Source organism: Plectropomus leopardus, chromosome 11, assembly GCF_026936395.1.
Source record: "Plectropomus leopardus strain MGB_pleo_1.0 chromosome 11, ASM2693639v1, whole genome shotgun sequence".
In the NCBI taxonomy this organism is placed as follows: domain Eukaryota; kingdom Metazoa; phylum Chordata; class Actinopteri; order Perciformes; family Serranidae; genus Plectropomus; species Plectropomus leopardus.
Genome location: NC_142186.1, coordinates 33,575,846 through 33,720,024, shown reverse-complemented (window position 1 = coordinate 33,720,024; position 144,179 = coordinate 33,575,846). Strand labels below are relative to the sequence as shown.

Sequence of the window (144,179 nt, the reverse complement as noted above, 5' to 3'; positions counted from 1 at the left end):
GTTTTCTGTTTGTTTGTCTAAATTTCTGTCTCCATCTACCACCATGTATGCGTTGCCTATCAATACTCCAATCACCAATCACGTACCGACAATGAGGCCTCCCACGAGGGCGATGCCAAGGGTGACGGCGAGGGAAATGGCCTGACGAACGCCCTGGTAAGATGCTTGAATGTCTCCGCTCGCCACATCAGGGAATACATCCACCATACTGAAACACACAAGAAGAAATGTATCATTCATGCATGTGTGGCTGCAGGGAGAAGTCTCTGTGACATTGATTTATGTCGGTTTTAATGAACTGAGCACTCGAGACAAAGAAAACAACACACTCTCATTAGATTTACTGTTTTTGTGCAGGTCTTTGCACGCTGACTTTACACTAAATGTGAAGAAATCTGTCGTCGTGGCAGCGATATCATCTGCAACTAAACACGCTCACACTGCACAGAGATTATCTCATTCAAACTGGAAAATGTGGAAATTCGGGACAAACCACTGCAGCTGCTCCAGGCCTGTCAGCTGAAATCAGTCCAGTTAAAACTTGTCAGTCACTTGACTGACTCACAAACTGGTATCATTTTAATCCCTATTAGCTAATAGATACAGAGTGTGGTGCACCGAGAAGAGTTTTAATGAACATGCCCTCTATAAACATATAGAGTTTAGCACTTTCATACAAAGACTGCAGCTCAAAGTGCTTCACAATACAAGAAATGCAAGAAAAAAACAAGATTTAGACAATCAAAAGACAATTACCATGATATATAAAAGCCAAAGTAAAAAGTACAGAGAGCAGTAAGAACAGCAAAAATAAGAGATTTGATGTAAAATAATAAACACAAGAATTGCATTAATTAAAAGCCGGACTGAATTTTCAGCTGTTGTTTAAAAACGTCCACACAGCTGCTTCTCGAAAGGCTTCTGGAGGGTATTTCATAATCATAGTTAACAAAAAATGCCTATTTTCTTGTGCCTATGATTGTGTGTATTTCAAAACCCACCTCATGTGAGCGTATAAACAGGAATTTTTTAAACAGGACGCGTTTCCATTCGGCGCATTTTATATACGCAATTTGATTTAAACACAGCAAAAAGCCTGTAAATATCCACTGTGCAACACTGATACCTGCAGAATGTGAATGTGTGTGTGTGTAATGTGTCTCTTGCCTCCTGTTTGAGGCTGCTAATTATTTATTTAATAGTTTTTTTAATTATTCATTTCATTGTTTTTTTTAAAAACTTTTTTGTAGTTTTTTTAGATATTCTTATGACATCTCTTTCTTTCACTGTCAGGGCTGCATTTAAATCTCATTGTACTTGTACAATGACAATAAAGACATATTATATTCTATATTCTGTTGAGGGTTAAAGGAACTACTGACGAAGTAGATCCGATTGTTGGCCTCAGATTAACAAAAACCAAAGAGAGATGCAGAAGGAAAGCCATCTGCATTGTGACTCTCTCGTGGACTGTTGGACCTCCTGCCGTCTTGCAGAGGCAAACATTATTATTTGACTCCTTTCAATCGTTTTTACCAGGCATTTTAACTTTTTAAATCAGGGACTTGATTGCATATTAAATGTATTGCTGTAAAAGTATTATCTGTTTGGCTTGTCTCTTTTTTGTGCAGTTTCTTTTAATTATCTCCGCTTTTATTTGTTTTTACTTATTTTATTTTGCACGCAGTTCCAGAGGTGTGTTATTTTGCACCGCTGTATGTGTTTTCGCAGATATGGACGAAATGACGATTAATAAACTTGAAACAAAAACTGGCTCCAGACATGGCCTCTCGTGTTTGTTACACTGATTTTTACTGTGAAACATCTTTATTAATTATTGTTCTTGTCGGTTTAAATCAGCTGATGTGTCTGTTTTGGAGAGGCAGAGACCTCTGTGGAGAATTAGCTCCTGGTAAAAAACCTCCTGAAAATAAACACTGAAAGAATTCTAACTGGTTTTAATCTGCAGCCCTCACTGCTAGATGCCGCTAAATCCCAAAAAATCTCACAAACTTCTCCACGAAGACTCCAGCCACTGGTGCTCTACTGATACAGGCAATTTTAACAACCGTGTTATAGACGAGAGATTTCTTTAACACTGTTTTTGGGACAATGCTGCAGTCGCTCGATGACAGCATAAATTAAATGTTTACCCTTTTCCGTAAACGTCTGTGGTTGCCACGGCAGCAGTCACAGCTCCCACGATGGCGCCCAGGACGCCGGGCATGCCGTGCAGGTTGTGGACGCCGCAGGTGTCCTGGATCTTCAGTTTGTCCTCCAGGATGGGCTGAGGGGAGGACGAGAAGAAGAGACAACGCTGATCATGTGGCTTCATTTTGTTGTGGATCAAAACTGCTGAAAATACATTTTGATTTATAACACTCTTTTTTTCCATTTTTCTTTTGGTTAACTGGAATCTGACACATTTTATTCGGGATGAACGATAATATCGGTTTACAATTAAATATAAGAATTGGCTAGCGTGCTGATTTCTGCCAATATCACGAAACAATTATTTTTAAAAAATGTTTTTTTTTACCAAAACATGAGCCCTAAGGTGAAGTGCTTTTCATTTTTTGCATGATCACAATTGCAGAATCATTGACTTCCAATAAATCAATGCTTAAAAATCTAAAAATTTTTATAGATGTGATGCCGTCTTTTTATTTCTTTTATTTCCTTTTGTTTATTTTTATTTATCTTACCTATTTTATTGAAGTTGCATTTATGTAAGCATTTTTTGTGTTACTTCCACTACAGAAGAGAATTGATCACAAAAATTAGGTAGGAAAAAAAAGAAAGAAATATATTAAAATCAGTTATTGGCCAAATGTGTTTTATGTCATATGTCAGCAGATTGGATATTTGCAAAAAACTCCAATATCATGCATCCCTAGTTTTCACTGTTTTGCTCCAACATCTCTGCCTCTGATTTCACGGTATCTTCGCTGACATCATCCTGAAATGCTGAGTCATGCTTACTGAGAGGAACTTGAAGCCCAGAACAGAGATGACGCCGGCCAAGAAACCGACGATCATGGATCCGTACGGCGTCAGCATCATTTCACCAGCTGTTCCCGCGGCGACTCCTCCGGCCAGCGCGGCGTTCTGGATGTGAACCTAAAGAAGAGGAAAAGGGTTAAACTTCAGTCTGTTACGCTCTTAATAAATTATTGTAAAACTTCTAATAAAAGAATAAAGTCCCAAATAAACACCCACTCTCTTTTACTAGCTGGGTGTGGTGACACATAAAATGACAAATAAAGGCCTGTCTCTATTAGAGGCTCACTCTGGTTACCATGGTTACCATGCGGATCATTTTTATACAAGTTCTTTGGATGTATATAAAACAGGTTTTTGGCGAACTGCTGGAGATAACGTTTGTTTGCCGCTTAGATCACACAGACATATATGTAGACATGTTTAAAAATTTGTCAGTATGGAAATGCTGCTAACATCGTTAGCTCGGTGAGATTCTCACAATTCAATCATTCAGTTAATTTTACTGAAACCATTAAAGCACCAAAAACAGCAGAATTATTGGCATATTGTGACACAAAAAAAGAGATTAATAAATGTAGAAGACTATTTAAAAAAAAATTATAAGTTTTAATGTTTTTTTTTAAAAGGCAATTCTCGCTTTGTATTTTTGCTTTGTTTTGTTTTACTTTGTTATTATTATGTTGTTGTTGTTCCTTGTTTTTGGAAAATTAAAATAAAGAAATAGATGAATCCAATTAGTTTGTTTCAAATTGTTCAATGAATTATTTGACTGTATTTCCATCTTTGCTTGAGCAACAGTTTTGTGTGACGTGTTGATGATTTAAACAACTAATAGCCTCTGTCAATAATGTAAGTTTTACGGTAAGAACATTAATTCAGGTAAATAAAATCAACAGAAGCCTGCAGGTGCGGCTTTAGGGAGGTGGGGGTGCAGCGTGCAGAAGAAACACACCATCTTTCAGAAACATTCACATTAGCTGTTCCACTATAAACTAATCAATAAACATTTTAAATTCAACCTCCTTGCTTTTGGTGTCTAGAAATTAAGCTCTCAAACTCAAAGAAAACAGCAAAGAATCCTGAATTAATCTGCACAGCTGCAGAGGAAGCAGCTCAGAAATGTGCGCCTGATGTGAGCAGCAGGAGCTTTCAGTGTGTAACATGTTGCAGACTCTTTCACACACTCGTGAAGCGGCAAACAAACTTGTCTTTACTATCAACAGGTTAAATCCGCTCCCTCGTCAGGTCACTGCGCTGAATACGAATCAGCTCTGATCTCTATCGGCGCAGGAATGTCCCGTCGTGATGTCGGGATGATTCACTGTCGACAGCTATGAGAAAGTGTTTGAGAGTCACATGAACCTCCGTGTGACGGAGTTGTGACACAACTCACATTGTTTGGTGTGTGTGTGTGTGTGTGTGTGTGTGTGTGTGTGTGTGTGTGTGTGTGAGTGAGTGAGTAGGCGACACACTCATCAGCTTTTATCTTCTGAGTAACTCTGTCATGAGTTTTAAACTCTGATAAGATCCTCCCTGCTGACAGGAATTAAACATGTTAAAGAAACTTTTCTGGTTCTTTCTGTCGTCTTTACTTCAGCGAGAGAATTTATCCCATCTGCTGTTTTTATTCCAACCACACCGATCGTGAACTAGAAGCCGTCATCCACCTCTTCAGCTAAGAATCACCTCCTGAGGAGCTAAATTTCACTCTAAGAAGTTGGCCATCCAATGTATTTCAGGTCTTCATTTGATTTCAGGAACCACGATTGAAATCAGTGATAATTAGGGAAGTCCTGATCTGATCAGATATAAGAGGAGTGACTGTTTGGTGCATTTTACCCATTTTCATTCTTCATTTTTTGATAATTAGCATTTTTTCTTATTATTTTTATTGTTTTTTTTTTAAATTATGTTTGCTGCTTGAATTTCTTCCAGGATCAAAAAAAAAATATTTAATAAAAAAGAAAAAAGTCTGTGTTCATGCATATGGCATAAATTCAGTCCAAACTGTGTATTTGAGTGTAATCAGTGAATTTCCAGCTCAGCTCCTACAATAAGTCTAAAATACACTGTGGAAATTAAACAGTTACAGTCAGACTGTTAAAGTCAATAAATGCACTGAAACCCATTCAAACTGACATTTTTGATCCCACAGACATCAAAACAGAAAAACACTTAGCACAAAAAGCACTTTGTGTGCAGAGCGGTACGATTGTGTGAAATATTAAAGCGTGCCCTAAAGGGTTAATGGTGATCAGATATTTCATCACATGCCCCGCCCCATCCTTTATTTAAATCCGCCCCCTCACAGGTGTGGTGAACGGAGAGCAGGATTTTAGGCAGATTTTCAGGTTTTATTGCTGCTCCAAAAAAGTGAAACAGATTTTATGTTCAATTTTCTGTTGTTCATTTTTATTGAACTAGTTTCACTATAATGTTGTGATAAGTGTGACTGATTTTTATTTGTTGTGTCTGGGACTGTTTCAGTTCAGCTATAGCATGACTTTGCTTTCTCATTTATAGTGTCCCGTACTTGTACTGAGTGGATTTGAGAGCAGTTTCTGAAGACACATTTTAGTTTTCTTGCTTTCTCACTTTTTATACAAATAAAAAATAAAATACTTTTTAAAATAAAAATATAAAAATAGAATTATGTCAAGAGCCATATGAAATATTCAAAATTTGTTGTTGCACTAAGTGTAATTATGTTAAGAACCATATAAAAATATTCTAAATTTGTTTACTTTGTTAAAAACTAAATGCTGCACTAAGTGGAACTGTGGTGAGAGTCTCATTTAAATTTTGTTTGTTTGTTATTTTGTATAAATAAGATTCATGGAACTGTTTGTATGCAATCTTTTTTTTCTTGTATCACATTGCAAATGTATTAAACTGTCATAAACACTGGATTCGTTTTCATAACTTGAAAGTAATTGAAGCATGCAGCTGGATTATCCAGGTAAATACAAGGATCGGATCGGGACTCAGTACCGGCAGATAGTAATAGTGATAGAAATATCACATCAGATCGGGATCAGGGCAAAAAAAAAAACAAAAAAAAAACTTGATCAGGACATCCCTAGTGACGATAATCTTGCGTCCTCACCATGTCCAGCTTCCCGTCGTGGGCTGTGAGAGCAGACATGCCGTAGGTGGCCACAGTGCAGGCTGCCAGGGAGTAGTAGGTGTTCATGGCGGTGCGGTGCTGGTCGTCTCCGTGAGCTGTGATGGCAGAGTTGAAGCTCGGCCAGAACATCCACAGGTAGATGGTACCTGAGCGGCACAGCAGTAAGAACAGTCGGTTTATTTACAGAAATAACGAAAGCTTTTTACTGACCAATGCACCTTTCCTTTCAGCTAACACAATATATTTGGCTGCTGACAAATTGATTTTAAGTATATTTGTTACCAAGAAAATGATGAGTTTGCGGCACACCCTTTAATAAGATAATTTTAACATTTGGGTTTGGTAAGGACGTTAAAACCTCAATACAAAATGCTAAAGTCCAAGCAAAGTCGTGAGATATCTTAAAGCCAAAGTCGAATTGCAGGTCTCTGTTTTTCTTTCATTTTTAGTCTAAAGTCAACAGATTTATGAGACAAGTTTGACTTGAGGCCAAATGATATTGCTTCGGTCCAAAGGGTACAAACAAGTACGGAAAATCTTCTCAAATTTGTAAAACAAAGAGAGAAGGTACGAGGAAGTAAGGAGTGACTTTACAAGACATAGCCCAAAAATGAAAAGAAAATACATTAGTTAAAATTACAGGAAAATATTTTTTTTTAAGTATCTGTGATGTGTAGCTGTACATTGTGAATTGCTGAAATGGTGGGAAAGAGCGTGAAGCAACTACAATTTTTTTGTCCTGGCGGTAGTTAAAAATAAAGTTTAAAATGAAAGTAATGGACTCTTCTGAGCAGTGAACACTGCAGCTCGAGTGTTGGGAATGTTTACCGATCATGGCAAACATGTCCGAGTGGTAGACTGAGCTGTTCCTGTGTTTGCTCTTATCCAGGTTGGGTCGGTACAGGATTCGGGTCACCATGAGGCCGAAGTAGGCTCCGAACGTGTGGATGGTCATGGAGCCGCCGGCGTCCTTGGCCTGAAACAAAATTAAACACAACCCTTCTTTCTTCCCTTGTTTGATTGTTTTTTTCTGTAATTTTCAGGTCATTTTCTAGTGTTTTTTTTTTTACCAATTTCTTGCAAATTTGGGGGCATTTCTTCTCATTACCATTGTCCCTTTGTAACTCACCCCTAAAAGCGACAGCAGGATGAACTCATTGACAGCAAACAGTGTGACCTCGAACATCGCCATAATCAGCAGCTGCACCGGGCTGGTTTTACCCAAAACGGCTCCAAATGAAATGAGCACAGAGCCGGTGCAGAAATCAGCATTGATCATACTGAAAGAAACAGAGTTTGAGAAACAACATTGATACAATAGATTCTCTAGGACATGGACAAACAATAACATTTAACCCTTTGAAACCTGGGCATATTGGCTTGATTCAGTTGGAAAACATGGCAAGAAGGGAATAAGCAACTTAAGAAATGATCCAGAAATTGGCAAGAAATTTATACAAAATACAAGAAAATTACCTGACAATTTGAAAAAAAGAGATAGACTAAAAATAGTCTAAATGCAGCACAAGAAAAGTGATGTCGATTCAGGTTTCAGAGTGTTAACACCTTTTGTCAGAGGTGTTGCTCCACACATTGAGCTGTTGTCATTGAGAGGCAAAAGCTAAAAGTAATTGGGACAGTGACTGAAGGGGATTTGTTGATATATGTGTGTCTTGCCTCAGGATGTGTGCTTTGAAATGTAGGAGCTCAAACAAAAAGGTTGTTTATGGATTTTGCACGTTCAACATATTGCGGTGTGTCAGAGCGTGCATGTGCGTCAACATACCTCTCCACCCCAATGTGGATCTTGCCTCCGTGCATACCGTGGAAGAAGCCCTGCATGAGCGTGGCCCACTGCAGGGCGAACGCTGCGATCAGGAAGTTGAAGCCCACGCTGCTGAAGCCGTAGCGCTGCAGGAAGGTCATGAGGAAGCCGAAGCCGATGAAGATCATCACGTGCACATCCTGGAAACCTGCACAATGTGGAAAACACCGGCTAAGATTAGAAAGAACAATGCTTTGAGCTAGTTGTCACCTTTTTTGGAGAGGCCAAATTGAACCAAGATGGCTGTAGGAGCTGCGACATTTTGACCAAAACAGGGGAGAAAAAAATAGACTCACAACAAACAAAAGAGGAGTTCCACAAGGCTCATATCTGGGTCCACTTCTTTTTACAACTGCTTCTGCTATAACTTTTTTGTTTTCCCACTAAGAAACATCTGTAATCTTAATACTCATTTTCTTTCCTTGTTTTTTTTTCACTTTCATTTTTCTTTCTTTTTTTGTTGTTCTTAATTTCAGGTAATCTCCTTGTACTTTATACCAATTTCTTTCCAAAGGGTTTAAGACAGAGAGCATTTATGTAAGAATTTTGAAACATGAAAATAAATGTTCATCGAGCTGTTAGACGACATTAAAATGTCCTTTTATGCTTGTGGTGACAAGAGCTCTTCAGTGAGATACCAGTCATTTAGATCAATCCCGTATCTGCTCCTCAAAAGCCTCCATCAACAAAAACACCAGATTACTGCCAACAACTGAGTCATTTAAGGGCTTTGTCATTGAAAACAGTCTCTCTGTGAACGGGCACAGTTACGTAAGCTTTGGCCAAAAGGGGCTTCAGGTTCATCTGTGACTCGGTGGTCTTCCATCATGATATTTATGTTTAAAAATCATTACTTTTAAAGTTTTCATATGACTCTATAATGCCAAAATACAGCTGGGCCACTGTGTAAAAGACCCTAAAAACGGGACGATGAACTCACTCAACTTAGTCTCCTTCCACCCTCATTGTCTCGGTTCAGTTTGTGAGCACCGCTTTCTAACTCTCCTTATTTGTCCCAAACTTCCACACACAATATTGCACTGTGCTGTGGCTGCTGTCGTCATGGTGACCGTTCATTGGCATGGTGAGGTGGAGGTGTTGCCAGTGTCCCCGTTGGCATTTTGGCCCAGATACACACACTGATATCCAGGAGGACCCTTTACAATCAGAGCAGTGACGGGCTCTGCTTCCTGTCATTTCAGCTCTGCTGAAGCTCAACTAACATTTTCTGCTGATGTTCTCATTAAAGTTGAGCATTTAGTGGCCAATCATTTCCACAAAAGGACAGACTGACATTTTCATGCATAAAGGATTAAAAAGGATTTGAAAAAAAAGTCTTCAGGCTCATTCTGACCACCTTGGGATAAACTAATGAAATCTGTGTTAAAGAGTTTCCTAATTGAGTCTCTTGAACCCTTTGAAACCTTAGCCACATGGGAAAAAGGTGATGAGCAACTTGATTAGAAATGACCCCCCCCCCCAAAAATAGGAAGAAAGTAAAAAATACAAGAAAATTACCATAAAATTCTAAAAAGAATAAAAAATAAATTAAATAATAAACAAATAAACAAGTAAATGACCTGAGAAAAGTACTTAATAATAGTAATAATAATAATAAGTAATGGTAATTCTTTCATATATTTTTAAATATATAACTATAAGAATGATAAATACAGTTTTGTGGACATTGCAAGTTGCTCAATGCCTTTTCCCACATATTATTGAAAGAAACAAAACAAATGCTCAGATTTCAAAGGTTTAAACAGCTTTTAAAAGGCATCTGAACACAGCACAAGAAAACTGATGTTGATCCAGTTCACCTAAATCACTCTCACACACAGAAAAATCCCCAGTCCGTTCTCTTTCCGAATTCATCAACAACCGCCTCTTGGTCAGTGATTTTGGTGTCAGACACTGCCACCAAAAGCCACCTCGTGAGTGGTCAAAACATGTTGGTTTTTTTTTAATAACTTAGCCTTCATAAGGAAGGATTTTGAACGTATTTCTTCCTCGTTTATCACTTTTTTTTCGAGTGTCTGGGTTTCCTTCCTGTTTAGCCTCTTTCATCAGTTGACTGTCTTCCGTTGCACACGTGGGAAGACTTATGAGGCGTATTTTCAGTTGACATACTGTCCTTATCTGACAGGGACGTATAGGACAGACAATTTACATACAAAGGTTTACATTGACTATAAGGCCACCAACACAGAGGATTTACACGCTGCCCTTCAGATAACCTGCAGATCGAGCTGTGGTGTTTATTGCAGTCGGGACGGAGGATGGAGGTTGTGTACACACAGCAGATGAAGTGTGAAACATGACGGTCAAACTCTGTCTCTGCTCTGGTTACAGTGAAGGTGTCGGGTTAAAGATTATCTGAAGCCATTAAATCCAACGGACCTTAACTCTCTTATTTTTCTAACCTCAGACAGTTTTTGTTTTACCTTCTGTGGTGTTTGTTAAACCAGCCTCCAGTATGTTTCTCATAGTTTGGCGGGACAAATAATAATGACTTAGCAGGAAAAGTGTGATAATTTTGGATAAAGAATCCATCGAATAGTTGAGATATTTCAGTCTGTCACAAATATTTCTGTTTGAACTGATGACCAAATATTTATATAAATATTTAGTTTTTTAAGAGGATAGTCTTGAAATTCACTGGGTGCATTCTTCTTTAATGCATGTCAGAGGTCATGTTCAGGCTCAAAACAAGGTCAAACGTCATGTTGTGAAACACTTCTGGGACAGTATTTGCTCACTTCAGCAGAATGCATACTGAACTAAATGACCTCTCCTGTTGACCTGGTTAACTCCTGTACTGCACAGAAACAGCTTCAATTAAAATGTATTTGTGTGAAAAAAGTGATTCTAAATTTATACACAAGCAAAAAAACTCATGGAGGTGTTATTAATTTTTAACTATTTATCGTAGCCATTCTAACCTAATTTTAGCTTATTTATTAGTGCACTTATTTATCAGCTTATATTTTACAGTTTTTGTGGTCTCGTTTTTGTGGTCTCACTTAGTAGTGGATGTGAAAAACACAATTTTGATTTATGCGAAGCATAAAAATGACGAATAATAGGAATCCTGAATTTGCACACTACAAGATATCCATCTTTTTCATTTAGGTGACTGTCTAGTATTCAAAAAATCAGGTAAAGTTTGGAGGTTTGTTGTGAACATGAATTTCATGTTTCAGTTCTCCTCCTGCTTTGATAGCATTAATCACTGGACAGGTTTCCATTGACCCACGAATTGCCCAAAATGAAATTGCGCATATAAAATACGTCTAATGGAAACACGTCAATTTCGAAAAAACTCCCATTTTCGCAAAAAAGTTCTTACAATCACATGGGGTGATATTTCAGCCGATTGGAATAAGCCATATTTGTCCAAACTGCAGTGGAAACCCTTTTTAGTCTTTTCTAGGTCACATGATGCCATGGCTATGTGCTTGTCTTAACACGCCTACGTGGACTTGGATTGGAATAATGATGACTAGTGCGGTGGCTGCAATAGAAATGAAGCTGCTAATGTTTTGAACATCCATCGCCATGGTTACTGGGATTGTTATCACCAGAGGAGAAGTCGCACAACATCACTCAGTGGTAGAGACAGTCATCTCTATGTTGTGTTTTAGCCACATTTCCAAAATATCGCTTAAGTTTTGAGCAAATCTTTAATTGAAACCCGCCTCATGTCAGATCGAGTGCTAACAAACACGTGTCTATTTACAGCCTGTGCAAAAGTCAGAAAACATTCTTATATGCTCTTGCTCTCAGTGATTACATTAAGATTACTTTCATATTTGACTAATGTCTTTGTTCTGTTGGATTTTTTTGTTGCATTGGACTAGATAAATGATGCACTTTCCCCATGGTGGGTTTTTATGAAAACCATCGCTTAAACAGTTGGTAAAATGATAATTTTGTGAATGATTTAAAAATGTATTTTATTACTACCCTGTGGTTTCCCAGTAGTGTCTATATTATTTTTTTCTTTTGCATTTGAATCATTTCAACCTGATAAGAAAACCACAGAGTGAAACAATACATTACAATGTTTGCACATCCATCTTCAGTTTTTGCACACTTATTTGCACACTTTTTTTTTTTCTTTTTTATTTCTCTTTTTAATCTTTTTGGCTTTGTTTTGTTTGTTTGTTTGTTCTCTGTACATAATGTCTTTATTATCATTATTATTATTATTATTATTATTATTATTATTTTATTCTATGTTCAGTGCCTTCCTTTGTATATAAATTTGCATTATTATGCCTTTTTAACAAACAATTTATTCAGTTGCTGCTCTCTTATTTGCTGCTGTAACTAAACATTTTCCCTAACGAGACTTATAAAGTATTTCTATTCTATTCTACATTCTGAAAATTGTCAAATTTAATTGAAATTTGGCACAAATATTAGCTCGAGTCTGTGCTGGTGTTTTTGTCAGCTTGCAAAGACCCTGCAGGTGAGTTCAGCCTCGGGTTCGATGCAGAGGCAAACAGTTCAGCGACTGAGAGAAAGTCAACATTTGAGTTTGCTGCCTGCAGGAGGAAGGTTGCATGTTGGTTATTTAAAGAGCATTAAGTACGAGATCTTTGCTCTCACTACATTCTCCTCATTTTCTGCTCTACCTCCGGCACACACCACGCATGCACGCACGCACGCAGGCACACACACACACACACACACACACACGCACACACACACACTGAGAGAAACACGCCCAGGTAAACCTCAGAGTGTCAGACTTGTTAAGACGCGTCAGCCCAGAGCCATCTTACTTAATGTTGATTCATTAAGGTGGAACTGTGTTTTGTGGTTTTTGGACTCATGTTTTGAGTATTAGCTTTTGATTTGTTACGATTATTAAGTGCTGAAAAAACAGCTTGAAGTTTGTATCAATGGATAGAAAATGTTGTTTTATGAAGACAGTAATGAGCAGCCTGTAATCAGCACCCTGTGTCTCCTCTCAATCCCGTGAAGCCAAAAAAGCTTTCTTTCTACACCATCAATCCATATAAATTAGGAAATTAACGATCAATGGATGTGCCTCCGCAGTGGGACAGCAGCGGACCGGAAGAATCTCTATAAAATGTTCACTGAGAGAGAATGGGACGTGTCCAATTAGGGAAACCAGAGAGCTCAGCAGCTTCCCATCCCTTCACAATAAAACATCTCCACTGATGGGCTCACAAAATCTTAAATATCCTGAATATGGAAATGAGTTGGAGCAGCACGCAAAATAGTATACTCACAGGTATAGAAACCACCGAGGGAGCATGTAAGAGGACAGGAACATGTTGGTGTTAGAGAGGTGCATGAAGCATTATTAGAAACAGTTTGTAAAATTACAATAAAATGTATTCTTTAACGTTCAAAAAGATGCACAAATAAAAATAGACAAAAATTACCACAATATATGGTTTTATGTTGTGGAAAAAAATCAAGTTTCAGATATAAAAGCTTCCCTTTATTTAACAACCCTTTCACGCTTTATTAATCATAGCTTACTCAGACATGCTGTATTTTTTTGAATTATGATTTTGCACTAGAGCTTTAAAGCAGTTTGACCTGCATTATCAGCAGAAACCATCTAAATACTGCAAATGTTGAGTCTCTTTCTGACTTTTTACGTTATATTCAAACCATTGACACCTGAGCACATTGGCTTGATTTCTGTCAAAAACATGCGAGAATAACTAGAAATAGCCCACAAAATAGCAAGAAATTAGTAAAAAGTTACAAGAAAATTACCTTAAAAAACAACAAAAAGACGAGAGAATTAATAATATCTTCTTTTTTTCTGTTACATAATTAAACAAATGACAAATATATTTTTAGAGCATAAAAAAAATCTTTAACAATCCATGCCACCTTTTTTTTCCCAGTTTGCAGGATATTTCTTGCAAAGTTTTTCTCTTTTTTAAAGAAATCAAACCAATTTTCTCAGGTTTTAGAGGTTTAAATGCTGGTGAAGAAAACTTAACCAGGTGTTAAAGGGTTAAACATTTGTTGGCTTGATTATGTTCCTCTACCTCTGTCCTAATGAAGCAGGTGGAGTAGAGGTTGAACGGCATCATGGGTACTGTAGTCAAATGTTTTCACTCCAATAAACGTGCAATTGATTGCAAAATAAAGCACAGTGTCAGGTTTTAGTTGTATTATGATTCATTAAATACGTTTTTAAAGAATTTAACAGGACAATGAAACATGGTCAACATGGCACGATAAAACCCACATCACTGATCTGCTAAATGCTTTCTACAAAATCTCCTTTTTCTGTTATATTAAAGCTCGTGGTCTCATCAAATTGGCAGCTGCAGGTATGAGTAATAAACACAGTGATAACGCTGGTTCCTGAGAAACACTTCACTGTGAGCTAAAGCATCTTGACCCTGAACTCACTGTGACCTCTGACCCTGACCCTCCGCACACCCACAGGACACTCACTTGGGTATCGGTAGTAGAAGTCGTTGTCGTAGTCAGAGTGGTTCATGTGGTGCCATTCCCGGGCGTCCGTCTCGTTGTCGTACTGCACCAGAGCGCCGAAGAGGATGATGAGGATGATCTCCAGGATGAAGCAGGTGATCGGCAGCTTCAGCCGCATGTTGGTCGCTGCGTCCGTCATGTTTTCTTCCCCTGTGTGATGAGGTTACAGGCGGACTGAGACTCACTCTTTGGGATGAAAAGGGGATTAAAGATCCAGCACAAACAGTTGGACACACTCTGTCTCTCTCACACACACCCCAGGGTGTCCTCAGTGCAGAGACAGGCTGCTGAGTGTGTGAGTGTGTGTGTGTGTGTGTGTGTGTGTGAGAGGTGGAAGAAGAAGAAGCTCACAGGCAGACACAAGAGTTGGTTTCATGTGTATTTTGCAGGGTCACACCTCCAGGATGTGCCTCCTCTATGAATAATTCAGTCACTTTTAGCCCCGCCCCCCAGATAGTGTACTTTTAAGGTGGACTGAAGTGCATCAAGCTCACCTTAAGAGCCACTCATAATTATCACTATATGAGAGGAACTCTCTTTTGGAAATATGAGTTTGGGTTTCACCACCTTGTTGAGTAGTTTGAGGTTATTTTGTGTAAAATAATTTCAGTGTCAGATTTATACCAAGAAAATTACAACAATTATCTGTCTGTAACTGCCTAAATGATCTCAAGGCGGGTTTCCATGAACCCTCAAATTGTGAAAATTTAAATTATGAATATATAATTCTCCTAATGGAAACATGCCAGTTTCGAAAGGCTGTGATTGAAACAAGGAAACATTTCAGTTGTGCATTAGTAAGTAGCAGATACACTGAAACATGACGTTTCAGCAGCACTGTGGCTAACCCTTTGAAACCTGTTCAAACTGACTTGGTTTCTTGTAAAAAAAAAAAAAAACATGTAAAGAGCAACGAAGGAAGAACTCACCCAAAAATTAGCAAGAAATTAATAAAAGGTACAAGAAAATTACCTTAAAATTGGAAAACATACATTTTTAAAAGCACACAGAGGCACACACACACACAGAACAAAAAAAATAAAAGAAAATTAAATTTTAAAAAAAGAAATTATTGGAAAAAAATAGGGAAAATCTCTACAGAAAAAAAAATCTAGAGAAAAACTATATTTCCACTTATCATAATTGAAATTATTGATTGTTATTATCTAAATTATGTTACAGAGTTATATTTTAAGCACTTCTTCCAGGTCATCATTTTTTGTTTATTTATTTATTTATTCTTTTACTAATTTGGAATGCACATTTTTCTTAACTAATTTTCAGGAATCTTTTTATTCAATTCTTGCTAATTTTTCTGTCATTCTTAATTTTTTGTTTCTCATTGCCTTCTTCCCATGTCATTTTTTAAAGCAATCAGGCCAGTTTGCTCAGACTTCAAACGGTTAATGAGCCTAATATTACAAATGGCAGTTTGCCTCGGGGGGCTGGACTCTGATAACAGTGGAGTTTTTAGACACACGAGGCTCCACAGACAGTTACCACCACTAATGAAAGATAAAATGAGGTCTGCAGCGTCCTGTGCGCATTATTGACTTCATGCATGTTTATTTCACCAGAACAGACCATTCGCTGCGTCTGTCAGTCACAAGAGAGGAAGGATGCAGGTGTGGTCACGTCTCTGAGGACTGGACAGTGATTAGATATAACAGGCTCACTACAGTACAGGAAAGGGGGTGGGGTCCTTCTGCTCCCCCTGCTCCTCCTCCTCCTCCTCCTCCTGCTGCTGTAAAGTTTGATAGAGGTGTCACTCACACCTGTATCTTCGTCCTCCATCAGCAGAAACAATCTTTTCTTCAGTTAGGTGAAAGAAGAGGCAGGAATGTTGTTATGATTTTGGGGAATTTGAACTATTAACACTTGAGACCACAGGCGTCAAAGAGAAGGCACGAACTCTGCAGTGACAGAGGAGGCCTGTCTGTCTGTCTGTCTCTCCCTCTGTCTGTCTCTTTAGGTGCATTTCCATTACAGATTTGCGCAAAACTTAAGCAATATTTTCAAAATTTCGATGAAACGTGATAAAACAAATGTGATAACATTCTAGTAACCATGGCGATAGCTGTTCAAAACATTAGCAGCTTTATTTCTTTTGCAGGAGCCCAGAACATCACGGTCTCTTGCTCTGTCCACACGTACCACGCCATGTTTTGTAGAATGTCATGTGACTTTGTTGTAATTCTTATTATTTGGGTTTAATGGCATTTGGTATCGATAAAATCACATTACCACCACCACGTGTTACACATCATATGATCTATAAAAGCGAAAAAAGTGTTTTCATTGCCGTTTCGCGAAATATGGCTTCTTTGAATCGCCTGAAATACCACCTCAGGGTTTTTCTAAGCTGACGTGTTTCCATTTGACGTATTCTGTATTCATATTCTGTATTTTAAGTTGCACAATTTGAGGGTTAATGGAAACTCGCCCTCTGTCTGTCTGTCTGTCTGTCTGTCAACAGGTCAGGTGGATTTGAAATGGTCTGCTGCTGCACCTCATCCTCATTGTGTGACAAACTCTGAACATTTCATTTTCTATTAGACATACAAGTTGATATCGGCACATTATCGCCATTTGCAGATGTTGGCTTTAAAATGAAAGATCGGAATATGCTGATATCGACCGGTATTTCTACAAACCAATGTCTTAGGTTTTTTATCGACAAAGTGAACAAAACATCAACCCCACGTGGAAGTATTTTTCTAGTTTTGCGCTGGAAAGCACTGTATGAAATATTTACCCTTTCTGGTAAATGTCTGTGGTTGCCATGGCAGCAGTCACCGCTCCCATGATGGCGCCGAGGATGTCGGGCATGGCGTGCAGGATGTGGACCACACAGGTGCCCTGGATCTTCAGTTTGTCCCCCAGGATGGGCTGAAGGGAGGAGAAGAAGAAGAGACGATGCTGATCATGTGGCTTTGTTTTGTTGTGGATCAAAACTGCAAAATCACAGCTGAAAATACACTTTAATTTATAACATTTACATGAACACACATTTTTCCACAGCAGCACTTTGTAGTTGTTATTAGCTGTAAATTAATAGTTTTCACCTGGGATTTCCAATAAGATTGACACATTATCGTTAACAACAGATATCGGCCAATAAGCTGTTTTCTGCAGATACCACCAACTGTTTTTTTTTTTTTTTTTACAAAAACATCAACCCTAAGTTGAAGTATTTTTCATATTTTTACACAATGAATGAATATTACACTGAAAAGCATTGTGTTTCATGTCTCTATCTGCTGATGGTCCATCATGATGATGAATAAAATTAGGTGTTCAAAAATGTGGGATATATCGATATCAGCGTCAGTTGTCTTCAAAATGAGTTGTTATTCATGGCATCAGATATCGGCAAAAAATCCAGTTCCATGCATCCCTAATTTTTATTAAAGGAGTCTACATGTTCTATATTTTCTTCTTGTCATTTACTCCCTTGAAAAGACCGAAACTGACAATGAAAGTATCTATTATCAGCCAAAAACCAGTAAAAAATACCTGCAGATATGATGACCCATCCACGGGCCCTGTGACATGATAGTTGAAGATTATGATGCTTTAAACTTCTGAAGTATCCACTGTTATTTAATTGGTATTTATAAATTGTCTCTAATGCTGGCAGCATGAGTGGTGTTTTTCTGTAGTCCAACCCAGAAGCTAACGTTGCCCTGGTTCCCTCATCAAGAAAAGCCCATGGGATTTTTCCATTTGATTCTGGATCATTGCAGAAAATAAGCTTTGTGATAAACAAGCATTTATGATGCAAACACGTTTTGTTCAGCTTTGTGTCATAGAACACAAAGCTTGTGTTAACCACACACAGACCTCATTTCAGACATCAAACCACAAACATATTTTCAAAGATCCACTTTAGAAGTGGGAAACAGAGGTGCTAAAATGCTAAAATTTCCAGGTTTAGGACTCATTACCAGGGTTCTCTTCACAGCATATCATAGGAAAGCTATGCTGACTATTTTAAAATAAAAACCACCACAGCAGACTCACTAAACCCTTCTGTCAGAAAAAAACAACAAACTGTTAAAACTCACCTATGAAGTGTTATTGTGATCCAAAAATCCACATTTGCCTTTCCCCCCCAAAAAACACTGCTCACAAACGTCCAGACGATCTAAATTTATCAAAACTCATTATTACATCCATAAATATCCACCAACTGCTGCTGCACCGTTTTAAAGATTCATATTTTCCTAATTTCTATTGTTTGTTTGGTCTACTGTTGTCCACGAATAACCTCACCACCATCTTGGAGGGCTAAAAGGCTTCAAAGGACTTGATTGAGCCAATAGGAGCTTAGACTGGGGTACCAGCTGACCGATAGCCAATCAGAACCCGAGCTGAAGAGCAGAAGTTCCTGTAGTTCTAAGGTAGATTTCTCTGAGAAAAAAACTACAGTGATTTCCTGAGGCATCTTGGGTCTTGTAGTAAGGAGCTCCACTGCTGATTTTAATATGCCTCACAAACTGTGATAAATGTACAGAAGTATTATTTAAATGGCTAGGTTAATTAAAAAAAAAAGAAATAAAATCATTATCAACTGAGGTTTTGTAGAAGGTTTTTTATTTATTTATTTATTATCTTTTTAATGAAATAAGCACCTAAATAGACACTTTGGCCTGTTGATTTTTTTTCTTTAGTGTTCACACATAGATAGTAGATTGTTTAACACTCCTTAAAAAAAGTGCCTGGAGAAAACACGTGACAAATGTTTATATTCGGTAATATTGTTATCTAATTTGAATTTGAATACCTCCCAGTTTTAGTCACCTGCAGCATCTTTTTTCAAGAAAATATTTCGGTGAACATGAAAAAATAAGCTGATATAATTCAATAATAGAAGCAATAACAGTTAGTCTGGTTGTTTTATCTTTCACATAAGCCCATGCATGTACATGTACTACAAAGGGAATAAGAACTGCAGTCAGTTTACTTTGGGTAAGCCTTGGATGAGTGAATTTAGTTGAAAAAAAAATTAAATCTTGTAAAGTCCTTTGTTTTTACTTATGCATTTTTGAGAGCATATATTTATTATATAAATCACAGGTTTACATGACCAAAAAGAAGTCAGTCTGTTGGTGTTTTACAATAGGCTGTGTGTGATGTGTCTGCACATCACACACAGCCTATTTCTAATATACAAAGAATTAAAAAACAGGTTTGACACTAATCATAATACTGAGAGAGAGTGATTCATGCAGGTTTAGTCTTCTTTTTGAAAGACAGTTTTTGGATCGATATCTTAAAGTAACCTAAAACTTAAACCCATTTGGACTTCTTTCCTTTTTTACACATGCAGGCAAGTCTAATCTTGTCGTTTCTCCTGAACTTCTCTTGGTTCTCATCTCTTCATCTCGGCAGTTAAAGTTACAGGTTTAAATCAACAGGCAGCCTGAGGTTCACAGGCCAAAGTCTGCTGCTCCTCAGGGTGTTAGACACACCTCAGGTGATGTACAGGTGTGGTCTCCCAGGAAAAGACAAGTTTCAAGGACATTTCTCAGATATTAGAAATGTTTCTCAGATTTCAGGACGTGTCTTGAATTTTAGGACATATCCACAGATTTAGGACATTTCTTGGATTTCGGGACATTTCTAGGATTTTAGGATGCCTAGGATTTGAGGGTGTTTCTAGGATTTGAGGACTTTCCTAAAAAAAACATTAGGACATTTCTAGGACTTGAGGACATTTCTAAAATTACAGGACATTTTAGGGATTTTAGGTTATTTCTCAGGTTTTAGTACATTTTTAAGATTTTAGAACATTTCAAAGATGTTTCTTAGATCTTTGAATGTTTCTAGGATTTCAGGAAGTTTCCATTATTTTAGGACATTTGTATGATTTTAAGACATTTCCAGGATTTTAGGACATTAGGGTCTTAGCCAGAACCTCTGTCTGGGGGTATGGGGGATCCTCCACTGGCACTTTTTTTGATCATCAAGCTCTATTTTGATGCTGTTGTATACATTTTGGCACCTTTTGTACACTAAAAGCACAAAAACTATTCACAGCGTGCCTTACAATTAAAAAATGGCTGGGGGGCCACCTGGGACCCTATCAGGGGCTGCATTTGGCCCGCTGGCCATACGTTGAGTATCGCTGCACTGTTGTGATTACAGAGATTAAAGTTTTGTTGTTGTTGCTGAATACAAGAGAGATGCCATGCGTCGCTGTCATGCCAGAGTTTACTTAGAGGAAAAAACTCGTGGCAGACGCCTCAAGTCTTGTGCGAGTCTCGTGCTACAAACACACAAAGCATTTCCGTCATTATGACATTTATGTCAGATTGTAGATAAAACATTCAATTCCACAAATACTTTCATTAGCACTGTAAATACTGCAAAGCATGTTTTCCCTGTAAGATGTGTTAGTGGTTCGTCAGCTCCGCCAAGCTGAAACCTTTAGATTCAAATCTCTTTTACTGAGAAAATGTTTTCAGTAACCCCACTGTTTTTATTTTTTGCAAAACATGTTTTGTAAAAGCTGCTTCAGATTGGATTTGATTTACTTTATGCAAAATCAAAAATTGAAGCAGGATGTTGGAGCGGATGGAGGGGTGTACGAAATATCAGACTAACGTGTGTGTATAAATAAGAGATTCCAGTAAACAGCTTAACATACTTTTATAGCCTATCCCGATAACACAGTTTTGCTCATAACGGGCATATTTAATCCAAAACTGAAATTCATCTGCATATCTCTGTCAAAAATCAAAACAAAAGTGTATTAAATTCAAGCTGCTCAGTTGGATTAAATTATCCGTGTCCAACATCGCTCACTGTTTATTTTCCACTGGATTAAGCGGCTGACTGACTCTGCCACTGAAACATCGAGCATCATCACAGCTGATGAAAAAAAAGCATGAAAAAGTGTTGAGGAACAGGAACAAATCTAACAACTGTGATCATCTATTGTTAAACCTGAAACTAACACAAAGTCTGTAGAAGTCTAAAGAAGACACTTTCCACCTCTGCAAATTTGACTGTTTCAGACATGTTGGTGCTATGAGGAGAAGCTACGCTCTGTTTGTGTGTTTCACTGGAGCGGGCATCAGACATGTCCACACTGGAGTGGGCTCTCCCACATTTCCCACTCTTTCAGGGATAAGTTGGAATTACAAATTTTGTGACTCTCGTCAGAGACTTCAGAAGTCTATGTGTGTGTGTGTGCCACAGATTTTTTCTTTGCAGTTATAGTGGATGCTTCTTGTCAGTCAATCTGTGCAGCCTGCAGCAGGCTGGCTCCTGGCTCCGGGGCCCCTCAGATAACACAATCTCCCAATCGGAGGCAGGAGGGCATCAGTAGTAACACCATGGAGGCTACAAGAGGCCTGGCACCAGATGAAACAGATAAACACAAGAGCAAACCTGCCCGTTATGCAACTAAGCGATAACATACATTAGGAAGTCACACAAGTATTTCACACTTAACTGGCTGATGCACAGTGGGGCCGTTATGGTGCAGCGAGGGGGCTCCAGAAGGGGCTCCAGGAGGGGCTTCACGCTCACTTCAGAGCGAGTATGTGTGCAATGCAAAAGCATTCAGCTACTCATTTCATCTGTGGAATCATCAGACGTTTTCTAAAATGAGAAGAAATATCTGACAACAGGGAGATTTAACGTCTCATATTTTACTGTCAGAACTGTCAGTTTCTTATTTTAACAAATTCTTTTTTTAACGTTATTATAATAATCTTCTAATGTGACAATTGTCATAATGCACTTTTACACAAAGCTGCTGAAATCTATGTCTTCACACGTCACTCCTTTTGCACACAACACACATGCATTCTGTCGGGGTCATAGGTCATAAATGGGAGCAGTTTGGCGTTTGGTGCCTTGCTAAAGTGCACTTTAAGTGTTGTTTATAAATGTTTAATTTTGTGTCTGTCTGATCCTTCTGTTTCTTCAATCTTTGTGCTGTTATGTGAATGTTGAAATTGCTGCTGCGATTCTCGGCTCCCTTGTGAAAAAGATGATCTGAATGGGACAAACCTGGTGAAATAAAGGCTAAATAATAAATAATAAGGATGAAAAGACGTGATATTCCTCTGGTAACCACGCTGGCAGAAATGCTTTGTATGTTGAAATTTAAGAGTCTGTTTTTTATTGGTGATGTTCTGCTGACGGATCAGTTTATCTGCTTGTTTAAGTGCAGAAGTTATACAATAACTTCTCAGAAGGATCAAGTATCGTTGTTGTTGGAGGAGGAGTTGTAGAAACTGTACACACACACACACACACATGCACACACACAGGTTGTGTGTGGTGGCCTTGGGTGCAGAGTGCCACCGGAGGAGCTCCAGGCTGAACAGAGTGAGACAGGTTTGGGAATGTTGACTTATCTGTCTCCTGTCTCCGCTCTCAGATTGGTATCTACCTGTGTGACTATCACGCGGGACGTCAGCGTGTTACAAAACTAACTCGACCGGTCGGTGATTGGTTGAAGAGCCCGTGGCACGTCAGTAAATCTCTCCATGTTAACGATTACAGGTCATAAGTTTACTGTACTGTTTTTGTCTGGGTGTATATTTGTGTAAAACAGTTTATTTACAATAATAATTACGGTTTTCACTCAACATCGGGGGCATGGCGTCTGGACTGGCAGACTGGGGTGGTGGTTCCCTTTATTACCTGACACTGTCCTTCAGTGTTTCATGCACATGTGACCAGTCCCATCCGCCTAAGTTTTCAAGTGACACTACCTGTGCGCATTGCATGTGGACACACCCATGCCCACATGCAATGACAATGCCACCGGTTCCGTGTCTAGCTGCATTCTGGTTGGACGCAAAGGGTTATATAGAAAAAAGGCTTAGCAGTGCGCACACCCAAAAGCAGTAAAGACTAGGTGCTGAACAGATTGAAAATAGATCCAAAAATACAAATAAAGTCTGCACACTAGATAAGGTCCCATGAATACCTTCAGTCAGGTCTGAAGAAGGGCTTGGGCCCGAAAAATTGCATGTGTGGAGGTAATAAATGTTCATGGGAGCATTATCCAGAGTGTGGACACTTGTTCGCCAAACGCACTGACAGATATTTGTCATTTTATGGGGTTAATGTGCTTAAGACATTAAATCCACTGATTTACAGATGTCTCTCTGACAATCTCTGTCAGGTGACGGACTCAGGAGTTGTAATTTGGCTGTTTGTCCACTCGGTGGTCTTCCTGGAGGTCTGGGCGAGGTGTGTCAAGGTTCACCGACACAGCTTTCAGTATGTGACAGGCCTCCTGAATGCATCCGCTGAAAGACTCACAAAGGAGACAACAGTGAGGTAACGAATGAGTTCTCCTGAAACACAAAGAACTGCACCATATCTTGGCTGACAATTTTCACTGCAGTCACATGATATCATCTCTTACACTATACGTATGTGCTCCACTGTTGGAGTAAAGTGAAACTACACGGAGGAGAGGAATGCAAAACATTGTTTGCTCCAAAACGAAGGGTCAAAGATGAAATCCAGCTCCATTTAGACTCCCCAACCATATGCAAAGATAACAAAGGTACCCGCATTTACCTGCACGAAAAGCAGGGGGACACAGGCGACCCCGGGTCAGACAGGGGAGCCTCTCTGCTTTCTGAGCGATGTGGAGGGTAAATCTGTCACTGCGCTCTCACCAGGGGCAGGAGCATCTGTGAGAATGTAAAAAATGTTAAGGGGGAGCGTGTCTTTACAGGGGGAACCTTTCAGAGTGCAGAAATGTTGTCAGAAAGTACATATTTTTACCCTTCAAGCTGCCTTCATGACCCCGCCGTCTGTCACGCCTTTCAGCAACAGAGTCACACTCGGGTGCACAAACTGATCCAGCATCAGGGCTGCAGGCGGAGCTGCTCTCATATCAGCCTCATCTGCTGTTCATGGACAGGAGGGACGCTCCGTCTTTCAGCACGTCAGTTAGAGACAAATGGTTGCATAAATTTGCTGTAAGTAAAGGCGGGATCGATTTCTTTTCTTTTTCATTTACTTGAAGGAATACTGTCAAACAGCTTTTTCTCAAAACAATGTGTAAATGAACTTTGGTAAACTTCTCACCATCTGAGCAGAGCCCAGACCAGACTACCAGGTAGCCGCCATTGTGTCAAACCGACAAGTTCGCATTCTGACACCAACCAGCAGGAGTGCTAGTCCGGTGCAATGCAGTGCATTCTGGTAGTTGTAGGTTTGCAATCTCTTGATCAAATGCAAATTATATAGTAATTTCAAAAGTATTTGCATCGTTCTGCTGCAGACACAAGTCCCTCTCTCCAGCACCGAAATACATTAAACAGAAGTAACCAGAATCAAGAGATTTGGCACGATTTCCAGCCCTGCTCACTGACTCTGAAGTCTAACCTCGAACCAAATACAAACCCATCAGTCAGATGTGTCACGGAGCGCCGCGGGGCCGAGAGTTCACCTGCAGGCTGAAGTGTGTTTCTGAGAGCCTTCGACAGCTGCAGAGCAGAGAGGAAATCAGTCAGAGAGAGCGAGTGACAAGAAGCTCCCGAATGATTGATCCGTATTTCTTTAAGGTAAACATAATCTATCAAAAGCTTTCAAACCTTTCAGTCAAGTTAGAACTTGAACCGACATGAGTTCATTTTAAAAGAATACAAACAACATTTTGCATTTCAGACTTTGCCCTCTCATGTTTTTGATCCCTCCAGAAAAGCTGATCATTGATACATTTCCACCCTGGTGTTTGGTCCTCATGTTTGACCTTTGACCTTACTTGTAAAGATGAGAGTCGGGATGAAATGCGATGCCACAGTGAGGATTCAAACAGTCCAAACAGCGAGTCCCCAGAGGATTCATACAGGCTTCATACAGCAGAGGGCAATGTTTGTACTGCTCATTCACCCAAAACTGATGGTGCTGATGACAGAGAGAGAAGACACTTGACAGTTATAATTACCAGTTGATTCCTCATAAAATTATATCATATTCATAAATTATATCACTTTTTTTACATTATTTTTAAGGAATTTTAAAGTGCTAAAGGCATTTACAGACACCAGCTCCTTCAATTTCAAGTCATTCTGCAACAAGTTCCAGACTGAGAGTGCAAAACACCCAGAAGCTCTATGAAGGTGCTACATTTTTAGTCTTTAACAAGACCAAAAGGCTGAAGGTCCATGAGCAGCTCTGCACAGTTTACCTCATAATGTGACCACAATCTGATGATTTTTATCACCTGTAATCTGCAGAGGATGCTGAATGGCAGACACTAACAGTGTCCAAAACTGACAACATCTCAACGTGTATGAGGGGACATCTCAGCCTGATGGCAGCACTGGAGAAAATGTCAAAGGGCTCACCAAAATGTACCATTTCAGCTGGAAGTTGTTATAATACAATGCCCTGGACCAAAGTGTTGGAGCAAAAAAACTGTCCAACTCTCATCAGTTACATACATATCATAACTTTAAGTGAGCCCACACTTAGGGATGGTGATTTCGACACGGAAGATGGAACTGTTTCGAACGTTTCGTCACTTTTGATCATGTCAGACCCAGACAAAAGGTTTTAAAGGACCACGGGAAATGCTGATAGATAGACAGATAAATAGACAGATAGATAGATAGATAGATAGATAGATAGATAGATAGATTGCCGTCTCCTCATGTTTTTGCAAGAAATCAAATGTTCAGGTTTCAGATGGTTAACTTTCCGTGCATGTAGACTCCTGACAATGCAAAAAGTGACTGCAGACATAGATGGATGGATAGATGGATGGACAGACGGAGCAGTGCAGAGACAGTTGGCAGTTTTCACCTCGAGGTGTTTGGGTGAATACTAATTGGAGAGCGATAAAGAGTCCCATTGATGACGGAGCACAATGGAGCAGCAACACAAGCAAAAACAGAGGAATCCCATTATTTCATCTTTTTTCCACATTGCACCGTGTTTGTGTGACCGCCGCCCGCTGTCACTGCGTGGAGACCGTGACCATCACAATGCGGCCCTTGTGCCCCGAGGGGCCACGGCGGCAGAGGAAACCAGAGCCGACACAGCTTCCTCTCCCGCCGACCCCAGAGCTCTGTGGGCACCAACAAAGATGGCTGAATGCACGCTATAGTCCTCTCTGGCAGCGGCCTTCTGGGAAAGGTTAGGAGACACAGGCAGGCTTGTTGTCCGCAGGGCTCAGTGATGGCTCATCACCGTACACACTGTATGCTGCAATATGCTGTGACAGCAGGGGCCAATATAGCACTCAGCATGGGAATGAGACATTATTGGTCAAATAGGGTCTGAAAATTACACATTAACGCCATATTTATTCTTCCCTGGTACATGTACTTTTTGGTCCTTGAATTTTCCTTCCAGAAGAAGAAATAAAAAGATTAAAAAAAAAAAAATCATTTGCGTTTGATTCAACACGTTTGTGACACACTTTGCAGGAAAAACCTCTGATTTCCCATATTAATGCCACAAACATGCAGATATTTCTGTGGACAATAGCCTGTGCTTTGATGAGTCTAAAATAATTTAAGAACATAAATGCATAAAAATGTAAGGTCAGTGGTAAGAAACTTTAAACTAAATGTGAATTTTGATCACATGTAAAGTGTAATATGATATATTAACTGTCCATGTAGTCACCTAGATTAAATATTAAAAGAATATATATAAATATAATATATAAAAAGCATTTTTTTAAAAAAAACTAAATAAAGATATAAATTAAGTGTAAACAGCTATCAACCTCTTGTTTAAATGCTCATCAGAATGCAGCCCATCTTGTTTGTAGCCTTTACCTTGTTTCCATTTTTCCACATCAAAGCTCATCAACACAACCAAGTCGAGATCTACGACCTTCAGATGTCAGATGGGCGCAACACTAAAGTAAAGTTGGGTGCAAACTGGATTCAGTCAGCTCGTAAAGATGTAGGTACCAAAAGTCTGACAAGCGTAAAACGTCCAAACCATTGCAAGCAGAACAGTTTCTGTTTCTGCAGATTTTAAATTTCAATATCAGGTTTGGAAACTGAGAAAAAGAGAGAAACAGAGACAAAGACGACATGCTGAAGCTTTCAACATCTGGAGCAGAGAGGACAACAATCCCGTTTACACACTGAGAGCACAGACGGGACCATATGACCAGAGAGAGGAGAGGAGGCGGGGGTGAGAGAGAGATGAACTGTCAGCTGAACATTCAGGGCTCTGACAGACGAGGGATGGACCGCAGCTTCTTCCCAAAGTTATGAACCATCCTGAGATTCAGACACTTTGAAAACACCGTCGTCATGTGGGACAACGCAGGAGGATGAGCCCACGTCTTCTCACAGGTTATTTTTCTTCCTTCACCTCTGCTGATTTCTCACTAAGGGTCAAAAGCTGTTTGTGACTAACATGCTGATGTGGAACAGGTGCATGAACTGTTGGATTTATTGCCAGATTCACAGTTTCTCCTCACGCTGTGTGAGCAGGTGTGTTTGGTTTTGTGCTCCAAAGACTGAATCTGGGTCTGTGCTTTTTTCTTCTGAGCTGCAGGAGCTGAAAAATCGACTCGCTTCATGATGAGCTGTGCCGCGATTCTTCTGTTTGCATGCAGCTGCTTCAGCTTGTCTGCAGCTCTGTACACCTCCAACACAGCAGGTACACTCATTCATGTCCATTACAGATACAGATACACTCCATTACAGATTTTGGCAAAACTGAAGTGATATTTTGTAAATGTGGATGAAACTCAATGTGTAGCTGACTGTGTTCCACTGATTGATGTTCTGTAACTTCTCCTCTGGTGATAACATCCCAGTAACCATGGCAATGGATGTTCAAAACATTAGCAGCTTTATTTTTATTCCAGCCACCACATTAGCTGTCATTATTTCCAATCCAGGGCCACATAGGCGTGTTATGGAGTGATGATGCAAAGGTGAGCCCCTTATACGTGGGAGCAACCACATATGAGAGATTTCTAGGAGATGATACTCCACGATTTCACAGAGGAATTGTGGATTCAAAACTTCCGGTTGATCCACTCAACTTTTGAAGAGTTATGTGATGCAATAAAACCTCTTTCAGCACCTGCTGCATCACGAGGGAGCCAGTTCCTACTGACAAGCACATAGCTATAGCATCATGTGACCTAGAAAAGACTAAAAAGGATTTCCACTGCAGTCTGGTTGCTCATCCCAACTCATCACATGTTGCCTCTTTGCAGTGGACTTCTGCGTCTACATATTCTTCTCTAGGTATCCTTCTGCTGTTGATGTTCTAGGGTGCCGCTACTGTGATGTCAACACAAGCACACGGTGGGATGACGCTGCATGTGGTTATGTTTAGACAAGCACATGGCAACTAATGCGGGGATGTCAACAAACGCACATGCTGGCACGGACGGTTAGGATTAGTGGAAGGAGGCACATGTTGAAGAAAAACATCACATTTTTTGGTTTGGTATTGCCATCAAACCAAAAGCCCTGACAAAGTGGTGCTATTTTACAAATTTTGGATGGACGGACTTGTGTAACAGGTTAACACAGAGCAAGTAAGGGAATCACTTACACTTTGTGTCACTGAAACCCTCTGGATCCTTGTTCTCTCGCAGCATCCAATAAGCTGAAGTACCTCCTCGAGCCGCCGGTGTACGCCGAGGTTGTGGCTCGAAGGGGAGAAAACGTCACCTTGCCGTGCATCTTGAGAACCAAACCCAACCATTACAAAGTGAAATGGACAAAGCTGGAGCCGGAGCAGGTGGGGCAGGAGAACATCATCATGATATCAAACGCAGTGGCCCACAAGCCATACGGCCTTCTTGGCCCGCGGGCTTCTCTCCGAAAGGCTCACACCATGGACGCCTCCCTGCAGCTCAGTCGTCTGGAGCTGGAGGACGGCGGCAGGTATCGCTGTGAGCTTGTCAACGGCATCGAGGACGAAAGTGTTGTCATTACCGTGAGGATTGAAGGTAACTGAAGCAATGCGGAGTGCAGTGTCATCTTAAAATGTTAAACTTAAGGAATGCACCACGTGTTCATGGTAATAATGATGTAAAATATGTAAGAAAATTAGTTACTAAATTAATGTCCCTACTGGTTACAGGAAAATGACAGAATAGGTTGTATATTACTGTTATCAGTTGTAGTTTTAACCTTTAGGGAGCACTTTATTATCATATACACTCCTATTGCTCTGCACACAAAATGCACAATTCAAAAATCAATCTTTAAAAAAATTATACATTAATGTGATTGTTGGTACACCCACACCGGTGCAGGATTTAATCAGGGCTTGGCGTTTATGGTTTGGAATAACATGTTTGATAAAAGACAGGATTATAGTTAACAGTATACGTGTAAGAACATAAACTCTGACAAACGGTTTCTGTCTCCAGGTGTGGTGTTCCCGTATCAGAGTAAAAGCGGCCGCTACAGATTCACTTTCCGTGAGGCTAAAGAGGCTTGCGCCGAGCAGGATGGCATGTTAGCGTCATACAGCCAGCTCTACAGAGGTAACACACTGTGCAACTGATTTAAAAACAAAAAAAAAAAAAACGTCTGCAGGTGAATCAGCTCTCTCATATCATCATGTTCTCCTCCTGCAGCGTGGACTGAGGGTCTGGACTGGTGTAACGCCGGCTGGCTCCATGATGGGAGCGTTCATTATCCCATCATTCACCCTCGACCTGCCTGTGGAGGAGAGATGCTCCCCGGCATCCGCAATTACGGAGCAAAAGACAAAAACTACGATCGTTTTGACGCTTTCTGCTTCACCTCTCAGCCGTCCGGTAAGCTTTGGGGGCTGAGGCTCCAATCAGCGTTTAGTTTAATGTACTGACAGAAAGCCTGAAAGCAAATTGGAGTTTTACTTTGTGCAAAGAAGAGTTGCTCTGGATCTTAACCTTTTGAATCCTGAACAACCTGGCCTGATTATCAAACAAAAAGACTAAATAAATAAATTAAAACAATTAAAAAACAATTAAATAGTGTTAAAAAGTATTATAATTCTGTAACATTATTTTAAATATGTAATTAAGATGATTATAAATTAGATTTTCCCTCACTTTTTAAAAATATTTTTTAAATGTACTTATTTCTTGCAGTTTGTAGAGCATTTCTTTCTGGGTTGCTCATTTCTTTTTCCATGTTTTTGAAGGAAACTGCACCAATGTGCTGAGAGGTCAAAGGTTAAAATATTTATAAACAATGTCTAAAAGCACCACAGCAGAAGAGATGTGGCTCCAGGTTTCAAAGGGTTAAAGGGTAAAAAAAGACGTTTCTAAACATCTATGAATGTCGTTAAAACTGAGTTTGAAGAGGTCAGTTGCCGGCTGGCCGTCGTCATGCAGCTGCTGCTCTGTGCTGTTTGGTTTCAGTGAGATTTCGACTTGTTTCTGCACTGAAATGGTTTTGTTTTGTTTTGTGGTGTTAATGAATGTCAACTTTGTGATGCAACAGTGCGACCTTTAGCCGCTGCAGTCTGACCTTTAGCCGCTGCAGTGTGAGCGTGGGACCGATCGTAGGCTGACAGAACAATCGGATCTGCTGGTGAGACGGGTGGGTGTGCAGCTGCAGGGACAGGACGTGAACGCAGACAGGGACTTAGAGTTCAGGGACTTTTTTCGTAGGATGAGGGTACATAAGCTAAAGGCCTCTACAGACTACATGAATTCAGCCTTATTTTGACCTGATTACATCGCTGCCAACCATGGCACAACGTTGGACCTGAATATGAACAACAAGAACGACAAACGCTCTTGTAGTGTGACATAAATCAACGTTGGGTCCAGGAGGCCCGACGACCTTAATTCGACAAGATCAGACTGTCCGAATTTTTTTTTGGCATTTTGCGTCTAGTTTAACAGCCTGACTGATGGTCAACGACACACGTCCTGATGCTAAAGAATAAGATACTGAACACTCCCTAGTGAAGAAGAAGCGACAGGGTTGGATCTAGCCATGCTGGTGCCCGAGGCATATTCTGGAAAATTAATAACACAAATTATGACAACATTGAAGTGTAACAGAGACACCGGGATTTGCACTATAAAATTGGTTGGATGTGGTGGTGGTGGTGGTGTCTGCTGCCTGACATGCAACGCCCCCCCGAAAAAAAAAAAAAAAAAGTATATATACATATATATATATATAAAAAAATAAAAGAATATATACACTATATCTACATATATAGCCTATATATCGCGTGGCACACAGCAATACTCACAGATTTGCAGCTGAGTGGGACAAAAAGGCTTTGTAGGGAAATGAGGAGCAGGTGAGCGTGGAGCAGGGAGAGCCAGGTGATGGGAACAGCAGGAAAGCGGTTTCTGGAGGGCTGATGAGCTGAGGTGGAAACAGGTTTGCAGGTGAATCAGGTTCAGGTGTCTAGGACCTGTGGTGAGGTCTGAGGGCATCTGGAGGACAGGTAGGGAATTGAAAGCCATTGAAGGGGCTGAAACGAGAGGCAGAACAACAATGTTTACATGCACAAAATATTTTGGTTTAATCTAGAAGAGACAATACTCCCACTTAGCTGTTTACACAGCCAATTAAACTGTTTCATTAATATTTCAGGTTGCATGCAGCTGTGCTGATGTCATTTTTCATGTCAAAATATGGAACGCCTGTCGCTTGTGCCTCACGTTGTTGTCATATTTGGAATTATTGGGAATATTAGTGTGCATGTAAATGTGTTCACTGACACGACCACGGCTGAGATTGTGACATGATGAAAAAGTTCATGGGAGTTTATGGGAAAACATTTGTCCACCTGCAAACTTCTGCTGTTGGAAAAATGTGCCAAATTTGTAAGAAACAGAACTTATGGGTCGTTAAGACGCTAGTGGTTCTTGCATGAAACTTCGAACTTTTGCTGTGGTTTGGCCTTTCGTTCAGACGATAACGGCGTTTTGGGGGCCTGAAGATGTAAACTTTTGAAACCGGTTTCCAGAGTGTAATTTTCTGAAAACGCCACCCCTTCTGTCGCCGTAGAAACTGGCGATGATCCCTTGAGAACGGTGACATCACAGCTGCACTTTGCACGTGTGTAGTCTTCTTCTATGGTGTGTTATTACAAAGTTACACTGCCAACATGCAGACTACAGTGTTTTCATTGTTTTTGTGGATACGCGAGGATCGTGCTAACAATGTTATCATATGAATGCAGATTTTTTTTAAAATGCAAAGGAAAGACTTTAAGGTTTTTAGCAGGGCTGCTGTCGTCTAAACGTGGCCTCAGACCACTTCTCGGTTTTTAGATGAACTGTGTGAGCTGATGAATGATGGGAAGCTTCTGATGATGTCTTTCCATAAATCTTTCCTCCTCTCACAGGCTCTGTCTACTACATTTCGGGGTCTTTCTCCTTCGAGCAGGCAGGACACGCGTGTCAGCGTCAGGGCGCCGAGCTGGCGTTGGTCGGCCAGCTTTACGCTGCCTGGCATTTCCAAAAGTACGACCAGTGTGATGGCGGCTGGCTGAGGGACGGCAGCGTACGGTTTCCCATTAACAATCCCAGGGAGCACTGCGGGGGCATCCCCGAGGCAGGGGTGCGCTCATTTGGGTTCCCCAACAAGATGACTCATCTGTACGGCGCTTATTGCTACAGGTAGCCAAAAAAAACAAAAACAAAAAAAAACCCAACCTCTATCAGTGCCTCAACAGAGCTGAAAGGCCACAATTTCACCTCACAACATTCACAGCCTGACCCACCGCGAGAAACCTCCATCTGAAACTGCAGACATTCACTGACAGCACAATTATAAGAGTTTACTTGAAATTTATCATATTTAAAACTGAATTAGTCACATTGCAGCTGTCCACAGAGGCCGTTAGATGCTGATATTTGGTTTGATTTAGGACGTGACATCAATGTTAAAGACAACATGTAATCCAAACACGAATTTAACAAACAATACTGACAACAGATGATGTTAACATTGATTGGTTTTAAATTGGATTGTTTAGTTACCAAAATCCAATGTCTCATGCCAACGTCATTTTGACGCAGATTATCAACACGTTCTCATCCCGAGTCCTCACATGTTGCCACTTTGTCAGTGGACTTCAATGTCTAAATATCACGCTCTGGGTATCCTTCTGTGTCTGCTGCTGACACTCCAGGATGCCGCAAAAATGAGAAAAAGTTAAAGCTCAGAACTTCTTCAGACCTGAAGTATTTGGACAAGGCTCGTTCCATTTGAAAACACGTTAGGTATATTTTAAACTGAGATATAAAGAGAATTTTTTTTTTCACTTTTTTCATCCCGCTTATTTTGGAGGCAGGTGACTAATGGAGAATGGAGAAGAATGGAAGTAAAACATGTTTTAAATACACAATCAGCTTAAACTAAACCTGTGATAACATACATGTTTCTTCATTGTCACTAGGAGGGTTTCCTTTACAGATTTGTGCAAAACTTAAGCGATATTTTGTAAATGTGGATAAAACACAATGTGGAGCTGACTGTGTTTCCACTGAGTGATGTTGTGTGACTTCTTCTCTGGTGATAACATCCCAGTTGCCATAGTGATGGATGTTCAAAACATTAGCAGCTTTATTTCTATTGCAGCCACCACACTAGCCGTCATTATTTCCAATCAAAGGCCACATAGGCGTGTTATGGAGCCATAATGGAGCCCTTTATATGTGGGAGCGGCTGCGTACGAGAGATTTCTGGGAGCTGATAGTCTACGATTTCACAGAGGAATTGTGGATTCAAAACTTCCACATGATCTGCTCAACTTTTGAAGAGTAGTGCGATGCAATAATAATAATAACAGCTCTTGTAGCTTCTGCTGCATCATGCCCGAGCTTTTATAAAAGCCAAAAAAGAGTTTACATAACAGTTTTGCCAGATATGGCTTTTTTTGAATCGCCTGAAATACCACCTCATGTGAGCATAAAAAAATTCATGCAATAAATGGGAGGTTGTTGTGTGTGTTTTTTTTTTAAATGACATGATGCAGTTTTAACTTGTGCAATTTGAGAGTTAATGGAAACCCGCCTGGTAATACTGCATCACCAGGATAATAAAGTGAAAAGCTCTTGCAGCTGCTTATGAAGGTCCAGCTGACAGATATTTGGTGTATTTTTTCAATATGCCGAATTTGAGGGTTAATAGAAACCCACCTAATGAAGGTAAAGGCAAGTTCAAATGTGAAATTTGGGGTCTAATACTTTGCCTGCCAGCGTGTCCATTCAACACCAGACTGCACGGCTTCGTGTGAGCTCACTCAAAGACGCTAAAACTCTGAACTGTAAATAACACCGTTGGTTACTGTAAGGATGAGCTTGATTATCTGTAAATTAATTACATGTAATATAATTTATTAAATAAACGTGTCCTCATGTCAGCGTATTGATTTGTTGTAAATAATTGTCCATCATTTTTAAACTGCTTAAATATGCTGCGAGGTGACAAAAACACCGACGCAAAGTCAAATCAGATAAAACATTATATGTTAATAAGGCCAGGAGCCGTGTGATTATGATATATATTACAAATAGATTTTTATGAATATTTTAATGTTAATTTTATACAGTCAAATCAACAAAAAAAAAACCAGTGAAAATTCAAACTACATTTTAAAAATGACACTGTATTTCTTCTTTCTCATTGGATCCACTATTACTAGATTAACTCTACATGTGCATTTATCTATTATGTGCTCGTTAGATTAACAATTAACATCACCTGCATTGTTACTGTTACAGTGTCTATTACAGCACTTCTAGAAAAGATACAGTCGATGAGACATTGTTTGTTCTGATCCCCGAAGAACAGCCGTCAGCTCAGAGCCAGTAAAAAGTCACCGATACATTTCAAATTAAACTCTGTGACCAGGAGGCTGAATGCCAAAAACACTTTTGGCCAAATACAGATACAGTTCATCTTAAAAAAACCAAAAAACCCAAAAGACAGACACACCTGAAGAAAAGCACAAGAGGACGAGCCTCGAGTGCAGTCGTATGCACAGATGATATCTTGTTTATTTCCTTGTCAAAACTTTCTCTCCTTACAATAAAAATGATTTTAAAAAGACCTGGAAAGGACGCAGCCTATTTTATCTCCTTAAATTAAACACTGGTTAAATTTTCAGCCCATCTGCGGTTTTGAGACAACAATAATTTTCTGCTCTACATTGACCCTTTGAAACAAAATTCGATTTCTTTCAAAAAAAAAAAGAGAATGATAAAATAAGTAAAAAAAAAAAAAAATTGGCAAGAAAATTACATATGTTATGTATTTGTTCTACATATTTTTTCTGACATAATTTCAAATACAAAAATATTATAATTAGAAATCTAATTCTCTGTGCATTTTCCCTACTTTTCTAGGGGGGATAATTTCCAAAGAATCCCCCCTCTTCTTTACAACTCATTTTTAAATGATTTTCTTCTCACCTTTTACTAATTTAACTAATTGCAATTTGCGGTTCATTCTTCTCATTCTCATGCTTTTTTTCTCCTACACAAGTGAAAAATGTATGTATTTCTTATGTATAAATGAAAGAAATACATACATTTTTTGTGACATAATTTCAAAAAATAAAAAATAATAAAATTATAAATACTATCTGTGCATTTTTCTATTTTTGACAAGAAAATCACTTAATTATTTGTAAAAAAAAAAAAGAGGCGGGATTCTTAGAAAATTATGGTCATTGCTGTTTTTTCCCCTTAACAAGTAAATGACCTAAAAATGTGCCGAAAATGTATGTATTCATTTTATATGTATTTTCTAACATAGTTTGAAAAAAAAAAAAAAAAAATATATATATATATATATATATATATAGCCTTTTTCCCCACTATATTTTAAAAAGAAATCAAACCAATTTTCTCGGGTTTCAGAAGGTCAAATAGCTTGTGAAAGGTGTCAGAAGGCAGAAGACGGATGTTAATTTAAGTTTCAAAGAGTTCGAACTGTAAAGACACACCTGATAAAACTCTTTTTACACACAGCGGCACTGCAGGCCGAGAAGAAAGCGTTCACTCACGTTCACTGAGAGCTTCACTCTGATTGCTCACGTTGACGTCAGGTGTGCTCACTGATCGGTGGCAGGACTCTCCTCCACACACAGGTGACTCATTCAGGGCCAAATGAAAGCTTTGCCCCTGCAGTATGAGATATTCACACCCCATTTCCACCTGGTGCTAAAATATGATCTGTGCATGGATGTATTTTCCAAATAAGGAAAAAAAAAGTTAATTTAAGTGTAAATCTTCCTTCATAATGTGCAAAATCCAGATAACTGCAACACACTTAACATATGGTGTGTTAACACTGGGCCTCATTCATCAACCGTTCTTAAGAATAAATTTGTTCTTAAAACCCACCGTCGCAGTTTTCACAAAGATTCTGACATTTAGCAATAATTTGAACATTTGGGAGAATCTACACGCACAAAAGAGCACTCTCACATACATTTTGAGCTGACATGTTGGTGAGTTACAAACGTTTCAATGTAACGTAACCATAAATTTCAGAAACATTCAATACCAACATTTTTTCTGGCGATTCTGTTATTTAAATTATACATAATCTATGAGGTGGAGGTTTTTTTTCTGCAGTGGATTGAATGCATCTGAGGCTTGACGCACATAAAAGAAACTGCAGGATTTTCCTAAAAAACAAGGACTCATGCTGCAGTAATCCCTCTCAGATATGCTGCACTCTCAGTGTGTGGTGGTGTATTTATCTGCACAGACTCTTTTCTTATTTTGTGTGTTTGGGACGTTCCTGCACACAGCGCAAAAGTGACGTCGGGATTTTACAAAAAAAGGCAAAGGCTCACTGACGAGCACTGAGCACGGAGAAGAGATGAAGTTAGCTTTCTGAAGTATCGGCTTGTCAGTAACGAAAAATCTGAATGTCTGAATGTCTGACGCTAAAAACAAAGAAATGAAGAAACAGGATGGATGCATGCTCAATCAAAGCACGTCTGGATTTAAAAATCATCTGTTTGGCGTTTTGAGCAGTGTGGAGGATCATCTGCTGTCTCTGAGGACGACTGTTTCATTCGGCGACACGTTTCTGTTGTTTAATGAGGCCAAAGTTTCCTAAAGTTTCCATCAGTGTTTGGATGACAAGTTTTCCAGATTTTCTGTGGCTGTAAGAGCTGCGGCCTCTTATATGACTTGAATTTGAACGATCAGATTCGTAGTTTAAGATAAACTGGACTGAGAGTCTCTGAAAACGGGAGGTGATAATGTTTTTTGTTGTTTTTTAAAAAAAGGCTGGATGGCTTCAGACGTTCCAGTTAATGTCCCAGAACAGCGGCGCTGCTTTCTCTGTGGCCGATCCCGTCACCTCCACGGCCTCCGCCGCCGCCGCACGCTGAGAGGGGAGTGATGTCACCACGTCCTCCTCTATCGAATGTGCTGGAGGTTTGGAGACAAACAGAAAAATAAAGTTAAAAAATAAAGCCTCAGAGTTTGATGGCTCAACAGTTGATGGTTCAAAGTCTGATTGATTGACTGACTGATTGATTGATTGATTGATTGATTGATTGATTAAATACCTCGAGCTGATGAAGCTCCACCAGTTGACTGACTTACTTGGGAGGCAGGTGATCAGCGGCTCTTCCCACTGGCCGCCGGGGAGACATCTGATGACAGGATTCAGTTTCTGCACTAAACCCTCCTCGCAGTAGTACCGCACCTTGCTGTTGGTCTCGTAGCGCAAATGTTTCTTCCCGAACACCTTAGCGTACGGGACTTTAGGCGGCTCGCCACAGGAGGCTGGTGGATGGGAAAATAAAAACAAAAACAGGCAAAACACTCAGATCGGTACGCCGCGGTGCGATTTCAAAATGAAAATGGGAGGAGCAGGGGAACTCACAGATGCCCTTCTTGCAGGTGTAGGACAGGTGGTAGTTACACGGCACGTCGCTCCAGCGGCCGCCGTCGTGCCACACCATCACTGCGCAGTCCTCGCCTGACAGGAAGTAGCTGTCAGGCTGACCTTTGAACCAGTTCTCGTACAGCTGAGCAGATTAAAACCAGGAAAATTAAATAGGAACATAGGTACATATCCCAGGCATTTTGAATAAAAATCAAGCACTGAGGATGGACTTGTGTTTTTAATTTTGGCTTAGATGAGGAACACGCACCTCTCCATGAGGACACGCTGGTCAAACACACAAAGTTACAAAGTTACGGACACTTGGTAAAACTCACCAGAGGGTTCCCATCCGACCAGCGGAAGTCTCCCTCGATGGTCCTGTCGTTCAGTCCGATCCACTGATATTCTCTGTATTTATCTGAAAATAAAAAAGATGTGAGTTGAGAGAACATGAGAGGGCTCACAGGACATTTAAGTCACTTCACCTTTCTACATCACACGCCACAAAATTCGACACAATAAAATACCCAAACGACTTCTGTTGACAGATGCTACGATGTTTAAGGGTAATTTTACACTTGGGAGGTCAAAACTTTTTTGGCGTAATGTGCAACACGAGTAATGATGTTTTCTATTCCATGAATGGTTTTCTTAAGCACCATGAGACCAACAGCATGTGTTTGTATTTCAGATATTCTCTTTACTCTGACTGAGCAGCAGACTAAGTGAGCCAAATTTAAGCCCCGTTCATGAAGCCACTTAAATGTTCTAGTTTAACTGGTCTGCATTAAGACCTTCTCCTGGCTTGAAACCAATCCAATATTGTTTAGTTTCAGGTGATTATAAATTAATGTTAACATAGTTAGGAATATTACCAGTCATACTTTTTTGTCAATAAATCTCTCAAATCCTTCACACTGCTCCTTTAGACTAAAGTCTTTGCCCCCCACAGGTTTTATGGAGAAGAAATGAAGCAAACGACAACTAAATCTGATCAGAGACCTGCAGGTGCTTTAACGCTGCAGCACATATCTACTGTCAGCAGGTGCACGACCATAAAAAAAAGAAATAAAAAAAAAATCACAGTAATCTTGAATTTACTCCTGAAGTTGAAGGAAAGTTTGTGTATAAAGAGATCAAGACTGAAATTATAGGCTAAGAGGGAATTCTAATTGTCCAGACAGGATGAAATAAAAGCATCAATAATCAGAATTATCTCAGTTTGAGAGGTGGATAACCACCTAAAGTCAAAACTGTAATATTTCTGCAAGATACTGGATAAAATATACTGTCTTTGAACAATTATTCTGGTGTTTTGTTGACGTTTTTTGTTTGAGGCCCAAAATGATCAGATAAAGACTTTGGTCATACAACAGTACTCTTAAAATTCCTCTGAAGTGAACTGCTTTTGTAAAGACGACTCTTTACACAGTGTGTGTATCAGTCTGATGTTTCCATGGTAACCACCAGCAGCATAAAAAACAATCTCTGGAGGAATGTGAGATAAATATCTCAGTTCCTCGTTGGCAGACGAAATACAGACACCAACTTCAAGGCTTCAACAAGAAGGGAGACGCTGACGGTGGATGTTTTGTCTCGTCTGAGAAACTTGCAATTAAAACAAACTCATGATTTTGGATTTTTAAAGAGTCTGACTCTGACGAATGAAAAGACGACAGATTAGTTTCATATCTGCTGCCAGAAATATATCCACCCCTGTGGGAGTGTCAATTAGCCTGAAAATCTGCACCCAATGATCTACTGATGTTTAAAGATGCCGTTCTCCACAGGCTGCAACAGTTTGCATGAGGGCAGAATTCAAAATGCTTCAAAATTCAGTTCAACATTTTGATTCACTTTAGACTAAGTTTTTGATAAATCAAACATCTTTGTCGATGGTTTGTGTCGGACCGTCTGAAGGTTCTCTGCAGCAAGTTTGGTGTCAATCAGGGTTGGAAATTAGCACCAGTCACCAGCCAAATGCTGGTAAAATATGTAAGTGGCTGCTAGATTTGCTTCACTCATTAGCCAAAAAGACAAAAAACACACAAAAAAACAATAACAATCTATTGAGTGGCTGGTAGATTTTGGAATGCACCAACCACAGTGGCAAGTGGACAAAAAAAGTTAATTTACAACTGTGCTGTTGTTAACTGAGCAAAAAATGTTTAGGTTCAATTAGTTTTATAGTTTTATAGTTTTGGATAAAAACAGAGTGATGGACTTCATAATTGTAACACAGTAAAGTGTACAAAGGTACTGTGATATTATCACATCGTATTGATTTCCAGCCCTCTTTGAACACACATCACATAAACACATTGACTTGCAAACCAGCAAAGAGTTTTGTTTGCCTCCAGATTTCTGCAGTTTTCTTTGGGTGTTTGATGTTTTACCGTTGATGTAGTCCTGCTCCTCGGGGGTCATGACGGACAGCAGGTGTCCTCCACACATGCGGCAGTGCTGCTCGGCCGCCTCCCAGCTCTGCCTCTTGGCAAAGTGACGATAACAGAAGCTCTGAAACTTCTCCCAGCCGGGCTCGCACACCTCCACGTCTGCACACACGACCAGAAACCAGAGTTTAGTCGAGTATAAAATCAGCACCAACTTCTTCTGGAAATAACAAAGAGAGATGATACTGAACCCGTCTGGCACAAGTCTCCTCCGTATCCGGGCAAGCAAAGACACCGTGCCGATTCGCCGTCCACACAAGTGCCGCCGTTCAGACACGGGTTCTCCAGGCAGGAGTCTGCAGCCGTGTGGAGAGAATGGTGATCATTTACAGAGCTTTTTATTCATTATTCCGCATCGCTGATATTCAAATTGATCTCTCAAAATAATATTATTTTAGAGGAAACCGAAGATAGCTGAAGATAGCTCATAAAACAAGTTCTATTTTTTATTTATTTATCATGAATCTTATACTTTGTGCCAGATTTAGCAGCTTTTCTATCTGAATTAAAGTTATATTCCACACTGAATTAACACTTATTTCAATTTGCTGCTGAACACACTCAGAGAGGAATTTTTTTTACTGTCTCACTTATATTCAATCTTTAACATTTTTAAAACTTTGAATTCTGCTGCTTTCCGGTGCCTTTCACAAGCATTTAACCCTTTAAACCTTGATTTCTTCAAAAAATATGAAAAAAAGGCAATGAGAAACTTGGTAAAACTGCAAGAAATAAGTAAACTTACAGAATTATTATTTTTTTAAAGCTAGGGGGAAAAGACAAAAGCTAGGTAAAAAATATATTTATTATGATATAATGATCATACATTACATGTTTAAAATTATGTTACACCATTATTATAATTATAACTTTTTCTGAGTCATTTTTGTCATTTTTTCAATAAAATATTTAAAATCATTTTACAGAATTATTATAATTATACCTTTTTTGTTTGTTGTTGTTTTTACTTTTAAAAAAAATAATTTTCAGAATTTTTCTTGTACTTTTTTGTTAATTTTTTTAAATATTTTTTGGGTTTAATTCTTCTTAAATTGCTCATTGCCCTGTTCCCCTGTTTTCGAAAGAAATCTCAGGGTTTCACAGGATTCATTTTAAATTAAATTTCCCTTCCTGGAGACACCAGCAGAGGGAGATGTTACATCAGGTTTGAGGTCGTTTCTTGTCTTTTTTGTTCTCATTTTGCTTTGTTCTCTTTGGGTCCAAACAGCTGTGTTTGTTGTCTCCATGTCCTACAGACTATTTTTTTTTTTTTACTGCTTTATGGTTGATCTTATTTTCTGTGCTTTTATTCTCAATGTTTTTTTTTTTTTACTATTGTCCCATGAAAAGCAGCCTTTCTGGCCAACTGTAGTACATTATAGAAATGTTATTTATATGCAAACAAAAAAAGAAAAGTAAGGAAAGAAAGCAAGAAAGCAAAAGTAAAGAGCAGAAGAGTAAAGTAAAGAAAAGTAAAGTTTGTTATATTGCAAATTCTAAATACAGATGGAGAGATCTTAATTTGTATTGTAAATACATATCGGGTACAAATATTGGTTATCAGTGTCTTTAACTACTAATCATTGGTAAGACCAATAATTTACCTAATTACCCTAATTTAAATCCCCCTCTTCTGTAACAGTGAGGATCTTCCTGCTGTGTTTTAGTCTGTGTGTGGTACCTGACGTGGCTCCTGGTCTCACAGCAGACACTTTGGCCGCCGGCAGCGAGGCCGCCAGCGCCGGATACTGTGGGAACACGGTGGGAGCCATGACGGTCACGTCGCTGCTGTCGGCGGTGACAGTCGGACCCCTGGCTCCCTCTTCGTCCGGACGCCATGTGCAAACTTTAACTTGAGGCTCGTCAGTGCTGCTCTCCCCCTCAGCTCGCTCCAAAACGTGCTCTGTTCAGACAGTTTATCATCAAAACGTTATGTTTTTATCCCCTTAGAGACTTTTTGGGGCATTTTTCATTCTTAATTTCTATGATCATTTTGTCTGTGTTCATGCACATGTCATGAATTTAGTCCAGATTGTGTATTTGAGTACAATCAGTGAATTTCCAGCTCAGCTCCTACAATAAGTCTAAAGTACACCGTGGAAACCAAATAGTTACATTCAGACTGTTAAGGTCAAAAAATGCTCCATTGAAACCCATTCAAACTGACATTTTTGATCCCACAGCCATCAAAGCAGAAAAACGTGACTTGTATTAATTCTGGGTGTCATTCTGGGCTTTTGACTTGGAATTTGTCATTTTGACTATTTTCCACCTGACGATGTAATTTTGATCATATTTGGCACATGGAGAAAATACATGCTGTTTCCACTCAGTGTACTGTCACAATCAATGTTTCTGATCATCACTGACATATCCCAGACTGTGGTAATAAACAAAATCTATTTTGTATGAAGCATATTGAAAATAATTAATTTGTGAATTATTTTTTCATCTAAAACATACTTGGCAACATGAAAAAAAAACAACCTTGCAATCGAAGGGAAAAAATTCTGAAATGTAATGAATATTTGTTATTTATGATTATGACTGATGTTCGTTTAAAAAATAAACTCAATGAAAGCAGAAAATCATATAAATGTACAATATTTTTTAAGGCTTGATTTTGTGCACGGAGCGATACGAGTGTGTGTGATATCAAAGCGGGCCCTAAAGGGTTAATCTCACCATTGATGTTGCTGGTGGTGATCTCGGTCTCGTGCTCACTGGAGGCGTCCTCAGTGTCCTCGGTGGCGGGCGGCTCGGCGCTGGACTCCCACTCAGAGCGAGACTCCTGCGGCGTGGAGGAGGACGGCTGCGGCTCCCAGCCCGCTGAGAGCGTCAGATGAGGGATCAGAGTGATTTTTATGTCTGACGGAGGAGGAGCGTCAGTGGCGTCTTCATCGCCGCTTCCCTCAGACGCGCGGTTGTCTGAGAGAGCTGGGTTTGTCAGCAGGAGATGTGACGTGACCTCTGAGCTTTCTCCTGACGCCTCACCTGATCCCTCTCTGACTTCTCGCTCCGGATCGCCGTCTGTGAGATTTTGGGTGGTGCTGAGAAACACCTCTGAGTTTTTTTCGCCTAAAACCTCCTGCTCTAGTTTGTCCTGGATGTCCTCTGCCACAGGTGACGTGTTGCTCTCAGGTATGAAGGTGATAATCTCCGGGGAGCTGGCCTCGACCTCCACCGAGGGCGGGGACAGGGTAACAGGTACGGGTGATGTCATCAGAGTGACGAGATCGCTGTCGAGGACCGGAGCGTTCACGCTGGAGTCTTCTGTGGCCGTGATGACGTCTACAGTGGGGGGTTCTGATGAGTGGACGTGTCCGCTCTGGTCAGTCGGATCATCTGAGGTGCCGTCGGCGTCCTCGTCATCGTCGTGGACTGAGATGGACGACTCCGCGGTCACACGTGGAGGCTCTGAGGTGTGATCATCAACTGTCAAGAAAAGGGGTCATCTGAAGTGATGTGTTAAAAATTTGATGGCAATTTTTTTTCTTTAAACATTTGTGGCAATATTTTTTCATCCTTTAAATTCTTTTGGTGATTTTGAAAAACTATTGACAATATAATTTCTTTAAAACTTTTTGGCATTTTTTAAAAAACAGTTTTGTTGATTTTTTTTCTTAAAATCTTGGGCATTTTTATTTTTTCTTCTGTAATGTTTTGGCTTTTTTGATCACTTTTGTTTTCTTTTAAAATAGTTGGTGATTTTTAAAGGGGGGTTGGTGGGTGCATTAACATTCAGGGCTGAAGCTTGGACACTAAAATAACTTTGATATAACCTCCTAAATTTGTTATTGTCTTTACTCTCACCTGAGTCAGGTGTGGGGACCTGCTCAGAGGTAGCAGAGGTGTCCACACCAACCGAACTGTGAGTCTCAGAGTTTGGCGTCTCCGCGCTCTCCTCTCCGGACTCCTCTCCTGTCAGGAGGCTCTCAGGTGTCCTGGGATCAAACGATGGCGGCAGCGTGTTGGAGTGAACGTCTGTGTCCTCGCTGTGGGGTGAAGAGGTCACCGCTAACGTCTCCTCTGCGGAGGCGGCGCTGGTCTCCTCTGGCAGCCCTGAAACATCAGAGGAGGTGCTGGCAGAGACGAGCTCGGCCTCAGACAAGACATCCAGGTGGACGTCTAGAGTGTGGTCCTCCTGAAGGACGGGAAGGTCGCCGTTCTGTGGGAGCACCGCGGAGCTGCTGAGGAGCTCATCGACGTCAGCTGCGGATGTTGCAGCTGGAACGTCGGAGCTCTCAGTCACAGAAATAAGAAGCTCTGAGGGCCCTGTGCTTTCTGAGGGCCCCGTGCTTTCCGAGGGTCCTGTGCTCTCTGAGGGTCCCGTGCTTTCTGAGGGTCCCGTGCTCTCTGAGGGTCCCATGCTCTCTGAGGGTCCCATGCTCTCCGAGGGTCCAGCGCTCTCCAAGGGCCCCGCGCTCTCTGAGGGAGCCGTCACACCAGCTGAGGGGACAGACGAGTCCTCAGCAGCCTGCAGAGAAACTGTTGGAAGCGTGTTGGACTCGTCATGATGTGCGTTGTCTTTGGGTGCTGGCTGATGGGACTCCGGGTGGCTCTCCTTCTCTATCACCTCCCACGTGTCCTCTGTGGACTCCTGGTGCTCAGGTGAAGGAGGGACAGACTGATGAATGTCCACCTGGTCATAACCAAACGTTGGAGCCCGCACCGGGCCCTGCTTCACAGGGTTGGCCGTCAGGGCATGTTGGATCTCTTCGCCCCCCTTCGTCGTCACCTCCTCCTCCTCCTCCTCCTCCTCCTTGTCCTCCTTGGCCGTCACCTCCTCCTCCTCCTCCTTGGCCGTCACCTCCTCCTCCTCCTCCTCCTCCTCTGCAGGATTAGTTAAGAAAACAATGTCCTGGCCAATGTCCTCCGGCTCTGTGGCCAGAAAATCCTGAGGAGATTCTGTGTAGGGGCCATTATCGCCTGGAATAAAGAGCAGAATTAGAAAAATGTTATTCATACAGTCCAGGATTTGATTGGACCGGTTCCTAATGCCACGACGGGAAAAACCTGGTGGAGAATTTAGCAAGAAAGCTCATTTGCATGTTAGAAAGAAGAAATGGCCTAAGTGATCTTCATCATAACAGTTAGAGGGTCATTTCAATATTTCATCAAATGCATTTCCTCATGTTTTTGTGTCAAAGTGACTAACTGGAAAAGGAACTTAAAAAAATGGTTCCAGTTCTGAGAGACAGAGAGAGCTGGAGCAGTGACACAGTTTATGCCATCAATTTACGCCCATTAAAAGTGCTTTTTTTTGTCAGTGATAGACTCCGATTGGTATGGCATCAGTAACTTTTCAACTTCATTCTCAATTTGTTGTTGTTGTTTTTTTTAATTTCCTAATTTTGTTTTGCCTCAGATTGGAAAAAATGTTTTCCTTGCAAAAAAATTCAATTTTTTTTTGCAATTTTTTTCTTTTCTCGCAAAACCCCAATTTTCTCCCTCCCAAAAAAAATTCTTGCAATTTTTTTTCTCACCAATTTTTTTTTTATTATTTCAAACATGAAACTTTTTTTTTTTTCATCTGTGAAAATGTTTTTTTCTCACTTGCCCTTCAGGGCTTCCATACAAACAGGCTGCAATATAACTACTTGGATCATGTTCACACTGTAAATAAATAAAACAATAATAAATAAACCTGGTCGCTGTTCTCTTACTTCTGAAGCAGTAGACGTCGTGTCTGGTGTGGGCCTCGGGGAAGCCCGTCTGGTTGCTGTAACGGTAAACCGTTCTGACGCCAGGCTCGCCGCCCCCGCAGCGCTCTCTGGGGGTGACGATGGGGTAGCGCACGCTCCCATCCGCCAGCCAGCCAGGACTGCAGAGGTTCAGTCCGTCGTTCCAGGCCGCGTACAGCTGAGCCGTGGTGACCAGCTCGGCGCCATGACTCAGACAGTATGCCTTGGCCTCCCAGAAGGTGAAACGCTGGGGGGCGGAGCCATGGAACACCTCACCTGTACACCAGGAGACAGGTGTGTCAGCTTCTGATGATCTTTTCTCAGTGACTTCGCTGTGGGTTTTTGAGTGGAGCGTCATCAAATGATTGAAATCAAGAGCAATAAATGATTATACGCTTTTTATAGATATATCTTTATTCTTATTTTGGTAGTTTGGGTCATTATTTCTCTTTTTTCCTTTATTTCACTCACTAGTTTTATTGTTGTGATCGAGAAACGAATCAGTGTCAGTGAGAAGGTTGTAAACAAATACATGGCCAAAAGTATGTAGACAACATTAAAACCATGTCTGTGTGTATTTGTGTTCCACTTTCCATTTGCTGCATGTAGATGCGGCGGACTGTAGGTCGTCAAATCCTCGCTGCTTTTTGCTATATTATTCTATTTTTTTGACTCCTTGGACCCTTCTGCTGAAGCACAACTTTTCAAATGATAATAGGATCAATAAGAAAGTTTTTCTTTGGAGTAAAGTGCAGAATTCTCCATGAGCTGCAGAGCTTCATGCTGTCTTTGAAGAAGATGAAGTACAGTACATTTATTAGAAATAATTTACCGTGCAGAGTGAGAACAATAAGAGAGAAGTTATTTGCTGCATTTGAAGAAAAATGGTTAAATGACATCTTGTCAAAACCCAAATTATGAACATAGATTCAAATCCTAATTATGTCACTGAATTTTATGTTAAAGCAAACTTAACAAGAAGTCAAAGATCTTTAGTTGCTCAGTTCAGAAAAGTAATGCAATGAATTAAGAGCACCTTTGATGAATGAAACAAATGCTCAAAACCCTGAAATGAACAAATAATGTAAATTATTAATAACAAAGAAATGTTCATGCTGGTAGGTGGCTGTCAGGGCAGTTACGGCACGGCAGTGTGAAAGCAGCTTAACTGAAGAGAATCTGCAAAATTACAAAAAAGTGGAAAAATAAGGTACATTTTAAGAATTCCTTTTGTTATCGTACCATTGATATTCTCCACGTAGCAGTAGACGTCATATAGCTCATCAGGCTCTAACAGGCCGTAGTTCCTCACCCCTGGCAGGCCGTCCATGTCCCCAAAACAGCCCTCTCTGGGCGTGTGGATGGGATATCTGCGGAGGGAAATGTTGCAGTCAAACTCCTCTTCTTTCATGATGGCTGCACTCCAAACATCACGCTCAGCTGCTCTCTGAGCGCTGAGGTATGAAGAAATGTTTAGTTTTAGATCAGACGAGAGCCTCTCAGCTGCTGGATGATCAAACGTGAGCTGACTGAGAGGTCCGCTATCAAACATGCGACCTGACAGACCTGTACGCTGGACGCTCCCTCAGACACACAGACAGCGGTGCGTCAATGTTATGTGTACTGGTTGTTCATTTATTTATTCTATTTTTAATTATTATTCTTTCTAAAATATTATTGGTACACATATATATAGTTTTCATGAGTTACATGTAAGTAAGGAAGAATATGTAGATTTATTAGTTAATGAATAATGGAGGGGGAGTCAAATAGGTTTATACTTCGTCTCACTCCTTTTCGAACATTAGATTTGACAGTTTTTTTGTTTGTTTGTTTGTTTGTTTTTTATGCACTATTCTTTTGTTGATTTGTGTGTTTATGGTCTTGGGGAAAAAAGGTACATATTTGAAATAAAAATTTAAATCAATCAGGTCTGTGTTGTTTTCGTCAGACTGCATGAAGGATTGAGGGCTGTTTACAAAAACACGCTCAACACCTGAGACACAAAATGCTGAAGAGGCCCGTTGATCTGGTGAGGCGTGTCCTGTGTGACATCAGAGCGCTCACCTGACTGAGTGGTCCGACAGCCAGCCGGCGTCACACTGCTCGTACCCGCTGTGGTAGGCGGCCAGCAGCTGCTCCGGAGTTGCGATTTCAGCCCCGATCTCCTCGCAGGCCTCTCTGGCCCGCTCAAAGGTGAAGGCATAGCGGCTGGATGCATCTCGGTAATGGAACACCACCCCTGTAATAATCAAAAAACAAAAAACAGCTTTGGGATGCTGTCATGTTTTATGTGTTCATGTTAGAGGCAGAGCAACCAGCAGGATGCAGGAAAAGTTCTGTTTAGAAATTATGCAAATTTCTGAAAATTTTGGAAAATATAATGTATTAATGAACCACTTTTATGTAAATATTTTTAAGAGGCCAAGATAATATATTAAAAGGTCTCAATATACAATTCTGGAGAAAGATGATTGTTGCATTTCATTCTGAGGTCGTCAGTTACCAACGGCCCTGATGTAAGCGTCGCCAAACCGCCAGCCTGAAAGGCTGATGACTTTCTTTCTTTCTCTCTCATATTGCAGCTTTCAGTGTATAACTGTAATATATATAAACATAATATTTCTATAATAATCGCATAATAATCGCATGATTGTCTATAGTGAACTCGAAATTAATCGCAAATTAATTGCACATTTTTTATCTGTTATAAATGTACCTTAAAGGGTTATTTTTCTTTTTTTAATACTCTTATCAATATGGGAGTGGACAAATATGCTATATATTATGTACATAAAATATACAAATACACATGACTACGAGCTGCTCATACATGAATGGGAGCTGCATTGCTGCTGATTACTGCTGCATCCCTTTCTGATTTCCCAAACTGGGCCTGAGACTGAGGACCAAAGAGACTTTCGAGTGCATGGTGGCAGACAGTAACACTGAAAGTTATTTCGGTGTTTCTGTCTCACCTTTGACCTTGACCTGAGCCACATCGTCGGCGTCCTCCAGGCCCTGCTGCACCTCGCAGCGGTAGAAGCCGGTGTCGTTCTGCCTCAGGCTCTCCAGCCGCAGCGTGAGGTCGGCGGGGGAGTAGGCGTAGTTGAGCAGCGAGGCTCGCTCTTTGTAGGCCTCGCTGACTCTCACCCTGTCGCCGCGGGCCACCAGGATCTCTGTCTCCCGGCCGTGAGTCAGCACGCTCCATTTGACCCGGGGGAGGGACAGCACAGCGTGGCGGCCGTTGGTGGACGGGGACGGCGGCGGGTGGGCCAGAGACACCAGGCAGGGTAACGTCAGAGAGCCGCCTAGCACGGCGACCACAGGCGGGGTGGCAGGGATGGTCACATGCAGCAGCTTCGAGTCATCTGAGGAGGACAGAACCTTAAAGTTAAAGGTAACTTTCTGAGAAGTCGAGGTAACACTGACGCCACTCTCATGTCTCCATATTCTCCATTCAGTCCAACTGAAGGACAGGACACTGAGCTGTATCAGTCTGATGTCCTGCTGGGACACTCAGACGCCCTTCAAAACAAATGGCCTCCAGGGAGCGCGTCAGCAGAAACAATGAATGACAGGAAATGATTAAACAGCACCCCGTCGCCCTCACAGTCAGAGGTCACGTATGATTTAATGGAGAGGTGGGTGTCTGTAGCGGGACAGAGAGGGGAGGGGTGCGTACCTGAGTCGTGGTGGTGGGTAGAGGACGTCGGCAGGACGAGGAGACAGATGGCACACAGCAGCACAGGAAGAGACACATCCGGTCTGCGGCTGAAAGACAAAGTTTGAACTTGAACATGACGAGAACCTCAGACTGCAGTTTGGTTTTAAAGCTCCAGCGTGGAGGATTTAGGGGGACATTTTGGCAGAAATAAATATAAAACAATAAGCATGTTTTCTTTAGTGTATCATCAGCTGCAAATAAGAATGCTTGTGTTTTTGTACCTCAGAATGAGCTGCTTATATCCACATGAGGAGTGGTACTTTGCAATGTTGCACAGTCATGTTTCTACAGCAGCCCAGAAAGGACAAACCAAACAGTGCTGACAGATTCAGCCGTCCTCATTTTCACGGCACCTACCGTAATAAAAAGTCCCACTGCAACGAGCAGCGCCGGATTTAAAATAGACGGGTTTCCATCACAGATTTGATATTTTAGAAATGTGGATAAAACTCAAAGTGGAGCTGACCGTGTTTCCACTGAGTGATGTTGTGCGACTTCTCCTCTGGTGATAACATCCCAGTAACCATGGCGATGGATGTTTAAAACATCAGCAGCTTTATTTCTATTGCGGCCACCGCACTAGCCGTCATTATTTCCAATCCAAGGCCGTGTAGGCGAGTTATGGAGCCATAATGGAAAGGTGAGCCCCTCACTAATTGATGAGAGAAAAGTGGTGACCATGTTGAGGGTGAGCAGCCCATCCCCAAATTGCCAAACTTCAGTGGAGATTCACTGATTTTTGACATAAAACTGCTTTATTCAGTGTTTCTAGCTGTTTCAATCGCCTGATTTGTTTGTTCTGGAGAGGAAGAGGCCTCTGTGGATAATTCAGTTCCTGAAAAATGTAAACAAAGGAATTCTACCTGGGAGAAGTTTTAGCTGGTTGCAATCTGTAATTCACAGCTGGACGCCACTAAATCCCCCTCAATTTTACACACTTCACCTTTAAAGTGAACATATTTACAAACAAGAATTACCATACAGCCAGCTCAAGCAGAAATCTTTGTAACAAAGTGAAATCTTGATATCAAATCTAGATTAGATCTTTCGCAGATATCTGTTTAATAAAACAGTCATTGTTACATTGTGACCAAAAATTCCCAGATCAGCTGACACAAAGTGAACAAATCAAAAACACCAAATATCTGAGACGCTGATCTATTAGTTGGTCTGACCCAAAGAAGTCAGTTCAGACGCTCACAACAGAAACACATATTGACTGAATAATCGCAGCCATTCATCAAATGCAGAGCAGAGAGGTGGCAGGAGGCCGATTTTCTTCAAACATTTAAACTGCAGCAACCAGTGAGCTGAGATCAGAATCTCTACAGGAAAACAGATGACTTTATCAATCACATTGAACACTGTGAATACAAATTATTCCTCCTGCATTCACAAACTTTATTAAGTGTTATTTGGTGTTAATTTTCATTGTTTTAGACAACTGTGTGGTTGTTTTAAGGTTGTGTCTAGGATTGAACAGGCCTACAGGAAAGAGCCGGGGGTGTCGAGGGGTCCCCTGGCCTTCAGTTGTAAGATGTTACTCAACTAACACACACCAACCAGGAAGAGACTCAAGACAACCACAAAGACACTAAAGACCACAGAGAGATGCAAGGAAACAGCAAAGAGACACAAAATAATAACAAAAACAGGCAGAACAACCACAACACGACATAAAAAAGACATGAATTACCAAAGTAAACACAGCATTTTCTTAAATTGAGCCAAATGGGTACAAAAGGCAAACAATGACCTCAATGAGACAGAAGATGACAATAAAGAGACACACAAAGAGACACAAAAGGTCAGAAAAGGAGACACCAATCAACTAAAAAAGACACAAAATGAACTCAGAGGACCCAAATGGCTACAAAAAGACAAAAACAGCCACAAAAAGACACTAAAGGACCACAAAGACGTGAAAATGAAATGCAAAGACACAAAATCACTAAAACATAACGAAAAATACCCCAAAGAGACACAAAAGGCTAAATGCATAAACAGGACCACAGAGAGTCACAAAAACAATCACAAAAGGACCACAATAATGCATGCAATACATGCAAAGGAACTTTAAGGAGACACAAAACTTCAAAACCACAAAATAACCACAAAGAGACAAAATAACCACAAAGTGTAAAAAAACAACCAAAAAATAACAAAAAAATGACCCGCAAATAAATAAAAAATTACCTCAATAAAACAAAATTACCTCAAAGAGACACAAAAAACATAAGGACTACAAGACACAAAACAACTAAAACAGAACCAAAACAAAATTACCTCAAAGAGGGCCAAATACCACCACAAAACACAAAGTGACCACAAAGAGACACAACACAACTGAAAAAGACACAAAATGACCCAAAGGGGACTCAAAAGACTATAAAAATACACAAAACCACAATGAGGAGACACAAAAGCAGCACTAAATCTGTGTGCCATGGCTCCTGTGTGGGTCCCTTTGCATATCTGTGCCCAGGGGGCCCCATCGTCTGCGTGTCCATAATCCACCCATGCCAGGATGAAATCTTTTATCTGTTTGTGTTGGCAATTGTATATTAATTGTAAAAAAGCCTAATTCTGATGTGTCTTTCGACACTTTTTGTTCTCTGTCTGCTGACGATCTTTAAAAAGAAATCTTTGCTCTCACTGAGACTCTCCTGGATCGATAAAGAAATCAAACTGTTGTGGTGTAGATTTGATGTATTGCTTTAAATTAATCAATAGTTTTTGCAGGTTAAAACTGATGTAGATTAACTAATAATTCAATCAGTAATCACATTGTAAGGATAATAATGAAAATAATAATCCCCGTTCTTTCGAATCTTTCAGATAAACATGCTGGGATTTTAAAAACAATATTGACTATTTGTGAATGTTTAATGGATTTTTAGTGTGTGTGTGTGTGTGTGTGTGTGTGTGTGTGTGTGTGTGTGTGTGTGTGTGTGTGTGTGTGAGACGGACGGACAGACTGGGACAGACAGAGGGACTGTGTGTGTCCTTGGAGCTCTGTAGCTGCTGTGAGTCAGACTTGAGGAGCTGCAGAGCGTGAGCTGAATTCTGATTCCCTAGAAACTCCCCGGAGGGTCGGACTGAAGCCTCAAACTTAACTTGATTTAACATTATTACCCTCCTTTTATCCTCCAGCATTTTAACTTTTTTCTCCCCTATGCTGTGTTTCTTTGTTGTTTTATAATCCTATTTGTTCCTTTATTAAGACTTTTTTCTTCTTCTTGGAAAAGTTTTCTTTTCTCATCAAACATGCTGACCAGCCACCTCAAACTGTGTTTAAATAGGCAGCGATCCAACAGGAGAAAGTCTTCAGATTACCAAAAAGCTGCAAACACTGAGGGGTCTTAACAGGAGTGAGAGTGATCAAATTCTCCAGAATCAAATCAATACTCTCACTCTGATGTGGAATAAAATCATTCACACACTCATTTTCCAAAGACCTGACTACTGTAACTGATTTTCACGGTTGTACAAATCATGCACGCTTCATGCTGTGCACTGATGTGATTGGCAGTTGGAATTTGGTAGAAAGAAAATAGTTCCTGCATGAATCAGCTCACAGCGAGGTCTGCAGATTATCTTGAGTAATCTGGATAGACACATAGATGTTGAGCTTCCTGTGTTTTAAAATTGATTTTAAGATTTTACTGATCACTTTTGAAGCACGTACGGGTCTAGCCCCAAAATATATTTCTGAAATGTTGACCCCTTATGAGCCAACATGCAGCCTTAGGTCTTTTATTGAACTAGGACAGTGCATAGTAATCAACATATGAGCACTAAGCATCAATGTAAATATGCAAAAATTAACGCAATTGCTAAATTTCATCCATAGTTCTAAGGCAGGCACCGTAAAAAACAGACCTCTCATAGACAATACATTACAAATGGACACATTAAAATAAAATAACATAATTACCTACAATAAACAGTAAAACAGTTGAGGCTCAATCTAAAGGAGACCATGCTTTTGCCATCAGGGCCCCTCAACTTTGGTAACGACCCGCCTGAAGAGATAACACCAGCCTCTCGTTCATGAAGAGATGCACCGAAAAAAAATGGAAAAAAGAAAATAAAAACGTGTATTGGAGATGGACTGTTGGTTCGCAGCCTGTGATTGAGATTCAAGACTGACCCCTAAAAGAGATTTCTATTAACTTGGAGTCCTGCTCGTCCCCGTGTCTCTGAACACATGTGCATCTCTGTGGTGGAGGCAGGAGGTGAATAAATGATGTGAGGCTCCAGCCGGACAAATGAAAGATAAATAAAGAAATAAATAGTTGAGCTGCAGGCTGGAAGAAGCAGCAGCAGTTTTTGAGTATTTTTTGTGTGTTTGACAAAACTTTCTCTGTCAGCTCATCCGGGCACAAACGAACCAAAACAAACAGGAAACAGCTGGTAACCTCTGACTCGGCACCGAATCCGCGCCGACAAGGGCGAGACCTGTCAGCGCTTCACCTGAATGAACGAGCAGCTCACCTGGAGGCGCTGAGCAGACTGTTTCATCTTTTATACAAACTCTGTTACAAGAAGAGGACAGCAGAGAGGAAGAGTTCGTCTCTTCTGAGGACAAAATAAACCACAGACAATCAACGACTGCTTCCGTCTGACTGAAAGGAGCTTTAAAATCCAGCTGACGAAGCAAATTCAAGTTTGTTTTTGGGTCTCAGCAGAGAAACATTTCTAATCAAAATAGGATTAATAAATAACCATTAAACCATTTTTAATGCCTAAATTTGGCTCTGTAGCTTCAAAATGAAAGCTTTGAGGGCAGAAATGCCACTCAGGGTAAAGCTGGTCGTTTAAATCATTTTACTGCAGACTGTAACATACCCAAATCCACAAGATTTACATGTGAAAAAGACAAACAAACAAAACCCGCTGCTGAGTTATTATGAAGCTGTCTTTGTGAGGCTAATACTGACATTAACCATTGGAAACCTGAGCAAATTGGCTCAATCTCAAATCAAACCCTACAAGGTAATGAACAACGTCACAAGATATTACCATAAATTAGCAAGGAATTAGTAAAGCCTTGCAGAAAAATTCCCTGAAAATAAGCACACATGAAGGAATAAACAAAAAATTAAATTTTTTTTTTTTTTTAAGGAAATGGCTTGAAAACATGTAAAAATGTGAATGTATGATCTTAAATATGTAATAATCAAATAATTATTGTCTAATATTTTCTCTTTCTGGCTTTTTTTTAAACTAATTTTCATTTCATTATGTTTCCTAATTTATTGCAATTGTCATCTCTTGCAGAGTTGCTCGCTGCCTTTTCAGCCAAGTTTCAAACTAAATCAAACTAGTTTGCTCAGGTTTGCAAAAGGTTTCCATACAAAACACAAGAAACTGATGACAATGCAGATTTCAAAGGGTACACACTTGTAAGTTTAAAAAGTCTAAAAACAAAATTAATACTCGAATGCATCCCCAATTATATAAATGGATCCCATAAGTTTATATGCAAGAATTAAGTCATAAAATTCCGACTTTATTCTTGTAAAATTCCGACTTTATGCTTGTAAAATTACGACTTAATTCTCATAAAATTAAAACTTTATTTCTTGTAAAATTAATACTTTTCTCATAAAAATTCCGACTTTATTCTCCTAATATTATGTCTTTATTCTCCAGTTATTAAGACTTTATTCTTCTAATATTACGACTTTATTCTCATAATACTATGACATTATTCTTGAAATATTATGGTTTTATTTTCAAAATCTTCTTTTCCAATCTTTTTTTCTTTAACATGACCCTATCCTCTCTTTAATACCACCTCATGCGAGCGTAAAAACTTTTTTGCCAAAGTGATGTGTTTCCATTAACTGTATTTTATATTTGCAATGTCTATTTTGGCAATTTGAAGGTTAATGTTAACCCACCTACTGATACAGATATACTATTTGCAGCAAGTTTAAAATCGATTATGTAATCAATGGCCAATTGTTTGGGGTTTTGGCGACATAAAACTTTGGCCAAAATTGATCTCCATAAAAATCTGACAGTGAGAGCAAAGCAGACAGTAAAGCTTCCGCTCCGTCAGCTTCCTGTCACGTCTCCGTCTCTCCACATCAAACTGACAAATTTGGCATAATTTCCTCTGACAAGCATCCAGCGTGTCTGACGATTCAAATCTAACAATGGCTCAAAGTTATCAGACATCAGCGTGACTCAGTTGTTCTCTGTCTAAGACACACACACACACACACACACACACACACACACACACACACACACACACACACACACACACACTCTGTGTTAGGCAGAGGGTTGTATCGGTGAGGGGGGTTTGTTGCATCCCAGGCAACATCACAAGTGCAAAGAGAGGCATCACAAGTGGCTGAATAGTCAATGACTTCACCTTGAGGGAAAAGGCGGCGGGGGCCAAGAGAGAGGATGTTTGACCGCTCCGACTGCCAGGAGAGGTCATTTGAGGCTGGAGGAGGAGGAGGAGGAGGAGGAGGAGGAGGAGGGGTGAACTACATTCTTAAAGGACCGCAGCAGCTTTGAGAGTTTTTGTCTCTTCACGCGGTGTGAGACGAGAGAGCTGCAGCTTCAGCAGAGAGTCTGGAGCAGCATACAGACATTAGTACATTTAGATGCCTGAATTTGCGGCTTAGTATTTGCATTTCCGCTTAACGTTTGCTCTTCTTCGCTGCCTGAGGAGATAAACCGTGAAGAATCAGTGACATCTTTTAAATCACTTCTCAAAACTCACTTTTACCTTTATTTACTTATTATTATTATTATCATAATTATGTTTTTTAATCTCTTTTTTTATTCATTTAGCTGCTCTTACTCTTTTTATTTGTACCTCATCTTTCTTATGTCCTGTTCTTACATCTTGTCACATTATAATTTATCTACTTGTTCATCTATCTCTTATCCATCTGTTTTTATCCTCTTATCTTTATTTTATCCCCACTGATGTGATGTCATCTTGTTAGATTTCCTCTTTTATTATTTTTATCCTTTTTTATTGCATTTAAAAAATATTTTCTAAAAACTTCTAAAACTTTGCTTTACTCTTGTTGACCTTTGTATATGCATTTTGTTGTGGCCTTTTTGCTTGACTGTCCTACACCTTTCTCGGTTTGACTTGATTGTTGATATTCTTATTTTTCTATTTTTATTATTCCCTGAATTCCTCACTTTGCTTTGTCTCTCAAAGCACTTTGTAAACAACTTTTTTTAATGGTGCTATATAAATAAAGTTATTATTATTATAATTATAATTATTAACCCTTTAAAACCTAGTTGGACATCAGTTTCCTTGTGCTGCCTTTAGATGCCTTTAACCCTGAGCAAATTTGTTTAATTTCTTGCTCATTTTTGGGCCATCTTTTGTTAAGTGGCTTGTTTCAAAGGGTTAAAGCTCTGCTCTGGTTGCTGTCCACCACTGTTATGGAAGTCACTCTTGTTTTGAGTATTTTTATGCAGGCACACTCTCTAGTTATTGTAAACTTCAGTATTGTAGCAATTAACTAAATACTATTGGTTTTATATTAAGGTCTCACACTTGCTAAAAAAATTAAAATTTCAAAGTGTTTCCTATATAGTTTTTCAGATGCTGTCTCAGAGAGGTCACACACACTCAAAAAGCTGAACACACACTCCTTTGCTTCTGCCTCTGAAGTTTAAGAAAGCAGAAACTCTTGCTGATCCATCGCCAGATCAACCCGACGCCACCACCACCGCCACCGCCCTGCGCCGTCCCCCTCTGCTTTCTCACAGTGAGGTACCACCGCCGTCACCCCTCTGTCCCTCTGCAGCCCCTCCATCACGCTGGCCCACAATGCACCACCTCGAATGAATCGCTCTGCCCGTCTCCAGGGGCAACCCCAACCCCCCTGACGGACGCACTTTGACAGGAAGCAGGGAGCAGCCGGGGAGGGCTGGAAGCAACCGAGAACTCTCGGAGAAAGGAGAGGAGGTCGAGAGGAAGAGAGAGCGCCCGTACAGAGCGCCGAGAGGGACGTGGAGTTCACGGGAATGCAGCAGCAGTGTGTGAGCTGCGGGGCAAAACTTTTCGAGAAGTGACAAAAGCCATAAGCTATAAAACTCTGCTCTGTGTGTGTGTGTGTGTGTGTGTGTGTGTGTGTGTGTGTGTGTGTGTGTGTGTGTGTGGTTGCGCGCATGCTGCGTGCCACAAGCTGATTAGGCAGCAGAATTTCAGTGAGCTTTAAAGGCTTGTATTTCTCAGACAGGGTGACAAAAAAATCCCCCAAAAACCCAGCAGCCGCGGTCTGAACTCATTCTTTAGTTTGAGTCGCATTTCTGAGGAAACTCGCTGATGCTGCACAGAAGCTTCACCTGCTGCTCGTTAAACAAACCGTGCAGCCGCCGCGCTAACCTGCATGACCCGTGGGCCCCTGCCGAGGGTCGACTGCACCGTCCCCTTACTGAGAGACTCAACCGATCAGGGTTTAAAGCAGGGACACTAAACCTGCTTTGATTAGGAGACACTTAAAAAATGACAGGAGGTCAGGGGCCAATCACAGCAGCCCCATGCATGGTTCTACATTTTTAGGACATTGCTAGGATTTTAAAGCATTTCTTGCATTTAAGGACTTTTTTTTAAGGATTTAAGGACTTTTTTAAGGATTTAAGGACAATTTTTCTCACATTTTTAGGATTTTAGGACATTTTTAGGATTTTAGGACATTTTTAGGATTTTAGGATGTTTCTCAGATTTAGAGATGTTAATGGGATTCTGGGATGTTTCTTGGATTGTAGTACATTTCTAGGATTTCATGAAATTTCTCTCATTTTAGGATGTTTCTAGGACTTTAGGACATTTCTCAGATTTGAAGACCTTTCTGGGATTTTAGGACATTTTTAGGATTTTAGGGCATTTTTCTGATTGAAGGACTTTTCTCTGATTTAAGGATGTTTCTCGGATTTTAGGACATTTTTAGGATTTTAGGACATTTCTAGGTTTTAAGGATGTTTCTCGGATTTTAGGACATTAGGGTCTTAGCTTGGACCTCTGTTGGGGGGTGTGGGGGATACTCCACTGGCCCTTTTTTGATCAACAAGCTCTATTTTGATGCTGTTTTATGCACTCTGGCACCTTATGGATACTAAAACCACAAGAAACAATACAGTATCAATCACTTTATTTTTTAATGTGAATTAGAAAATGTTTAGGGGGCCACCTGGCACCCTGTCAGGGGCCAGATTTAGTCCACGGTTCATAAGTTGAGTATCAGTGGTTTAAACACACCATGCACACAAGTGTCTAATATAAAACGTGTCTAAAATGAAATGTGTCTCTTTATCACCATTCCTACAAGACAGAAATCACTAATGAGGACAGACAGTGTTTCTGCTCAGTTTGACTCCAGGACTGAATATATTTAAAATATTGGTAGGATTTGGGGACATTTTTTGAATTTTAAGATGTTTCTTGGATTTAGAACTTTTCTGTGAGAAAAAAAAAGACTTTTTTCCCATTTTTAGTAGAGCTGTTCTCGTCTAAATGTGGCCTTCATCTCTAATGAAAAAACATTTGAAAACTTAAACAGTTGATAATAAAATCCACCATCAAAATCATTATTCCACCTCCTTGCCGGCTCTAAGATACATCTGCATTTAGTAACCACACACACACACACACACACACACACACACACACACACACACACACACACACACAAACACACAAACATTGACCCTGATCTGACCCCATAAAAAAACACACACAGCAAACTTCCTGATGTGAGTGAGCGAGAGTTAACGGTACAAACAGGAGCAGCCTGACTGTTAACTGTTCTTGCGTTGTTCTTTTCCATTAGAAGTTCATTTTAGACGTTAAACATGCTGCTAACATGTAAACAAAGTCATAAAACATGTCAGTCTCATGCTCCTTTTTAATACGGTTAAAAATGCTTGTAGTAACTATTCGAGGTAAAATGTTTGCAGGATGCTGTTGAGGTCACCGCTGCCTCATTATCTCATGACACTTAACCTTTTTAAACCTGGTTCAACATCAGGTTTTGTGCTGCTTTTTAACGCATTTAGATCTTAGAAACCTGAGCAATTTGGTCTGTTATTTTGAAAACATGGGAAAAAAGGCAATAATTACAGATTTGGTTAAAAGTGATAAGAGACAGAGAAAATTATTAGGAAAAATGTCCATATCATATTTTTATAATTGTATTTATTATACATTTAAAATGATGTCACAGAAGATAGCTTGATAGATAGATGACATTTTTCAGGTTTTTCATGATGTTCTTTTTTTTTGTATTTTTCTTGTTAATTTTCAATGAATTTTCTTGTAACTTTTTTTGTCTTTTCTCTTAATTTTTGGGCATTTTCAAGTAAAATTGCTCATTGCCCTTTTCCCATGTTATTGAAAGAAATCAAGCCAATTTGCTCAGGTTTCAACTGGTTAAAAAGGCTTCTCCACTGGCCACAATGTCAAAAGTCTAACAACTTTTTGCATTGACAATAACTATTTGTTAACTTGATGTATACAATAATAATAATAATTAAAGCTGCAAGCAGCGATGAACTAACAATAATTATTTCTTAACTTGATGTCTACAATAATAATAATAATAATAATAATAATAATAATAATAATAATAATAATAGTAATGACAATAATAATAATCGTAATGATAATAATAATAATAATAATAATAATAATAATAATAATAATAGTAATAATAATAAAACACCAACAGAAACTGTTTTGATGACTTTAAATACATTTTACTTTTATTGTTTCATGTATTTTTATATTCTGACACATTTACCTCAGTAATGTCAGTATTTGATGTGTGTGAAAACACACACACATGCTGATCACTGATTCTGTCACTGCTACTATCTGCACGCGCTGCCTGTACACACACGCCTGTACGTGTCGCGCGTTTCTTGATTGATTATTATTCAAATTGGTCCGTTAACAAGTTCAAACGTCGCGAAACGAGAGAAAACGCATCAAACATGTTATTACAGTTATTAACCCATGAAGCACACGCGTGCACTTTGAAAGAGAAAGGCAACCTGAGCGTGAAAAATTAAGATTATATCAGAGAGATTTTATGCTCTTACTTCATCTTGTTGGGGCTCAGCTGTTGATGCGCGCGTGCAGAAGTTGTCGGTGTCCTCGCGCAGCCTCCGGTCAGGTGCAGGTGGATGTTTGAGTCTGTTTTTCCGACACAAAGTCCTTCAGCAGCCTCTCAAAGACACACGGAGGCTGGACAGGAGTCTCGCGCACAGAGCTGAGGAGGTGAAGAGAGGAGAGAGTGAGCGGAGGGCAGCGTTTAAAGACCGACACCTCCTCCTTCACCTCCTCCTCCTCCTGCTGCTGCTGCTGCTGCTGGAAAATCATAATCCTGCTGAGGTACAAGGACAGGCTGAGAGGTGAACACATGAGGGCTGCTTGTCAATTCATTTTTGACTTTTTCTGGCAGTAAATGTGGAGCTTCAGTCTGTGCAAAAGCCCCCAAACCCTCCAAACCCTCGCGCTTTTTTAAGATGAGGTGTGACCTTGAACTGCCCTGTTTCCAACAATGAATCAAAATAAATGCTTTGAAACCGGACCAAACTGGCTTCACGTAATCTTTTTTTTTTTAAAAAAAAAACATGGGAAGGCGATGAGAAACTTAAAATGGCCTAAAAAAAAAAAAAGCTACAAAAAAATTACCTGAAAAAGAGAAAAAGGGGGAAAATTTTTTTAAAAATATAATTAAAAGAATTCTAAATTTTGTTTTTTGGATACTTTTTCTCATTATTTCATCATATCTAATAATCCCTCGCTAATTTTCAGATCATGTCCTGAGATCATGTGACCTTTCATGCTTTTTTCCCTTTTTTTCAGTTTGTGGGATATTTCTTGTCAAGTTGCGCAGTATGTTTTTCCCATGTTTTTGATTTTTGATTTTTAAAAAAATCGCAATTAACCCCTTGAAACCTGAACAAATGTGCATTATTTATTTTACTTAGTGATTTATTTTATTTTATCTAATTATTGCCTTTAATCGACAGGACAGTTTGAGCATGAAAGGGGAAGAGAGAGAGGAGATGACGTGCAGCAAAGGCTGGAATTGAACCTGCGGCCGCTGTGGCGAGGTGGCAGCCTCTGTGTATAGGGCGCCGCTTCAAAAACATAGAAAGGCAATGGGCAACTTTACAACAAATGGCCCAAGAATTTGCAAAAAATAAATAAATACAAACATGTTTCAAGAAAATCATTGAGAAAAAAATTAAAAAGAACTAAGAAAAGTAAAAGAACAAACAAAAAAAACAAAAACAAGAAAATAACCTTAAGATAGTGCTATATACACACACACACACACACACACACACACACACACACACACACTTAGGTATATACATAAAATATATATATATATATATATATATATATATATATATATATGTATTGCTCTGTAACAATTGTTTTAAATATAACTAAAAGAATTACAAATATAGATTTCCAGACGTTTCCCTCGTTTTTTGATCGTATCATATAATCCCCGAGCCAATCTGCAGATGTTCAATTCATGTTTAACTCTTTTTTTAATTTTTTTTTTTTTTGTGGCTTGTCGGACATTTCTTGTCAAGTTTTTAAAGCAATAAAGTGCTGAAAGCAGAACAACAGAACTGGCATCAGCCAGGTGTTAAAGGGTTAAAGCTACAATATGTGACATTTTTAAGGTCTCCAGGCGGCAGAGGAGCAAACAAGCAGCTGTCAGTTTACAGCTCCAGCAGCAACATTAGCAGACAGTCTGTTTATGTCCTCTGAAAACCTAAACAACAGTAAGGAAGCACACTGGATCCGCCAAAGAAAAAATAAAATGTTTCTTATAATTATGTGTCAGTGTTTCATTTTATAATGCTGTCTTATCATTAAAAGGAATCAAAACATAGATTTGTGTGGTGCCACATTCACCGCTTTAAATGCAGATGAAAAAAATGTTTTAGCACCACAGTCTCCACTAGAAATGCCATCATCTGCTGCAAAAAACGCCTAATGGAAACATGTCCATTGTGGAAAAACTAATTTATCTCTAAAACGTTTTTCCGATGGCCTGAGGTGGTATTTCAGGCGATTGTAAAAAGCCATATATATGGAAAACCTTTTTTTGTGTTTTTAATTCCTCCTCTGCAGCTTTCATACGTGACTCTTTATGTTTCCGTGCATGCTGATCCTGCCTGCAGTCCGCTCTGCGTATGTTCTGTATGTGCAAAATGAACAAATTCCTGATGGCTCAGCAGTGGGCAATAAAAGCCGAATTATGCACATGTGGCCACTGCCGGGCCATGACTAATATGATGTGTGCATGAAAAGGAAATCTGCAGAGTCAAGCTCCCAATAACTTGACCCAGGGGGGATCAAATCCATGAAATCCATAGTGTGTCCCCTAATGAGACCAAAGGCGCTCTTTCATGTGTTTCGAGGACTTATTAATACAGCAGGTGAACACTTAATCTTCTTTCATTTCAAATGTCAAAAGAACAATTCAAATCAATAATGTCAAAGTGCATTTAACAAAATCACCAAAAGGATCAGAGAGCTGAGAGATGTTTCTTATTTTCATTTCTCGTTTGGCCTCAAAACGGAGGAGAAAATCTTGTTTTTGACATATTAACACACCAGCAGCAGAAAATCCAAAGCCTCTTTTGGTTTTAAAGCTCTGGCTTTTACTTATGGAGCTAATAACGAGGCATCAAATCAAATTACTCACATTATTGCCCATGCACAAGGAGATTTAGGAGTGCTAAGCAGTATGGTTTAATCTCGACTTAAATCACATGTTGCTCTGCAGTATGTTTTTGCTCGGCCTCGTCTGAAACCTGAAGACTCAGCAGGTCCAAAACTCTGACAAACTGCTGTGAAAATGCAGAAAAATCCTCACACTAGTTTTTATTATTTTATATTATTTTATTACACTATATTTAAAATCATGTAACATTATCCTGACTTTTTAAGCATGTTTTCAAGATATTTTTCTTGTTTGTTATTGGTTTTTTTTATACTTTCCTTTTCTTGCTTTTGTTCAGGTGATTTTCTTGCACTTTTTTTGACTAACTAGTTTGGGTCAATTTCTGTTTGCCTTCTTCCCATTAAAAAAAAAAAAAAAAAAAAAAAAAAATCAATGAATTTTTTCAGAACTTTCAAAGATTTTTAACCCTTTGAAACCTGGATCTACATTGATATTTTTTGTTAAAAAAAGAGCAGCTTGGAAGGAAATGTCCTGCAAACTGTAGATTTAGATTATTATTTTTTTTTAAATAGCAAGGGAAAAATGTTGAGAAAACTATATTTATAATGAGCATAATTTTATTTTTTTTTTTTTTTGCTTTTGTTCAGGTCATTTTCTGGCAGGTTTTACTAATTTGTTGCAAGATTTTTGGTTGTGTCTCCTCGTGAGTTGCTCTTTGCCTTCTTCCCATTTTTGGGAGAAATAAATCCAGTTTACGCAGGTACCAAAGGATTCAAAATTCAACGACTTTCCAAAAATTTCAAATATTTTTACTTATTCCATGACTTTTCCAGTGTTTGGAAAACGTGTTGTGTGCCGTGTTTGTGTTGTGTGTGTGTCCTGACCTGAACCTGTGCGTCCCTCAGTGACGAGCTGGCACTCTGTCGTCTGAGCTCTGAGGCCTCCTGAAGATGCTGCAGAGCTTTTATTAACTCGGTCTTTTTATTGTTGAAAAAGGCTTTCAGTGCTCTCCAGTTTGTTCTGTGGTTCCAGATTTCCGCTGAGTGGTTTGTGTCATCTTCTGTTGAGCACCTGAAGCTCTGCAGAGCTCACAGCTCCAGATTTTCTGGTTGACGAGATTCGGCTTTGCCAGCGACTCAGACTGTGACCGTCAAACGTTTTGGCATCCTGCGCTGTCATCCTGCACACAAAGAACAAACACAGGACTCGTCTTTCTCTCGCTGCCTCCTGTCCACAAACTGTCCAAAAAATACATGAATTCAGCATCGTCTCCAGGTGTCAAAGGTCAAGCTTTCCAAAATGTATCCTCACACAGATCCTCTGTGTGACCGTTGTGCATCATTTGTTGAGCTTTTCACATTTCTGGGGTGTTTTGTATCACCTATTTTCAATCTGTCCTGTTTGATAATTGAAACATCAAACAGATGTAGAAAACAAAAAGATAAATTTAACAAAATCCCACCAGAGAGCTGCACAGATAATCTCACAAAGTGAGACTCTTTACAGTGTTTGACACTTTGGGTGGTTCCTGATTTAAAATGAGAGCGAATCCGACTCATGGAGGGTTTCTTCCTCTTTAATGAGCCTTTCAGACAAAAATTTTAAAGAATATAACTCTGCCAAAAGTTTTCAAAAATGAACAAAAATTTTGAAGAAAAACTTGCCAAAAAATTAAAAGAAAAAAATGTTGAGAAAAAAAATCCTTGCCAATAAGTTTAAAAGAAAAATATGCCAAAAATATTAAAACATTGCCAATTTTTTTTTAAAAACATCAAAAATATAAAGGGAAAAAAATAATCACCAAACATTTTAAAGTTAAAGAAAAAAAAATTGCATAATTGATTTTAAAGAAAAAAGACCATATGCTACCGCTACTAAGTTAAATGTGGTGTCAATAATTAACATGTAATGCAACCCTAATTATTTACCTTTCAGACAGCATATTTCATATTATGTCAATTTTTGTAGAGTTGTGTTTGTATGTATGAACTTCTCACATTTCTGAGGTATTTTATATCATCATTCACACGGTCCTATTTGATAATTAAAAAATCACTAAACAACTGTAAATTTAAATTTAACTAAATCCTGCCAGAGAGCTGCACAGGCGCTCACAGAGACTAACACTGCCTTGTTTGCTGAGTCATGGCTCGTGGAGACTTTCCTCTCGGTGGCCGCAGCCCACTCAGTGTGGCTTTTTCAGGATGGACGGCGTGCTGTATAATTAATGAGCAGGTGTTAAATTCACAGCAGGTCAGTGCTGATCGCTCACCTTTCAGGACAAACTCTTTGGCGGAGAATGCAGCGAGCGGAGGATGGAGAGGAGGAGACGCCGTGATGATCTGAGGACAGACAGGCTGGTCCTGGACAGGACAGGAGAGGACGCACAGTGGCGGGTAAAAACAGCAAGATCCCCACATGATTCTGTACCTGGTCCAAGGCAGTGGTTCCCAACTGATGGGTCACTGTCCAAAAGCGGGTAGTGGGTTCATTCTTGATGGGCCGCAAGTGACTCGTGACCATGTCAAGTTTGGACAAACACACTTTATTTTGGAGGAATGTGAATATGCAGCACAGATCTTTTGTTTTGAAGTTTTGTTTTGTTTTTGAGAGCAGTAACTATTTTACCGTCCTGTTGTTGGTTTTATGCAGCCTGTTTTTTTTTTGTTTTGTTTTGTTTTGTTTCAGAAATTGGAGTAAGCTTAAGGGACTGTTCTTTATTTTTTAGAGGAGGGGTGTGGCTGCTAAAATTATTTTCCTTTGATGGGGGAAAAAAGAGTTTGTCTCAGATGTTGAGCTCAAGAACCGTCAGAAATGTAAGAAAAAAACAAAAAACAATGATAATTTATGTTTTCAGTTTCTATCTGTGAAAAATTGCGTCATTTTGGCAAATTTTATTTTGGCGAGCCCCAGGATTGGAAAGCAAGTTTTCTTTAAAAATCACTGGAAAATTCAAAGAAAGAAACTAAATCAATTAAAAAATCAAATATAAAAATTGGCCAAAAAATCTGGAGGAAAAACACTCCAGTTTCTTTTAAGAAATTGCCACAATGTTTTTAAAGATAAAACCACTGCCAAAAAGCTAAAAAAAACACAAAAACAAACTTTTTAAAAATAACCAAAAATTTTAAAAGGAATAAAAAGCCCACAATTTTAAAATACAAATAAAATCATCGTCATGACAAGTTTATGAAAAGAAATTTATACAATTATTTAAAAAACCTGATTTTTCCAATTATTTTTGAGATTTTACAACACAACATCAGAAAAAATGATTCATAAAATCCTACCTCCCATGTCTGATTAATTTTAAAACCACTGAAAGATTAATTTAACTCATTAAAACACCAATTAAGCCCTTATTTTAAGATGAATGACGTCTCTTAAAGCTTTAATTTTGACTTAATTTCATCTGCTGGACTGCACATGTGATCAACACTTACCTGTTGGAAACCTGAAAGCATTTATTTTGGTGTTTGGGGTCATGGACACAGTTTGAATGATGTCATTGAGCTGCAGAATGACAACATGGCCGCCCCCTGCTGGCAGCAGCACCTTTAAACACAAACCCTGAGAGAGATCAGCTGAGGCCGCCGGCAGCAGCAAACCCAACAGTCATTTCGGCCTCCTGCCATCATGACGTCTCAGTTTTTTTAAACGGAGCTGATAAAAATCCATCAGCTCCGTCACGTGTCGACAGGACGGCAGGAGGAGTGCGTCCTGTCGGCGAGCAGCCACATACCTGCTACACCAAACGTCTCTTTAAACTCTGTTTATTTGTGTGTCGTCTCTCGAGACGCAGCCTGAGACCTGGAGGCCAGCGTCCTCTCCCACTCCTCCTCCACCACTCTGTAGAGCTCCATGGTCGCTCGGGCGTCCTCTACCGAAGAGTGTCCCCTCTTCCCGGTCTGAGGACACAAAAGACGACAACTTTACATTTTAAAACACTGCAACAAAAAAAAAACAACATTCACATTAAGTCACAGGTTTCCTTTGAACTGCAGTTTACGTCGAGGTTATTACAGCTAACTAACACTAGGATAAAAAATGTAGTTTACGGAATAAAAGTAAAAACTAGAATCTAAAAAAGAAAACTAACTGAAACAATATCATGTTTGAAAAAATAGAAACAGGAAATGTCTTTGTCTTTGTCAGTTTGGTCAATTTTATTAGCTCAAGCATGAGGAGGTATTTTTACAAAGAAAAAAAGAAAAAATTCCAATTTCTTTTCAAAACCCTCCCAAAAATTTTAAAGAAAAAAAAATTCCCAAACGTTTTGAAAAAATTACCCTAAATTTTAGAGTGAAAATAAATCCCAAAAATTGTAGAGTAAAAATATATGTATTCATTTTTCTTTAAAAAAAAAAAAAAAAAGATCATAAATTTCAGAAGACAAGCAGAAAAAAATGCGGCTTTGGGTGCCGTGTTTTAAAAAAATGTTGGCAGTGTTTTTCCTACAAAGGTTTGGTCTAACCCTGCATGTCCAAGAAATCCGAGAAACCTGGCTTTAACTGACCACACTTTATTTTTGCAATTTGTTTTATTTCATTCTGTTTAAACTGTTATTTACACTGTGTCAATTAAAATTGACTATGTGGTCATTTTTCGTATGTGTGAACCTTGAACTGATGACTGAGGAGAAATCTGGACCCAGCAGGAAACCGCTGAGTCCAGCTGCTCAGGTGCAGGTGTGACAGGTGAGATCCTGGTCTGTACCTGGATGTCTCGGTTGAAGATGGCCTTGGTGAGTCTCTTCAGCGAGGCGCACTCGTGTTCAGCGAAGCCGGCCTTCAGGTTGAGCAGAGGGATTCGCGACGTGTCTCTGGTCAGGGCGGCGGGGTGAGTGTAACCCAGGACCTTGAAGTCGTTGTGGATGGCGTGGCCGACCACCACCTTCCCCATGAGCAGCCTCAGGATCTGCCCGCAGAGAAAAACACTCACCGATTCATTTCAAGAACAGTTTGAAGAAGAGTTTGGTTGACTGGGCAAAACACAGAGTCACATTCCCTGTATGTGTAAATGTGCTTCTGAAATCTGATTCTGATTCTGGAGCTGCAATTTTAATTCTGTTTCACATAAATCACTCTGCTGATACATGTTGACCCATCTAATCCGGAGATCCGGAGAACAGCAGAAACAAAAGTTGGCGTGGCATTGTGGTATTTACATTTCAATATGTGTCGGCCGTGGAGTAGTGTTCAGAAGGTAAGAAATTATAGATATTATATAAGAAAAAATAAACATTAATAACAGATTATAAAAAAGCTAAACAAAACAAACAAAGTGAAATAAAATAAAATAAGCTGTCGACTGCAGCAGAGAAAACACTCGTGTATGTGAGCTGTTGCTGATTTGCTCACCTCCCTCCTGGCCTCAGAGTACTGCGTGGCATTGACGAGGTCACTGCGCCGGATGCCGCTCCACCGCGTGCGGTAGTCGGTGACAGGCACGGAGGGGTTGATGAATTTGTCGTAGACCACGTCTCCGTCGTAGTTCACCAGACTGCAGCGGGCCAGTTGGCTGATGCTCCCTTTGGGTCCCGTGCCCACCATCTCGCAGTCGATGGCGAGGAATTTGGTGGGGATTCCTGTTGGCGTGGCAGCAGATTTGTTGCTGCTGGACGCTGAAGGCAGGTGGGTGCTGGTTGTTGCGTTTGACTTCACGGTGTCCTTTGGCTTTTCGTGGCGGCCTGAGGTGTTCACAGTCGATGACGGCGTCTCAGAGCTACAGTGTGCAGCGCCGCCGGAGCTGCTTGGAAGAGGTAAACTTCTGTCGTGTGAGGAGGTGTGATGTGACGGCTGACCTGCCGGCGCTCCATTTAGGCGGGGAGGTGGGTTGTGTCTAGACTGTCCCGTCTGATGGTCGCCGCCGTGTCCACCTTCCAGGAGGCCCTTCTGCTTTAAAAGCCGCATCTTCTTCCGGATGCGTTTGTTTCTGTTCTTCTTGTTTTTGGTCACCGTTCTCCTCTGAGCAGCGTCATCAGAAAAGCAAAGGTTTATCGTGATGTCCGACATGTTTGGAGTCCAGCAGAGGTCAAAAGAAATGTTTCTGAAAGCAATTGCGCAGATGTGTTTCTGATAGCCGTCTCAATGCGTCCTCACGATGTTTGATCCCGTTTCTGTCAGCTGACGCCAGTTTAAACGAACCATTCTGAAACAGAAATACACGAAACAAAACAACAAACAGAAAGTCATGAGACCCAGTCTGAGCGTAAATTCAGCACCTCTTCATCAGTGGGTCCCAAAAAGTGGGTCACAGGTCCATTCTGACTCATGACCTTGTCAAGTTTGTGAAAAACACACTTTATTTTGAGGCACAGTGAATTTCCAGCACAGTTTTTTTTATTTTGAAGTGCAGTTTCCTGCTGTGGAGTGAGAACAATATTTTTTTTTCTTGGTTTCATGTGGCCCAATAAATAAGCAACGATAAGCACTTTTTCTATTACGCTCCCTGAGTGACTCTTTTTTGGTTTTATAGCTTCTTTTCTAGTTTCTGGCTGTGAAAAATGCCGTCATTTGTATTTTGGCTGGCCTGCAAGTTTGAAAGGCGTGGCTCCTTCAAAAATTCCCAACCCCCACCCAACACACACACACACACACACACACACACACACACACACACACACACACAGAGAGAAATCACCAATTTTTAAAAGAAAAAAAATGCCAAAAGTTTTAAAAATTACCAAAAAAACAGCAAGCATTTAAGGAAAAGAAAATCACCACACACAAAAAATCAAATGTTTTTAAGAAACAAATTGACCAAAAATATTTTACAAAAAAAATTGCCTAAAATTGTAAAGGAAACAAAATCACTAATATCCTTTATAGAAAAAAAAATCAAAACGTTTTCAAAAATTACCTAAAATTTTAACGAGAAAGAAAAACACAAAAAATTAAAGAAAAAAACCCTAATATACAAACGAAAACACTTTGTACTATATCTTACATTACATACAATGTACTTTATATTTATATACATGTCTGTTGTCGCACCACATTACATGCTTTAAGGCAACGGCCAATTAATCTAAATTAGAAATATGTGCACACCATTCTTAATTTTGCTTACTTTTCTGTTTAAATTTTGGTTATCATGAATCATTACATGTGACTGAATCATACATAAATACGCTCTAAAATGTCAAACACGTTCATGAATCTGAGTTTCTCTTTAACGGACGCCGGCGATGACCGTTAACGACCGTTAGCTCGCTAACGCTAACGGCTACCGCGAGCTAACCGTGTCCGCTGTCCGTTTACGGTCTGACACCGAAATAAAACCCCCCCGTTATGGAAATGTTTTAAAAATAACTTTATGAAAAATGAAACCAGACCTGCTGTGGCTCTCCCTCACCGCTCACGGATCTTCTTCCTGCTCAAACAGCGGAAACTGAATCACAACGAACTATCAACATCCGGGTCACGCTGCCTTCAAGGTGCACATACAAACTGGGAAAAATGAAAAATGAGACGAAAACTAATATTTGACGCATTCACTGTCTTACAAAAAACAAAACAACACGATTTCGAACATGTAGATTGGGGAGAAAAAAAAGGTGGTGTAAAAAAAAACTATGGAGAAAAAAATAATACCGGGGAAAAATGATGGTGGAAAAAGAGATGTCAGAAAAATTATAATAAAAAGGGATGATGGGGAATAAAATAGATGCTGGAAAAAAAATTCGATTGTGAAAAAAATATGATGGAAAAAATTGTTGGTGTGGAAAAAAATATATGGCTAAAAAATAAGAAATTGTAAAAATGATGGAAAAAAGTTAGATCTTGATAAAATAAAATTAAATGGCAGAGAAAAATAAATAGTGGAAAAACTGTATGGGGAAACAAAATATATGGTGTAACAAAATGATGGTGTAAAAAAAAAAATAGATGGTGAAAAGATTCTTAATTTTCGGTTTCAGCGTGATTATTTCTCATTCATTCACTGTAGCAAACTAACGAGCGGCGGATTTGAAATCCAGAATTTACATGAAGCACCTGAACTCGTCGTGCATGTGTGCTGAGAGCTAAGCTAGCGGCTAACCACAACAAGCGACATGTGACACAAAAAGTGCGAGATCTGCGTCCTAAAAACCGGTTTTAAGTACTGCGCGAGATAGTTGGTATATCTAGACAGTTTTGGACTCAATCTGGGAAATAACGCGGTGTTATAAAGCTGGTTTGTGTTAGCATTAGCTCGCCTGAAGTGCATCAGTCCCATCTGCAGCAGGTCTACAGGTCTGCAGGTCTACAGGTCTGCAGGTCTACAGGTGTGCGCGTGTCCAGGTGTGCAGGATGTTTACAGTTGATCAGCAGAGAGATTTGGCGCAGAGACTCACCTCCTTCCTGTCAGTCTACAGCCGGCTGTCTGACTCCTTTATAATCGTGCGTATTTAATCTCCAGCTTCAGTCAGTTTTTGTGTTTTTAATCAAACTTCCAACAAAAACCTCGCTGCTATGGCAACCAGAGCTCCCGTGACAACACTGTGTCATGAAACACTGGACGTCTACATGTGTGTGTGTCCACCAATCATCTGTGAGGTGCATGCAGTGGTACAATGTAACACAGTGCATGTACTCGAGTACTTCAGTGTAGTATTTCCATTTTTTGAAACTTTGTATTTCTCCATCACAACCCAGAGCAAAAAGGCGTGGCCCAAAAATGAATAAAAGAGTCTGTGAAGTTACAAGTAATAATTATAAATTAGTAATATTAATATTAATAATAATAGTAATACATTCACAGAACAGACAAACAAAATATTAAAGAAACTGATCTGGAAAAGTGCTGAAAATAATATATATATATATATACATATATATATATATATATATATATATATACATATATATATATACATACATCTGCATATGTGTCCACCAAATCATGTGTGAGGTCTGAGGTGCAGTGGTAGAATGTAATGAAGTGCATGCACTGGAGTACTTAGCAGTATTTTCCTTTTTTTGGAACTTAATAACGGACCACCACATTTCAGAGGGAAATATTTTACTTTTCACTGCACTACTTTTGTGTGTTAGTTTTAATTACTTTCCTACAACAGAGTTTTAGGGCCACATTGAAGATTTTCTTTTTTTTAGACTTTAAGAATAAAGTAATAATATTATGACATTATGACTTTGTCAGAAAATTACGAAAATGAAGTCATAATTTTATGAGAATAAAAATGTAAATGTATTTTTAATGTAAATGTAGTTTAACCCTTGCTGCCTGCTTTAGGATTACACACACTACACTATCGCTTTACACACAAAATATACTCTTCAAAATCAAACTTTGAAAAAATCATACTTTTTATTTTTTATTTTCTTCTTTCATTGAGTCAATAGTTTTAACAAACACCAGTCCTAATCATAAATATCAAATATTCGTTAATTTCCAGGATTTAAACACTTTAAATGCCAGGCTTTTGTCGTAATGTCACCATGTTTTTAGATGACAGAAAAATAAATGAATTTCAATATACTACATGCTAAATAGATTATTTTTGCTGCTAACAGTCTGGGATATGTCAAAGATTAGCAGCAGCAGTTTGAATGAGTTTCAGTGGAGCATTTTTTGACCTTAACAGTCTGAATGTAAAAATAAGCAACAAAATGAAGAAAGAAAAGCACCTAAAATGCAGCAAACAGTCCCTAAGGGGTTAAATAACGGTCCCTGTTATTTGTCCTGCAGGAGTTCTTCACTGAGGATCTGTGGCAGACTTTGCCCGTCAGCTGGCAGCCGGCGCTGCAGGACCTGACGTACCCTCAGATCGCAGACCTGTTACTGGATGCTGCACATGGAGAGCGCAAGTATTAATACTCAGTAATACTAAAACTTGACAGAAGTAGTTTGTTCACTGTAGTGAAGTTTGTGTTTTGAAGTCTGGCTGCAAATGAGGGACATTTTTTAGTTTGATCCAGGTGGTGGGCAAACCGTGGCTCTGCAGCTCTTTGGCTCCTCTGAAGCGGCTTCCTGTGGCTTTGTCAGAAAAATCTAATGGAAATGAATAATCATTATTTTTGTGATTGTGGCTTTCTACAGTCGCCCTGATGCCAAACATAAAGAATAGATAGAACAGATTTATACTCATATATATATATGACCTGAAAATTAGATTTAAAGAGATGGAGAGAGAATCATTACAAAATTATCAAATAACCAAGGAAAAATACAGAGAAAATTAAAAACTAAAATTAATGTTATTTTTATCATTATTGTTTTTTTCCTTTTATTTAAGGTAATTTTCTTGTAACTTTTTAAAAAATTAATTTGCTTATTTTGGCATATTTTTCATTGCTGATTTCTTTCCATGTTTTGGAAAGAAATCAAGCCAATTTTCTGAAGTTTTAAAGGGTGAAGACAATCAGGATTTCAGTAGTAGATTTAATATGTAAACCTAGTCATCATGTGTTTTCTTTTTCTTTATGTTTTTCATTGTCTGTAATTATTACTTTCTTTGTCAGTGTGTTTTTGTATAATTCCATTTATTAAAATGTTTTCAAATAAATCAAATCAAATGATGGTCTGAATAATAATAATTTGTGGTTGCAGATACCCCTCGGTGTGGCCTTTGTCCCTCTTGGCGTTCAGGGCCACGGCTCACGCTCTGGCGTTTCCCAGAGAGAATCGGCGTGAGCGCGAGCGAGGCGGGGCGGCCGGCTCGCTGAAGCCAGAGGAGTTCCTGGAAAACCAAAGTCAGAGTTCGCTGCTGGGACACATCTTCAGGAAACACGTCAAACCCAAAAAACAGCACGAGATCCGCAAGCTGGGCATGGTGCGAGGGCGAGTGTTCATCACGTTTACATCAGAACCAGATTTTTGATTGAATATTTATTGTTTTTAATGAACTGTGTTTTTATTGTGTTTCTTTTGTCAAAGCGCAGCTGGTGAAAACACTGTGTGAGCGCGCTGAGTGCAGCCGTGTGGTGGACGTGGGCTCCGGACAGGTAACATTCTGCTGCTTCATCCAGACTGAACTCTGAGAAGATTTAATATATATATATATATATATATATATATATATATATATATTTAACTTTATTATAGTGTTAAATATGGTTTTCTGTGTAGTTTTCTGTAGTATTTGTCCAGATTTTTTTGGGTAATTTTCTAATAATCCTCCCCTCTTTTTAAAACATATTTTTAGATCATTTTTATGTCATTTTTGCATATTTGTTGCAATTTGGGGAACATTTGTGAGTCTAATGTGCACTGTGCTGTCTCCCTAAAGTCTTAGACTTTTCCAAAAAATGCTAATCCAAACTAATCAGGATTTATGTGGATTCACACTTTATACGAATTTTCCCAAACAAAATTCAAAATTCAAGAAAATCATCTGAAAATTATTGCTGAAAGTAAATATATATATATATATATCTTTATTTGTTTTACTGTAGCAGTGGATAAATCCACATTTGGGGCTCTCGTGTGTTAGTGTCAGCAGGACGGTGTGTTTGTGTGCGTGTGTGTGTGTGTGTGTGCGTGTGTGTGTGTGTGTGTGTGTGTGTTTGTGTGCGTGTGTGTGTGTGTGTGTGCGTGTGTGTGTGTGTGTGTGTCTCTGCAGGTACACACACACACACTGTTCCTGTGGTCAGATTTACTGTTGTTGATCATGTGATCATCACATAAAGAACAGAATCACTGCACATTAAATCCTGAGAGCTCTGCGCCGCTCTGCTCTGAACAGGGTCACCTGACTCGCTTCCTGTCCTTCGGGCTCGGACTGTCTGTGACCGCCATCGAGGCCGATCACAACCTGGTTGCTATGGCGTCCAAGTTTGACGGACAGTTGCTGTGGGCCCTGGAGAAGGAAAAACAGAAAAAGGTTTGTGCTTTACGGACACCATCAGTCCCCCAGACTGATGCTGTTTTCCAAATACAATTAACCCTTTAGGGCTCGCTCTGTGTTATATGCATGAACACAGCCAATATGATCAGAAAATCAGTCCATTTTGACCATATTTGGCATATGGAGAAAATACATGCTACAGTATTTCCACTAGGTACACTGTCACAATCAATGTTTCTGCTGATCATTGATATATCCCAGACTGTCAGCAGCAAAAAAAATATCTATGTAGCATGTAGTAAATTGAAAATAATTCTTTTTTGTGTGTTTTTTTAAATCTAAAAGCATAGTAGCATCAAAAAAAGCTGGAATTTAAATGGTTAAAATTATAAAATATTTGATATTTATGATGAGAACTAATGTTGGTAAAAAAAATTAACTTGGTGAAAGCAGAAATCAATATTAATGTATAATATTTTTGGTAGCCTGATCTTGAAAAGTGTATTTTGTGTACAGAGGGATATGAGTGGGTGTGATATTAAAGCGGGCCCTAAATGGTGAAACTACATTTATAATTATAATAAACTCTAATTTTATATTTAATATTATGTTACAGGAAAAAAGAGAAAGAATAATAAAAAATAAATACATATTTCAAATGATTTTTAGGACTTTTTCAGGTTATTTTCTTAATTTTTTTCTTTCTTTGATTATTATCATTATTATGCTTATTTTCAGTAAATTTCATGTAACATTTTCTACTTTTTTTGTTAATTTTTGCGCCATGTCTTGTTTAGTTAATAAACATTTGTTCAAATAAAAGCTTTATAGATGCTATCAATGCTCAAAACCAAATGTAACAGCCATATTTCTTTCTCGCAGAGCTGCTCCTTTGCTGTCCCGGCGTCACACTCCTCTCCCCGCCATGTGGCCGGCTGGGTGAACCCCAAAGCATCATGGGAGGCCTTTATCGAGCAGCTGAGTGCAGCAGATTGTGTCTTTGACGGTCCCTCAACACCGTCAGGACCCTCCAAAAAGAGACTGCGGGGCTCTGAGCGTCAGGGGGTCCAGACTTCACCACCTCCAGGTTCCTCAGACTCTGACAGCCGCTCCCTGGACTTGACGCCAAAACACCCGTTAAAGGAGTCTGAGGATGAGTCGTCTGCGGAGAGCTGCCGCTCGTGTGTCCGGCCCGTGTGTCAGGAGGCGGTACGTCTGCAGGAGCACGGCCAGCGACACCCAGACTTTGTCCTGACCGGTCTGCACGCCTGCGGTGACCTCAGCGCCACCCTTCTGCGCCACTTTGTGCACTGCCCTCACGTCCGTGGCATCACCTCTGTGGCGTGCTGCTACATGAAGATCACCACCAGAGAAAACCCGACGCCTCCCGGGCTGGTTGCAGCTCCACAGACGCCGGGCCAAGACCCGCTACCCGCAGAGTTCGGATACCCGATGAGCTCCTGGGTGGGGGAGCTGCCGGGCCACCAGCTGTCCTACAAGGCGAGGGAGGGGGCGTGTCACGCTGTGGAGGACTACGTCCGGAGGCTGCGGGAGGAGAGCGAGCTGCTGAGGACCCACTGTTACCGGGCGATGCTGGAGACCTTCATCAGGGACACGAGGCCGGATCTGCGCCGGGCCGGGATCCAGACCATAAAGAAAGCCCACCTGCTGCCGTTCACCGAGTGAGGCCGACAAAAGTTTACACCTTTTATGAATTCACAGCATAACACACTGTGCTGCCCAGGAGAGGAACTCAGTCTCAGACTGTCCAAAAAATACAAACCCAAACTGATCAGGATTCTCCAAACGTATTTTCCAAAACAAAATTCAAAAACTAGTAAATAAAAAAGTTAAAATGACTTGAAAAGTCAAAAAAAATAAAATACTGGAGAAAGTAATATTTATTTATTTATTCAATTTTTCATGCTTTTTAATTGTTAATTTTTTTTACATTATCGCAATTTTAAATATAGTTTTCTGGAGATTTTTTCCTTAATTTTTGGGATAATTTTCTAATAATCCTACTTTTTAAAATTATTTTTAGATCATTTTTACACCACCTTTTACTTATTTCTCGCAATTTTGGGAACATTTGCAAGTCTAATTTGTACCATGCTGCACACAAGAGGAAACTCCAGAAAGGCTCAGACTTTTTCAAAAAATGCTACTCCAAACTAACCAGCATTCATGTGTATTTTCCAAAACAAAAATTCCAAACCAATTAAAAAAGTTACAAGAATTTTTTTAAAAGACCTAAAATATTGCTGAATGTTTAAAATATGCAGATTTATTTATTTATTTATTATAGTTTTTTACTGTAAAATAATTTTAAATATAACATTATCCACCCATCCATCCAATGAAGCCAACACTGACGTATAAAAGGCTGCAGTTCCTCTGATGTCCACATGAGGCTGGCTCCCGGAGCGAGTCAGACCGTCACGTTAAAACTTTACAGCTGAATAAGCATGTTTACACAAAATTACGTCATGGTAAACTCCTGCTCTGTCTGCCCTCGTGTCTCCTCTCAGGTACGCCCGTCTGGGTCTGGCTCGGCTCGGCCTGCCGCCCGGCCTGCCTCTGGACCCGCAGCGGGTGGAGCGGATGCTGCAGCAGCAGGGCCGGGTGGTGGTCTACTTCAGCCTGGCGCTGCTGCTGGCTCCTGTGGTGGAGACGCTGGTGCTGCTGGACAGGATGATCTACCTGCAGGAGAACGGTGAGCCGCTGCACGCCGGGCAGGTTTCCGTTAACCCTCAAACTGCGTGAAGTGTTACTAGGAATATAAAATATGTCTACTTCAAAAAAAAGAGTTGAAATTTTAGGAGAATAAATTAGAAATGTTAGGAGAAGAAAGTTATGATTTTAGGAGAAAAAAAGTCATATCATTACGGGAAAAATTTATGATTATATAAGAATATAGTTGAAATATTAGGAGAATAAAATTGTAATTTTCAAAAAATAATATTACCACAATAATGACGGCTCATGCGGTGGCTGCAATAGAAATAAAGCTGCTGATGTTTTGAACATCCATCGCCATGGTTACTGGGATGTTATCACTAGAGGAGAAGTTGCATAACATCACTCAGTGGAAACACAGTCAGCTCCACATTGAGTTTTATCCACATTTACTAAATATCGCAGACGTTTTGTGCAGGTCTGTGACGGAAACCTGCCTGCTGTGACTCTGTTTAATAAACTGCAATCATTTTGCTGAAGTCTCGTCTCTCTGCAGGTTTGGTCAGTCAGCTGGTTCCTCTCTTCGACCCAAACTTCTCTCCAAGAAACTTTGTGCTGGTGGCTCTGAAGCCGCGTGGATGAGGAGGAGAAACCTCACGAATGACTCTTTGGTGGAAAAAGTTACTTTTTGACTGTAAAATATGACTCATGATGCTCTCACAATACAACGAATCCCAAGTCGTAACCTTTGGAAGTTGGATCAGTATCAGTTGTTTTTTTTTAGTGTATGTGCTGTCGTCAGACGCCTTTTACAAGCCATTTAACCCTTTCAAACCTGAGCACATTGCTTTGATTTCTTTCAAAAACATAGAAAAAAAGTCATTGCATAATTTGACAAGAAATTGGTAAACATGTGACAAAAAAATAATGTTAAATTAGTTTTAGATAATTAGGAAATGTATCAGTTTCATTTCATTTTATTTTATTATGAGAAAATTATCAAAATATTTATGATTATTTCCATTATATATTTACAGTTCTGTTGGATATTCTTTTTGCACCTTTTTTTGGGGAAAAATTGGCAATGAGCAATGTGACAAAAAAATGTTACACAAACTGCAAGAAATTAGTAAAATGTGACTTAAGTAAACGTGACTAAGGAAATGACCTGGAAAAATTAGGTTTAAAGAGGGGACATATTGACAAAATTACTTTTAAAGAACAATAGGAACATTTACTAGAAAACTATAGTAATAATTGTTTTTAATATATATTTAAAATTCTTTCCAGATTTTTTTTTTGTTATTCTTGTTTTTTTTTTTTTTTCATGTTTTCTTTCTACCCCCTTAATTTCAGGTCATTTTCCTGTAAATTTTTAGGACCATTTTTTGTTAAGTTTCTCATTGTCTTCACATGTTTTTGGAAGGGATAAAAACAAATTTGCTCACATTTCAAAGGGTTAAAGTTATTTTTATTTTAGCCTACACTTCTCAGAGATATTAAATAATGAACGTTTAAGGATTTATTTTTGTTTTTCTGGCCTTTGGACGTCCTCTGACATGTCCTTCCTGCTGTGCAGCCCCTTAGATTTTCTGGTTTATGGAGGCATGAATCCATGACGCTGTAATTCTAGTTTTATTTTAACATAGAAAACTATTTTTTTCACGTAACAGTACCAGCCGAATCAAGTCAACTCGAACTCGGTGGAGCAGGCTCAGAAAACCATAGATCAAGTTTTTGCATGTTTTATGAAATTCAGTACAAACCAAACAGCAGTTTATGAAAGTGTTGGATTGAAGTACGAGCAGCATCTCTGCAGAAACACTGCCATGGTGGAATCATGGATCTTTCTGTCAATAAATTCATCAAAAACTTTAATCTTTAACCCTAAAGGCCCATTTAGATATTACACACTTCTTTGACTCTGCACACAAAATCAAGCTTTAAAAATATTATACATTAATATAATTTTCTACTTTCATTGAATTAATTTTTTAACCAACATCAGTCCCAATCATAATATCAAATATTTGTTAATTTTCAGAATTTTAACCATTTAAACACCAGGTTTTTGTCATGACACCACTATGTTTTTAGATGAATATATTTAATAAGCTTCATGCTAAGTAAATTGTTTTTTGCCACTGACAGCCTGGGATATGTCAATGATTAGCAGCAATGCTGATTTTTGTGTATTTTTTTTGTGCAGTTTTAAATACACACACTCATACTGCTCTGCAAACAAAATGTGCTTTTCAGAATGAGGCTATAAAAAATATTATACATTATTATGATTCTCCACTTTCATTGAGTTTATTTTTTAACCAATATCAGTCATAATCATAAATATCAAATATTCATTACTTTTCCGAATTTTAACCATTTAAAAGCCAGGTTTCTGTCATGATGCCACTATGTTTATAGATAAAAAAACACTTAATAATTATTTTCAGTATACTACTTGCTAAGTATATTATTATTTTGCCGCTGACAGTCTGTATTTTCTCCATATGCCAAATATGGTCAAAATGACGTCAAAATAGTCAAAATGACAAATTTCAAGTCAAAAGCCCAGAATGACACCCAGAAATAATACAATGCAATACAATATATACATAAAATACTTGTATAAACTTTGACCATAAGTATGTAATTTTATGAGGTAGGCTTTGTCCTGATCATTCCTGTTGGTGTCACACCAGTTCCACCAGCATGTAAAAACCAGCAGATGTCACTAAAGGACTGCACTACATCTACACTCTAAATCCCAAGTCAAAAAAGTAACTCTGGTTTTGTTGCTGATGTAGTTTGTAATATTATTTAAAGGAGTCACATGAGCTTTGTTCACCCAAACTTTAATGTTTTCTTCATTTTATTTTTTTTTTAATTTAAGATTGTTACTTTTTGACTTCATATAACTTCAAATTCATATTTTATCAGCAGCACTTTATATTCTGAGATGTTTGTAGATCCACAGGCTGATTAAAGGGACACCTGTATTTTTATAACGATATGAGCTGATGATTGCTGCCTTTGAGTGGACTGCGGATTCTGTGGTGCTCCTCCTGTAAGCTGAGACTTGAGAGCTGCAGTTTCTGTCTGGCGACATCAGGAAAGATGAGTTGATCTCATCTATTTAGCTTGGATAAAGACAGGAAGAAAGCAAGAAGGGAAAAAAAAAGTATCCGCCTTCTGGTGGTAACATCACGACAGTTTCCCTCAAACTCCACAAACAAACACCAGCCAGAATCTGCACGCCGATTCCCGCTCAGGGTGATGCGGTGGTGGGACTTGGAGGTGTATGTGGGAAATCCAGGGAGGGATGAGAAGTTTTTGGGAGACAGTGTGTTTGTTTTCTCCGCCTGGCGCAGTACTGAAGCCAAAAGCTGCATGTGAGAATCTGTGGGAATCTCTACAGAAAAAAAGAAAGTGAGATGAAGACGGAGTCAAAGCTGTGAGTCAGAGCAGAGACTTCACTGAGATCAGGAGTCTCAGCAAGTCATATAAGGAACATTTTTTAGTGTCTTTGACCTTTGACCTTCATATAGTCAAAGAGTTCATGCAATGTTACACTAATAAGTCATGTACTGATGAACTGATGTTTTGTATTTTATTTAATCAAATTCTGTTATTTATGTATTTATGTATTTTATACAACCTGGTACAATGTGTCTCTCCTTGTTTTATATAAGGTTGATGTTTTATTGTGCACTGTCCCTGTCTAAATAAAAATGCATTACACTGCATTTAGTAATTTATTTTACCTTGTATATCTTATCTCTTTACTTTTTAAAATTGTTAAGTACTTTGCGTTAAAGTACTTTGAACTGCCCCGTTGTAAGAAATTTATTTGAGAAGTTTTGTGGAAAAAAGAATGTTGGCATTGCACGTTTCTGCAAACCTCAAATATAGGTGGGTGTCCACTGACCCTCAAGTTGCGCAGACTGAAATTGGGAATATGAAATATACCTAATTGGTAACCAGTCAACTTTGAAAAAAGAAAAAATCCTCCCATTTATCGCAAAAAGAGCTTTTACCCTCTCAGGTGGTATTTCAGGTGAAAATGTTAAATGGAAAGCCGTTAAGAAACATGGTGGTGAAACATTGCGTTCTCCACAGATGAGGGCCTGCTCCCTGTGAAGACATTAGATGCTCATTATAAGGTCACAAAAACACAATGATTCTTATTTTCAGGTGATTATACACTATTTCTCCCAATATATCCCCCTAAATCTCACAGACTGGCCTTTTAATAAAACTCCTAAATTGAGGTCAGATTGTCTCAGTTGCCTCATTTTCTCTCATAATCACATTTAAAAGTGTGACTGCCTCAAACAGGCTCATTTGACAGGATGCTTATTGTTGTTCCTCCCTTCAGCAGTTGTTGTTGGAGCGCCATGCGTTTGTGCCTTCCCCATTTTGCTTGTCCAAAGCCACGCCTGAAAACCGCCTGAAAACCACCAGCACATGTGGACGTTGCATGGGATCAAACCTTTTTCCAGCGTGCCACATCTCTCATCATCACCCCCAGTTTCCACTAAAAAGCCCCCCACCCCGGTCCTTCTGCTTGCTCTCACGGTGGTATTTTCGCAAACTCCCAGCTGATCCAGGGCTGGCGGGCTCGGACGAAATACAATAACTGAGGCTGAGTTGTCGTCAGGGCTGTCAGAAACGCAGAGGTGTCGCTGGACGGGACGCTGCTGAAGGACGAGCTATTGAAAACTGTTAGCTCAGCTTGAGATTACACTGAGGGAATTTGTTTTTACACCAAACACAGCGTGGCAGAGGCACCGGCCGGGTCAGGGTGTGGGTGGGTAAGCTCTGGGTTTTTGGCCAAGTCATTGTGGCTGGGGGTTGACGACACCCTCTATCCAAAACGTTTCATGTTGAAGGGACTCTCTGCTAATTAAAGACAGCTGCGTGTCTGAATTAAACATGTCCACTCGAAAAAAAAGACATTTAAGGACTGAATTTTACAGAACACAGTCACCTATCTTGAGATTTCTTTCTTCAACCTGCTCAAATACAAGTTTGTGTTCAGATCTGCAGTTTCCTGTCATATTACAGTATAAATGGCCTTTAAGTTGTGTAGTGTGTCTAAGCTTTGTCACAACATCTCATTATTACATTTATTATTTTTGGGAATCTAAACTTTCAGGTGAAAAAAATATACATGTGAAGAAGTAACTCTGTTCCTTTACATGCAGTAGTCTATTATAATGTATCTATCTTTAAAACATATGTGTGTGTGTGTGTGTGTGTGTGTGTGTGTGTGTGTGTGTGTGTGTGTGTTGTCAGTGAGTAGGCTGAGGTGTGAAACAGTTGGCGTTGTTTATAAGCTGCAGATCTCAGAGCAGCGAGGTCATCTCTGCTGCACAAACATCTCCCAGATGGCTGCAGGAGCAGAAGACGAAGAGGAGGAGGAGGGTTCTGGACAGTGAGGGGACCATTGATGCCAAAATAACCAAGGGACAGTGGGAAGATGGCTGTGTGTGTGTGTGTGTGTGTGTGTGTGTGTGTATGTGTGTGTGTGTGTGTGTGTGTATGTTTTATTTAATCAAGAAATACAATGGGTGATAATTACATAATTGCGAAAGTATGAATCACTATTTGTTGAACTAACCTCCTTGTTGTAATGGTGGAGCAATGGGCACAATCCTGTGTGTGTGGGTATGTGTGTGTATGTGTCTGTGTGTGTGTGTGTGTGTGTGTGTAAGTGTGTGTACATGTACATGTGGGCATTGTGTCTTTTCAGTAAAATACCACTAGTACTTTATCAAGATTCAGATTTGTTTTCTTGTGCTTTCTTTGTGTTTTTACACACCAACACGCACGTGTTTAAATGCCCCGCTCTAATGTGTGTTCTTGCCTTGCTATCTTTGTGAGGACCATGTTGAGTTTTAGACCTCAAGGCTGACCTCTTCAAAGTTGTTTGTAGGGTTAAACTTGGGTTAGGTTCAGTTTAAGATTATGGCACAGTCTGGGGCTGGATCATGTTGCAACCTCTGGGGCTGAAAAGTGCCAAAAAATGCAGTTCCTTTAACGGCCACTTGAGAATGGCTCCAAGAAGAGTAAATGTCCATAGACTCTCACATTAAAATGCCCAACTTTACAGCAGAAATAAAGATGTTTACATTTTATTTAGGCTTAAAGTTGCGCATATTTAGGGCCGAATTGCCTCCTCCAAGTCCAAATTTGGGCACTTTTGGCTCCAAAACAACCCAAAATGTCAACAGCTGAAATGTGTCCAAAAATCTATGGCGACGTCACAGATGTAATTTTTATTTTTTATTATTATTTTTTTTTTTTTACAGTCTATGGTTTTGATGTCCTTCATTGGAATTGTGTATGGACTCCATTTATAGGTGTAGTGAGAAAACATGTCTCATCCCAACTCGTCACATGGTTCGTGTATGTGTCTGTGAGGGACAGGATGGCGTGTGTGTGTGTGTGTGTGTGTGTGTGATTGGGGGTGTAGGCCGCCTGGCTCCCCATGTTGCTGTGACATGTTTGTCACGGAGCAGAAACACATGCTGTCAATGATCACTCGTTGTTTGAGTATCCGTTATCTCAACATTACGGCCCATTAGTATTCTCTGGAAGTCAATTCAATTAGCGCTCTCCAGGGGCCCCGGGGCCACAACACCACATCAGTCAGGAGAGACGGCTGTCACAAACCAGAGCATGCATGTGAGTTAAGAGTGTTGTGGTTCAGAGGAAGAATATTTTGCCTGTGCTGATTTCTTCATGCAGCAGATTAAAAGTTACATTATGGTTTTGCTTTTTATACATAAAATATATATCTTTAACATTTTTTTCATGTTTAGATTCAAGGTGTAATGCATTTTTTTTCTTCAACTGTATATATAGATATCGGTCTGTCTCACTTTAATGTTCACTGTCAGATACTAAATCTTAATGTTCGCTTTAATATTTAATTAATATTTTTCCACTATCAAACAGTAATTTAAATGCATGGAATGTATGTGGACAGACTGGATGGAGTTTTCCTTTATGTCCATTTTAGGCTTCTGTACAAATAAACAGGTGAAGTCCTTCTGAGTGTAAAGTGAAGGAGAAATAAAGTCTGATTGTGTGTGTGTGTGTTTGCTGCCATGTGGGTATTTAAGTGTGTATTTTTTTGCCTGAATTTTACTCTCACACTCAGATGTTTTTTCCTGCACTGTCTGCAGGTGCTGCAGCTGTTGTACTTTTTTTCCCCAACAGGTCATTGCCATGGTAACACCTGCTTTAGATGGACAGAACGACGGCCTTGGTCTCATCTTAATCCTGGTAACACAGCTGCCCGGATTACCGGTGCACCGTGACCTCGGGCGTTTGAATCCTTTGCTTCCCGGGACAAAGCTGCCGACCGGTTCACCTGCCGCTCAGCTGATGGAGAGATAAAGTGAGGAGGAGACGGAGGAGAGTCTGATACACATCACAGCTTCACGTCATGAAACCAAAGCTGCTGCAGAACACCGTGCACATCACAAGTGACTTTTTTAAAAATCTCATATAGGCAATTAAGTACTATTCATCTTATGAAGATGTTTGATATAGTTGTTAAACTGGTGGTATTGCTGCAGAGATACCCATATTTCAATCATAGCCCATTATTTCAGTGACCAAGAAAAGGATTTTAGTGAAGATTTCTTAGCAATTGCAACATTGTAATTGCTGCAACTGTTCTCATTTTAAAGATTGTCAGAAAACATTTTGCAAATAAGTAATTAAATTCAGGCCTGAATTTCCTCATCTCATTGCACCATTGAAAATCCAAGTACACCAATATTATTAAAGGGTAATTCCAATGTTTTTAAAAATGAGTCTTATTTTCCGATTCATCTTGCATCATGACATGAAACAGTGAACTGTCACATCAAAATTGGCAATGCATTTTGGTCCTATGTGCTTAAAAAAAAGCCTAATTTGAATATTCAATGTCCACAAACAAATAAATTCACATTTGCAGAAGTTCTTTTTTTACTGGCATCCACTAGTTTTAACATATTTAAATAAACAAAAATAATTTGTTTTCAGAGGGAAAAAATGATTTCAGGACCAATGATGTTTTAAGTTTTGAGTTCATAATTTAAGGTAGTCACATATGAGCACTGTAGGCACACCAGTTTAAAAAAAAAAAAGAGAGGAGATGGAGGGCAAGCGAGAGGCCAAGCGGCGAGTTGAGAGAGAGGACATGATTGGCTTAAGTCAGTGCAGAAAGATTGTTTCCTTTGGCCCTGTGCTGCGATTTCCTGCCCTGTGATCATTTCTTCCATATGATTAGGCCGATGTGCAGAGCATGCAGTCATATGACGGGCTTTGCTCCACGCTGGCTGTGCAGACAAATGAAGCAGAGCGGCAGCAGAGTCAGCAGGTGAGCACATGGAGGATTAGCTGCAGCAGAGAGGAGGACACTCAGGTGACGTGGGTTAGCTTCAGAGGCTAGCTGCATGTTAGCACTGCTGAGAGATGGTGAGGGAGGGTCTATGCAACACTCTCTCTACGGTCTTCCCCCTCTTTCCCCTTTTGACTCCTTTACCTCCTCATACACAATTGTGCTCTGTAACACCCGCAAATGCAATAAACCGCAAATGTAAAACAATTCTGCAGCTTTTGATGTAATAATCCCACGAACGTAATACATTTCCCACAAACATCATCACAGTTGTCCTCTACAAACATAACACGTAATGACTGTAAATGTAATGACTGTTGCACCAAGAGAAGGTAGACGGTAGATTTGTTAATGCACAGCCTATATTGCTCATATTGTTTCAGTAAGTTATTCATAACTTGGAGCGCTGCTTTGACATGTCTTAACCCACTCTGCCCAAACCTGTGATATTTTCTGACGAGCTGACTCGAAACCATCGGCAGAGTAAATAAGCCAACAACACTAACCACAGAGATCATTTTTCATTTTCATATTACTAAGCTTAAGATTTTTACCTTCTCACAATCATAACAAATCCTTTCAGATGTAATAGTTCTTACATTTGCAGGAAATGTTCAGCCTTTGTGGGATTATTACATTAAGAGCTGCAGATTCGTATTATGTTTGTGGTTTATTATGTTTGTGGGCTGTTACTTTGTTTATGAGTGTTACATTCTCCTCATCCACTTGCAAACACACATCGTCATTGACATAAAGTCGTCTCTAGCCTCTAACCTTTAACTATCACAAGTTCATGCTCAGCATCAACTTTAAACCTTCACTGAATTTTAATCACAACTCTAAAATCAAATCTGATGAAGAAGAAAATGTGCAATCTTTCCAAAAACTGGTCCTCACAAAGATAGATGTGCAAGACAGGAGCTCTCTCTCTCTCTCTCTCTCGTTCTCTCTCTCTCTCTCTCTCTCTCTCTCTCTCTCACACACACACACACACACACACACACATATATGCACTCTTACCCACACACACACATAAATGTAGACCTAACCAGCCCTGAGTTGAGTCTATGTAATATAATTAGCCCAAATCAGTGACCTCCTTTTCAGACCCTACACAATACCAGAGGGGCCCTGCTCTCCCTCAGCAACCTCCTAACACACACACACACACACACACACACACGCACACACACACACACACACACACACACACACACACACACACACCACCACCACTAACCTTCAGAGTCACCCAGCTGGGACCTTCTGTCTAATGGAGACTTGTTAGCAATCTGCTGTCTTCCAAACAACTCAACAGCCAGAATAAATTTTGGCATTGTATGTTTCTGCAAACTGCAGCTACATTGGATTTGTATGTTTCTTGAGGTAAGTGAGGTAATTCTAATTAAATGTATGTGCTGACTTTGTCATCGGGAGGGATATGGATGGTGTGAGACACAAACAAACTTTTTCAGGTTTATTTTCTCTTTTATGCAATGTATTTTTGAGATAATTTTATTTCAGACAAATATTGGTTGACGTACCCGACTCGGGTTTGTGTCATTCAAGAAATGATTTTATTGGCTGAATTAACTGACATTATTTCTTTTTCTTTTTCTTTGAGGTTTTCAACCTAACAATCATACTTCCAGCGATCATCATTTCAATAAATTGAGCTGAAATGAGCTGAGTTTTCCCGCATCCTCTGTGATTATCTATGCAGAGTCAAGTTCAGGCAAGCATCGAAGCTGAAACCTGACAGAAACTCAGCAGGGTGCAACACCTGGAGATCACTGACCAACAACCAGCTAAAGCAGTTATATTTTTTAGAGTGTTTTATCGACATTTCGAAAACATTTGCTTAAGTTTTGCACCAATATTTAATGGAAACCCGCCTACTCACGGACTATTTTTTCAATGTTTGTTTAAGGTGATTTGCTGTTAATGAATCTCCTGTTCATTCACAGATTTCTTCTTCATCTCTCTCTCTTCCTGCTGCCCTCTCTTGTCTCTTCGTATGTGCCCTCTCTCTCTCTCTCTCCCTCATTACCACAGCCATTTTTGACTAATCCTCTTACTGCTGCAGACGTACCTGATCATGTATTGGGGAAGCAATCTGGAAAGCCAATTGCTTTAATTAAGGTGAAGAGTCCCTGACCACTTGGTCAGACGTACACCACCATGAACACAGTGTGTGTGTGTGCGTGTACGTGTGTGTAACTTACACACTCGACGAGGTGCTTCTGTCATTTGTCAACACCCTGACGGTTTAATCTTTCCTGCCTGTGCAAGTATTAAAAGATTATAAGCGTTCTGCATGGCTTCATGCCTGCCGCATAAGGGGCTGTTTCTCCTGAGGCCCCTCACTTCATTCTGAGAGGGGGGAGACGGAGGCCGACCCGGGGAGAGAGGCAGTGGAGGAGGTGGAGGTGTCTGGGGGCTTTTTTTTCCTACAGTTGTTAATTCCAGAAGGACACTGAAAGAGTAGTTTTCTTTTTTTGACCATGCTGAGTGTTTTTTGCTTGTTAGCAGCGATTTTCAAATGTGCCACTGAGATGGTTTTAATGACACATTCAATTCAAGGCTGAATGTTGGAAATTCCACTTTCTGAGCTGAAAATAAGCAGCGGATTGTCCTCACCAAGTGTGAGTCACTCACCACTTCTATCCTTAGCTCTGTGCAATGTCTATCAACCTTTCCATTCCTGCACTACTCATATTTTTGATTATAATTTTCATGATGCAGCAGGAGCTACATGAGCTGTTATTGCATTGTTTAACTTCAAAAGTTGAGCAGATCATCCAGAAGTTTTGAATCAACAATTCTTCTGTGAAATTGTGGACTATCAGCTCCCTAAAATCCCTCATATATGGCCACTCCCATGTATAAGGGGCTTGCCTTTTCATTATCACTATTATTATTATCACATTATCATTATTATAATGTTACCACCTCAGGAGAAGTCACATAACATCGCTTATCAACATTTCAAAAATATTGCTTAAGTTTTGTGAAAATCTTAAATGGAAACCCACTTAGTGTTTGGTTTGTCCATGCTGAGCTACCATAGAAATATCTTCATAGATGAGGATCTGCTCCCTGTGAAGATGATTGGTGCAAGTCTGGGATTATTTGATGTGAGATCTGCAGCATATAAATATGAAAAAGATTTTTCCTGTGTTTAATGAAGAAAAACTCCCACAGTGCCTCTTTGCCACTCTGTCCATCTGTGTGCTCATCCAACAAGCCAAGTCAGATGTAAAGAGTATATATTTCTTTCAGGCAGGGTGTGTGTGACTGTGCGTTCATTACCACAGGGTCCAGGTACTGAGGCGAGGTGTAATAGGCTCTTTCAGCGCCTCGGCTGGCTGGCGTGCTGCAGTGATCTTTCAGCGGCTGGGCGCCCCGCTAACACCTCTCTGCTCACTGCAGTCCTTCAATTAGCAGTTTATTATTGCAGTGGCCCTCAGCTTCGGACCCCGGGGCGCTCATAGCTACACGCCAGTGCTGCTACCGACAGTGTGTGAGCTTGTGTGTTTGAGAGAGATGGGGTGCCGGAGTGCAGAGTGACACCTTTCAGCAGTAGCCTTTCTGGGGGTTTTGATGAGACGAGCTGATTTCATGTATGTGTGTTTGAGTCCGGCAGAATATACAGATCCACTTGTGTGTGTGTGTGTGTGTGTGTGTGTGAGTCTGTGTTGGTGTTCATGCCTCGTCAGTGAAACATGTGTCCTGTTTGTAAGAGCATGGATGTGTTGTAGAGAACTCTGCATGGCAAAATCAGCACCCAGTTATTTAAACTTAGACTGGTGTTTGACTCTTTATGGTTGTTGTGTCACATTGGTGCACATTCGTGTTTTTCTTGTAGGCTTGAACTGTTTTACCTGAGATGATCTCACACATGTAAAAAAAACCAAAACATCTGGGTATTAATAAAGTTAAAAGAACATTATAACATTTGGGAAAAAAAACATTCATTTAACATATTTTCAAGTTTTAAGTGATTTCAAGAAAGAAATGAGAATCAAAATGTAGTTTTGGTGCTGGGCTGTTCACGAAAAGCACTGTTGGAATACCACTGGGTTTGAAGTTTGGTTTTTTAACCCTTTGAAACCTGGACTGATGTCACTTTTCTTGTGCTGCAGAAGTTTCCTTTAAACCCAGGGTAAATTTATTTGATTTCTTTCAAAAACATGTGGAAAAAGGCAATGAGCAACTTGCCAAGAAATGTCTGCAAACTGCAAAAAAAATAGTACATTTAAATAATAAGATTTATTATAACAATTTATGATCATTATGTTTTAAGCACTTTTTCAGGTCATTTGCTTGTTTGTTTGGGGATCTTTTTTATAAATGTATATTTTTCTGGTATTTTTTTAAAAAATCAAACCAATTTTCTTCACATTTCAAAGGGTTAATAATGTTAAAACTAGTTTGGTCTCACACCTTGGTGCTGCTTTGTGTGCGTTTCACTGGGTGGGAGTGGGTTAACACACAAGACTGACAAATTGTGGGCTTCTCTCTCTTGTTTTTTTTGCATGATCAAGAACTACGCACACACACACACACACACACACACACACACACACACACAAACACACACACAGCGCTGCAGCCCCCTCGCTCTCTCTCTCTCCTGCCAATGCTGCTGGTTAGATATTGTTAGGATTCCATTTGCCATTTACATTTTCTCTGCTTGACATAATTGAGGAATGGATGCTCTTATGAAAATTAAACTCGCAGTCCTCCCGGGTTACTGTAACCCTGTTAAAATGTAATGAGATTCTTTATGCGTCGTCCTGTGATTTTTTTATTAAATAGAATATCAGTATGACTAATTCCCCTGGCCCAAATGTGGACTGGGACACCGCATTATTGATAGGCCAGTGCATAAGTGGTCTCTCTTGGCCTGCCTCTAATGGCCTAATAATGCATTATACCAGTATCAGTGGGCCTGCGGCTTGCAGTGCTTATTGTCGTTATTGAAAACACCTGGGCGGACCATTCATCAAGGTTAAATCACCAGGGCCCATCCGTTCATTAGGCTGTCAGTAAACATCTTTATTTAGTTTCGGCTGCCGATACTGACAGAATAGAAGCACGGGGAGCCCTGACGAGCAGCTGCGGCCCCCAAGCGTCCAGGAAGACATTGAGGACAAGAAGCCGGGGCCATGGCGAGGCTCCCGGCCCGCGGTTGGACCGAGCCTCCACCCTGTCAATTGGACGGATGATGGAGCATAACGGATTAGGCTGGCCGTTCCCGGAATAGAGGCAGTTTTTACGATAGCTGTGCATTGGCTGTGCATATTTATCTTGTCTGATGATTGTTTTGAGTGTAAGCAGAGGGAGAGGCTGAAAAACTGTCAGGCGATCTCAGAGAATTTGGAGGCTTTTTCTCCCCGTGACGGATGGCTCGAGGTACTAACGAAGAAAGATGGGCCGGGCAGAGGAGCCGGTGGAGAAATGATTAACCTCATTGACTCCCATCTTTAGTTAAAGAGCAACTTGACAAATCATCACTGTGCAGGCTGAAGGCAGCAGTTTTAACATATTCATATGGATGCTAAATAGCTCTAATACAGCAGACACATGATGGCCTCTGCAAGTTCTCATCAACATGAAAAAAAATCAAGTTTTAAATACTTTGGAATAATAATTATGCACTTTGTGAAGTGTGGTATTTACATTAGCGACATTCTTGTCAGATCCACTGGTTAAAAAACAAAATCTTCCTCGACTTCATGTGTCAGCTGACCTTTGTTTGACACATAAACACGTGATTCGAGTCTTAATCGGCCATATTTGGGAAAAAAATGTCATTATTATACATTCATTTCTGTTGCATTTGCATGTTATGTGGCAGACATGTGGAAACCTTAACCTGGCTAGACTTAGAGATGATCTTGCGTGAAATGTTAAACTTTTGTTGCGATTTGGCCTATCATTCATGTGACAACAGAACTTTGGGTGCCCGAAAACGCAAACTATTAACACCGGGTTCCAGAGTGCCACAGCTTCTGTCCTGTTGTAAACTGGCAATCACGTCTGCACTTATGTGCATGCACATGGTGCTATTTTATGGTGTGTCATAACAAAGTTACACCGCCAACTTTTGGCCTGGCATGCATGCTACATTATTTTTGGTTGTTTTTGTGGCTCTGGAAGGTACAGATTTTTTTAAGGGCTGTTCTTATCTAAACATGGCCTCAGACAATAAAAAATATTTGGTTATGGTTAAAAAAAAAAACAAACACACATTTTGGCAAAAAATACTCAGTTTTTGGAGCATCATCCCGCCTGGAAATACAGCAATGCCTGGGTTCAAAAACAGCCACTTTTCGCTGCACTATCTATGCAGGAAATGCAACAATGTCTTGGTGATAATACAGCTGCTTTTGTGGCACTATCCCTGCAAGAAAAGCAGTGATATTTGGGAAAAAATATCACTGTATTGTTTACAGTTTGCTTTGCAGGTTTTACACCATCCACTATCCCCTCCACCTCAGTGACAAAGTAAACTCAAATACTATGTCATTTTGGAAATGTTGATATCAATGAAACATATAAACTTAGCTGTGTTTTGGGGAAATATCTAAATTTTCTTCTGGCTAATATCTGTGTTCTTTAAAGAGTGATTTAATGTATGACATATCAGTACAAAGTACTTAAACTGAAATATAAAGTATGTTATAAATCAGCTTTTAAACACAGTCCCAAAAGGCCAGAAAAATAAACAACATGATATAAACGTTTGGCTCAGAGTAAATAATAAAACATCATTAAGATATAATAAGACATAAGACTCATTTGTTTTCTCCCTGGCTCCAACATGGATAAATAATTCATTGTCTGCTCATAATTAATTTCTTTACAGCCGCTGGACTCTTGTGGCAGAATCGGACAATTTAATGAATAAATTAAAGGCAGGTTAGAGAGAATAAGTGACGTCCACTGCTGTGTGCTGTAACACAAATGGGACCTAATAGGGTTGACTGTGACATTAACGATTAATTCAGAGAAAATTGCAGCAAATTAAGCAGATGGGATAAAAGTTTCAGGCTTTAATTTTAATGTAAAAAACAGAACGCCGACTCTGTTTTATTGGTTTGGATTCTAATCTGGAAAATGGGCTAAAAATCAAATGCTGCCATCACTGGCTTTCAGTCGGTTTAACGTAAATGATGAGAGAGACTTCTGGGATGAAGATTACAAACGCACGGTGGTAAAGAATTTGCTGACTTGTGGCCCAGTGAAACAAATGATGTGTTGGTTCATCAGTTTATCACTGACTCCCTGAAACACAGCAGGACTTATACTTTAAAACAAGATTCTCTTAGTCTCATCTCTTTGAAACCCGGGAATATGGGCTTGATTTATTTAAAAAAACATGAGAAGAAAGCAATGATAAACTTAAGAAGACAAGACACAGAAATTAGCAGGAAATTAGTAACAACAAAAAAACAAAAAATGGGAAAGTTGTTTTCAAAAAAGAAAAAGAAAAAACAAGGAAATGAAGAAGAAATGCTTATACATTTTAGTAAATATTAAAAAATGTCTGTTTTAAAACAGAGTTATCTGGACATTTTTCCCTGGCTTTAAAAAAAAATCTTATTCTATATTTACTTATTTCTTATTACATTATTTAAGAGTTAATTACTCTTTTCTTTAACCCTTTGAACTCATGTGGCAATAATGCAACGTCATGGATGCCAACTGCCATTAAACCCAAATAAAAAGAAGAAGAAAAAGTACAATAAAGTCACATAGCATTCAACATAGTGTGGTATGTGTGGACGGAGGAAGAAACCGACATCTTCTTCACCGCGATATTTTCTGAGCCGGTTCTCGTACCGTGAAAGTCTCATACAATTTCAACCCAAAATAGCTCTTTCTTTTATTTTCACATTAAAAGATGATCCTCAGACGTGTTCAGTTTGATCACATATTTTAAAAAAAGTCCATCAATGTGAATAAAAATGGATTCTTAAATGTTTATCTTCCTGAAATTTTTGATTTAACAGAAATGTGGTGATGAAGGGAAAGACAGGAGAAAGTTAACACACACACACACACACACACACACACACACACACACACACACACACACACACACACACACACACACACTTGGATGAGACACCACATGTGAATCTTGCGGCCGGCCGGCGGTGTTGATGAATTGATGTGGCGGGCAGCTCTTCTGCTGCCAGCTCAGGACACACAGCTCGGATTCATGGGAACCAAAAGTTCCAGGGAACAATATATCTCTCAGAGGCCGAGAGGGGGGGCGTTAAAGAGCGGAGCACACGTCTGTCACGAAGCTGGCCGAGCCCCGGGGCCTCAGACCAAACACAAACAAACTGAATCAGCTGGACGCAGAGAATTCAGATACACACTTTGATGCACACACACACACATTTAGGCTCATAACCTCCATTTAAGTTATTTTTTTAATCATTGGTGCGGAGGTGTTTATTTGGAGTAATATCACAGATTTCTTCTTTATATACTGAATCTTTGGACAAATATCTCCCAAGAAGTTTACATTGTATTTTTTTTTTTACAAAAGTAAGCTTTTATTCAAGTTTGCAGAAAAAATAGTTTGAAAGTAACTGATATGCATGTTTTTTGGGTGTTGATTTGGGGTGATGGTGCTCTGTAGCCTCACAGATAGAGGCGGCAGTGAAAACCAGATCCCGTCAGCTGGTTGGGGCCCTGTGTGTGGAGTCTGCATGCACCCTGTGTGTCAGCATGACTTTTCTGCTGTTTCTTCTCTCAGTCCAAACACATGCAGGTTAACTTGTGACTTTAAATTGACCAAAAACTCTTTTTAAGGATGTTTTAATATCAACACAACCTGCGTTTAGTTCTTACACATTAATGAGTTGAAATTGGCACAACACATTTTATGTTACTTGCGTTAAATGTGTCACAAATATGTGTAATAACGTATAAATACTAATGATGTATGATGTAATGATGTATAATAATGTGCAAATATTGACTCATTCGTGTGTTACACCACACAACTGTGATGAATAAAAATGAAAATACTGCTTAAGTAAACTGCTTTTATTTCTTTTAAAAACATGGGAAAAAAGCATTTAACAACTTGGCAAAAAAATGTTAGGAAAAAAAAGATTAAAGCTGGGTAGAAAGGCCAGATTATTTATAATAATCATATATTTATACATTTAGTTTCTTATTGACTCTTCATGTTTTCCTCTCTATCTTTAATTGTATCTCTTTTTATTGTTTTAGTTGCAGCTGCTGTTAACTGTAAAACATGGTGATTATAAAGCAGTTAGACTGAAACAGCTAATACCAGCTCTGTTACTCCTCCGCTGACCTCCAGGGGGAGATAACAGCTCAGACCTCAGACACAACCAGGACAAAATGCTGCAGAGAGACTGAGGAGAAATAAGTCCTCTGGAAAACATGAGGAGTCACAGACGAGAGGAGAGTTTTCTGACACAGAAACAACATGAATGTATGTCATAAAAAACACCTCTTTCACCTGTTTGCTGTCTTTAACCTTTTGTATAATGACAGAAATTATTTTTTCAAATGAAAATAAAATAGATTTTACATGCAGACAATGTAAAAATGTTAGTTATTTTCATCATCATTATTATTATTACTATTATTATAATCTATATTGTTATTTTATCATCAATCATCCATTATTTTATCATATCAATACATCACCTTATTTTTCATTGTATGTCTTTTGATAATTTACCCTGGTCCAGACTGTGGTTTTAAAATAACTATTTAAAAAATATATAATAATATAAAAAAATAATCCATGAACAAGAGAAAAAAGCAACAACCCCCCCCCCAAAAAAAACAACAAAAGAAAAACTAAGAAAAAAATATTTACACATAAACAAAATAAATAGCTGAATAATAAATAAAAGTAGACATAAAAAATATGAATAAAACATGCAAAGATGCAAAGTGCAAAATGAAATACTTTAGAAAAATTACAAAGAATTGAAAATTTAAGGATGTCAGTTGTCTTAAACACATTGCTGCTTCTTACTTCCGCTGAGCTCTTTTTGATTTCTTGACTTGTATGTCATTTTTATGTCTCTGTCTCCACTTTATATCAGTCCACGTGTTTCAGCCTCAGTCTCACCTGCAGTTCAGCTTTTACTCACTAAATCCGGCTTTTGTTTTTTTCTTGTAGAAAGTGCAGTGCCAACACACTTTTCCAAGCGACACGAACAATTAAAAGCTGTTAAGTGACCCTGTTTGGCAGCAGCAGCGCACCGAGCAGCAGCGACAGCAGGCAGCTCTCTTGGCACAGCGAGACAGAGGGGAGAAAGAAGCCCTCTCGACAGCGTTCGTCATCCCGGGGCCGGGCCCCCGAGAACTTCTGAATGAGTAAAATGATTTGATTATGTTGAGGCTAATGATGAAGGGCATACTTAAATCCATCTCCACGGTTTTCCTTGCTTCTGCCCCTGATTCAGCGCGCTGTCAGCAGCTTGTTAGATGATTTTTTTACTGCAGGACTTCAGCTCGCTGCCTCATCACAGAAATATTAAGGCGTCAAAGGAAAGAAGAACAGTAAAGTATGAAGGTTTGACCCACAAACAGAAGCTAACTGACACATGTCAAAGGTCACCAGATATTGTACTTCTGTAAAACGCAATACATAGTTAATTTGCACACAATTAAAAAACTGCATAACATCCAGATGAATAAAAAAATATGTAAGGCGAGGTAAAAAAGCAATAGGCTTATACAAACAGGCCCCACTCTCAAAATGAAAACAAGTAAAAGAACAAAATGAAAAACAAAAAAAAACAAACAAATCCCCTAAATTAACATTTTACAGAACCACTTCAATAAAAACCAAGAAGTACATAGAGCACAATACAAAGTGTAAAGTAAAAAAACACAAATATTTATATATACACATCCACAAATAATTCAACATCATGAATTCAATTTTACAATGATTTCCATTTACTTTATTTTTTTAAAGCATACATATATATATATATATATATATATATATATATAAAGTAGCATTAAATACAAATACTAGGAAAAGTAAATTTTTGTGGCCTACTCTAGGCCATTCAAATTTTGAGTAAATGTAATTACTTTCTACTGCAGGCCTTTTAATGAATGAATGAATCTTTATTTTGAACATGTAAAAACAAAACACACAGAAAAAAGCAAATGTGCCTTTCAGCAAGCGTAATGAACAAAAACACACACACAGAATAAAAAGGCCTATCCAAATTTATACATATATCTCAATAACAAATACTAAAGCCACTTAAACTTAAGTATCACATGTTCAAAAAGGAGCAGGAAGAAGTAAACACTTATTTAGTCCCATGTCTATATATACATTCAAATCCAAATAAATCACATCCCAAATTTTAATAACAAACCTCTACGATATGAACAACCATCCCAATTTTGTATACAACCCATTACGAAATAAACAGCTATCATCTTTTTTTCTGCTATTTTTAAAATAAAGTTACCAGATTACACCTACAAACTAAACTGAAATGTATTGAATCATATAACAACGTCGTGTTTTTTCAGAGGCATTAGTTGCCGCAGGAACCAAGTGACTTTCTGGGGTCTCAGGTTGTTGCCATGCAACTCGTCCTGATGTCATTCAATATTAAAAAAAATCAACAGTGACCCGGCGTGTGCTCGTGCAGCAAAGTGTGCATCTGTTAAAGTCTGCTTGTCAGGACGAACCCCCTTCACTCGGACATAAAGATGTTAATTTGCGTCCCTGCTGCAGAAGTCAATACGCACCATATGGAGACATAAAGTCACTTCTCCTGTAATTGACAGAATTTTAATACCAGGACCAAAATTGAACAATCAGCAGCCGGCCGCGCTCGTCCCGCCCTGCACTTTAACTGACATATCAAAGCAGTCAAACAAAGCCAGTGGCTGACAGACAGCGACCTCTCCTTCCTGCCCGTCAACACAACAAAAGACATTCAGCGTCCATTTACAGGCAGCTGCCGCTCTGCACGCAGTGCGAGGCCGCCCTCCAACAATCTCAAACCAAACAAATTACTGTAAAGAAAAGAAAATCACGTTAGGGACGAGAGTGGACGTGAAGAGGAATCGCGGCCTGTTGTTCTAATATTAGCCGAGCTTTTGTTGTAGGTAAAGCCGAGCCTGCTGGGAGCTCTGTGAATAATACGTGTGCAGTTGTGTCACTGTGATTGAATTTTGTGCTCAGGACAACGTTCAGAATAATTTGTGTGTGTTTTGTCATTGTGCTTCTATTCTCTGCAGATGCATTAGGTCCAATCAGTGGACGTCAGTTGTCCTGTTACTGTCTCATCCACTGTTGTGTGTGTTTGTAACAGGAGCAGATCCGTGTGTTGGGATCATATTGAGCTCTTATTTATCAGATATCAGTTATCAGATATCAGACACTGTTGGAACTTGGCAAAAGGATAGCGACAAAATTAGACAAAATTCTTAATGAGAACAGCCCGTAGAGACTTTTACTTAAAGACATTTTCTGAAAAGCATGCTGCCATTGCCGTTCATTAGAGAGCACCATTTAAATAATAAAAGTCTGTTTTTCAAACACTTTAGACACTAAAGTGACACTAAAGTGTCTAAAGTTGGACAATTAAGTGTGCAAAGTGTACCAGATTTTTTATAGTTTTGGTGTGACTTTGTGCCATGTCGGTGGTTTTAGCACGTTTATGCACCTACCGGTTGCTTTTTTGTTGCTTTAAAGATTTCTTTTTCTTTCAACATAAAGCTCTTGAGCAGAAACGTTGCTTGATGATTTGTGGTTCTTTCAACATTTTGTTGTTCTGTTAATGTGTGAACTGGCCAACCAGCATCAAGACGGCCGTCCAGTTTTCCTTCTTTTAATGACAAACACAGACTTCTGCTGATATAGAGAGTTATTTCCTCTCACTTAGGTGCAAAACGTACGTATTGGCTGGTTGTTTTCTGTAATCTTTGCGGTGTGTTCATGTGCAACTTCTTGGCTGAGACACAGGCGATGCAACAAAAGCAATAAAAGGCTATTTTTAAAATGTTGGCAAGAAAACATTTTGTGGACAAGAAAATATCAATAATACAGAAAATACAGAAAAAACTGTGTGAGTCCCCAAAAACAAGAATCAACCAACCCTTTTGTGTGTCCCTGCTAAAATGTGCATGAGCATCACGAGCTGTTAGTATCTCCGTGTTATCGACACTTCCTCGTACACCGCTGCAGGTTACGCCGGTGAAAAAGACAAAGTGAGAGTGTGCAGAGCAAGATGGAAGAAGAGGAAGGAGGTAAAAAAAAAAAGAAACGTTTCACCGCTTTCAGAGAGACTCTGTCGGTGAGGAGCGATCCCCCCTCCACCACCCCTCCTCTAATCACATTACCCAAGAAAACTTTTACTTATGGCTAATGGAATTCGCTTAAAATTGAACCGCTGGGGCAAAAGCAGATTTGCATTGATCCAGATATGTATAGAGCCAAAGTCAGTCTATCTATTCTGTGAGGGAATTAAAGGCCGCTAAGCCTATAGAGCCAGACTGTATAATCCTATGTTAAAAGATCAATACTGGCTGGAACCCACGTGAGCTCCTCTCTTTGTGTGTGTTGTTGTGAGTCTGCCTGAATAAACCCACATTATATACAACCTGTGTGTTTTTTATCCAGAGTGTATATTTTACTTGTAAATCCTTCAGTTTGTGGGATCTGGCTGCTCGTCTCTGGCCACGAAAGAAGGGCTCTTTTGGGCGGGTTGAAGGGGTGTGGCGGAGGGTTTTGCAGTCAAACTGTTAACACCGCACAAATATGCCCGGCTGCCCGGCGTTTATTTAGTCTGACACCCATCGTCTAGCGTGCCCTCTGACAGCTTTCACCCTCGGGAAGGGCAGAAGAGACCTGGCAGCCAAAGTGTGGTAGGTGCAGCTCTGGCTACAAACATCAAAAACCATCTGGATGTAAAACACGCCGCCGCACTGCATGCCTCCACATTTCAAAAGAACACGAGAAACTCACCTGGTGCCATTGCTGCCAGATTGGAAATGTTAAACTATTGTACCAGAGGCTCAAAATTATCGTATTTTAGGAAAAATTAGCATACGCCAGTCACAATCACAAGAACAAATAGGTTGAATTTATAACTTCAGAAAAGTATTTAAGTGACTTTTCAGGTTTTGTCTGGTCACATAGTAAAGAGATCATGTGGAAAGTGATGCATAAACACATATGTAGGAGCCAGAAAATGAGTTAATATGAGACGTGTAAACTAACCTATGTGCTTATTGTAAGTGTCAAAATGGTCAAACTGTCGTACATTACAGCAAGTGTGGAATTATTGATCATACATCATACAGAGGGCAAAATTATCATACAAATATGATAATTATCGTACATTGCCTGGTGCAACAGAATCTGTGTCCCAAAGCTGCATTCATGCAATGTCAGAATAATCACAATCACGACTTTCCTGAACAGCCTCTCATGTGTGGAAAAACAACTCAGCAACTCAAACATGATTTCATGACACGAGTTTCTGACTCAATGACATAAATACATAAACATGGTGGGCAAACACTTTTTTCATTATTTCATGTACACAACTAACATACAGCCATTGTTTATTTTACAGAAAAGAGCACATAAGGGCATGTGAGCAGAGTGAGTGTGAGTGCGTGAGCAGGGGGATTTTGGCTGGAGCACCTTTTGTAAAAGGTTCGCTCCGGTACTGCTAACACCATACGTCTGACCCATAAAGTGCTTTAAAAAAGAAGCTGAGAGGTCATACAGGTGTGCTATCCCTGTAAAAGTAACAGATGACAATGATATGGTACAAAAAAAATGAATGTGGCGACATCGTTTCAGTCGGTAAAGATTCACTCCGGAATCGCATTTACCAAAAGTATAAAAGTTTACTGAAAAATTGGAGCGTGCAACAGCGTGTGATTCGGGTTGTGACTGACAGCAACATGATAAAAGCATTTAACCTCCTCCCTGGCTCTGAGGAAGAGGACAGTCAGGTGACTGCGGGTCAGCAGCGCTGAACATGAGGAAGAGGAGGATGAGGGACCACCTGCGCTCTCACAAGTCACCTCTGAGTGGCCTAGCAGGCAGAAAGTCCAGCTCTGTGCTTGTGGAGCGATAATTATTTGTTTGTTTTTTATTTACTACTTCTATTTCTTTTTTGTTGCTTGAGGTAATTTTCTTGTAATTTTTAAGAAAAATTCTTGTTAATTTCTTGGGTCATTTCTTGTCTTCTAAGTTTCTCATTGCCTTCTTTCGAAGTTTTTGGAATAAGTCAAGCCAATTTTTGTAGGTTTCAAAGTGTTAAACTTCACAGATTCTGCAGCCAAAGATTTCAAACTGGAAATGACCGAATGTTCCTAAAGTCTATTTGCGCCTTTATTTTATCGGCGCAACTTCAGGAAAGTGTTCTTTCTCTGCATGTGCTTAACATGGAATCAGAGAGGGAGATTAGCTAAGTGTTCGAGCCTAATCAAATCACAAGGTTTTAACTGGGCTACATTGATCAGCTCGGGAAAATAATTCCTCCTGGCAGTCCATCAATCTCATCCATATTCACTTCCCCCCTCTAACATCTCCACGGTTCCCCCCGCAAACCCCGAGAATGTGCTAAATGACCTCACACACTGACAGCGTCGCCACGCACACACGATAGTGACCTCATTGATGAGCCGGCTCCTGCCAATACTGTAGCACACACACGGACTCATCAGTCAGGAGGTCACAGCGGACCCATCATCATCACACCGACTGCAGCGGGCAGCAGCAGGAATGACATTGGCGAATCTGATGACTAAGAAAATCCAAATATGAGATTAGTCCCTCTGACTATCCTGCTCCTAAGTGCCACTCCTCACAAATGGGGCCCTAAGAAGATAATAACCGTACAATTGCTTTTATAGGGATGGAGTTATTCAATTACAAGCTCCCAGAGTGAAACGCTGCTATAACTGAACCACGACCGGACACAGCCGAGAGAGGGGCCATTTTTAACAACCTCTGGATTCTTTGTGGGTAGTATTTTTTTGTTTTTTGAGGATGAGGATAAATATGTGCTCATGTGTGTCAGAATTTTATTTTATTTATTTATTCATTTATTTATATTTCTGAATTTTCTAAATAGAGCTACAACTGCAGTCTGATCTGCTGGTCAAGAAACAGCTGAGAGGTTGTACCAAAAAAAGCAAAAAAGACAGCGACAAAGTTCGGCCTGTGGCGAGTTGCCATACAAGGGTTATGGAAAGCTGCTGTGGTGCCAACTCCTCTTTTTTTTTTAACCTCTTTAGTTATTTATTCAGTTTATTATTCTTATTTTTCTTTCTTTTTTTTTATTTTTTTTTTTACTTATTTTATTTATTTTTTCCCCTTTTTTATAGTATTTTCATTTATTTCTCAATAATCTATATATGCATCTTATCATCATCCATATCCTTTATTTTCCTCTTAGCATTATTTGCTCAGTCCATCTTCTCTCTCCTCTTTCTCAGCTGCAGACACTCATGCACCTAAACACATACACACGAGTTACCTCAAACATTCTGGAAACGCAGTCATCTCGCAATTGTGTTTCATTTGGAAAATATTGCTTAAGTTTTGTACAAATCTGTAATGCAAACTTGCCTCAGGAGACAAAATCCTTTGGTTGGGGACTGAGGTCACATTTTGCCCACTGACAACTTTAGTAAACTTTTTTTATGATAAAAATAAGAAACAGTATTCAGTATTACAAAGACTTTCAGTGAAGCATAACAAAGTTCAACCAAAACAAATCTCATATGCTGTCAAATTGAAAATACAAAAGTGAAATAATATAAATGAAACTTGAGCATTTCCATTAATTTCCATGCACATCCCAATCAACAGTGAAGCAAGACCAACACATTGTCCTCGTCGTCTACACGGCTTTTTCTAAGCTGCTGTTGTAGCTGACCGGGAACCTGCAGGCGGCTCTGCCAGCTGATGGCGTGTGGCTGCAAGTTTACAGGTGGAACTTGTGAACTTTGGTTCTTCATTGCATCAATCTAAATACTGCGTATTCTGCGAACAGCTTTGTAAACCTCACTGTGAAAGTTCGGCATGAACACACAAAAGATTACCGCCTTGGTTGAAGGTGCCAGATAAAGCTGGTAAGTCGACCTTGAGCTGGAAATTTTTTGTCTAATGCTCTTACCCAAACATACTTGCTGTGCACAAAAAAAATGTGATGTCATTCTGCACTGCAGGTCACCATCTTGCACAAGTCACATTTGGGTTTAATTTGCATATCAAGTGCCTTCTTAACGTCACCAGATTTAATTGAGCTGCCACCTTCAGTTGCACATACAAGTAATAGAAATAAATGACTGGACGACGACCACAATCTCTCCTGAAACCCTCGAGAACTACAATATCGCCTTCAGCTCGCTGCACCTTTCAACCAATGAGAATTAACTGCTGCTGTACGGTGGACCAGGCCGGCTAAAAGAATGAGTGCGTTTGACCATTCTTCCTCGCCTCTTTGGCAGCATCCACTCAGAGCTGTTGAAAGTCCAGAGGCAAGCGCGCCCTCTCCCCAACCCGCTACCTCCAACTTAATCCTGTTTGTGCCCGTTTACCAGGATTGAAGTGGAGAGGCCTCTCTGTGTCCCCCACCACACACCCACTGCCTCCCATGTTTAAAAACATTTCCTGGACCATATCTATGTGCCCTCATCCAGGACAACTTCTATTACTTACAAATTACAGGCTCGGTAACCCAGTTACCCACCGAGCTCCGGTTCTTCTAGAAATCGACAGGGTTTCAGGGGACAGCAACTCGGCCAAGGGCAAACCACAGCTGAGCAGGACCTCTTTATAAAGGAAGATGTGGAGAGTTGAGATGCAAGATCGTTTTTTTTTGTTTTTACAAACTGTTGTGGCTGACATGATAAAGTGTAGTACTTTTCTCAATCACTTAAAGGGGGACTGTTAGGCTTCCCTTATTTTCTTTTATATATAATGTTATTGCGTCAGCTGTTCATATTAAACTGTCAGTTTAAAGTAAAATGCATGTAAAAATTATCGTCCTAAGCAGAAACCTCAGCCTTCAGCCACATGCAGATTATAGGACAGTGGACGCAGATGTGCAAAAGGCCCCATCATCTCTCCTACACAGGAGCAAATCAAACAGATATTGTGATGGTTTTACATCTCTTTGTTGTCTTAGTGCATCTTTTTGTTGTTTTGTGTCTCTGAGGTAATTTTATATCCTTTTTGGTCATGTTGAGGTCATTTTGTGTCTCCTTTTGATTTGTTTTGTCGTAATTGTAGATATTTTGTGGTACTTTGCATCACACAGACTTCTTTTTGTTGTTGTTATGCATCTTTTTGTATCTCTTTGAGGTAATTTTATGTCTCCTTTTGGTTGTTTTTTTGTCTCTTTGTGGTTGTTTTCTTCGTGTTTGTAGTTATTTTGTGTTTTTTTGAATCACAGAGTTTGTGGTGGTTTAGTGGCTCTATTGTCTTTTTGTAATTTTATGTCTCTCTGAGGTCATACTGTGTCCTTTTTAGTCACTTTGCAGTAATTTTGTGTCTCCTTTTAGTTTTTTTGTCTCTTTGTGGTTGTTTTCTTCATATATGTAGATATTTTGTGGGTCTTTGCATCACACAGGCTTTGTGGTGGTTTTACATCTCTTTGTTGTCGTTATGAATCTATTGTTTTATGTCTCTTCAAGGTCACTTATTTTGTGGTTCTTTGCTGTTACTCTGCATCACACAGACTTTTATGGTGGTTTTACGTCTCTTCGTTGTCTCTACGAATCTTTTTGTTGTAAGAAGGTAAATCTGATCAAAATATTTGATGAGTTTGTTGTCACATCACTATCACATGATAATCGACTATAACGCGCCTCCATTCTCCCCGGAGATCCTCTGAAAAGACTTACAACAGCCATTAAAATTATTGATTGATCATCCGCAGACACTTGAAGGTGGAAGCGTGCCTGTGAATAATCACCCATGAGCCTCTGGGATGGCAGTGATTAAGTGTGGAAGTGGTGGACTGACGACTCAAGTCTAAAATACAAAGCAATACTTACATTCAGTGTTTTCCAGGGTCTCTTTGTTAATGTTAATTTTTTGTTAATGTTTATAAGCACTGGAGGAATATACATTTTTGAGACTCCTTTTTTTGTATTTTTTCTTTTTGGTATTTTTAGAACTTCTGACATCAAACAGTAGATGTTGAAACTCCATAACAAGTTTTTTTTTTTTTTTCAGCCAGTGCGACCACACACACCGGTCGTCTGTCTCTCTAATGAATCTTAGAGCAAAAAATATGTTAGACCACCATCAATTCTTTACTCCAGACTGAACCTCGGTGCAGCACAATACCTGGATGCTGCGCTGTTTTCTTAGTAAACGAGGCCGTGATTCAACAGTGAGCACAGAGACAGCTCGGTTTAGTGAGAGCTGCACAGTCTTCCTACAGCAGCTATTTTTATCTGCTGTCAATGAGCGTGTGATGCCTGTGAAGGAGTGAAGACTGCAACCGACACAGCCAAGCTCACATCCAAACTACACGATATATAGTTATTTTTGTTCTCAAGTGATTTCATTTCCAATATGGAAATAAAATCCTGAGATTTTGGTTCCTGTGATCTTAATCTTTTGGTGTAAAATGGGCATAAAACTCAGTCTGTTTACTTATGTCAGTGCTTTTCTTGTCTGCACTTTTAAATTCATTGACAAAATCAAACAATTTTAATGTTATTGTAATTTTTTTTTCTTTTGCAAATGCAAAAAGTAAAATTAAATTATGTGAACATTGTCAGCAACCAGTCACTGTGCTTTCTCCAGCAAACAAGAAGCCACAAACTTGCTGCAAACCAGGCAGACAATAAACATGTAGGGGGCACACAAGAACAAGTCCCGGTTTTTACAGACTGTGGAGAAGGAGGAGAAAGTGGTGGAGTTGTGGAGTGATCAAGAGTGTGTTTTTAACTTGGTGTATCTGATCTACCAACCAGCAATAATTTTAGTAAGAGATCTTAATGTTTGAAATGATTTGCTTCTCCTCCCACTAAAAAAGCACAGCTAACCAAGTTGAGTTGAAGGGACAAATTATCTTTGTGGATTATATTGATGCCGAATTGACAAGAATACTATCAACATGTGATGCCCTTTATCTTGTGTTTCTGGAGTTATGTGCTTTTGCAGAAACGTGAGGAATTTTTAAAATGTCTTTTTTCTTAAAGGGAGTTTGGTGTAATATTCCCACCAGGAGCGAGATGAGAAAAAATCTAAAGGGGAATCTAATTGTAGTGCTGCAAAAAGTGACCCTGCAAGATCCCCATGTCTGCTGTGTTTGTTTGCCCTGTGTTGTCTTGCAGTATGTGACTAAAAACATGAGAGTGTGTCAGGTCTTTTCAAAGTGACCCTCAGACTCATGTGTGTCAGGCCTTTTTCAAACCTTGTCCTGCCCCAGCTGCTCTCTGATTGCTTCCCTCCACAGCTGCTCCTCATCAACAACCAGCCGCAGTGTGTTCTCAAGCTGAGGAGCAAATTTATTATTTATGCTTATTCATTTATTTAACTAAAGTGGCCTTATTTACCACCGAAAACCACCTACCTTTATTTCAAAATTTCCCCTGTAAAAGCGACATAAAAATACTAAAGACTTTACTCTTTGCATGTTTTTTGTATATATATTGCAATATTTTCATTTGTGGGGCACAGGCTCAATCACCAAGGTGTTACTTCCTTTTCTTTGCGCTTATTATATATTATTGTTATAATATTATATGCACACAAGACTACTTAATGTGTTTGGACTTTGTGAATCAATGTAGAATTTGATGTGACTTTAAACTTTCTTTCATATAAAGTGTGTCCATTTTTTAACTAAAACTTAGATGTATTTATCCATGTGAGCATTCATCTGTGAGAGGGGCTCTGTGATATACGAGTCTTTGATAAGTGCGGAGGTGTGGAGATCTCGGGACATGCAGACCTGTTAGGGTGCTGGAGCGACCTGCAGGCCTCCTACAGGCGGGGATTAGTTTGAGCTAACTCTCAGTCATTTACAGTTTATCACAGAGGAGCCGCTGCTTCTGCCAACTACTTTAGAGCACTTTCAGCAGAGAGCTCGGGTCTGGGAAATTTCACACAGATCGAGGCTTCATTGTTCTTATCAACACAAACACACACACACACACACACACACACACACACACACACACACACAAACAGGCATGCACCCTATGATGTATGGGCGCAGATAACTTTATTAGAGAGCCAAACGATCAAGTAGAAACTCAACAAAGTGAATAAGGCAAACCCGTTTTCTCTTATTATCAATGAATAAATATTCTTTTGATTTGAATGAAATAAACAAAAGATACAGTCCTTGTTTTAAGAGTTAAAAAACAGTCTCCACAGTGGAAATACACTGTGATTATATACCTATTCTGTCTTAAAGGGAAGTTTTCCTGTGCCATTGTTGCACAATTAAGGAAATTCAAGTGCTTGTTTTTGATGGATATTCATTTGAATTGTAGGATCTCTATACGTTAAAAGAGTAAAGTCTAGACCTGCTCTATATAAAAAGTGCCCTGGGATAGCTTTTGTTATGATCTAGTGCTATATATATATATATATATATATATATATATATATATATATATATATATATATATACAGTATGTAACCTTTATTTAACTAAGAGGTCACATTGAAATGGTGAGGTGAAGAAAAAAAAACATCACATTCAGACAAGAAGTGAACACCTCACTCTTGCGTGAAAGTTCGGAGTTTGTTGGATCAATGCACCGCCCCTACCATCCACCCTGCAGGTGCCCTCATGCTCGTTATATTACGTCGTTACAGGCAACATCCTGCTGCACTTCAAATGCACGCAAAGGTGTTGTGAGCTTGCACCTTAAGCACTGTCAAACTGGTGCTGAGTGAGAACAGGCTGATTTTAGAGTACTGCTTAGCTGTAAAATAAGAGTTTGGAAACAGAATACAAAGCAACACTCATCGGCCAGAGCAACTGTCTAATTTTACAGCTAAACAGTGCACTAAAATATGTTTCTGAAAACATTTAAGACAAAATGATAACAATGCAGTATCTTGATTCATATTTGATCCGCGCTGCCTAATTTGACGGTTTGACTGCAATTCACCAGCAGTGATTGGCAGTTGCATTAGAGACTCCTCATTTCCAATTGGTTGTTTTTGTTTACATTTGGTGAGGTTTGTTATGTCACTTAATGGTTTAACAACTTTCTTTATTCTTTTTTTTATGTTTTTTTATGTGACAATTTATATAATTAAAATATAAATAATTACACTCTACAATGTAACATCACCTGTAAATTAACGTATTCTGCTGGTCATTTTTATTGTGTTTGTGGCTCTGCACAAATCATGTTAAATAACACGTTAAGTTATATTGTGTGATCTATTATAACTTCTTTTTCACGTCTTTTTCACGTCTTTAATGTTCCTGAGAGTCGTGTCATGAAGCCAAAACTGTATCACCAGAAATGCTAACTGATGACATCATCAGATAGGGCCCAAGCTTATCTGGTCTTGTTGTCGGTGGGCAGCGGCGGCGGCAGCGTGGTGTGACGCGTTGCATCAGACTTGGAGCCGCGGAGCTGCCGGGCTGCTCAGGATCTGGCTCTGCAGGGCCACAGCAGTGTTTATGGAGCCAGGCTGGAGATTAGCACGACTGCACACACACACACACACACACACACACACACTTTGGGTTTCCACCCTCAGACTGCTCGCCATGAACACACGCTGCACCCCTCCTCTTTTTTCAGGGGTCCCCTTATCGTAGGCCTGGAGACTGGAGCAGTGACACTATCTACAGATGTGGGGAGCATGTGTGTGTGTGTGTGTGTGTGAGCAGAGAGACTGAAGTGCTAGCGGCTGACTTGAAAAGGGTCAGAGCGTCAGATACGGCTGTCGCCAGCGCCGTCATGCCTTGGAAACTCCAACGCAGCCCAACAAGGCATCATGGGAGCAGCTCACTGCAGCCTTATCACAACTCGGGGCCAATATTCACTAATGCTGCTGAAACATGAGCACATCGGGTGATGACCTCATGTTGGCAACATGCGTCAGCTTTTCAGGAAGCATTCTGGGTTTGAATTTTGCTTCTGTGAGTTTTTTAAATTTATACATGCTGCGTAAAATTAAGACGTGACAGAGATATGGAGGTCGAAACAGAGCCGGACTCGACAGGTCATACATGTTTAGAATATCACATGAGGTTATGTACATATACAGTACATGACCAGCTGTGTGTGTGTGTGTGTGTGTGTGTGTGTGTGTGTGTTTGATAAGGAGCAGGGTGATGGCGCCATGTTGATCCTCCTCTCAACAGCGCAGTCGTTCCCATGCTGTCCACATCCTTTAATGAGTCTGATGTGTGTGTTTGCTCTCTGTGAATGTGTTGCACAGCTGAGTGTGTGTTCAGACACTATAACTTGTATATTACACTGATATTACATGATATTTTACATCCTTTTTAGGTGTACTTCCATTTGAAGCTGTGTATCGTCTTTGTACGTTTGGGAAGTTGTGTGCAAAAAGTAAAAACTAGCTCTTTAAGACTGTCGACAATTCAGGGAATGAACACTGAATGATTTTCTTAGGCAAAACTATTATTTTGTAAGATGTGCTCTGTTTTATTAATAATATAATTTATTGCTCCTATCTGCCTGTTTGCACTGTTGTATCTTAAGTTAAATAATGAGATGGTCATTTTGTCAGGTATAAACATCTATCAAAACGGCATAGCACCGGCAGAAATAGAGTTATATGTGGCTGACATTTTTTATATAATTGTGTTTAAAGATGTTTAGACTTGTTGCCACCTGTTAAACATGACTTTATTATTCTATATACTGTCCTTGCCATGCTACCGGCCTTTCTTACCAACATTTACTGTGTATCAGCTCTATCGGTCTGTGAATTCAAATGTTAACTTCAAGTATTGTTCTATTTATGTTTTTATAAACATAGTACTATTTATAACTATCTGAAGTATTATTTCAAATACATTAAATATACAGAGTAAGTTACCTGTTACGTCTTGAATAAGCAGCACTCTTCTGTATGTTTTTAAATTGTGTGTGTACATACAAGACCATATTTGTGTGTTTTTGTGTGCGTGTATGTGTGTGTGTGTTGTCTCCAGAGAGGGGCATTCTGATACTATTGTTAGTGAAATCTAATCTGTGTGTGTGTGTGTGTGTGTGTGTGTGTGTGTGTGTGTGTGTGCTGTGTTTGGTTGGGGGTGAAGGGGTTTGGGTAACAGAGGACTGTGTGTGTGTGTGTGTGTGTGTGTGCGTGTGTGTATGCGTGTGTGTGTGTGTGTGTGTGTGTGTGTGTGTGTTTGTGATGTTGGTTTGGAGGACATTGTGCTGAGCTCGGGTCTTCAGCAGCCTCTTTCTCCATTAATGCTCCATTAGCCAAATTAGAGGCCTAATTGGGGAGGCGAGGAGAGCTGTGTGCTCTTAAAGGCAGTGTGTGTGTGTGTGTGTGTGTGTGTGTGTGTGTGTGTGTTGGGTCATGTACTGTAAAGGCAGATGTTCAAAGGGACGTTTCATTTCAGACAGGAGGGCTGTTATCAGCAGGGCCTGTGAATGGATAAAGGTGCTATGTTGGATGAGAAACGTTGGGCTGTTTAGCCGAGTATCGAGGATCTGAGCTCTGACGACAGTCGCTGATGCTAATGGACCGTCCCGAGCCTTAAAGGGCTGGTGGCTGCGAATTTGATTAGCGGGTTATTAGCTAATTAGCTAGCTACTTACTGTGCTTGCTGCCCTGGAGGCCTGGTGGTGGAGAGGTAAACTGGAGGAGACACAAGGTGGTGTGAGTCGGGTGTGAGTGTGTGTGTTGGCATAAAGTGAAGAGGAAATAATTTGCCTCTGCCTCGGACAGAAAGAGAGGTTTGTCATGTTTCTGTTAAGTGGATTTCTGAAAATAAATCGCACACATTTTAGAAGGTTTTAGGTTTTAACTTGAACAGAGGGCATCACAGTTATAGATATATTTCTGTTTTATAACGACACATGAAGGAAAAAAACACGAATCTGATGATGACATTAGATGAAAAGTGGAAAAGGGGAATGAAAAAAAGTCCATGGTAAACCATATTTTTCGAGGTGTTTCACTAAAAACAAAACATGTCAACCTGCTGGTGGCGTTGGAGGAAAAGTCAGAAGATCAGACCTATCTGAATGTAATGGGGTTTTTTAAGTCACCTTACCATTTGCCTTGTATTGCTTAATCCTAACCATGGATCTATTATAGTGACATCTGGATACAGCCGTGGGGGCGGGGCCTCGTTCATTCCTATGAGAGCTGCTCAATGGTGCATGAAGCAGAGAAAGCTCTTTTTCCAGGTTTACAAATGTGTAAAATACCCAGATCTACTGGCCCATAGAGCATGCATAGGAGAGATTAACGTCAGCCAAATGCTGCCAAGTGAGGCCGAATGGTGTTAGCAAATGGGGAAAAGTCTTTCTGGGCCAGTGTGCATCACGTGACTGACTCAAATGGTATAATTCCACTTTGTGGAAGTCCACTGACGAAGTGGTGTTGAATTAGCATCAGAAGTTGGCCTGCAAGGGATCCAAGAGACCAGATAATGATTAGGAGAAATATGGAGAAATGTCAATTATCTTTGAGAGATTGATTTGTTGTCTCAGAGTTTGGACCTTACGTTTTGTAACACATGTTAAATCCTACATTAACTTTTCAAAAAATTTCCAGGAAACATTACTTTTAAAATCAGTAAGAAATTCAACCTAAGGATTACTCTTTAACACCAAACACATCATACTGTTAGAAACATCTGTTCACCGATGTGTCCTGTTACATTTCAGGACTTTCTGTGATGATGTGTTTGTATTTCTCATCTTATCACAAACTACATTCCCTGAACATATTATTATTGTCTATGTTTGATTTCCCATTCACAAGGAAACAAAGAAAAATACTGTTGTTTTTGTTCTGGCTGCATTTTGATTGGCTACTGGAGTTTAAACCGGGCTGTGATTGGTCGATACAGAGAAGAAGGTTAGGTTGTGACAGTCAGCTGCAGATAAGAGCCGGAGCCAGACCAAATAAAGACCAGCAGTCTGTTAGCATTCCTCACGCTGCTCGATATCCCCCCAACCACACAGAGAGACATTCCTCTGCCGCCTCAGAAAAACCACAAACTCACTCTCAGCACATGAATTTCAATTTAACAATATATGTGTTGGTTAAGTGAGTTTCATCTGTTTGTTTGGGTTGCTGAAACATGTTGAAAGCTATTTTTTTAACTCCAAAAATACCTGCTGTGGTGATGTGGTGCACAGCTCAAAGAGACACAACAGTATCACATATATACACAATATGACAAAATAATAAATAATTATAAAATTTAATTCATTTTTTTCTCACCTGATTTTAAACTGACTATTCTTTCATAAAAGGATGAGTTAAAACAACCCTGTATTAATTCGTTACTTTCAAGAGGCAATTTCTGCACAGATTACAGATTTTGTCCCTCGTCTTTTTTAGTCCATATTAATTTATTACAGTGACAAATAACTTTCAATATACACTACAAATTAAACATTTAAGTACTGTATTAAAGAAATAGTTTACCCAAAATTATATATATTGTACATAGTATCACCTCACAAGTAAACTTGATTGGATTTATCCGTATTACGTGATACGTATCGAGGATAACCACGCCTAAATCAACCCAGCTTCAGAAAACTGTGAAAAAAATAAAATGAGAATATTTTAAATTTGGATTGAGGCTAATGTCTGACCATTTTTTATGCTTTTTATTATGCATGAAAAACCCTAAATTACAAATTTATAAAGTTTTTGGTGATTTGGGTTTCCAGAGGCTTTAAATTAAGTTTTAATGTACATTGTAAGTTCATTATTAAAAATGCTTTGCATGCAAGGTGCAGAAAAAGTACATTTCCTGTGAAAATGGAAGTGTATTATGAAAAGACACAATGTATGTTAACAAGTGTAATTTGAGATGCAAAACTGATGCAGGGGGAACCTGGTGCATCATATTTTGATGTGTAGGGCTACTGACAAAGTGCTACATTTGAAAAGTTAGAATGAGAACATGTTAGAAATGAAGTGGCTGAAAATTAAAATATGTAAAATTGCATTAAAGTACAGTTCTTGAGTAAATGTACTTACATGTAAAAGTGTTAGACAGGCTGGTTCCTATCTTTGGCTCGTCTCACAGGATGTTGTCATCAGTGTTTCCTGTTGGAGCCGGTGGTGACTCAGGCACTTCAAACTGTCCTCGGTTTTTGGTCGAGATGAATGAGAAGCTGTCAAGTTCAGGACAAAAGCTTCCAAAGTGGGAACTCCCATCAGCATCAGACACGGAGAGCTTTCTCTTCCTAAACTAAACACCAGGCGTCAAACACAACAACCGGTCGCCGTTAATAAACGCAGAGCAAAAACGCGTACGCCCTCTCACACTTTCGCTCATTCATGCCATGGGAAGCAGGATGCTGTTCGTTACGAGCGGTTGTTTTGCTGGTGTCAGCTGTTACGAGTGAATGAGGAGATGTTGAGTTCCTGTTCGGACCACCCAGCCTTCAGGAGAGAACATGACGATCTAACAGAAAGAAAATTGAGCGTACCTCCGGGTCAACTTTAACTTTTAAAGCTTTAAAGGTTGAATTTAAGAGTTCAAACCACCAAAAACTAGAGGACGCAGTACACTCCATTATGTATGTTTTTTGGACCTTTCAGCTGCATTGACTGTGCTATACAGTCAGCAGATTCTTAATCACTGCAGTGTAGCTATATTTACTGTAAAATAATGCAAACTTGAATATGATATACTACTCTGCTTATGTTTGTTTTTATATAAATGTAACAGGTTAATATAAATATAACAAAACATTCCCTTCCATCATTTATCTCTTTTTGGAGGACTTTGTTTTGGTGTTTGTGTGTGTGTGTGTGTGTAGCTATGTTACACACAGGTCATAGTATTCATTTGTTCTTATATTATTTATTACATAATAATTATCTTCTATTATTGCCTTTATTCTTACATTTTCTAAAACTTTATTCAATTAGTACTTTAATTGCCTTTCAAGATCTGCCTGTTTGTTTCTTTTATTCCTTTTCTTTGCTTTATTCGTGTTGACCTGTTTGTGTTCACAGTTTGTTGTTGCCTTTTTGTTTGACTTTTCTAGACCTTTCTTTGTTTGGCATGTTTGTTGCTGTTTATTTTATTATCATGCCCCGACCTCCGACCTTTGCTTTATTTGTTAAAACACTTTGTAAACATTTGCTGTATGAATAAAGTTATGTCATAACTTTGGGTAAAGATTTCCCTCCAAAATAAAAGATTTAACTGCTCAAGTGTGCATCTGAAAGATATTACAGGACGAGGCTAAGCGTGCAATAATGCCTCCGTTTATTGAGGTCACTGACAAGCCACGACTTAAACCACTTGACAACCATTTTCATCTTTGATCTCAGGTTATACCTCCGTGTTCGCACCTCCTCTGTGAGCAATCGTTTGTTGGTGGGGTGTTAACAGATGGAGCTCGGAAAGAGCCGCTGGCATCTGAAGATCCACTCACTTCAAAGACTACAAACATGTCTGTTGTATCTTCAGCACAAATTGCTGTATGTCCCATTTTAGCGTTGGTGTGTGTGGAGCGTACAACAGTACCTGTGTTGTCAAGGGTGTGACTGCAGCGACGGCCCCGGGGGATCGGCTGGCTGAGAGCCTCAGAGCCACACAAGAGGAGCTAAGCCCTTCTGAAGAGAGGCTGTCATCTTCTGCAGGGCTGCACCTGTGGGGACTGGCCTGTCTCTCTGCAGGACGGGCCAGGAAAAGAGAAGGGAGCTTTGGGAGGATTTGGGTGAGAATGGCAGCCCACTTTGCACCTTGACACGGTAAATGCCTTGAATGGGTCGACGGCCTTCGGTATCAGTCCCTCAGGGGAAGAAAAGGAAATGAGGAACAGGATGATGCTGCTTCAACAAGTAAACTTACACATTTATTTCAGCAGATTATCACATGGATTTCTTTAATTCGGTTTTGGCTAAGTGGATTCTGAGGGTGGTTTATGAATGAGCACAAGATGAGTCGACTGAAACCACGGACGTGTAAAGAGAACAGGATTTTGGAGGCAGGACCCTGTTCACCACCACGACAGTTCAGCTCGTTTTCATGCAAAACTGGTCGAATAGTGTTTATGTTGTATGTGCGCGACACCAAAAGGCACCTTTTGCATGTGCATGGAAAGCTGCAAGATGGCCCCTGCTGAAAAAAAAACAACTCTAAAGAAAAATTGTGCACATCCTGAGAAAATGGAAGTGCATTTTGAAATAGACGATGCACACAAGTGTAAATTGAGATGCCTTCCCTGAATGTCCAAACTTGACACAGGAAGGGAGCTAGTGGATCATATTTTGATGTGACAAGTGGCAGACAAAGCGTCAGTATTTGATGAGTTTGAAAAAAAATTGTGTTGCATAAAAATCGATTACATTGTTATATTTGTCTTGTTTTCATGTTGCTAACTGATCACAGGGGAGCATCACCTGCTGTAGTTTATTAATCACATCAGGACGTCCTAATCTATATTCACAAACATGAGCAACCTGAGGCCAGAACAGGAAATCATCATTGGTCACTGGAGTTACAGCTATTCGTTTTATTATTGGTTTTCTTAGACATAAAAACCACCAGAGAGACAGACATATGTGGCACTAAACCTGCTCCATTTTCCCACCTGCCTCCATCCACAGGCGAGCGTTTCACAGTCTGGTACTGCAGACGTGTTTACACACACTTAAGCCTCACTGTATTTATGACTGACAGAATCTGCAGGTACTTATACAGTCAAACCACCATTTAAAGAAATGCACCCCCACATACACATGCACGCTTATGAATATCATGACGCACACACACATTTTCCCCTCCGAATATGCACCTACGCTCCTCACAAGTACTTAGCGCATTAAAGAGACAAAACAGATCTACCTCTCAGCACACACTTTAATCCTCAGGCATCCAGCTCTGGGATGGTGTGACAGAGTCTGATGCTGAGCTCTGCATCCCGGCAGGTCTGACAGACGGCCGTCTCTGCACTAGGATAGGTCACCGGGTGATGTGACCTGTCTTTGGACGAGCCCAAAGCAGACACGAGGGCCATGCAGCTAATCCACCCATCCCTCTCCGAACCACCGTCGTCAGGAGAAACATGCATCTGCAAAATCTGTCAGCGGCAGGTTTGCAGGGCTAAAAGGTCTCAATCAAAATGTTACTTTCCAGGCAACATTTCTCCACGTACATGAACATTTTTCCCACACTGAAACCTGAAATTTTAATGCAATGAATGAATGAGATATTTTAACCAATTGTCACGGAAAAATACCATTATGCTGCTATTAATCAACCTCAGGTTCATAAACGGACATTTTTTCTTTTCGGGAATACTACCCTGCTCAGTCTTGGTATAGATTAAAGTCTTACTCTTTAAATAAGTAAAAACCAACTTTCTTTAGTCCTTGGTTGTAGAAAATGTCCTGAAAACATCATACAAATTGAGAGTGATATTTCTTCTTCTATCTTGAGAGACAGTAAAGGTCAAAAAGGTCGAGCTGCTGATCCTCATGGCAAAATGACTGTTCGGGTTAAACCCCCGAAAAACTTTGTGTCTGCGAGACGTGAAAGGCAATAAAAGTTGTGTCTTTTGAAAGATATATACGGGCACTGGTTCTGTTGCTGGTACAGTGCAAATATGACAATTTAAAACTGAAGTTACTGCAGCTGTGCCACTCATGCATACAATTAAACTCTCAGAGGCTAAAGATTTAATTTTTGCTGCTGTGTTTGCTGCAGGTATTAATAAACTCGTAATAAAATAAATTAAAAATTTTATATTGTTCATGCAGTTGTACAGTTGTGGGCGACTAACTGTGGAGACAGATCATCACTATTGATGTTTCTGCACAAAGCAGATTGCCTTAAGTGACACAAGAATGATGTTACAGGTGGGATTCAATAATGTAATACTGAAAAGGTTCGCCTTAATTGAACTAAGGGTTGTTGATGGTTTTTCAGTTTGTAGTAGATAAAGAATTTGAATGTGAAGTTAAAGAAACCAAACATGAACAGTGTTTTTAGTGAGAGTTTTTGAGAGGTCTCTCTGGCACCTCCGTCAACTAAAGCGAATAACCGAATTTTACATCAATTAGTGAACTAATTTTGTGCTAGCTAAATATCAAACTGTGAAACTACAGGTAGTGACAAATAGTCGCCTCTCTGTCCAAGTGTAACCGAGCAAGGCCCCAGTGAAAACCCTGCACTCTGTTAACCACATAAAGCTGTTTGCTGCATGAAGTGGATGTGGACAGTTTGAGAAATGGAGGCGTTTACAATCTGCGGAGGAAACAAATGGAGGGCTGAACGAGTGCTAGCAAAGTACGCGATCGATCACGGAGCGGGAGGGGAGAGAGACGGAGACGGAGGGAACGTGTGAGCGAGGAGGGCAGAGACGGAGGGGAGTGAGGGAGTCGGGGGGCTGGTGGGTGGGTGGGTGCAGATAAAGCCGAGCTCTGGAGGATTAACTTGTCTTGAGTGTGTTTCAGAGCCGGCGTGGTTGAGGGACAGGCACTCTGCTCGGGGGGCTCTGGAAGTTCTCAGCAACATCCAGACGCCCTGTCTGCGGTCACGCACGCACACACACACACACACACACACACACACACACACTCATGCATAAACAGAAAAATAACATGCATGAACACAAAGCACACAACACCTAAATACAGACATGCACACACACAGCGCGTCAACAGGCAAATATCTCCCTCTATTTTTGACCCAGTTTTTAACCTGCAGACTCCTACAGGGCTCTTTGGTTGATGTATGAGAAACCACTTGTGGATTTTCTGTGTGACTCAACAGACTTGTAACCCCACCACAATACTTCTCTTGAAAAAATTATGAATAAATTAATAAATCAAGGGTTCTCTCTCTAGATGAAAGTGCCTGTTTAGACCGCTTAACCCTCTGAAATCTGGATCAACATTGGTTTTCTTAGGCTGCGTTCAGGTGTCTTTCACAAGCTGACGAACTCTTTGAAACCTGAGCAAGTTGCTTTTTCTTTTAAAACATGGGGGAAAAGGCAGTGAGTGATTTGATAAGAAATGTACCAGAAATTACAAAAACTAGAAAAAAGGGATGAGAAAAAAATAGGAAAAATGTTGAGGAAAACTATATTCATAATTATTTAATTATATTTATAAAATTATGTTTTAAAAAAACGTATTCATGCTCATTTTTGGGCTATGTCTTATTAAGTTGCTCATTGCATTGTTTCGCAGGATTAACTGTATGTGCACAAATTTTTTCTTTTTTTTTGTTTAAATTGAAACCTTGTAGGAAAAAAATGACAAACTTACATCCATGCAGAGTTTCACTGAGCTTTCAGATCTATCAGGATGCATGAATCAACAGTAGACCGGCAGGTGAAAGTGATGAATTTAATCATCGGCAGTATGAAACACACTTGTGCACAACCCCTGTGGAAGAAGCTCCACCTCTTAGGGGCAGTGGTTGTCCTGTATTGAATACAAACCTTTTAAAATCTGTACAGTCAAATTATGAGTATTCACCTTCAACTTTGGGACAAGAAGTCTGAGTTTGGGGGTTGAGTTCATGGTTAATGTTTAAGTAAAGGGAATGAATAGGTCAGAGAAGGGATCTATTTAAACACAATGGGTGAATAAATAAATAAAATAAAGGTTGTGTTTTTGTGGAGTGGTCAAACAGCTCAAGTGATGGAGATTTCTCCAACAGGAAGTGAAAAACTTTTATTTTCTCTGGGTGTTTTGCTCCAGGGCACACTGGCAGTAATTCCAGAGTAAAGTGGTACTCTTTCCAGTTTCCAGACCCTCCTGGATGTTTCTTTAATCAACCAGTGACATGAGTTAGCGGCTCTGTCTCACACCATGACGCTCTCCGCTCTGGCTGCTCCGCTGGTGTCGGTTGAGGAAGGTGACAGGACTCCGGTGTGAAAGTGCTGATAGGAGCTCGCTACTTCAGAGCGTTCCCACACGGATCGTCTCCAGAGCCGCCGACACTGATGGCAGGATGGGTGACACGCGTGCCTGCTGTCAGTCATCCAGGACCCAAACATCTCAGCAACTACAGTCTGAATACTGGTGCTGATTCGTCGGTTGATTTATGAGTCGATGACCAAGAACAAGACAGTCTGATGTCACTTTAATCTGATTTTTTTTAGTTATGAATTAAGTTAAAATATCATGTTGGTGTTCAGTGATTTGAAGACATTAAGGTGTTTTTAGTCAATGATACTTTATGCATCTGGGTGTAACTAGACAACTTTGGGCCATACTTACAGGTTGGCGCGTCCGCCATATTGGATATGGCAGGTCTGCCCTGTAAACAAATACAAGCAGACGTAAAAACTGTGGGTTTCTGAATAAAAACCACTAACAGTTGCATTAATCTGACTTTGATGAAGTGTTTTTATATCCACGATTTATATTCATTTAAGTACCAATAATGACAATCATTGAGACAAAAAATGGTCTGCAAATCGTAATGAGACACTGAGTGAGTCTGCTTTCTTTTCTTTTAGCAGTGAACTGATGAACTCCATGACAGACATTAATAGACATATCTTATTGTATACAATAACATTGAAACAATGAAAAGTTGCAGTTGTCTGTTATATCTGTGTGTATTTTGGGGTTCCCTGCAGGACATAGCAGAGAGGCAGACCCTTCAGCCAGCAGCTCAGCTCACCAGGCGGAAACAGAGGCTGATGGAGAGGACTGTGGAGGACCAGGAGACCCACATCATCTATCAATATCAGCTATCAAAGTAAAGAAACCATTTGGTTGCAGTGTCTGTTAGAAAATATTTGACAGAATGAGAAATCTGAAAGCACACATGACAATCCATACAAGAGAGAGACCACATGGTTGTAGTGTTTGTGAGAAAAGATTTAGGGAGCTAGGCAATCTGAAAAGACACATGACAGTCCATACAGAAGACAAAGCATTTGGTTGCAATGTTGGTGAGTAAAGGTTTGGCGATATAAGCAGTCTGAAAAGACACATGACAGCCCATACAGGAGAGAAACCACTTGGTTGTAGTGTTTATGGGAAAAGACTCTCAAGACACTATCTATCTCAAGGTTCACAGTGGACAGAAAGTGTTACAATTCAGTGTTTGTGGCAAATGATTTGTTTATAATTCAAGCAGCGTATGCCATTTGAATAAATGTAATAGAAATGAATGCTGGTTCCAGACAGAGTCATCTGTATTTTCATGTTGACCACTGAAATTAGCAGCCTGTCTGTGACAAGCTCACCAGAAAAGCACTAATGTTTTAATTGGAAACTGCTTTATTTTTAATTTTTTTTTACTACTTTAAATAGATGGGTCTATTTGTTTGGGAGGCCGCTGCCGATTAATTCGGCTCCTGCTAAAAAGCTCCTGAACAATGAACACACACACACACACACACACACACACACTGCAAGCCCCTCTACAGAGACCAGACATTCAGGTGACAGAGAGACATAATCCAGGCAGCAGGTGACTGTGTGTCTTTTTGCATCTGTGTATTTCTATCCATGCAGGTCTTCTAAATACACTGCGTGTGTGTGTGTGTGTAGACATCATCATTACTGTCATGTTGACAGCAGGACACACGTAGTGCTGAGAGGAGTGTGTGTCTAAGCTGCCTCAGGGTGCATCTGTGTGTCAGCAGTGGTGAGTTAATCGAGCCATTACTCTGATTAGCTCCTCTGCTTTAAAACCAGGGTGATGGTTAGCATTTATTTTGAACAAATAATGCCATTATTGTTTGTGCAAGACGTGTGTCAGTGTTAAGAGCAAGTCTTCTTTATGAAAGTAAGACAGTTAAAATATGTTTGTAATATTGAAGGAAAAATCCCCCGTAAACATTATTATTGTTTCTGCAAATGTCAGAAATGTTACATTTTCACATTATTATGTAGCAGATATGTTGAAACTTTAAGTTTCAACAGGGCTGTGGTTAACTTGTAGTTAGGTTTAGGTATGAAAACCACTTTGGGAAGATTATGTTTTGGCTTAAAATCCCTGCATTTTTGGGCACAATCCCAGCTGGAAAAGCAGCAATGTTTGGGTCAAACCGAAAAGTCACTGAAAAAAATTTAAAGGCTTGCCATAAAACACCCATGTTTGAGGGCTTAAAAGCCACAAGAAAAACAGTGACAGGGTGCTAAAAGATTACCCATGTTTGGGGGCTAAAAGAAGCTGCTGAATAAAGAATGATGGACCCCTAAAAAACAATTAAGTTGGAGGTCTGACAAGTCACTAGAAATTGAATGATGGGCTGTGTGATGGGTGATGGGTAGGAAAATAACAGCCATGTTTGAGGGCTAAAGGGTTGAAGAAATAGTATTGATGGGTTGCTCAAAAAAACACATTTTGGGTCTACAAAACCACAGGATAAAGAGTGAAGTGTTGCTAAACAAACACTGTTTTGGGGAAAAAATTCGCTGGAAAAAGAGCTGCAAGTCCCTTAAAAAATGCATAGTTAGGGGCTAAAAAGCAACCACAAACACAGCAATGAATCACTTAATGTGCAAATGTGATACAATATGATGGGGTATATGATATCTTGTCCCCATTGGAAAATTTGTCTGGGATTCAGATTCTGTGCCCATAAATGCCTTCACAGTCAAAATAAAACAAATAACATATGAAAATATTGCATAAACACTGCACATAACACATATTGCACACACCCTGCTGTTGAAAACATCTTAGAGCTACTGCGCAAGTCCTGCAGTCTTAAGCAGCATTATTTAAGAGTTTGATGGAGGTAGAAACAAACGAGTTTTTAAAATGGTTGCGTTTACAGTGGGGAACTCTGTATTGTCTGACGGAGCTGGTATTCTGCGTGGAGGATATGTGATCTCATTATCCTTTGAGCTTCCCTAAAAACAGACTGCAATATATACTTGTTAATATGTATTGCAAATATATCTGTTTAGTATATTTGTGGTTTGCAGAGAAGTACAATACCAACATTTTTTTCTGCTGACCGGATTGTCACTTGAGTATTATCTGCAGGTTTTTTTCTGCTCTCCTGGATTTCTTGTCTTTCACTTCTGTTCATCTTCAGCAGCATCTTCACTCAGCAGAGCCTCCACAGTGGCTGTTCGCTCCATTGTGTCTGTGATTTGTCATCTTCTCTTCTTTTGCTTTGGGAGACTTGGCCGGGGGACAGCTGCCTTTGTGTGGCTCTGGTGTTGAGCTCTGGTGAAAAGGCAACGGGGACGAGGCAATGAGCTAAGTGATATTTAGCTCTTTGCCTGCTTCAAACCACCACACACACACACACACACACACACACACTCACACACTCACAGATGCCTACAAACACATCGACACACACTGATAGGCGTATACAGAAAAACCAAAACGCATACAAAGCCATGTCAGTGCACTCAGTGGCCGTTGAAGCTGCCTCCAAACCTCTAAACAATCACCACACATACACACACACACACACACACACACACACACACACACACACACTCACACACAGTCAGTCTCGAGTTGACGTTGACAGGCTGCTCTTTTGTCCATCATTCACCCGCAGACAAGAGCACAAACAAGAGGGAGAGAGAGGGAGAGATAAAAGCCCTCCCCCCTGCCCGCCGTAATCCAATTACAGGCCTGCAAATTTGATTGGCGCCCCAGGAGTGTGCCTTCAGCTGTCCGTCATTAGCGACTAGAGAACAGGGGGGCTCGCTGAGGGTGCTGTTAGGGTGGAGGTGTGTTTGTGTGTGTGTGTGTGTGTGTGTGTGTGTGTGTGTGTGTGTGTGTGAGAGAGCAGGACTTGCACTTTATCTCTGTTGGCTCAAAGACGTCTCCTCTGTCTTCATGTGCCAATGTCCGATGTATACGTCCCATTTAGCAGCCATTAGAACAAAATGAAGCCAGCTGAAAAATGCCTTTATTAAACATTTGTCAGATTATCAAACGTGCTGCAGATTCCTGTGGTGGGCCTCATGTTAGGATGAGATGCATCACCACAGCGGGAGCTCATAAAGTCTGAATAAAAACAGTTAATGTTGGGTATCCTGTTAGTCTGCTCAGCTCAGCGTCACTGATGTTTATGAGGAGGATAAGAGCGGAAATGAAAGAAGTCTGGATACTGATTGGCTGAATGGATAAAGTGATGGAGAGTCTGTTACACATCCAAGGCCAAAGTCAACATCTAAAATATACTGTATTTACAAAGCACTTTAAAGTCCAAATTGACACATCATCCCTGAACATCCAACCTGGACAACAAAGTTTAAGGGCCACCCATCAAATGTCACTACTTGATGCATTGAGAATATATTGCTCAGTCAGTCTATTAGGATAAAAGAAAAAGTGAAACCAAAATTGAAAATACCTGAAATATATATCTGTTACAATGCAAAACTGTGCACATTTAATACATTAAAGCAGGCTACAGAACAGTTAGTTAGCATCTCAGCTAAATGTAGTGGGTATATTGGGCCGCAGCTTTTAAAATAAATGGTTTAAATGATTAAACAGTGGAGTAGTTTTGACGCCTATCTGATGGCCAATGTTATTTGCCCTAATGGACTCCATTACAGAGCTGTTTTCATGACTGATAGGACTGAAACTCTGGTTGTTCAGCAGAATAATTTGGATTTAAAGCTTCAAAAGAAGACCTGTTTCAATGGCTCTGTGTGAGCTGTATATGTACGCTGTGTGTCTCTGTGGATGCCAGTGAGACGCCAGCCATATCAGCGCGGAGCCTTGTATCTGCCGAAGGAAGATCAGTGAGGAAGTCACAGACATGGCCCGGCGTCTTATCTTTTATTGGCTGGCTCCTCGAAGGCTTATCTTTTATTGGCTGGCTCCTCCGTCACGCTTATCTTTATTGGCTGGCTCCTCCTGAGGACAGCCTGTAAGCTGTGCAGGGCTGAGCTGGAGGTGGAGGTGGACGGGGTGCACTGCCAGGATGACTGGGGCCGACACAGATAGCTCTATCACCAGTGTGGGAAAAACACACAAACCTGTTTCCACCTTCAGAGCAGAAACACAGACAACTTTTCCTCCTCCTCTCCTTACTTCCTCTCCTTCGTCTCTGCTACTTCCCTCTTCATTGTTTTGACCTCACGACTCATTTTACACCTTGTGTGACTCATTTATGATGAGGCTCGGATTCAGTGTGCAGTGAAAACACACACAAAGTTAAAATTAATATTTTTTTTGCTCTGTATTCCTCTGTTTCCTGAACCGAAGACAGACAGCGACACTCTGAAGTTCTGCTTTCAATCTGCTGCCTCCTTGTTGCTCATCACATGTGGCAGCCCTCTGTTTGTGTGTGTGTGTGTGTGTGTGTGTGTGTGTGTGTGTGTGTCTGTGTCTGTGTGTGTGTGAAATGACAGAAGTAGACACTGTTGTTCTCAACACTTTCTTTCCTGGAGTCTGTCCTATCAGCGAGATAAACAGCAGATCTCCTTCGGCAGGTCTGATACAGGAAGTGCTGTTTACAGGCGTTACACAGTTTTATTATCCGGAGTAAAGCTGATAACTCAACTTTGCAGGCCGAGAGAGTGTTTACGATAATTAGCATTTCAAGAGCTTTACGTCGGAATAGGAGATGTCTGAAAAAGAGCCACGTGCTTGACAATGATATTGTAAAATTACTGCACAAAACATTTTTGTTGTGAAGCATTTTGTAATTGCTGATTGTGAAACGTTTTAGATTAATAAACATTACAATCTTATTATTGATAATGGTGCTCAATTAATACCTGCTAAATGGTCAATAAACGTTTTAATTCTTCCAAACGTAATAATTAATGTAATAATAATAATAATAATAAGGAGACATACTTATTATATTCTATTTCCATTTCTGCCAAGATATTAACACGTTCTCATCGCAAGTCGTCACTTATTGGTGCTTTGTAGTGGACTTTCACATCTACATATGACACTCTTCTTCTGTGTCTGTTCTTTACGTTCTGAGATGCTGTTACCATGATGTCAACACAAGCACATGGTGGGATGTGTCTGCACATAGTTATCACACAGCAACCAACGCCGGGACATCAACAAACGCACATGCTGACACAGATGGTTAGGATTAGGGGATGGAAAAACATGGTAAGGTGCGGAAAAAAACCACATTTGGATGGGAAGCAAATTTCCAGACTCCTGCATGAAAGTGCAGGGTTATTCCACTGAGACTGCACTCCTGTCAGTCACTGAGTCACTGAGACTGGCTCGAGCGGCTGGTCAATCCTCTGTCCTACTGCTGCTGGACCTGTCTGCTGCCTTTGACACGGTGAACCATCAAATCCTCCTCTCCACACTCTCTGAGCTCGGCATCTCAGGTTCTGTCCTATGGTGGTTCAAGTCCTACCTCACAGGCAGATCCTTCAGAGTGTCATGGCGAGGAGAGGTGTCTAGGTCACATGGCCTATCGACAGGGGTTCCTCAGGGGTCGGTGCTTGGTCCCCTACTCTTCTCTCTGTACACCACCTCACTCGGTGCAGTAATCCGCTCCCACGGTTTCTCCTACCACTGCTATGCTGATGACACTCAGCTCTTCCTCTCCTTTCCACCTGATGACAGAACAGTCTCAGCTCGGATATCAGCGTGTCTAGCTGATATCTCCACATGGATGAAGGAACGCCACCTTCAGCTAAATCTGTCTAAGACCGAACTCATGGTCTTTCCAGCTTGTCCATCTGTTCAGCCTCGGATCAGTGTCCAACTTGACTCGAGCCTACTTGTGCCCACAAACTCAGCCAGAAACCTGGGTGTCATGATTGATGACCAGCTGACCTTTAAGGTTCATGTGGCCTCAGTTTCTCGGTCTTGCCGTTATGCCCTCTACAAAATCAGGAAGATCAGACCCTTCCTGACCCAACAGGCCACACAGCTTCTGGTTCAGGCTCTTGTGATCTCACGCATTGACTACTGCAACTCTCTTCTGGCAGGCCTCCCTGCATGCTCATTCAAACCTCTTCAGATGATCCAGAACGCAGCAGCACGTCTGGTCTTCAACCAGCCCAAAAGAGCACATGTCACCCCGCTGCTAATTTCTCTTCAGTGGCTTCCAGTGGCAGCCAGAATCAAATTCAAAGCACTTCTCTTGGCTTACAAAACAATCACAAGAACTGCTCCAGCCTACCTGGAATCCCTGATCCAGGTCTACTCTCCTTCTCGCCCACTACGCTCTGCATGCGAAAGACGCCTGGTGCTTCCAGCCCAGCACGGCTCCAAATCTCTAGCCAGACTCTTCTCTTCTGTTGTTCCCAAATGGTGGAACAAACTTCCAAACTCTGTGCGATCTGCTGAGTCCCTTTCTACTTTTAAGAGACAATTGAAAACTCAATTGTTCCGAGAACACCTCGGCACTTAACCTGACTCTTCTCCGCTTTGCCCTTTGGGGTAAATTAAGTCAGATGGTCCAAAACCCAGCACCTAATGATTATCTAGCACTGACAAAGTTGTGTGATGTTGTATGTTGATTGTCATCGTAAGTAGTGATACTGAGATTGTTGAATCTCAGATGCTGAGATCGCTACTGGTTATTACTTTGGTTTCAAATTAAAAAAAGAATTTAAAAAAAAAGGGGTGGGGGGCTGTGCGGCACTTCTTCTGCCACTAGGACGGCAATACCTGTGACCATCACACCTGAAGCACTTTTTGCACTTACCTAAGGTTTTTTCCTTAAGTCTAAATTCTTGCTTGTGTTGTACGTCGCTTTGGATAAAAGCGTCTGCTAAATGAAATTGTAGAATAATTGTAGAATTGTAGGTGTCCTCGCGCTCTTTGTATTACACTCTGTGCTGACTATTGTGCGGACATGACAGGTTCTGTCCAGCTGTGGTTTCAGCTGACACTGCCCGTGCGTGTATCATATGGAAGTGGCAGGTGACGTCCACTGCCATATAATAACACCGCGACTGGTTTTGTCCTTCGGTATTTTTAGCTGACACCATCAAGGGGTATATCATGCGGATGCGGAAGATGGTTTTTGACATTAAGATCTTGCGCCAAGAGAACTATCAAAGCAGCAGTGTTTGAATATATCCCTCTAAATCCTCCATACTGGAGGGTTTGGTCATAAAATATTTTGTGTTCATATGGAGGTGACCTCTAGCTCTAGTGGAGCATGCGCCTCGTGTAGGCTGGGTCTTTGCAGCAGCCTGAGTTTGGTTCCAGGCCTTTACTGCCTGTTGTTCTTCCTTAATCAAAACTCAAAATACCTGCGTACTTAAACATGAATGATGAGAAAGCTCTCAAGGATCATTTCAGTAAGTGTTTAGAGCTGTCTGCCATGACAAACTGATCGAAGAAAAAAAAACATGACGCCCCGGAAGCAAAGTTGAATTAATGAAACTTATAGCCACAGAACTATAGGATCACAATACAGATATAATCTACTGCATCCTGTCTGTCTGTCTGTCCGTCCTGTCAGCTCTCAGAGAGGGGGTTGACACCCTCACTCATGGTCCCTTATCACCCCCACCCTCCACTCCTGTCCCACCATGGCTCCACCACCCCCACCTCCTCCCAAAAACACACTGATGTCCTCCATGTCTCTGAAACCCTGATAAGTGTGTGTTTACTGTGTGTATTTGTGTCCTGCTGCGGCTCCCTGTCTGTCTCCATGCCTTAAATGACATCACTGGACAAAAAAAGGGGAAGTGTGTCTGGACATGTCTCCGGGTTGCTGTGACAACAGCATCATCCGTCCCATGGGAGGAGAACTGGAGGCTTATCACTCTGAAAAGCTTTTAAAACAGGAACAAAAAAAGAGTTGAGGCTTTAGGAAGCAGAGCCGAAAGGGTAAATAAGTTAAACAGGATCCATCTCCGCCATTTAAGCCCAGTTCCCGTATTCCCTCATTACTGACTGAATTCTGTGTGACAGAGCGTTTGTGTGTCTTTGCGAGGTCCAGTTTGAAGTGTTTCAGTGGTTTTGTCAGTGTTTTATCTTGAGCAGCACGTCTCAGTGTGACTCACAGCTTTGAAAGGCTCTGCACGTCCACTCAGGTGTTTCCACTAATGAGTTAATTGGCTCAAGCCGAAGACTGAAGCTCTGATTGCAATGAGGTCACCTGATTTCATGCACTGATACAATCAATTAAACTGGAGGATACTGAGTCCCTCTAAAGATAAAACAGATCAGACATGCTGCATGATTTTCCAAAGGTACATTGGATAAGCTCTGAGAAAATCTCTGTTTGAAATAACTGATGAACTGAAAATCAGTGCAAAATCCTACAGGTGGTTTCAGTTATTCTGAATATTAAGATTTCTGCTCTGGATGAAGTTTGAAGTCACCAAACAACATTTATTACAGTAATTATTCAGGGTCAGACAGGATTTCATCTGGATAAATTAACTCTTAGATTTAAAGGTGCTCTCTCATCCTCTGCCACTTTAATTATTTCAAAATAAAGTTATAAAATAAGAACAATAAGGGCTTTTGTCCACTTGGCATTTTTCCTCAGCAGAAAAGTGACGGCATACCAATGTTTCACAAGGTTTTTTTATTGACGTGCTACGCTTGGGTTTTGTTGCCATGACAACAGTTTCTTGGGTTGACTACACAGGAAACAACAAACTTAAAATCCAGCAACATCCGGTGTCAGCCGGCCGATCTGCTCCGACAGATGGGCTTCTCTGTCTTTGTTGTGACATCAGCCGAGCTAAAAAGTGGCAGCACGCGGGTTTCCATCACAGATTTGCGTAAAACTTGAGTAATATTTTCGAATTGTCAATAAAACACAATTGGAAGATGACTGAGTTTCCACTGAGCGATGTTATGAGACTTCTTCTCTGGTGATAATAATTCAGCATGGTGATGGATGTTCAAACATTAGCAGGTTTATTTCTTCTGCAGCCGCACTAGCCATCATTAGCTCTAATGTGATGTAGGCATGTTATGGGATTGATAATGGAAAGGCGAGCCCCTTATACGTGTGAGCGGCCACAATTGGAGGGATTTTAGGGAGCTGATAGTCCACAACTTCATGGAGGAATTGTGGATTCAAAACTTTCAGATGATCCACTCAACTTTTGAAGAGTTATGTGATGCAATAACTCCTCTTGTAGCTCCTGCTGCATCATGAGGGAGCCAGTTCTTACTGACAAGCACATAGCCATAGCATCATGTGACCTAGAAAAGGTTTTAAATGACGTGTTTCCATTAGGCATTCACAATTCTAATTTGTGCAATTTGAGGGTTAATGGAAACCCACTTATTGTGCATTGTTGTTCTTGCAGTAGCCCAAAATGGACAAATCAAACACTGGCTCAAGATGGGGACATTCTTGTTTTTGCATTTTTGCATCAGCCACCGTAGTTCTCCTACACACTTTACTTTTAAGTTAAAACGTGCGCGCGCGTGTGTGTGTGACACAACATCAGCCCAAATGTGTTAACAATTTGGTAGCTTTCCCTTCAGAAGTAACTTGTTGCATTACAAAGTTATTGGTCACTACAATAGTAATTCCTCACCAGCCAATGTCTCATTGGCAAGTAATGGCTTGTGGCCGACCAACAGTAGCACTGTTCTCAAAAAGTACCTGCATAGCATGTTGTTCCTTCTGTTCATTTCATTTTTCATGACTTTAATAGACAAAATAAAAATTGTTGCAGAAGACGAAAAATATCTGGACAACAAAGACACTTTGGATGCTTTTGTATTTCCTTAAGATGTCAGATTTGTACTGTTAAAAATTTTATAGAACAAATAAATGTTGGAATAAAGACTAATCAAACACAGTATTATTACTGTGCATTATCTTTCGTTTTCCTCTGCGTCGCCTCATGTCTCCCATCCGGCCTGCTAATAAAATCAGGACTGACAGCACGCCATGACAATCTGCAGCTCTGTCATCTCATTGGCTGATAAACGGGAAGTAATTCATTCGATTTTTAATAAAAAAAAAAACCTGCCTTAAGTTGTGACTTGGGGGTTATGGTTCAGTAGATAAACCACACAGAGAAAGTAATACAGTATCTTGAGTATGTGAACACACACACAAATGTTAAACACTGTTAAACACGTGCACACACACACACACACACACACACACACACACACACACACACACACACACACCACCCAGACATCCCTCCTTATCTCTCAGCTCCTTGGCTACATCTTGACACACTAACCATGTACAAATATGGAGAGAGCAAAGCACTGTCAACACCATCCCAGTCATCCCAGTATGGACCAGAGCACTGCCATTCTCCAGACTGCACACACACGCAGACACACACACACACACACACACACACACACACACACACACACACACACTAGAAAGACAGGTGCGGACTCACACACACACATGCATAACCAGTGGTGGAAAATAAAAACTAAGTACATTTTCTCAAGTATCTTAAATACGAGAAAGTGTCTTTGAGTATTGTTAAAAGTGCTCTATAGATAAAATGGATTATTATTAAACTTACAGGCACCTGCAGTGCATAGATCATGTGATCACAGCCTCGTAACAAAAATATAGTGCATTACTTTTTGTAGGTATAACTATTTGTCTCTTATTCCGAACTCGTCCAATAACGCACCTTGGTAAGTCATTTCAGCATCAGACGCAAAAAGGCACCATTTATAGCGGTATACACTGCTAGATGGCGTCGGTTGGAAATGCCGCCGGTCAAAACGTAACATGGAAGCTTGGAAATCCATGGTTTTTCTGAACCGAATCACATACTTTTGTTGCACAAGGAAATAAGTGTGTTACAAGTTTATGTTGACAAAGACTGTATGCATTTAATGTGCAGAAACTGTGCATTTCCCATGAAAACAGAAGTGTATTTTGAAAAGACACAATCCATGTAACAGATGACATTGACACGGTGTCCAAGAAAGTCAACAACAGCAGGAGGATATCTAGCATCCCTCAAGTGGATGTGAAAGTCCATTAACCACGCAGCGATATTTGACGAGTTGGGATAAAAATAAGAATGTGTTGTTATTATGAGTAACAACAGCTTATGCAAACGGAGCGCTTCTACACTGTGGTATTTCTACTTTTACTTAACCAAAAGTTCCTAATACCTTAATTCCTTTGCTGCTGAAACCGACTTATAAAAACACATGCATATAATAGGAACGAACCTACCCGAACTCAGACTCACTTGAGCTGACTCACACACAACTCTCTCTTTCCTACTTAAATGCTCAGACATACTCTCACTCTCATAAACACACACACACACACACTGATCATGGCCTGACCGGTCTGCCCCCCCCTCCCTGGGAAAGAGAGGACAGCAGGCCGTCACTGTTAGCGTTACATACCACTCAGAGCGCGCTAAGATAAGACAAGCAGAGGAGCCGAGTCCTTCAAAAGACTACGACCAGACCCTCCCTGAGCTGCTGACAACACAGTTAAAAATATATAAAATATACTGCACCACATATTAACCCTTACATTTACACCTGCTTCTTTGGACATAATACTCAGCGCCTCTTCTTTAACACTACCTCTGCCTCTAAACTCTTTCCTGCTCTGCTTGTAGCAGCGCAACCTTTGTTTGATATCCTTCAAAGCAGTGCTCCACAAATGACATTACATACTTAACGTAAAGTTATCGTGGTATAAGTTTCAGAAAAAGAATCATGGTGATGACAGTCCTTAAAATGATTTAAAGTCATTTTTGACCCATCTGACACCTCGACCCGCCTCCTTCCTGGACTGCTTCCATCTTTACTCTCATCAGCGCATTGGCTCTGAGATTGTAGCCTCTCCAAATATGAGGGCTGTACATACTGGCTCATGATTACATGGGATATTTATGAATTTTGGTGCATTCCTTTGCAAAAGAAAACACACTAAAAGTGCATTAGAACAGCCTGAGCAGAAGCACGCCTGGGGTGGGTTGTTGGACATTAATGACCAGAGTGGTTTACTGATAAAGGAGAAGTGTTGCATTCACTTGTTCACTAATTTAAGACGTTCTCTAATTGTGGCTCACTAATGGGCCGTGGAGGAGATCTTTGAGATAGTTTATCTGTGAGCTGAATACACTGACCTGACACGGACACTTTTGGCACTATAAGTATAATGTGTAACTAATACTTTTCTACTCTTACATGAGAAAAAAATGATGTGCAGGACTTTTATGTAAAATACAGTAATTTAACAGTGTAATATTTCTACTTTTATCCATCCATTCATTCTCATCCGCTTATCCAGGACCAAGTCACTGGAGCAGCTAACACGTTCTCACCCCAACTCTTCACATGGTGCCGCTCTGTCAGTGACCTTCTGCGTCTACCTATGGCATTTTAGTAATCCTTCTACATCAGCTCTTTATGCTCCGGGATGCAGTTGCTATGATGTTAATAAATGCACATGGTGGGATGAAGAGACATTATTCCCATATTGTGACTGTCAGGATGGTTGGGAAAGAGCAAGAAAGTCACAGATGATTAGTTTTAGGCGAAAGAGCCATATGGTAAGGTGTGGAAAAATGAAATCACATCCCCACGGGAAGCAAACTCCAAACTCCCCACACAGTGCATGCTGGAAGTCACAGTGTGATGAAGCTTACAGAACCACATCATCTGCAAAGAAGAGAAATACAATTCTGAGGATGCTACTTTTACTCAAGTAACTTTATTACCTCCACCACAATTACTTTCTTATATCATATCACCTCATTGTTTATCACGGTACGTATTCTCTTTGTCAGTGCCTGGTGTAAGAAACGGCAACGTCAGACAGAAAAATTAGGTGTTAATTCAGTCTGAATATCAGACCGTTAAATGTCCCTCTGTGGTGATCCAGCAGTAGGAGCTCTGCAGGTTTATCAGAGTCCAGAGGGGTCAGCAGGTCACGGTGGGAGGCCTGAGGGTTCAGGGACAGGCTGTCTGTCTGTGAGCTAATCCTCCAGCGTGCGCGCGCGCACACACACACACACACACACACACACACACACACACACACAGACCTGACCTCAACCTCATAGACTGGACCTGGAAGCTAAGTGTGTGTTTACATCTGTGTCTCAATGTTTGCATAAATCTGTCCTTAGTGTCTGTGAATGTGTTTGTCAATCTGAGCTCTAAGACACGTATGTTACTGCGTGTGCGTGACAGTACCCGTCATCCATCGTGCTGCTGCTGCAGACAGGGAGTCGGGAGGGGGGGGGTCAAAGGTCGCAGTGAAACAGAAGTCCCTGACCACATCTATCTATCATCACTCCATCGTTCTGCACCTTCTCTTTCAGAGCAGTGAGGAGGAATTGTCAGCAAAGTAATGACAAAGCTATTAACACTTAATTTCTGGAAAACAACGATTTCGCTTGATTTGTTTATGTCTTCATTTAACACAAGCTGACCGCATTCTAAAGCCTTTTTCTCATTTCCAAAATCACAGTTGTCAGTCAGCTTGTTTGAATATTACTGGACTTTTTTAGATGGAGCTAAAACGGATGTCTTTACTGTGCTGTGATATAAAACTGACAAAAACTTAACTACAGTTAATTTTAGTTCATGCTATGTGGACGCAACAAAAACAGCGATTCTTAGAACTCCATTATAAGAACTACAAAATTTCCCTGAGTCCAAAAATACATATTGTTTGCATCTTATACCTCCATGTTTTTCTTTCTTCTTACTGTCTGTCTATAGAAGAATTTCACAAAGCAATGCTGCCTTTTTCTGTTTTTATTAACAATATTTGGGACACGGCTGCCTCGTTTGAATTCATTTTACTATAATTGTTAATAATCAAAACCAACAAGGAGTTTGGTTCTTAACATTCAGTGTGGCTGGTCAATTGATCCACGAAGTCGAAGGTTAAAAGTTGCAGGTTTTTATTTTGCAAAAAGCCAGATTAAAAACAAACTCTCTAACGTTGCACCAGATGTTAGTTTGATGTTTGAAGATGTTGGACTCTTATCTCAATAACTTTGGACTAAATGTTGATATTCTAGGCTACATCAAGATAACGCTGGCATGAGACATTTGAAAGACTTTTTTTTTACAAGAGCAAAACTTACAATCAACAAAATATCAACTTCATCTGTTGTCAGTAATCTATGTAAACATGACATTGGATTAGAAGTTAGAACTTAAACTGAATATTGTTTACTTAACGTCACAACCTAAATTCAACCAAATATCAAGGTTGAATGTTGTTGGTGGGCTCAGGCAGAAGTTATTCATTTCCGAAGGCATGTTTAGTCATTTAAAAGCACGACTGGCTAATTTGATGGATTGATTTATCAGAAAGTCTTTCCACTTACATTCACCGGGCTCTGTGTATTTGGAGGTGAAACTGAGAGAAATCAATCCTGCACGCTTTAAAACCTGATAAAACATGATACTTTTGTACATGATTGATTTTTATTCCTCAGCTCGGAGAGACACTGGATGTATCGGCTGACAAAATGGACACAGTATTTATTTGTGTCGGGAGTTGGGCTGCCAGGGATGTGTGACAGTGTGTATGTGTCATGTGACAGACAGTTACAGAGTGTGTGTGTGTGTGTGTGTGTGTGTGTGTGTGTGTGTGTGTGTGTGTGCAGATGGATGACCATTCAGAGGTGACACTGTGTCTGGTTAGTCTTCCATAGATTTTAGCAGCAGTGAGTCCTCTGGGCATCGCTCAGTCTTCAGCAGTTAGTGTTTCTCTGGAGGACTGGAGACAAAGTGTGTGTACATACATGTACAGTGCAGTGTGTGCAGAGTGGACTGTGAGGACTTTTATATTTTTATGAGCCTGTGGTTTGACTTGAGCAGTCGGTTCTGTACATTTACTGCTACAATTATTCTTTACCGCTATTCTTCCTAATCTGTAGAAAGACAGCGAGCTCTGCAGAGGCCTCGACGGGTGTGAATCATATATTTTAGCACTCCTAACCTGGTTGATGATCACTCTTATGTCATTTCAGCCTGTTCTCACTCTGAACTTTTCAAATAGCACCACTCTGTCAGTGCTTTTGGTGTACGATGCTGATGCGAAAAGCCACTTTTTATATCGAAATGGAACATGGCTGGAGGGCGTCGGATGAGAAACGCACTCAGACAAAACTGGTGGCATTGTTATCATACGCTGACAGACGTCTGGATGAAACCAGGTGCGTCCACATGCAACATGCACGGGCAGCATCATTGAAAGCACAGCTACATGGAACTGCTTGCATGCGCATGAAATGCCAAAGGAAAGCATCAAGTAATCACGCTGCCAGTAACCGAGTAATATAAGTTTTGTGACTGTGCATATTGGGCCAGCAGGGAGGAGTCCAAAGTTCACTGCCTGTGTGGATGTGTGTGTCTTTTTTTCCTAAACTGTACCATGTGCCTCTTTTGCCTAAACATAACCACTGTGACTTTGTTGCCTTATCTGAACCATTGTGACAATCCGCACTGTTGTGTAAACATAAGAAGATGCTGCTTCATCCCACCACGTGCATTTGTTGACATCACTGTAATGTCATCCTGGTACGTAAACAGCTGATGCAGAATGATACCTAAAATGTCATTAGTAGATAGATAGATTGGTAAAGGAGACATCAAGCGTCACCATAAAGTCCTCTGTGATAACAACCAGGAAATCACCAAATTTGCCAGCGTATCGTGAGCTCGACAGTGGAAGCCTATCTGTGGTCGGATCTATGTCAACAATACTGGCACTCTTACTGCCGTGGATCGTGTGTGCTCTGAAGAGGCAGGGACACACTCTACACAGCTTCAGTGGATAAGTAGATCTGTCCATTATTAAAATCTTAAAATCCAGTAAAAGGTTAATAAAAAAAAAAAGGGGGGAAGAGTTTAGGCTAGTTATATCTTTTGTCAATAAGTCAAAACTAGTTTATAACAAGTCTAACCTCTCCCTCCTTTTTTGGCAAGTAAAAGGTCCATTGAAAAAGTTATGTGGTGGATCTGTGGTGACCTGTGGAGGGTCAATGTTGAGTAGAAACATCATCCACTGGATACATAAAGAGTTTTAATTTGCATGTTTTGTGCAGTATGTAGAACGTTTTGGAGATGTATTCTTGAACTTTTTAATTTCAAGTTGACATTGTTTGTTACATTCATGTGTGCTCTTTGTGCACTTACACACACGCACACACAGATCCAGGCCCGCTCTCTGGGGTCTGCAGCAGTTCTTAGCGGCTGCTCTGTGTTTATGTGACACCTTTTCAGGGGCGCTAATGCTGGAGAGCCGTTTAACAGCCAAACAGGCCGCTGAGGCCTGTGCTGCCCTCCGCCAGCCAGGAAACGGTAATGGATGGTTGGACGGTGACTGAAGGGGGTTCAGGGGGGAGAACGGTGAAGAAGGGTGAGGGAAGATGTTGTTATGAGGGGGTGTTTCTTATCCCGATCCCATGGCGGCTCCCCTGCTGCGCTGGATGAAAGCTCCCCGACCAGCCGTCGTCACAGTAACTAATTTGCTGAGATTTTCTGCTCGACTGGAGGCACGAGGAAGAGGCCCCCTCCTCCTCCTCCTCCTCCTCCTCACCTCGCCCTCAACACTCACAGTCTTTCCATCTCTGCTTCCCTGACTCTGTCCTCCTCAGCCACAAAGACCTTCAACTTCAGAAATCTCAATTATGATCATAAAAAATGCCTTTAGAGTTTTTCAAGACTTCTTTATCAAGATTAAAATCTTTTTATCACAGTAAAAGGTGTATAAAATCTTCACGAAGCTCTCAGTAATTTCATATTATCTGGAAGTATGAGCTGCCACTGGAGAAAATGAGTTTATATCAGTCATCTAGTGGAAATTAAAAATACATCTCTTCCAATTTTGATGATACCCAAGTTGCTGACTTGTGACATTTGCTTGACATTTTAGAAATGGTGGAAAGGATGGACACAGTTTCAACAATTGAGAGTAAAAAACTAAATATTTTGTTGTTTTGTTCCTAGTAGCTATCATTTACTTTTAGTAGCAGCACATTTTAGGACATGCATCTATTAGCTGTAGCAAGCAAGCAAACTTTTAACTTTAAATCATGCCAGGTGAGTATTTTAACATTGATAATAACATCATTTTACAATACAAGTCGCCCACTTAACATCATAAAAAAAGTCAAAAGTCAATGTTTGGTCAATAGTAAGAAACTTTTTTTTATTAATTTATGTATTCAATATCAGTTTTTGATGACATGTTAAGTGTAATGTGATATTATTATTACCCGCTGTCTATGTAGAGTGAACTAGAAAAATATAATATATAGAAAATAGTATATAAGAATATAAATAAACTGGAAACAGCTGTCAACCTCTTGTTTAAACGCTCTTAGCATTAAAATGCGACCTAAAGCTTCCATGTTGTTTCCACTTTATGACCTCAAAACACATGAAGACGAAAGAGCGACTTCCCAATTTGGAAACTATGACCTCAGCATATTATTGTCTGTGGAAAGTGCCAGGGTATTAGTTTCTGAGATATTTCTGTCGAAACCAAAGTGGAGTACCAGATTTGCCTTCTTTTGAGTCACCAGAATGGCTAAAAGTTTACAGACAGTAACTTATACAACCTTTCCGTCTCTCTCCTCGCCCTCTGTTGTGTCTGAGCCACGTCGCCTTGATAATATTCTCTAATCACCGCTGTGGCACCCTTTAGGGTTCAAACAGGTCATTGGCAAGAAGCCATAATCCTCTTCTTGAACTCTGGCCCGCGACGGCCATTTTAATGGGGTCAAATACTGAAAGCGGCTCACATCACATCCTGACCGCAACGCTGCAAACTCTGACGTATCAGCTGCAGGAGGTGAAAGGACGACGGCTCTTTGTGGCTTTCACACTTTCGGGAATTCAGCGATTATGTACCTGGAGCTGATAAACATGAGGATTAAAACGTGGCACGATCGATAATATTGATGGCGGCACGGTGGGGGGAGGTGATCACGGGGAAACTCTGCAGGAGGCAACATCTGCATGTGTGTACGGATTATCGACAAATTCATGGGAACTGTGTGAAAACTGCAAAAAAACATGTTTGTATGTGCATGTGCGTGTACGTGTGTTTGTGCATGTGTGTGTTTATCTGTGTGTGTGCATTATGGTGTAACTAAGCGCAGGTAATTCCATGCAATAACAACACTTGGACAACAATAGACCTTTTCTTGGGGCTGTTTGGCTCTTGTCCAGCTTCCTCTGTGTTGTTTTAGTGGCGATGCTAATCCCACCTCTAGCAGTGTTCACGTCCGGACGAACACAGGCCATGAGACCGCAAGATTACGGCTTATACGCCGTCTGTTCGATCCCACACGTAGCCCATATGAGTGTGTGAGAAGATGTGGATGTTTAGTTAATGTAATAAAAAAAAAATGAGGCTCCTGATTTGCCTTTCCAAATAGTTTTATCTTTAACACTCATATGACTGTTTTGACTTTTGTTGTGTAATATTTCTTTCCTATTTATATTTCTTTTATTTGATTTCCACCTCTGGCCTGCCTGCAACTTATTTCCAGAGTTATGGTATTAATGTGCTATATAAATAAAAATATATATTTTATTTTATTTGAATTAAATTTCAATATATTGTTATGTTTTAAATTTTAGCACTTTGGCATGTAAAGCACTTTGATCTGCATTTAATGTATGAAAAGATATACAAATAAAGAATAAAGAATCTAGAAAAGAGGAATGATTGAATCAATGATTCAATGACCAAGTTAAGTGGCTTGACACTTTGCATGGTAGCTGGAGAATTGTTGTAACTGACTAGAAACTCCCTATCACTTGACAAAAAACCCACAAACATCCTAATGTCTGGCTTTTATCCTTAGTAGAAAGGGTTACTATTTGCATTAAATGACAAGTGTAGTAACTACAGGATTACCAGAAGGGAAAGGAGTCTATTGCCTTTTTTAAGCAGGGTTTTCCGCATTTAAAAAATCTGCATTTATATGCTTAGTTTAGTGTAAAAACTATGTAGTAATATCGTTGGCTGGGTTGCCAACAACAGTAGTTGCAAACAAGAACTGCAAGTTGGTACTACATCTCTAAGTTTCCAGCAGCATGTAAGTCATGAAGACACATGAATTAAGTTATTTTTGTCTCTTTTCTGAAATGCAGGGCTTTGCTTTTATTATATGAAGCTTTGAATTTTCACTCTCCACCCAAACAAATAACAGAAAACTGGAGAAAATCACTGCAAATCTAATTTTGCAATTTGGAAATCTCACTGTCCTCCACAAATACCAATATGGACTCAAAATTAACTTACAAACACCAGAAAAGCCTTCTGAGCGACCTCAGAAAAAATTTGAGGAGCGAAAGGACTCGGTGGTGGTAGGTGTGGGGCTGATGGGTGAGGGAGGGTGCTCGGGGTTATTGGGTTGTTTCAGCAAATACAGGTTAAAGTCAGTTCTACTAACAGCGGCTCTTAGCACATGCAGCGCCTTTGCGTCGCCTCTCTGTGGACGGCTGTTAGCACCCTGCATCCCCCTGCAACCCCCAACAACACACACACACACACACATACACAAGATTCATTGACACAAATCTAAACACAAACTTATGTGCAGTATATGCTGCTAAATCTGGGGTGAGCGGGTGTGATGACTTAACCATTTAGAACCTGGATCGACATCAGTTTTTTGTGCTGCATTCAGACACTTTTACAACCTCTGGAACCTGAGAAAATCAGTCTGATTTAGTTTGAAAACAAAAAAGGCAATGAACAGCTTGGCAAGAAATGTTCAGCAAATTGGAAAAAAAAATAGTAAACGGTGACAGTGAAATTAATTTGTGGGGAGATTTAGGATATTATCAAAAAAAGGGGAAAATATTCCGGGGAAAATATCCAGAAAAATGTATTGTTAATTTTATCATTATAAATTTAAAATTCTGAACAGAAAAAAAAACTTAATTCTTAATACTTTTTAGGTAATGTTCCTCTTTTTCTTTTTGTCTTTTTCTTTGTGCTTGTTCCAATGTCATTTTCTTGTTGGTTTTTTTTTCTTTTTTTTTTTACTAATTTCTTGCTAATTTTTGAACCGCTTCTTGTTAAGTTGCTCATTGCCTTCTTCTGTGTTTTCACATGATTTTAAAAGAACCCAAGCCAATTTGGTTTCAAAGAGTTATGCAAAACTTTAAATATGAACACTAAAAAAATCCTGTTGCTGAATAGTTACAGAAAATGCTACTTAGCCTAACTGCAACATCGCTTGTTTAATTCAAGCCGGTGGGTTTTGTTGCCTGTCACACCTCACAGTCCCCACATTTCCAATCTCTTCTCTAACAACTATTCAATATGGGTGAAAAAGCCCAAAAAAATATTATTGTTAAACAAATTTTGCATTTCTCTTGGGGGTATATATTAAATACTTTTTTAAAAATAATTCATTGATAAATGTGAAAATGCTGAAAAGTTGTTATACAAAAGAAAGATATTTTTCATTTTCCTCGAGGGGATGATTTTTTTAAAAATCAATTTTTCATTAATATATATTTTTCCTAGCAAAGGTGAAAAAGTCTTTCTAAGTCATTCAGTGACCTTGAATTTGACTTTGCAGCCTTGGTGTGAAGCTTCCTGCGAGCCGACCTCCTTCTCTCTCCTTGCCAAAGTGAAAATCTGTGGAGCTGAAGTGTGGAGTTCTGAAGTTGAGGTCAAACTAATAGAAGGACACGGAGGTGAAGTCCACAGTCTAACATGCACAGATGACTCCCCCCCCTCGCTCTGGCCATATTTAGAGATGTGACTCTTGGCACGTCTCAGAAACAGCCTCCCTGGGGGTCGACGGGGTCGATCCGGTCTGCAGAATCACAACACAATTACAGCACTCCTCCTTAAAGAGATGTACAAGGAGGCTGCCGGGTGGAGGGGTGTATTTCTAAAGACCCTCCGTTAGCTTTTAGCACCACCCCCTGCCGCTAAAATCTCCAGGTTGTCCGTGCAATGCTGCAAAAAGGGTTTGGGTGTTGCAGTAAGCGTGTTGTGAGCCTCTCGCTGTCGGAGTCTGTCACGCTCTCTCAGGACGCACCGCAGAGAGCCTGTAGATGTGCATTAATTTGTCCTTTTTTAACCACCGAGCTCCTCAATTATTCAGAAGCAGTGAGGAGTCAAACATTCCCATTTAAAGATCTAACACTTGTTTGACCAGCTGAATGTCCAATAGTCGTGTCAAGACAGACAGGGCGGATGGGTGAGGGGCGAGGAGGACGGACGCCAAACACTGTCAGGCTCTGAGACATTTGACGTGTTTACAGACATTTCATGCAAAAGTCAACAAAATCCAACAGAATTAAGTTTTTAGATGTTAATCCTTTAAAATCTGGATCAAAATCAGTTTTCTTGTGCTGTGTTCAGACACCTTTCACAAGTGTTTTGAATCTTTGAGCAAATGGGTGTGATTTCTTTTGAAAACATTGGGAAAAAGCAAAATGACCAACATGGCAAGAAATATTGCATAAAGGCAAGAAATTAGTAACAAGACAAATTATCTAAATGTTTTTTTTTTTTTTTTAAAGGAGGATTATAAGAAAAATTTCCGAAAAAATCAGAGAAAATATCTAGAAAACTATATCAATAATTAGAGTAATTTTATAATAACAGTTTTGCTATAGTCATTTTCCTGTATCTTTTTTAACATGCTTTTGTTTTTTTCTAATTTTTGGGCCATGCCTTGTTAAGTTGATGTTGCCCTCAATGCCTTCTGCTTTTAAAAGAAATCAAACCAATTTGCTCAGTTTCCAAAGTACTTTAAGACTTTATTCTGCTTTCGACTACATCAAATTTAAAAGACACTCTTTCCCCACCTCCTCCTCTGTCCCACAGTATAAAAACCTTACTGCTGTACAAGAGAACAAGACGTAGACAATCCTGCAAAATTCTGGATTACATCCAATGTTGGCTGCAAATTGCAAGTTGATTTCCTGTACGTATTGAGATCAATGGCTTCCTGGAACGTCGGAAATCGATCTAAGATCTTGGGCTTTTGGAAAACAGTTGGCAGCGCAATGGAGTTCTTTAAAAAATATAAAGTGGCTGCAGAGTGAAATGACGTCTCCTCTCTTAACTCTCTCTCAGGGCTCCATCTCACAGTATCACAGTGTTTGAGGCTCATCAGTCCCCTGATCCATCACATCCTCGTCCCCCTCCGTCTCTTCCTCCTCCTCCTCCCTTTTTCTTTTCATTTGACCTATCCTTCACCAAGACCCACTGTAATCCCATTGAGTTTGGGCAAAACAAAGTTTCAGGGGGAGGAAGGGGTGAGGCTTAGGGGGGAGGGAAGTTAAGGAAACCTGCTCTTTAATCCAAAAGTCAGAGTCAGTCCTGCAGCTGTGCATCTGACAATCCTTAACAGAAAATAAGGATAAAAATACAACGTTTTTGTAGTAAATCAAGTCTTGATATTTTGGCTCACTTACTGATCCAGTCAAAATGACGTGGGTGGATTTTATAGTTTTCAGTTATGACAATGACACTTTGATCTTTTACTCTTTAACACAATGGTTTCAGCGACATTCAGACCAAAAACAGCAAACAGCCTTCGTTAAAACAACATAGGGGCCTGTTGGTGAGGATGTGTGGCTTCAACTAAGAAAACAATTTAGGCATTCCAGTTTGAGTAACAGATTCTTAAATACAAAGGCTACCAAACACTGCAGAGATGTTTTTAATTCTCACAGACAGGATTGTATTCATGGTGGCATTAATTTAATCTTTTGTCACCGTGATCGTGAGGTAAACATATTAAGCTGTCGGCTGTTTACTTAAAACTTGTTGCATGTGCACACAGTATTTGGTCAATGCAATGCCTTGCAGGACAACATTGTGTTAAAAAAAAACTTAAGTCAGGTTTTTGATGGGTAACACTGTGGTTGTTCTGCCCTCTTTGTTGGCACCTATCAGCATGTCACAAATCATGCGTCTGAAATTGTTAATGGGGATGCATTTTCTCATGAAAGGCTAAAAGTAGTCTGAATCCAATCCACGTCTTTCGTATCCTACTAGAGCAGGGGTAGGCAACCTGTGGCTCTGGAGCCCCTCTCTAGTGTCTTCTAGTGGCTTTGACAACACTTTTAGAAAACCCACTGAATAATTAAATTAAACTTAACTAAAATTTGTGTCATATGTCTATGGCCTGGCACCATTCCTTCTAAATTTTGCTAAACTTCAATGACAGTAGCTTGTCTTGAGTTTCCCTTTCTAGGCTCATTATGTACTACAAATCTAAAAGTCTTGGAGGAACATAGAGAATTTAACAGTGTGTAAAAAGATTTGTTTGCTTTAATTGCCAACTCTAGAAAGTTAAAGTGCCAAATAATCATGAATAGCCCACTGTAGAGTATCCACACATATTAATATATACTTATTTAGACAAATAATGTTGACAGACTTATTTAGACCTAATAGGCTGTGATATATTAAC

The 144,179-nt window shown here is 40.0% G+C and overlaps 5 protein-coding genes across 7 annotated transcripts in view; 2 read left to right on the top strand and 3 right to left on the bottom strand.

Moving 5' to 3' along the window:
- Positions 1-14,828, bottom strand: part of rhbg (Rh family B glycoprotein) — a 19,292-nt gene extending 4,464 nt beyond the window's left edge. The window contains exons 1-8 of the mRNA XM_042489864.2: positions 14,415-14,828; positions 7,917-8,103; positions 7,260-7,410; positions 6,959-7,106; positions 6,110-6,276; positions 2,983-3,120; positions 2,154-2,287; positions 87-208 (exon numbers count right to left, since the gene is read on the bottom strand). Coding sequence (XP_042345798.1) covers positions 87-208; positions 2,154-2,287; positions 2,983-3,120; positions 6,110-6,276; positions 6,959-7,106; positions 7,260-7,410; positions 7,917-8,103; positions 14,415-14,592 — 1,225 coding nt within the window. The 5' untranslated portion in view covers positions 14,593-14,828. The remainder of the gene's footprint in view (positions 1-86; positions 209-2,153; positions 2,288-2,982; positions 3,121-6,109; positions 6,277-6,958; positions 7,107-7,259; positions 7,411-7,916; positions 8,104-14,414) is intronic.
- Positions 14,829-27,590: 12,762 nt separating this feature from the next.
- Positions 27,591-34,771, top strand: hapln2 (hyaluronan and proteoglycan link protein 2). Of its 2 annotated transcripts, none has more exons than XM_088084676.1 (6): positions 27,591-27,760; positions 27,960-28,070; positions 29,026-29,382; positions 29,809-29,925; positions 30,019-30,201; positions 32,745-34,771. In XM_088084676.1, exons 1-6 carry the CDS (start codon positions 27,739-27,741, stop codon positions 33,020-33,022), a joined length of 1,068 nt encoding a protein of 355 aa, XP_087940802.1. In that variant the 5' UTR covers positions 27,591-27,738; the 3' UTR covers positions 33,023-34,771. The 2 variants fall into 2 exon arrangements, with proteins under 2 accessions (XP_087940802.1, XP_042346552.1); XM_042490618.2 differs by having other exon boundaries at positions 27,593-27,760; positions 27,966-28,070.
- A 127-nt stretch (positions 34,772-34,898) lies between these two features.
- Positions 34,899-66,786, bottom strand: bcan (brevican). Its single transcript, XM_042489814.2, has 17 exons — positions 66,112-66,786; positions 64,724-65,019; positions 61,222-61,391; positions 50,083-50,171; positions 49,376-49,768; positions 48,465-48,639; positions 47,640-47,767; positions 46,380-46,673; positions 44,527-45,642; positions 43,399-44,148; positions 42,395-42,616; positions 40,905-41,009; positions 40,657-40,815; positions 38,596-38,678; positions 38,258-38,402; positions 37,975-38,157; positions 34,899-37,797 (listed from the first exon to the last, which is right to left on the bottom strand). Exons 3-17 carry the CDS (start codon positions 61,224-61,226, stop codon positions 37,664-37,666), a joined length of 3,981 nt encoding a protein of 1,326 aa, XP_042345748.2. The 5' UTR covers positions 61,227-61,391; positions 64,724-65,019; positions 66,112-66,786; the 3' UTR covers positions 34,899-37,663.
- A 212-nt stretch (positions 66,787-66,998) lies between these two features.
- isg20l2 (interferon stimulated exonuclease gene 20-like 2) lies at positions 66,999-72,335 on the bottom strand. 2 transcript variants are annotated; one of them, XM_088084677.1, is made up of 4 exons: positions 72,178-72,335; positions 69,200-69,989; positions 68,556-68,756; positions 66,999-67,747 (listed from the first exon to the last, which is right to left on the bottom strand). In XM_088084677.1, exons 2-4 carry the CDS (start codon positions 69,851-69,853, stop codon positions 67,613-67,615), a joined length of 990 nt encoding a protein of 329 aa, XP_087940803.1. In that variant the 5' UTR covers positions 69,854-69,989; positions 72,178-72,335; the 3' UTR covers positions 66,999-67,612. The 2 variants fall into 2 exon arrangements, with proteins under 2 accessions (XP_087940803.1, XP_042345749.2); XM_042489815.2 differs by lacking the exon at positions 72,178-72,335 and adding an exon at positions 71,176-71,290.
- On the top strand, positions 71,329-80,457 carry mettl25b (methyltransferase like 25B). Its single transcript, XM_042489980.2, has 8 exons — positions 71,329-72,223; positions 73,533-73,651; positions 74,394-74,616; positions 74,726-74,788; positions 75,529-75,666; positions 76,513-77,312; positions 78,162-78,346; positions 78,866-80,457. Exons 1-8 carry the CDS (start codon positions 72,134-72,136, stop codon positions 78,949-78,951), a joined length of 1,704 nt encoding a protein of 567 aa, XP_042345914.2. The 5' UTR covers positions 71,329-72,133; the 3' UTR covers positions 78,952-80,457.
- Positions 80,458-144,179: the final 63,722 nt, after the last annotated feature.

What these genes read in the sequence shown, in the direction of transcription:
- hapln2 (XM_088084676.1), top strand. Translation starts at nt 27,739, where the DNA reads ATGAGCCCACGTCTTCTCACAG. An exon ending in GTACACCTCCAACACAGCAG is followed by an intron (nt 28,071 to 29,025) that starts GTACACTCATTC and finishes GTTCTCTCGCAG; the next exon opens with CATCCAATAAGCTGAAGTAC. An exon ending in ATACAGCCAGCTCTACAGAG is followed by an intron (nt 29,926 to 30,018) that starts GTAACACACTGT and finishes CTCCTCCTGCAG; the next exon opens with CGTGGACTGAGGGTCTGGAC.
- bcan (XM_042489814.2), bottom strand. An exon ending in GGCTCAGGTCAAGGTCAAAG is followed by an intron (nt 48,640 to 49,375) that starts GTGAGACAGAAA and finishes TGATTATTACAG; the next exon opens with GGGTGGTGTTCCATTACCGA. An exon ending in GGTCGGATGGGAACCCTCTG is followed by an intron (nt 38,403 to 38,595) that starts GTGAGTTTTACC and finishes TAATCTGCTCAG; the next exon opens with CTGTACGAGAACTGGTTCAA.
- isg20l2 (XM_088084677.1), bottom strand. Translation starts at nt 69,853, where the DNA reads ATGTCGGACATCACGATAAACCTTTGCTTTTCTGATGACGCTGCTCAG. An exon ending in ACTCTGAGGCCAGGAGGGAG is followed by an intron (nt 68,757 to 69,199) that starts GTGAGCAAATCA and finishes CTCTGCGGGCAG; the next exon opens with ATCCTGAGGCTGCTCATGGG. An exon ending in TCTTCAACCGAGACATCCAG is followed by an intron (nt 67,748 to 68,555) that starts GTACAGACCAGG and finishes TTGTGTCCTCAG; the next exon opens with ACCGGGAAGAGGGGACACTC.
- mettl25b (XM_042489980.2), top strand. Translation starts at nt 72,134, where the DNA reads ATGTTTACAGTTGATCAGCAGAGAGATTTGGCGCAGAGACTCACCTCC. An exon ending in TGTCTGACTCCTTTATAATC is followed by an intron (nt 72,224 to 73,532) that starts GTGCGTATTTAA and finishes TTTGTCCTGCAG; the next exon opens with GAGTTCTTCACTGAGGATCT. An exon ending in CACCTGCTGCCGTTCACCGA is followed by an intron (nt 77,313 to 78,161) that starts GTGAGGCCGACA and finishes GTCTCCTCTCAG; the next exon opens with GTACGCCCGTCTGGGTCTGG.